Source organism: Acomys russatus, chromosome 4 (genome assembly GCF_903995435.1).
Source record: "Acomys russatus chromosome 4, mAcoRus1.1, whole genome shotgun sequence".
NCBI lineage: Eukaryota > Metazoa > Chordata > Mammalia > Rodentia > Muridae > Acomys > Acomys russatus.
This window is the reverse complement of record NC_067140.1, coordinates 64,923,860-65,059,240: the sequence shown is the minus strand read 5'-3', so window position 1 is coordinate 65,059,240 and position 135,381 is coordinate 64,923,860. Positions and strand designations below refer to the sequence as shown.

At 44.9% G+C, this 135,381-nt stretch overlaps 5 protein-coding genes across 5 annotated transcripts in view; 1 reads left to right on the top strand and 4 right to left on the bottom strand.

Moving 5' to 3' along the window:
- Positions 1-6,102: 6,102 nt before the first annotated feature.
- Chchd5 (coiled-coil-helix-coiled-coil-helix domain containing 5) lies at positions 6,103-10,407 on the bottom strand. Its single transcript, XM_051144597.1, has 4 exons — positions 10,309-10,407; positions 9,705-9,845; positions 9,453-9,618; positions 6,103-6,162 (listed from the first exon to the last, which is right to left on the bottom strand). Coding segments are annotated over exons 1-4 (333 nt in total). The 5' UTR covers positions 10,311-10,407; the 3' UTR covers positions 6,103-6,138.
- Positions 10,408-13,933: 3,526 nt separating this feature from the next.
- Positions 13,934-37,366, bottom strand: Polr1b (RNA polymerase I subunit B). The gene is made up of 15 exons (XM_051144601.1): positions 37,130-37,366; positions 35,498-35,665; positions 34,869-35,015; positions 32,965-33,097; positions 30,410-30,546; positions 29,278-29,501; positions 28,623-28,794; positions 26,364-26,535; positions 25,426-25,707; positions 23,530-23,663; positions 22,090-22,260; positions 21,132-21,288; positions 16,976-17,172; positions 16,408-16,661; positions 13,934-14,979 (listed from the first exon to the last, which is right to left on the bottom strand). The coding sequence occupies exons 1-15, from the start codon at positions 37,304-37,306 to the stop codon at positions 14,097-14,099; spliced, it is 3,408 nt and encodes a 1,135-aa protein (XP_051000558.1). The 5' UTR covers positions 37,307-37,366; the 3' UTR covers positions 13,934-14,096.
- A 9,798-nt stretch (positions 37,367-47,164) lies between these two features.
- Positions 47,165-77,125, bottom strand: Ttl (tubulin tyrosine ligase). The gene is made up of 7 exons (XM_051144596.1): positions 76,899-77,125; positions 74,396-74,474; positions 64,586-64,818; positions 58,682-58,817; positions 57,754-58,023; positions 53,220-53,363; positions 47,165-48,471 (listed from the first exon to the last, which is right to left on the bottom strand). Exons 1-7 carry the CDS (start codon positions 77,053-77,055, stop codon positions 48,360-48,362), a joined length of 1,131 nt encoding a protein of 376 aa, XP_051000553.1. The 5' UTR covers positions 77,056-77,125; the 3' UTR covers positions 47,165-48,359.
- Positions 77,126-91,126: 14,001 nt separating this feature from the next.
- On the top strand, positions 91,127-104,863 carry LOC127188180 (uncharacterized). Its single transcript, XM_051144599.1, has 6 exons — positions 91,127-91,324; positions 92,429-95,614; positions 97,683-97,844; positions 99,517-99,689; positions 102,324-102,441; positions 104,654-104,863. The coding sequence occupies exons 1-6, from the start codon at positions 91,127-91,129 to the stop codon at positions 104,837-104,839; spliced, it is 4,023 nt and encodes a 1,340-aa protein (XP_051000556.1). The 3' UTR covers positions 104,840-104,863.
- A 6,441-nt stretch (positions 104,864-111,304) lies between these two features.
- Zc3h6 (zinc finger CCCH-type containing 6) overlaps positions 111,305-135,381 on the bottom strand; it is a 49,234-nt gene continuing 25,157 nt past the window's right edge. The window contains exons 3-12 of the mRNA XM_051144600.1: positions 134,876-134,998; positions 127,735-127,999; positions 124,317-124,453; positions 122,436-122,552; positions 121,730-121,841; positions 118,229-118,338; positions 116,412-116,665; positions 114,301-114,812; positions 113,733-113,960; positions 111,305-113,239 (exon numbers count right to left, since the gene is read on the bottom strand). Coding sequence (XP_051000557.1) covers positions 111,762-113,239; positions 113,733-113,960; positions 114,301-114,812; positions 116,412-116,665; positions 118,229-118,338; positions 121,730-121,841; positions 122,436-122,552; positions 124,317-124,453; positions 127,735-127,999; positions 134,876-134,998 — 3,336 coding nt within the window. The 3' untranslated portion in view covers positions 111,305-111,761. The remainder of the gene's footprint in view (positions 113,240-113,732; positions 113,961-114,300; positions 114,813-116,411; positions 116,666-118,228; positions 118,339-121,729; positions 121,842-122,435; positions 122,553-124,316; positions 124,454-127,734; positions 128,000-134,875; positions 134,999-135,381) is intronic.

Here is a 135,381-nt window from a genome sequence, read left to right as displayed (position 1 = left end):
GAGAATGATCAGAGGACAACTTTTGAGGCCAGTTCTCTCCTTTCAGTGGGTTCCAAGGGCCATCAGGCTTGTGTGGCAAGCTCTTTTGCTCTCTGAGCATCTCACTGGCCCAATCAGTGCAGAGGTGTTTGCCTTTGTGCGCTTCTAGACAGAGAAGTAGCACATATTCTGTGTTCTGACTTGTGTCTTACCAAGTGGGCCTCTGGCTTTTGCCTCAAGGGAATCTTGAGAGGTTGAAGCGAAGTCGAAACCGAGAGGAAGCCGCAACGCAATGGTGGTGGCTCATCTGGATCTGGTGACAAGGTAGCTAGATTTGAGGTCTGTTTTGTGGACTGGTGATGACTGTGAGAGGAAAAGGGGGTCAGAGGCCTGAGGTCTTTGGCCTGAGCACTTGGAAGAATAGACCTGCCTGCCTCAGGAAAGGCTGAGCATGGAACCAGTTCAAGAGCAAAGTCAAGAGATCAGCCCTGAACAAGGCAAGACCAAGATGCTCTAAGTCTTACAGTCTAGCACAGCAGATGGAGTCTGGATTGGCAGTTGATATACAAGTTTGAGTGGAGGTTAAATTCCAGAAGTTTGTTACCTTCCATAAGTCACCATTGCTGTTTTTCTCTGTGGCCCACAATACTGAACCATCCATAGCAGCGCCATTTTTAATGCTGTGACAGTGTATGACCTACTACGTTGGAGTTCTGTGTCAACAGGTCATCTCTGACTATGGGTTAACTATTGCATTCTGTGTTGAGACAGTGATGGCTTACTTGCTCAACATTGTAAAAGTCATGATTTAAACAGTGAAGTGAGAATGGTAAGGAGACTGTGTCGGCATGACCTGGATGTCACTGAAAACAAACACTAAATGATGATGATTCTTGCTTGACAAGTGGAAATATTAATACAAATGGATTAGGAGAGAGAGGAAGCAACCAAAGCACTTACACTACACAACACATAGAAGCATGTGAGAGTGCATGTACTCAAAATACACAAGGCAGTGCAAACGGAGATGGAATTTCACTAACACACAGCATAGGCAAGTCCTTCAAAACCAATCAAAAGTGGCCTTTGACCGGGTGTGGTGGTCCCAGCCTTGTTATGACACTCAGAGACATCTCACATCCTGCAGATTTTATGTTTTTAGGGACTTCAGAATCAGTTGGATGTCCTTTAGGACTACATTTCTAAGCAAGTGTGTGTGTGTGTATGTGTATGTGTGTGTGTATAAAACTTTATCAGAGTGGTGGTTCTCAGACTTGGCTGCATAGTGAATCAATTGTTAAGCTCTTACTATTTTTTAAGTGTAGTTTTCATCCCAAGAGATCTGGACTTAATTGGCATGAATATATCCTGGCTTTTAAAAAGCAGCATGCTGTATGATATAAGCCAGCATACTTTCTATCAAGATTGATTTTCCTTAGAGAATCTGACTTCTATTTGCACACATTCCCTCTGAATGGCTTTTTGTTGTTACTTTGTATCCCCACTGGCCTGTTAGGTAGACCAGGCTGGCCTCAAATTTATTGCAATCCTCCTACCTTAGTTTGTCAAGTGCTGGGATTACAGGTGTGTGCCACCACACCCTGCCTCCTCAGATGTTTTGATGGTACTAATTGGCTTACCCATTGGAGCTTGGTCCTGAAAAATACTACCATTATAGTGATTATTATTATCTTTTTGTTGTTGTTGTTGTTTTTGTTTTTGTTTGTTTATTTGTTTGTTTTATCGAGACAGGGTTTCGTAATTATTATTTTCAACAGGGCACATTTAATAGCAGCACAAAACTCCATCTTGAAAGCCACAAAGGCAAAATAGAGGTTCTTGAAGACATCTTCCTGGCTGACATCTCCCACCTTTTTACACTCACAACCCATTGACTGGAACATTTGCCCCCTTGGAATCCTGAACAACAGTCCGTTGTCTTAAAAACCGCATTGGCACTAGCATATCTCCTCCAACATTGCTGACTGCAACAATGTTCCCAGTAACTCCGCACCCTTCACACCCAGCGTGTCTGCTTGGCATTCTTTGTGAAATGAGTCAGGTATTCTGAAGGATTTATCAAAACTGTTTTCTCCAGTGGTGGCCATGTGGTGGCCATGGTGGGATGGGGCAATTGGTGACAGCTGTGACAGGCAGGGTCGGTGGATAGGATAATGGTGACCACAATTGTGTCAGCTATGACAGGTTAAGGCAATGAATGGCAGCTGAGGCAGTCAGTGCATAGTAGCCATGATGTTGGCTACAACTGAAAATAATTTAGTGGATAACGACAACCAACAGAGGCGGTCATAGTTGGTTGACTGACAGCTTTCTCTTTGTCTGCAGGCATGGCAAGCAGGAAATAGCAGGGAACAAAAACTAAAGCCCTCAACTGAATAGTCCTCAACCAAAGGGCTGATGGGAGTGGGTGTTCCTCACCCCTTGAGTGGGAATGCTCTATCTCCCAGAGTTCCCCAGGGAGCTAAGCTGCTGCCCACAGTGACAGTTTGCTTGGTGAGAGCTTCCTTTCCCGGTCAGACTTCTCGTTGTTCTGCCACCACCGCGTTCTGGAATCATCTCCTGAATCCCTGTCTCATCTCTAAGCTAAGACAGTGCCTCATGAGGAGATTATGATTCAAGCACATATGGCACATTAACAGAACTGAGCCTCTGCCAAGCCATAAAGCTGTGACAAATTTCAAAAGACAGACACGTAAAAGATGTTACCAAACCGACTTAATTAAGCAAGATAACTAGAAAATTTCCCATATGTTTAGAAATTAAGATATATACCTCTAAATTTCTAACTAATCAATACCAACAAGGAAAATAAAATTAGAAAAATATGTTTTATATGTGATGTAATGTGTATATCTTAGTAAAGGAAAAGCCTGAGACATTCATCTCAAAAAGGTACGAATTGTGTGTGGTGGCACACATCTATAATCCACTGCAAGAGGATCGAAGCTCAAGGTCAGTTTGTATTACAGGGTAAATTTAGGCCATCCTGGCCTACAGGAGACCCTGTCTCAAACTAATATAAGCCAAAATAAAGATCAACAAAGCTAAAGACAAATTATATGAAGAAGTTAATAAACTTGACATACACCTGGGCATATTGATAAAGAAATAGGGGAACAGGTAGTGTCTGAAGGGGAGAGGCAGTACTACAGATGCTGTGGACCTTAGATAACACAGCCAGTGTGAACAGATTTATGATAACCCTAAATCGTAGATAATGTGATAAATTCCCAGAGAAAATACAATGACCAAACCAGACATAAAGAAATAAAACACCATAAAGCTGTTTTGTTTGCTTAAACATAGCACAGATTCTTCTCCTCCTCCTTCTCCTCCTTCTTCCTCTTCTTCTTCTTCTTCTTCTTCTTAAGACAAAGTTTCTTTGTATAGTACTCACTTTGTAGACCAGGCTGGCCTGGAACTTAGAGATGCACCTGTCTCTGCCTCCCCAGTGCTAGGATTAAAGGCAAGCACTACCAACCACCCAGCTAAGCACAGATTCTTTACAGTCAAATGCCATCTGGAAGTGTAATGTATGAGGTCAACAATGCTTGGGCCCATAGAAGGGGATAGCATGATGCCTTTGAGGTTTCCCTTTTCACTCTGTTGGGCCCTGCAGCCCAAAAGGAAGCCATACGCAAATGTTCTAGTCTGAACCTCCATTTCGTTTTTCTCATCACATTCTTAGGAGCACGAAGCAGAAACCCCACTAAAACAAAACAAGCTGGGCTGAAAACATGCCCCAGTCTGAGGGCTCAACCCACAGCCCAGTAAAACGAGCCGGGACAGGAAATCACCAGGTCCTGGGTAGCACTTTCATGGTTACAAGAACCGATGGCCACCCTCTCCCCACCACCTGTTCTCTTCAGACTTGTAACCACACAGCACCTGGCAGCTCCTCCAATTCCACTTTGACTCCCAAGCCAACAAATTTCTTTTGTTTTGGAAGCAAATAATCAGAGGAAACTCCCATGGGCCAGGCTGCTTTCTAAGGCACAACACAAACCTTGGGATTCAAGTGGCTGGCTACTTTTGGAATCAGCTCAAGCGAGGACAGACTTGTCTCAATGGCTAATCTTATGGAGGTCATGAGCATTGTTGAAGCAAAAAAATCTGGCAGTCTGGGATCTCTGCAATCCTCAGGACAGCTCACAGGAGCAATTGTTACTATTCTTGGGGTATAGCTAGTAAGTAGAGTATTTGCCTAGTGTTCACGAAGCTCTGGGTTGGATTTTTCAGCACCACATAAACTGGGCATGGGACACAGTCCTACAATCCCAGCCCTTGGGAGGTAGAGACAGGAAGAAAAGAAGTTCAAGTCTTCCTTGGCTACATAGGAAATTCAAGGCCAGCCTGGGATACACAAGGCCCTGTCACAAAATAAATAAAAATTTTAAGAGATTGGTTTGGTATTAACAATCTGGAAAGTTCACACATAAATAAAAACCCTAGTGGTTGCATGAGACAAGTTAAGACTTTAATATCCTTCAGCAACACAAAATGGCCTTTTCATCTCAGACCTTGTTCTTGCTAGGCTTCTCCCATGTAGCGTCTAGCCTGTGCCTTAGCAGTTAAATTTAGGATAGTTCAAGCTTGTATGGGAATGCCACCCCTGGGCTTTTGTACCTCTGTATTCTGGACTGCTTCTTCATGACCTGACCCTATTGGGGAGTCAGTGGACACCTAAACAACTGTTGCTGCGAATACTAGCAAGGTGGTACTGATTCAGATCCGCACGGGCTACCCTCTTCTGTACTTGATCTCGCCATCTCTCTATGCTGTCCTCTTCTAATGCTGACCCACATGGATAGAGGTGCCAGAGAGGGCCAGTGCCTGTGACAATGGCCCTCCTGACGCAGGGAGTTGGTAAGTACACCAATTTTCTAGACACAGTAACTGTGTTCTTTGCCATCCTTGGAGGTCTCATTTCCTATAGTGGTAGCCAGCTTGATAGTACACTCTTTAAAACTGCATTTTACTCATCTGCTTTACTGGGGGTGGAAGGCAGGGGGGTGTCATGGAGTACTTGTGGAAGCCAGAAGACTGCTTGGATGAGTCAGCTCTACCCTTCCAACATGTGGGTCCTGGGGATCAAACTCAGGCCATCGGGCTTGGCGGCAAGCACGCTTACCCATTGGTCATCTTGCCATGCTGATGACACACTTTTGATTGGCTACCTTGTCTCCCCTCCCCACTCCTACCACTATTTCTGGATTCAGTCTGAGAATATACTATTGGTGCCCTGTTCGGAGACTTGGCTTCTGGGAAATTGCTAATCAAGACAAAACAAAAATCTGGTGAAGGAAGGTTCCAAGCCATGTCCTTCCAGTGTTTAATTTTTAAATATATTTAACAGATGGGGTCAAGTCTGGTTTCAAACTATGTAGCAAAGGATGACCCTGGCCTTCTGATGCTCATGCCTTGCTTCCGCCTCTACATGGTCGTTATCAATAAAGTCGGTATCTTTACATCTGTGTCTGTAGCCTGTGTCTCCTGCTGAGCTGGCTCTGGTTCAGCAGTGGAAAAAGTGTGCTGTTTCTTGCTCCTCCCCCAAGTCTCAAGAAAACTGTGTAATGGTGTAGTGAATGCAGGCTGGGGGCACAAGTGGTGGGCAGGGCATATCTGACGGGTATGTGTGAGGCTGTGGGCTGTGGTTCTGGAAGGAAGAAAGCCGGCATGGTGCCTCACACCTGTGACCCTGGCACACAGAGAGACTGCAGGGAGTCTGAATCCAGTGGTGTACACAGTGAGCTTCAGGCCTGCGTAGACTCAAAAAAGGAAAAACAATCTAGTGACTGAGATTGGGAGGGAAGCCTTTTCTCATCGTACCCACAGCAGGGGACAGAATGGCTGAGTCATCTTAATCCTAAACCTAGCACAGGAGCATCCTGAGCTCTTAGCAGACCAAGCACAGCTGGGGGATGGATGACCAAGCTTTCCTCTAGCTCGCCTAGTGTGGCTCTTTCAATGCTAAAGGCTGGAATCAAAGCCCAGTAACCAGTGTTTGTTTATTTAAGAGTCCTAGTGTCCAGGGAAGCCAGACCCAATGCAGAGCCCTCAGGACTCCAGAACAGTCACTCTTCCAAATGAGGACACAAGTAGGGTAGCCATTCACCATGTCTCAAAGTCCAAGGGTCTTCAGGAGGCAGGAAGTGGCTGTGCCTGTGGAGAAAGCACATCGGCATTGACTGGCCTTGAGACATTGATGGGGAGGCGATGTAGCTACAGCAGGGCTGTCCTCACATAGTCCAGTCTGGAGGGGAAAGGTGCCAAGTGGTGACCTTAGCCATTTACCATGAGAACAAGTTGGCTAGGGTAAGCTAAAATCTGGATCTGGAAAGTACTATTCTGTTTTGTTTTTTAAGTTTCTTTCTTCCTCCCCGCCTCCCTCCCCCCAGGGAGAGAGACAGGGTCTTACTCTAGCCCACGTTGGCTTGGAATTCACCAGTAGCCCAGGCTGATCTAGAACTCACTCATGGAACTCAGGCTGGCTTGAACTTGTGGCAATCTTCCTACCTCAGCCTCCAAAGTGCGAGGAGTCCAGGCCTGTGCCAGCATTGTTTCAGGTGCAGGGGACCCAGCGGGCAAAACTCTTTCTAGGAAACTTCCTCTCAAAATGGGAAGAAGAGTCCCGCAAAGAAAAAAGCTAATCAGCCAGGCGTGGTGGTGCACGCCTTTAATCCCAGCACTCAGGAGGCAGAGGCAGGTGGATCACTGCAAGTTCAAGGCCAGCCTGGTCTACAAAGTGAGTCGGGGACAGTCAAGGCTACACAGAGAAACCCTGTCTCAAAAAACAAACAAACAAACAAACAAAAAGAACAAAAAAAAAAAAGAAAGAAAAGAAAAGAAAAAGAAAAAAGCACTGGGGTAAATAACAGAAAGAAGTCTGTATGCTCAAACAGGGAGCACTGGGACCATCAGCAACAAAAACATGGTCCCTCCCACTAAGGCCTTGTGATCACATGGGGGATGAGGACATTCCCATGTGAGGATCATGGGGAGAACAGAGGAGGCCTGAATCTCACCAGCACCATTAGGAGAAGGGGCAGGACTGTGGAAGGACTGGGTGTTTGTTGCTTAGTGCAGTGGGGAGCCTTGAGTCAGGAGGGGAGACAGGTTGACTTCATTTCCATTTGGTTTTTACTCTTACATTGATTACTTTACGTTGGGGATGCCCATGTGCAGCTGTGCATGCATAGCACTGGGCGACTTGCGGGAGTGGGCGATAGAACTCCAGTTATCAGACCCGGAGGCAACGCTTTTACCTTCCAAGCCACGTCCTGCCCTGGATTCCATTTAAAAGCTCTCCCTCTAGTTGGAGGGAGAGGGTCTGTGGGGTCACAGGAGATGGAGAGGGCTGCTTGTCTTGGCAGAACAAGCAACCTTAAGGGCAGAGGGGCTGAGGAGATGGCTGAGCACTTGTTCCTCTCTCAGAGAACCTGCTTCAGCTTCCAGCACACACATGGTGGATCCCAACCACCCACAGCAACTCCAATTCCAGGGGACTCTGGAGGATCTGAAGCCCTCTCTCGACCCCCATGCACCCTAGGCACACACATGGTCCACACACATGCAGGAAAAACACTGATAACACATAAAGTGAAAAATAAAACCTAAAATTAACAACAAAAACCTAAAACAAATATTCCTATGAGATGGCTGAGCAACAAGTACGGACAATATGCGATCATTCCTGAGCACTCCTGAGGAGAACTGAAAGTCCTTCTAGGCAGTTTCTGCTCTCATAACTGAACTCTTTCATCTACCCGCGTCCTAGACCAGGCACAAGAAGAGGGTACTCTCCTGAAGCATGAGATACAGGGAGACAGTAGGCCGTGGCCCAGGATGGAGGGAGCTGGTGGAGCTGCTTCTATTTGGTTTTTCGAGACAGGCTTTCTCTGTGTAACCTTGGCTGTCCTGGACTCACTCTGTAGGCCAGGCTGGCCTCAAACGCACAGAGATCTGCCTGCCTCTGTCTCCCAGAGTGCTGGGATTAAAGGCGGCACTACTGTGCTGGCTCTGGAGGAGCTTAAAAGCCAGGGAATAGGAATGGAGGACCAGAGGAGGTTTTCTGAGAGAAGTCGCATGTAAACAGGAAAAGAATTAGACAGGAGATGGACTCAGGAGGGCAGTCCAGGCAAAGTGAAACATCTGGAAGAAGCTATCTGTGATATTGGGTAACAGTCCACTTGTCCACGGAGAGTGGAGCATGGAGGTGAGGCGTGAAGGTGAGGCGTGGAGTTGGGGCGTGGAGAGAGGCAGGAGCAGAGGCACCTGGGACCCGGGCTGTGCTGGAGATGAGAGCTGGCCTGGTAGAACCACAGAGAGGTTTCTATGTGGAGGCCAACATGGTAAGATTTCCTCTGAGATCACTCTGGAGCCATCACAGAAGGATAAGAAAGGACAGGATGGATCAACACAGGGCCCAGAAGAAGGTGAGAAAGAAAAGGCAGAGTCGCAGGGACAGAGGACCCATGACAGGTGTTCAGAAGAGAGTGGGTAAAGGTGGAAATTTTCTCTTTGGAGTGGTCCAGCAAGAGAGGCCAAAAGCATCCAAAGGAGTTTCTCACTCTTTCTTCCATTTCTGACAGCCCCATAGTATTTTAAGACCTTTTCAGGTTGCATCATCAATAACACTTTAATATCTGATATATTATGTATTGTGTACATTAAAACATCTTTTGTGTGTGTATGTGTGCACCCCTACACACACACCCTACCAGTACAACTGAAAAGCAGTGACAGGAACAAAATGGACAAGGAAGGAAGAACATAAAGGATCCAGAAGAGTCAGGGACTTTGTTCCCAGTGTGAAGGGAAGCCACTAGAGTTTTAAGCAAGGGTGCAGTGTGACTGGAATATGAGATCTGGTGCCCTCTTCTGGAGTGCAGGTGTACACGCAGGCAAAACACTGTACACTTAAAAAAAAAAGAAAGAAAAGAAAGAAAAAAAAAAGAAAAAGAAAAGAAAAATGGCTGGACTAAAGCTGAGATTCCAACTTAGTGACAGCCTGTGGGAGAGGGCAAGCTGAAGATAATCTCAAGGGTAAGCAAGAAAGAGTTCTGATTTAAGCCTGTGATTGGCCTAGGGATCCAGGATGGATTTGGAAATTTTATTTTGTCTTTTTTTCAGAGCGGAGGACCGAACCCAGGGCCTTGCGCTTGCTAGGCAAGTGCTCTGCCACTGAGCTAAATCCTCAACCCCTGGGTTTGGAAGATGTAAAGATCTTACGATAGAGACAACCAACGAGGGGCAGAAATAAGAGCTGAGCCCTGAGCGTTGTGGGAGTTTCTGGGGAGACAGTGGAAGTCTCCAATAGTGGAAGCACGTTTTACATTCTGAATGCACAGCCAAGGCCATGTGTGGAAATGGGGGTGGGGCTAGGGCTTGAAGGTATTTATTTTAAACTAGAAAATGAGGGGGAAAGAGACGATCCAGTGAGCCTCCATTACCTCTCCGGTAGTGGGCGAGGCTGGCGGCTGCACCTGCTCAGCACACTGCAGGAAGCGGCGCATGTATTCGGAACAGTTGCCAACTGCTGCCTCATTCAAACGAAGACACTTCTCAAAGGCTTCAAAAGGCTCCGCACAGGCCTGCCGAATCTGACGGATGATGGGGCTGCGGGAGCAGAGGGCATTTGAGACCCCGAAGCATTCACACCCCACTGCCTGGCACCCTCCAGCCCCCAGGGGTTTTACACTCACTGGGAGGACGTGCAGCGAGCAATGCTCATCTTAAGGTGGTGACAATCCCGATGCCACGACTCAGGCTTGGCTGCCACGCATTGGCCATACTGATCCAGCTCCCGGCTGCAGTATCGAGCAGTGACTTCCAGGGCTGCCTGCCTGTGGGTCGGGGTAAACTGAAGATAATCTCACGGGTAGGCAAGGAAGAGTTCTGATTTAAGCCCGTGATTGGACTAGAGATCCAGGATGGATACGTGACGTTTAAAGATAAGAGCACTGACTGCCCCAACCACCTGGTGGCTCACAACCATCTATAATGTGATCTGATGCCCTCTTCTGGCCTGTAGGTGTACACACAGGCAGAGCACTGTATACATAATATATAAATCTTAAAGATCTTATGACAGGGACCACTAACGAGGGGCAGAAGCTGAGCCCTTGAGCGTTGTGGGACAGGGTGGGAATTTCTGGGGAGACAGTGGAAATCCTAAAACAAGGTCTGCCTATTGTGAGGCAGGCATGGAGGATCTCCCAAGAAAGAGTCTTGAGTGCAGTCATTCCCCGTTGGGGGATCATGCAGTCTGACAAGCATGATCTAGAGTCATAGCAAGTTACCACTCACATCTCCAGGCGAGTTCAGGCGCCGATCAGTCAGGGAGAAGAGACCCGCCTTTTCCGGTATCAGGTTGTCATGGCGGCGCCCAACTCGGACCTCCTGGCCTCACTCTTCCGGTCGCCGAGCGTCCAGGCCACTTATCCCACCTACGTTCAACCATCATGGCCGTGTCGTGCCTCGCCTTCCGGCTTACTGCCTGTCCGGGAGGCGCCCCCTACAACTACTTCCGGCTCGTCGGCTAGTTTTTATTTCCGGCTTGTGGGGGCGTAGCTTAGAGGTCACCGGAAGTGGAACTTCGTAAGTGCTGCTGCAGCTGAGCCTCGGAGCCGGTTACCTGTAGGTCTAATCTGTAGCTGCTCGTGCTGCCATTTTGCTGGCTTCAGTTAGTAGCCACTCGCCCGCGTGGCTACGACCTTCCATACGCTGCGGCTGACTCGGCAGCTGTGCCCGCCCCTGCCGAGTTTAGGAAAAGGGGGACTGACGTCTCACACTGAGCGTCCACCATCGGCTTGACGCCGGTGCATACTCCTCTTCTGACGTTAGTGCCAACTTTGTGGGAAGGAATCACCGCAATAGCAATATTGGGCCTCCTATTCAGTTATTCTATTCACTCAGACAATGTCCTTTTCTTGGCATACGTGGTAAAGGCGGGATGAAAGTGGATTTTACTGCTGGCGTCTTTGCAATCAAGAACAAATTACTTCCTTTGTAACTCCCCCTCGGTCTTGTTTCCACCTTCCACATACCCCTTCAGATTGTAAGGCTAGACCTGCAAGTTCATTTCCCTGTTCAAAAGGCTAAATAGTCCTTTGTCGGGGATTGAGGTCTGTATACCTGGTATGCAGAGGTCTAAGACTCGACAAAAATAGTGACCACCCCCTCCGTCTGCTGCTGTAAAATTGGTTGATGACTGCGGTGCCTTCCTTCATGCCAGACAGGGCAAGCCCTTCTTTAGCGCCTGCACACAGCACTTCTAGAGAAAAGGCCGTGTTAACAGGAGATTGCAATCATGAGTTCCGTGGCAGGCACTGACAAGGGCTAAATGACAGCTCCCCGCCGTCTGTCTCTGCTTCATGACAGGAGTAAGACTGGAGCTGCCCTTCTCAGGACAGTTGCATCTCATGGAAACAGGGCTCATACTTCCACTTCTAGCTGCCTGGTGGCTGATGGCTCTTGTCGAAAGTGTGACCAAGAATCAAACGTAGAGAACTAGATGGCCACAAGGTTTGAAGTGAAGCAGATTTGAGAAAAGATTTCATACAGAATGCCTCTATCACTCGGGTTCCCTCCTGGGGAGCTCATTAATGCATTTTAAAATGCATTAATCAGGAAGCTCCAGGGCAACTTTATTAGTCTGAAAACCGCAGGGCAGGCAAGCAGTTAAGCACCAGCGTCTGCTGAGAAGAGGCAGCTGGGGAAAGGAAACTGTGAGGAAAGAGTGTGCGAACAGTGTTCATGTTTGTGCAGGTGCTCGGCTGTGTAGAGGTCAGAGGTCAGTGGCAGGTGTCCTCTATTGTTTTACACCTTACTTTTTTTGGGGGGGGGAGACAGACAGGGTGTGTTACTAACTCTGGGGCCCACTGAGTGAGCTTGGCTGGCCGGCTAGTGAACACCTGGGGTGAACACCTGGGGGCCTGTCTCCTCATCCCAGCACTAGGGTTCCTAGTGTGCCCTGCTTGGCCTTTTATGTGGCGCTGGAGATCCAAACCTCAGCTCCTCACCCTTGCATAGCAAGCACTTTACTTACTTAGCTGTCTCCCCAGCCCCTTGACTATTTCTTATAAAACCAGGTAACTACCTTATGACTCAATAATTGCTCTCTTGGACATTTGTCCCAGATGAAAGAACTCTGTATCTCCACACAAACATGTATGCGGCTGTCCAGAGCAACTTTCTCTCTTAATGCCCCAAACTGGCAACAATCAAAATGCCCTTCAAAGTGGATGGTTAAACTAGCCCACCCATACTCTGGAGTACTATACAGCAATACAAAGAACGGTATGAATTGGTAATACATACAACTTGCATGAATTTAAGGAAATTTTTGTTAAAAATGACTTTTTTTTTTTTGAGACAGGGTTTCTCTGTATAACCTTGGCAGTCTTGAACTCAATTTGTATACCAGGCTGGCCTTGAACTCACAGAGATCCACCTGCCTCTGCCTCCTGAGTGCTGTGATTAAAGGCATGCACCACCACACCAGGTAGATATGACATTTTATGATTCTATTTACATGTAGTTCTTAAAATTATAGAGAACGGTGAAGGGTTAGAGACAACAACAAAAGGCACAAAATGGCACGCTGTGTCTAACAACGTGTCCCGTGGGTAACAGCAGTCTACACAGAGGATAGTGGTCCATGCAGCTGCACAGCAGCACACATAAAACTGGCAAATCTGAGTAAGCTCTTGGGTTGCTCAACTTCTTGGCCAAAAATCTACAATTTAAGATCAAAATTAATTTTTTTAAAATATGGGGCTGGAGAGATGGCTCAGAGGTTAAGAGCACCTTCTGCTTTTCTGAAGGTCCTGAGTTCAATTCCCAGCAACCACATGGTGGCTTACAACCACCTGTAATGAGATCTGGTGCCTTCTTGTGGTGGGCAGGCACATGTGTAGGCAGAATACTGTATTTAAAAAAAAAAAAAATTTAAAATATAGCTGGGTATTGTGGGATATGTTTCCAATTCCAGCACTCTGGAGGCTGAGGCAGGAACTAGGTTCTGCTGTATAAGACATTATACATAAAAGAAATTCATACAAAGGCTAAAAAGAAAGAAAAACACAAAGGCACACAGTCATTCACTAATCAGATAGAGTCAGCCTTAGAGGAGGAAGCCCTGCCATAGTCAGACATGGCTGAACCTTGAGGACATCAATAGAAAGATGCCAATCACATCGGACAGGTACCGCATGATCCTACTATGTGTCACCAGAGAAGCCAGACACACCGACAGAGAGTAGAAAGGCCAGAGGCCAGGAAGCTGGAGAGCTGCTTGTAGCTGATAATTGTGAATTATTTGGAATGGTGAAAAGGACATCTCAGATCTCTCTCTCTCTCTCTCTCTCTCTCTCTCTCTCTCTCTCTCTCTCTCACACACACACACACACACACACACACACACACACACACACACACGTGCACAAAGAGATTACAAATCTGTGTATTTACCTTGACTGTGATGATGACATCACAGACCATACCTATGTTCCAATCTATCCATCCAAGTTATATACACAAGACCCAAACTAGCCTTAGTTTACATGTATGTAAAAATAAAAAGTACACATGTAGCTTCCATTTTCTGTTTATTATAGTCCCATGCTCTGGATGAATGACAGACAACTTTTGCTACTGAAAATTGGAAACAGTTAAACTGGGCCTGGAAAAGAGATTATCTCTGCATGATCTATTACCAGTAAGTCTTCTTAAGGAAGACACAAACTTTTTTGGTTTGGTTTTTTTGAGACAGGATTTCTCTATGTAGCCTTGGCTGTCCTAGACTTGCTTTGTAGCCCAGGCTGGCCTTGAACTCAGAGATCCACCTGCCTCTGTGTCCCAAGTGCTGAGATTAAATAAAGGCTTGCATACAAACATTTGCCTGGCTCACATATGAACATTTTTTAAACCAACTTGAGTAGGTTTCAGAGACATGGAAACTTATACTTCTCAGCTGCCTGTTCTTAACGTCAGTACTGAAATTCTTACATAGACCCAGGATGAACCCATAATATCCTTACTGGATTAAAGTCACCTTTTGTTCTGACCTCCTAGCTCAGGTGGCCAGGGTCAAGTTAAACGACATCCAGTTTCACTTTGATGTTCATAGCTGCCAGCTCAGCTACAAAATACCGGAAAACATATGGCACAGAGACAGTGTCAATGGTGTCACTGCGGCCACAGACAGTGCAGTTGTATTTTCTGTTTCGCATAGCAGACCAAGAAGGAGGCGGCTTCTCAAGTAGCGGGGAGAGCAAACTGCCACACTTCACACATACGTGGGCGACTGAGCGGTCGGAGCAGTTGAAGAGCCGGTCATGCAGGAGAAAGGATGTCCCGTGCGCCAGTAGAGCATCCCGCTCCATCTCCCCAAAGCGGATTCCGCCCTGGACGTTCCTTCCCCCGATAGGCTGGTTGGTGACTTTGTCCCTGGCTCCAGTTGTTCTAACCTGAAATTTGTCTGACACCATGTGGCGTAAGCGCTGGTAATAAACTACACCAATGAAAATGTCTGCTTCCAGCTCCATCCCACTGATGCCGCTATACAGTCTCTCGGTGCCATAGAAGTTGTAGCCAGCAGCCTTCAACATCTCACCAAAGTACCCCAAGGCCGAGTTCTCCTCGGAGAAGATGAAGGGCGTAGCATCATGGCAGAGACCGTGCAAAGCTGCAGACTTCCCAGCCATGCTTTCAATTAACATACCGATGGTCATGCGAGAGGGAAACCCGTGAGGATTGAACAGGATGTCTGGCACCATCCCACTCTCAGTAAAAGGCATGTCCTCAGCTGGCCACAGTCTGCTCAAGATGCCCTTCTGCCCATGGCGGCTGGCAAACTTATCTCCAATAGTTGGATTCCGAGGGACTCGGATTGTGATGCAGATACATTTGAATTTCCCATTGCCCGTGTCATTACTACACACTTTGATGTTGTCCACAACACAATTTTCTTTACTCCTGGAGAAAAAAAAAAATGCATGAAATAAAAAGTTAAGCAATTTGTTCTGTTTGCTTTGTTGAGTCTCTAGCCCTGGCTGGCCTAGACCCTACTGTATAGAACATGCTGACCTAGAACTTGCAGTGATCCTCCTGCCTCTGTCTCCCACGTGCTAGGAACAGAGGAGTGTGACACAAAGCCTACCCAAGCTTTGTTTGACCTTAGAAACATTTAAGTTCTGATAAAGAGTATTTGTAAAATGTACCCCCATCTGCTCACAATATAAACAGATGTGAGTTATCCATGCCTAGGATTACTAATTATGTGTAGTTTATCTGAGAGAATATTAACAAGTGAAAAACTACTAGGCAAGCCCACTGAAGCCATTTTTATCATTGCAAAAGCAGCTCAGTTAATTATTCATCTTTAGAAGGAGGCATAACAAACCCAGCATTTTGATAGGAAACATCCCTAATGCCATGTTGGAAGGAAATGATCATAGAAAACTACTATAAAAGGAAGGAGAGAGAAAGCACAGTGACCGTGAATGCCATCACCTGAATGTGTCCCCCAGTCCATGCCGTACTCTACCTCTACTGTCGTGGTATTAGGAGCTGGGCCTTTAGGGGGATGTAAGGCCTGAGGATGGAATCTCCCCAAGAGACTAGTTTTCTAAGAGGGTCTGAACGATTCATTGCTGTTTGCCTTCCCATTTTCCCCCATGTCAGGACACTACGGCAATGCCTTCATGAGGAAGGAGGCCACATCAGTGAATCCACCAGTGTCTCAATCCTGAATGTCTTACCCCCAGAACATTTCCCAGTCTTACCTATTTTGTTAGAATAGCAAAGATTTAAAACAATGACGAGATTACTACCTCAATATATACATATATTTTATAATATTATATATATATATATATATATATATATAAAATATAATATAATATTATATTATATATATATATATTAAAGTTCCTTTCTTCTATTAAAAGACAACTTCACTGAGCTGGGCATGGTGGCACACACCTTTAATCTCAGCACTCAGAAGGCAGAGGTAGGTGGATCTCTCTGAGTTCAAGGCTATCCTGACCCACAAAGCGAGTCCAGAACAGCCAGGCAGGCCTCTGTGACACAAAGAAATTCTGTTTCAAAAACCAAAAAAAAAAAAAAAAAAAAAGAAGAAGAAGAAGGAGGAGGAGGAGGAGGAGAAGAAAAAGACAACTTCACTGACTTCCAGTAATTTCACTAAGAAACAGCCCATAAAAACCAGCACGGGGGCCAGGGGTGGCAGCACAGGCCTATAATCCCAGCACTTAAGAGGCAGAGGCAGGGGAATCAGCCATTACATTAGGGCCAGACTGGGCAACACAGTGTGCGCCAGACTCCCAGTGACACAGTTTTCTACTAGCAAACCACCCAGCAATCCAACATGGCCCCCAAACTTACTTGTAGTAAACCACGAAGGATTCCCCGGTGTTAAGGTTTAGGTAGCTGTAGTAAGGGTCACCAAATTGCAGCTTTGCGCCTATGAACGGCAACCCATCATCATCCAACTTTTGCGTCACTCGTGGGTCATCAGGTTTGACCCCAAACACCAGATTGTCGTCCCCTTTCCTATACTTTTCAGAGAGGTCTATGAACTCAGACTTGTAGACACTTCCGTGAGCAAAACCACGTTCCCAAGAAGCCTTGTTCACAATCTGTGGAGTCAAAGAATCAAATTAACTTATGGCTTAAGATGTAATCAAAGATAAACATAAAAGTAAAAATGCCAAGGCCTCACATCAACCTTTACCCACAGCGTGCATGCAGATATGAAATATATATGCACGCCGGGCATCTCAATGTCTCCCTTCGTTCATCTCAGACCAGGAACTAACCACTTAAAGAATAAATGTATTTACTACTATGTCTTTGAGGATGCAAACATTCCTTCAGTGACCTCCAGTAAGAAAGTTTACAAACAGTAATTAAAAAAAAAAAAAAAAATGGAGCCACAACTAGAAACACTCACCATGGCATCTTCCATGTCATAGCCAGTGTAGGAGATCACAGCCACGATGGCGTTTGTCCCGATTGGATAGTTGTCCATGTCATAGTGATCATACATGCACGGTCTCACTAGAGGGCTCTGAGGTGTCTGGAGACGATAGAGCTTATTATCTGATCGGTCTTGGTAAGTGAGCAGTGGGAAGCCCATGGTCTGCTTACCTACAGGGGAAAAAATGTCTTTGCATCTTGTTTTCAGTCCTCAGTTCTCAGCGTGCTTGATAAAACTGGAAGTAACTAATTACACACCCTAGAATGAATAAAGCAAGCACAGCGCCTCCGCTGGTTTTCAGACTAATCAGCTTTGGGAATGAAGAATATCAACACTCCCAGACTATGAAACTAATGCTGGCCAAGAGAAATTCAGAATTTCATTTAATGATACTTAGAACACACAAGCAAACAGCACTGTCATTTATGGACACAAATGTGTTTTATAATGGAACCACTGACAGGTACAGAGGGTATATCCAAATATGGGACACGCGGAGCTACACACAGGAATGTCAGTGTTTGTAAATGAACGTAGGTGAACTGAGGTAGGAGACACACCTTAAATGTGGGCCCGAGGCCTGGACTGAGTGTAAAGGAGAAAAGAAGTGGATGCAAGGAGTCACTGCTCCCTGCTTCCGATGCTATGTGGCCCGCTGCCTCCTGCACACTCTGCCATGACCGACGGCATGCCTGACGCAGTAAGCCAAACGTACCTTTCCTCCACGTGGTGGTTTAAACAGGAATGGCTCTGTAGGCTCAGATGTTTGAATGCTTAGTCACCAGGAAGTGGCACTTTTGGAGAAGGATTAGAACATGTGGCCTTGCTGGAGGAACTATGTCACTGTGTGTGGGTTTTGAGGTTTCAAAAGCCCACGCCAGGCCCAGTGTCACTTTTTTTTCCTGCTTTTATGGACCCAGATACAGAACTCTCAGCTCCTTCGCCAGCACCATGTCTGCCTGTGTGCTGCTGTGCCTCCTGTCATCATGGACTAAACCCCTGAACTGTAAGCCAGCCACGACAAATGCTTCCCTTTATAAGAACTGCCATGAGCCAGGGGGTGGTAGTGGTGGGGGGGGGGGCGGGGGCGGGGGCGGGTGCGGATGGCGGCACCTGCAGCAGCACACACTGTTAATCGCAGTACTCTGGAGGCAGATATCTCAGTTCCAGGCCAGCATAGTCTACAGAGAGTTCCAGGAGAGCAAGGGGTACATAGAGAAACCCTGTCTCGAAAAACAAACAAACCAAAAGAAGAAGAGGAGGAGGAAGAGGAAGAGGAGGAGGAGGAAAAGAGAAGACCTGCCATGGTCATGGTGTCTCTTCACAGTGACAGAGACTGACAATGATACTCCGTTAGGTCTTCTGTCAGGTACTGTTGTAGCAACAGGTCAGGTAACTAAGACAAAAGGTAAGAAAGTGGAGGGCTGCCCTTACAAGACCACGCTCCACACTGAACTGTAAGGCTGAGGAAGCAGAGGGTCGCAAGTACATCCACACACCGACTCACTGCCCAGGGACTGGAGATCTGCTAGAAGTACTCAGAAACTGAGAGGAATTTTCAGTAAAGATAAAAAAAAATTTTTTCCAGTTTTTAATTGTTTTAGAAGCCTGTGGTTTACTGTCTTGAAGAATCAAGGAACAGAATTCAGAGCATGGCAGCTACTGGAAAGTAAAGAACAGTTTTTTGTTTTTTGTTTTTTGTTTTTAAAGATTTATTTATTTATTTTGTATATAATATTCTGCCTGCATGTACATCTACAGGCCAAAAGAGGGCATCAGATCACATTATAGATGGTTGCGAGCCACCATGTGGTTGTGGGAATTGAACTCAGGACCTCTGGAAGAGCAAACAGTGTTCTTAACCTCTGAGCCATCTCTCTAGCCGCAAGAACAATTTTTTTTTTGGGGGGGGGGGAGGAGTTGGTTTTTTTAAAAATATAGAGTACAGAGGGAGAGCCTTTAGTTTGGACATATGCTGAGCCTAAACCTTAGTGGGCACTGAATTGCTCGTGATGCCTGAGACTGAGCTGAGAAGCCTAGCTGAGGCTAAGAAGCAAGTTCGGCAGCACTCAGAACAGGCCACAGGCCCTTCAGAAAGGCCTACCAGGGCCTAGCTTGAAGGCCCGTCAGTCATAGTCGAGGACACAGTAATTACTGGAGATGTACACGGTAAACATTAACCCACACTCAGGTAAAACCATGCTCAATGGATAGCAGCAGTTCTGGGGCTACCCGGATGTTGGGACAGGCAAACAGTAACTTTACATCACCTCAGTGAGGGATCTACCTCGACGGAGTAAAGTGGTGAGTAACAGAGCAGGACGCCCTTGTCTGGCCTCCAGTACATACATGTGTGCATACAAACACCACACCCGCACAAAAACCACACAGGCACACTGTCTTAGGGTTTCTTTTGCAGTGATAACGGCAACTCTTATAAAGAAAAAACCATTTAAACGGGGCTGGCTCACAGGTTCATAGTCCATTATCAGCATGGCGGGAAGCATGGCAGCATGCAGGCACGGTGCTGGAGAAGGAGCTGAGAGTTCTATGTCAGGATCTGCATGCAGCAGGGAGGGAGAGAGAGACACTGGGCCTTGCTTGAGTATCTGAAACCTCAGAGCCCATCCTAGTGACGGGCCACGCGTTCCAATCCGTTCAGACAATGCCACTCCCTATGAACCAGTGAGGGCCGTTTTCATTCAAACTAACATACACACAAACACAAACACATGATCATACACACACATACATATATACATGCATGCATGCACAGACAGAAAAAAGGACAAGAATAATTAAGATACATGCTGCATGTGGGGCTCAGAAGATGGCTCAGAGGGTAAAGGCATTCACTGTGCAAGCCTGGCAGCCTGAGTTCAATCGCCAGAACCAGCACCAAGGCAGGAAAAGAGAATTACTGCATAAAGTTGTCCTCTGGCCCCACCCTTATGTCACAGCATGTACATACACACGTGTAACCTCTACACACAACAAGATAACCGAAGATGGCTTATAAAAATGCATGACTGAGTCTTAGAAAAGGAGAAAAAAATGAAGAGATAGAAGCAACAGCTTTGGAAGCCACTGGAAATGCTCCAAAGTTGATCAATTTTTTTTCTTATAAAGACTGGTAAATGCTATCAGAACACACACAAGGAGAATCATATCTAGAGCCACAGCCAATCTGCTAAAAACAAAACTAGGGCCTGTCCACTCAGGACCACACAGCCAGTGAAGACTTCCTTCAAGTGAGTGTGAAAAAAAAATCTCAGAGAGGCCAGGTGTGGTGGGAGGCAGAGGCAGGCAGATCGCTGTGAGTTCAAGGCCAGCCTGGTCTACAAAGCAAGTCCAGGACAGCCAAGGCTACACAGAGAAACCTTGTCTTGAAAAAACAAGCAAACAAAAATCAAAACAATGACTACCAGAGGATTTGTAGTCAGCAACCTAGTCTATAAACAACAAACATGCTAAACGGATCTGGAGTGTAAACACCCCTCAGCTTAGTACTCAACACACAGAGGCTGCAGGGTATTGAGTTCAAGATCAGCTCGAGGAAGGCTGTGGGGGCCAAGAGAATGTCAAATGCTGAAAGCTTGAGTTTCAGGTAGAAATGAGGAACGCTAAAACTAGTAATTATGTGATTGACTGTAATTGCTTGAATCCTTCAAAAATCAGGTCATAAGATCTCAGACAAACTCAAGCCATTTTCCTTGAAAATGTAAATGTCAAGGATGATACAAACAAGCTAAAGAGCTCTTCTGCATCAAAGGAGACAAATATACGCACTTGTGGGGCACAACAAGCAACCCTAGACTGGGTCTTTGCTTCCCCGCCTCACTCCAGCTGAGTAAGGACTAAAATATGGAGTGTGTGCTGCTCTCGCAGAGGAACTCACAGTCAGTTCCCAGCACCGACGTCACGGCTCACAGCTGACTACAACTCCAGCTCCCGAGGGGCTCAATGCCTCTGGCTTCTGCAGATGCCTGCACGTATGTGCAGTACACACGCACGCACGCACGCACGCACGCACGCACGCACACGCACAGACGCTTCATTTAAATCTTTCTTTTAAAGAAGTCAATGCTAAACTTCCTGATCTTGACAACTACCCCGACTCCCATCTTACCCATCTGGCACTGGTACATGTTCCGAGGACTCTGGTTGTGATCGGAGAAGGGGATGAAGTTGGCGATCACGCTCAACATGCTGTGAGGGAAGAGCTCCTGGTGTGTGGAGATGCCTCCAAAAACCTCATCCTCAAAGATGGCCACATTCATGAAGAGCTGGAGCAGAGGGCGGACAAGGAAGGCAAAGGCACAAGGGAACTTCAGGCTGCCAGGCTCGCACAGCCAGCGTCTCCCCTCTTCCCAGGGCCTAAAGCCTGGGGCTGTGAAGAGTGCTCTCCTCGCCCCACGGGGAGCGTCCAGACAGATGTATCCACCACTCACCTGACGCTTTCCCTTTGCTGCTATTAAGGTGCTGGCATTAGAACCCAGAGTCCATGCGTGCCAAGCACTCCCCCACTGAGCCACCTCTAGAATGCTGTCCGCTTAGATGTTTTATCCTTTATCTACCCTGTCTAATTGTAAAGGGCTGAGGAGGAAAACAGATATTCATTTATTTTTGGACAGGGTTTCTCTGTAGCCCTGGCTGTCCTCAAACTCAGCAATCAGCTGGCCTCTGCTTTCCCAGGGCTGAGGTTAAAGTGCGCCACCATAGCAGGCTTCATGTTTTGTTTTGTTTTTTAAGTAAAATTTTAAAGTAGGCACAAACTCTATTTGGCAACAGCAAAGATGTAGGTGACAAGTGAGACTGAGTCAAAGGGACCCCTCAGTCTCACAAACTGGGGCAGAGCCAGGTGCAAAGGAACCTTGGCCGCTGGGCAGGATGGAAGGGAAGTTAGCTACGTGAGCACCAAGTCTCCCTCGGGTACCTGGCAGTGTGGCAAGACATCAAAACTGCTTGGTGCTGGGCAAAGAGGCCCAGAAAAATCACCTCGACCTCCTCTCAAATACTTTAAAAAGTGACAGACAAGCCTCTGAAAGCTGCGCTCTCCATAAGCACACTCTGCGATGGGTACCTACCTGCTCCATGGTTCCAATGAGCTCTTCTTTGCCCAGTTCCAAGTTCTGCACAGGCCTCACCAGCCTACAGGGAGTGGTAAAGAGGAACAGCCCTGGGTACAGACTTGGTTTTCCTGTCATGGGAACCAGGGCCACCTCTAACCAAGGAGGAATTCTTTTTTCTCTCAACACCTGTTTTAACAAAACAGGTTTTAGTGAAGAATAAATGTATATTTTATCCCAGCCTCCCTGCCACTAGGAGCCAGGCAGGACAGGAAAGAAAAAGCATCTCAGAAATGACCCCATCCTAGTTATAACCCTTGTGCCCCAAGGTCGCAGCTGTCCACCCCAGTCTCACTTGAACTCTCAGGCCACATGAGAAATGGCAAAAGATGAATAAAAGGCAACTTTAGTCTCTGATGTCTGAAATATGAACTAATAAAGTTCCTTTCAAACAATTACAAGAAAAGGATCTTACATTGGAAACTAAAAAACAAAACAGAGAGCCGGGCGTGGTGGGGCACGCCTTTAATCCTAGCACTCGGGAGGCAGAGGCAGGTGGATCACTGTGAGTTCGAGGCTAGCCTGGTCTACAAAGTGAGTCCAGGACAGCCAGGACTACACAGAGAGACTCTGTCTCAAAGAAACAAACAAACAAAAAAAAAAACACAAAACAGGGGGTGCTGGAGAGATGGCTCAGTGGTTAAGAGCACTGTCTGCTCTTCCAGAAGTCCTGAGTTCAATTCCCAGAAACCACATGGTGGCTCACAACCATCTATAATGTGATCTAATGCCCTCTTCTGGCCTATAGGTGTTCATGTAGGCAGAGCACTGTACGCATAATAAATAAATCTTAAAAAGCAAAACAAAACAAAACAGGGTTGCAGGGATGGCTACACAGTAAAGAGTACAGACAGCAGGCGCTGTATTCACATGTGTGTATTCAAACGTGGACATGCATATAATTGTTTTTTTTTTTTTTGTTTTTGTTTTTTTTTTTTTGGTTACTCTGTGTATTCTTGGCTGTCCTAGACTCACTTTTTAGATTACGCTAGCTTTGAACTCACAGTGATCTGCCTGCCTCTGCCTCCCTGAGTGCTGGGATTAAAGGCGTGCGCCACCACGCCCAGTTGAGAATTTTTTAAAAAATCAAAACACAAAATAGGGCCGGAGAAATGGCTTAGTGGTTAAGAGCACTCGCTGCTCTCACTCAGTGAGGACCAGGATCCCTTCCCAGGCCCCACCCCCGTTAGGTGGTTTATTACTGCGGAGAACTCCACTACCAGTAACTGAGCGCCCTCCCCTGGCCTTCACAGGCACTGCATGCATGCATAAAAAAAATAAATCTTAAAACCTATTGCTTGACCGTTCCAGACAGTCCCTAGGACACCTCACCAGCTAGGAAAGAACTTGAAAGCCAAAGGTCAGGAGGTAAGTAAGACAACCCAGAGACGGAAGAACCTTAAAGCGACGGAGAGTGTCTGCGACGTCCGGAGCAAGCTCCTTATCCACCCAGCCCACCATGACGCCATCCAGCAGGACAGGGTAGCAGTCACTGTAGGGTCGACACGGTGCTGCGTCAACAGGAGTGACCCCTGGAGGGGACAAGCAGAGTAATCAAACTGCTCAATGACTCAGTCTAGCTGTCCAACGGTCCTATTGCACACCACGAATGTTTTCATATCGTTTGTATATCCGTAAGCTGCCTCGCCAAGGGCATGCAAGCATCTAGTAATTTATGTCCTGTGAGAAGATGGCTGGGCACACTAGGGCTTTGTATGCTCTGCTTTCCACACGCTGATCCCTAAAGCCTGTACCTTTAATACCCTTTTCCAAGAGAAATCTAGTTACTGATGATCCTCCTTATCTGCACTTTCTGTACTTGGACATTTAGCTGCTTAGACATTTTATGTGTAAGTACAAAATTATACTACGGGCAGGGCACTTTTGAGGTCACATGGCAGAAATGTGAGTTTCCTGGGGCACATACTCTGCCATCTTGTCTCTGTGCTCCGACTGCCAGCAAGTCTGCTCAAGGCCATGCCAGCACTTAGTGTCGAGTGCTGCCCAGTGTTCCCAAGTGCAGCACGGCTGTCACAGGCCTCAGAGAAAGTCAGGTAAGCTTGGGGCCGCTGGCTCAGGGCTCAGGGTTAGATGAGAAACTGAGCCCTACAGCTCCCTCAAGAGGAACAGTTCAAGGTGGGGGGACAGCACTGGCTGTGAATTTAATCCAATACGGGGCTACAAATAATGAGAACCGACTATGGTTACGAGAAATACGACATTTACATATACATCGTAACTGCCATGTACAAAAACAAACAAACAAAAACCCCAAACTGCCATATACAAACAGCCAGTGTTCCCCAAGTGTCGAGAGTGACCACTCATCTGTGCTTCAACTATCACCACAGCAGCTCTCCCAGGGCAGTGACTTCTATTCTGCCCCTTTCCTCAGAGCCAGAGCAGACGGTGGCCCTTCTTCCACCCTTCCTCACAGTGTGATCTGCCGCTCAACTTTAACCTCTCTTTGCTTCCTTCTGAACTTTGACACAGGGTCTCATGTAACCAGGCTGACCTCAACTTCCAACACAGCGGAGGATAAGCCAGAACGCCTCATCTTCCTGCCCCCACCACCCAAGTGCTGCGGCTAACAGGTGTATGCCACTATGCCTGGCCTGATTTTAATTTGTGATGGAACAAAATTAATTCTTGCTTGTAGTCAGCACATGGACGGGTTACTCTATTCCTTTCTTCTGATGCTTGACTTCCTCATTGCTTTCTCTGAAGCCCTCTTCTCAGTTCCCAGCCAGGTGAAGATTTCATATACATTCGTGACTCTCACTCAATGTTCTTTCTTCTGGACCCTTGTGAGTCCGAACTTGCACTCCATAAACCTCAATGCCCCACCCACACACCAACAAAGACACAGTACTATGGTGTTTAAATCACAACTGGAAAATCCCAGGACTAAACGGTATAAAAGCAGAGGCAGCAGCTGCACGTTACCAGGAGCAAAGCATCAGCTACGCAGGGTAAGCTACATTTTAACTGAATTTGCAAAACCCACCACTTTTCTACTTGGAAGTGCAAGGGTCACCAGGGGCGCAGAAGAGTGACCCTAAAGCTTACACTGCAGCATCTAAACTGTGAATACTAATTGCTGTGCTATTTCACATCACAACACTGATGACATTTAATTTTACTTTAGCTCCAAAGAACGCATGAGGGAGAAGCTAAGAAAGTAGCCCAACTCATGCATGGAGGAGTCAAAAAAATTTCTCTGCTGTATCCCAAAAAACAACTTTATCGCTTGACGCCGTTCAAAGCCGTGAAACCCAGAAAGACTGTCCATACCTAAGCTGCAGAGCAAGGCTGGGATAGATGCTGTGTACACAAACTTGGTGACGACCTCACATATGGCAGTCAGGTGGTTCAGCAGCCCACACGGAGCCCCATCTGGGGTGTGCACAGGGCAGAGGAAGCCCCAGGACTCTGGCAGCAGCTTGCGCACTGTGGTGGTCCTCATCTTGGCAAAGCTGGCCCCTCTGTGCACACAGCGGAAGTGGGAGAGATAGCGAACGAAGTTCAGCTTGTCAGCCACGACAGACAGGCCAGAATCTTGAATGAAGCCAAGACCTTTAAAAAAAAAAAAAAAGGTCAATCAAGTCAGGCCAAACTGGTCTTTAAAAACCAAAACCTGTTTCTGATGTTTTAATAAAAACGACAAAATGTAGATCAGAGCTAAAAGCATCTGCGTACTACAGGAGTGGCCCTGGGTTCAAGCCCCAGTTCTACGACCACATACACACAACAGCAAGTTACTGTGACGCATGTGGTATTCGCTCAGGCGAGGGGAAGGACCTGTGTCAGACTGTCTGAGGGCCCTGGGGCTAAGCAGGCTGGCATGCTCAGGCGAGGAGTGGCGCTGTGAGACACACGGAAGCAGATGCTGGATCCCAGCTGCTGCCCTTCTTCATTTCCCCAGCTCTTTCCAATGCAACTGGTTGGGGAGGGGCAGGCACTCAAGCCCTTCAGTTGGCGATCCTGCCCCAGACATAAGTAGTCATCTGCTTTCTAGGGCTCACGGGAATGTATTTGTTCATCAGCACTAGACTTCCACAAGTAAGACACCTTGCTGAACCCTTCAGGTTGGCAGATATTTGCCAAAACCTACCATACACGCAATCTGACTTTGGGAAGGGTGAACAAACTCTTGAAACCCCCCAGCAAAATATTTTTATCATATTAGGCGGCTAATTCAAAATATATATGTACAATCTGTTTAATTTTACCTGTTTTTGAACGCAGATTCCCAGTAGCAAGAAGATATTCAAATGGTTTTGTGAGGTCTGATACCATAGTGAAAATCTTCATCAAGTTTTCATTGTTTATGGACACATTGGCCTTCTGGGCTCTCTTATCTAAAGCTATTTTAGTAGACACTAGCCAATTTTCCATTTTTTCCTAAAAGAAGAAAATGTTAAATTTAAAGTAGTGCATACATGAATTATCTCATCTGTTTTACGTATCCCCACAATCTACATGCAGTAAAGGCCCACTATTTACACATGTGACCAAGGATGCACTTAGCACGACCCTGACAGACACCCTTCAGTGGACAACTGTCTCCAGGCACTTCCAGACACAGGCATGGGAAATCTAGATCTAACCACAAAACCAGTTCCCAACATGCACGTCCTCTAGGATGTGGCACCTGGCTGGCGGACCCAGCAGGAGCTGGCCTGTTCCCTAGTTTTAGTTCCTACAGTATTATCCAGAAACTCGTTCTCCATTGTGACAGATCATAGTCTCCAAAACGACAAGCCAAATGAATCCTCTCTGCCTTAAGTTAGCTTCTGTAGACATTTTGTCATAGCAACAAAACAGTCACTAGTAAAGCATTGTGGGCAGGAGAGACGGCTCAGCGGTGAAGAGCACTGCCTGCTCTTTCAAAGGTCCTCAGCTCAGTTCCCAGCAAACAACCACATGGTGGCTCACAACCATCTTTAATGAGATATGGTGCCCTCTTCTGGCCTACAGTTGTACACGCAGGCAAAACATTGTATACATAATAAATAAATAAATCTTAAAAAAAAAATATTGCGAATACTTTACCAAGTAGATGAACTTGGAGATGAGGAAAACAAAACAAAAACCCCACAAAGATTAACTATACCCAGGGATAATACTTTCATGCTTATTCATCAGCGTCATGACCAGGATTTGATTATATAAAAATATTAACTAGGCCCAGGCATGGTTGAGCATAACTAATCTCAGTATTCAGAAAGTGGACAGGAGGATTTCAATTAGAGGGACCTCATGAAAACTCTGAATAACAAGAAACCAAGCAGAGGCTGAGAGGTGGTTCGGTGGTGACGAGCTTGCCTTGCGAGCACCAGGACCTCAGCTGTATCCCTAGCACTCACACAAAGCGGGGCACAGCAGCACACACCTGTGATCCATGCACAGGTCCTGGAGCTTGCTGGCCACCAGCCCAACCAAATCAATGAGCTCCATTGATAAACTCCATTTAAAGATAGATCGTATCGTTAAAAAAAAAAAAAAGCCCAAATAAATGCATGTACACAAGAACAGGTACACACACATACCCCCCCCATACACACACACAAAGTCAAACAACCCAATCAATAAATCAGCTAAAGAAGTCAAGACAGTCCCCAGAAAATGAAGGACGAATGGGAAATAAACATTAAGAAATGTTCAACATCACCAGTCATCGGGGAAATGCAAACAGAAGCAACAGTGACATTCTATTCCAAACCCTCAGAATGGTGGCCATCAAGAAAATCAGTAACATGGCGGAGAGCGTGCAGACAGAAGGGAACCCTGACACACCCTGACAGGTGGGAACGTCAACTAGTTCCGCCATCACGGAAGTCAATATGATGGATCCTCAAAACAGGAAAAGCAGGCCTACCACTCCTGAGTGGTCCTGAGGGATTTCAGGTCAGCAAGCAGATCACAAAGGCTGTGGCCCATCCATGTTTCCTCAGCGCTACCCACAACAGCTAAGCTATGAACTAGCCTAGGTGTCCAAGAACAGAGGAACGGGTAAGGAAAACACAGCATAAGCATTTGTGATACAAGGGATTTTAGATATCAGGAATGAAGTTTTATCATTTGGACAGGAATGGATTCAACTGAGAAATCCGTTGGCTACGTCAGCCGGGCGGTGTTCGCACACGCCTTTAATCCCAGCACTTGGGAGACTGGAAAACAGCCTGGTGAACAGAGGGAGTTCCAGGACAGTCAGAGCTACCCAGAGACACCCTGGCTTTAAAAAGGGAAAACAAAAACAAAACCAAAAACCCTCTTACTTGGAAACCCCAGATTTACATGGCAGCAGAATCACACCCGCACAGGTGACACTCGCAGATACCTGGGCCTGGTATAAACCAGAGTTCGGATTAAGTCCCTGACTGATAAACAAAAAGGAGATGACGTCAACCGCCCAAGCAAGGAATCACCAGCATGCGGGAAATGCTTGGGTCCAAGCACACCGGCCAAGGTCTGCAGCACGCACTCACCTTCAGAAACATCAGGAAGAGCTGACCCGGGGTAAGGACCTCTTGATTCACTAAACTATCAGGGTTGTCCTCCATGCACTCTCCTCTGGCTAAAGCAAAGAGCTTCCGGGTCATGAGGCAAAGCAAGTAAAACTTCTCAGTATTGGATTTCAAGTGGATGCAGATGCACTGACTGAAAAAGGAAACAACCAACCTTAAAGCAATTCTGCTCTTGCTCGGGTCTTGTTCCCTGCTGTCCGAGGTGCCTCTTTCATGCTCACTTAGCATTTCTTACTCCCAATACTGCTCTTTCACTCTACCCGCAACTTGAGCAGAATACTGCCACAAAGCCTGGAGCTGTGCTCACCAATATGGTGTCACTCCAGTTCAGTTAAAAATAAGACTTCATTTTCTCAACCGCAACAGCCGTGTCTCAGTGGTCTGGACCTATGCTCCTTTAAAAATATTTACTAAGACAAAGCCATTGCTACAGAAAAATACAGCCGCAGCATGTTGCCTACAACTTCAGGGTACAGAGAGGAAATGTGTATCTATGTAGAGACAAAGTGATCAACACCGGTGACCTCCAGGGACCGCTGTCTTACTTGGACACTGTTGCAAGCTTGAAATTATATTACAGAATAAAAGAAGCAAAGCTGCCTCTGAGCACACATACTTAAACAGGAACTCGGCAGCTTCCTCATTAGGGTACCAGTCAGGAAGGCTGAGCTTCACTCGGAAGCGGTCGCCCAGATAGTTTAGGACCTGCTTCTGTGTGTGACAACCTTCTTCCATGACGAGCCTCAACATCTGAGAAACACCATTCTTAAAGAACGAATCCTCCTCTTTGCCTTTGATGAGCTCCTGAAAAATCTGATAATCGGAAAAGCTCACGAGTGCCTGAAATAGAAAGAGAAAATTTTAAATGCTTTCTTTTCAACAATCAAATGTTTAATTCACTTAGTCCTCTCTAATAAGTTTTTAGTGGCCAAGCAAAACTAGCCCTCCAAAATAAAGTATTTTTACATCAGCCAGACATCAGAGTCCAATGATCCTACTTCTGGGTATTAAAAAATGGAATCGCCACCTCCCACTCTGGATTAGGGCTGTCTCAAGTGACCAAGAAAATGTGGAAAAATAGAAGATGCCAGATTCCCAAGGCTAGGTCCTAAACAGATTGCCTTCGACATCATCCTCTGTGGTAACTCGCCATGGGGACAAGGGACTGAGACCGCCTTCCTACAGCCACCAAAGAAGCCAGCTACACTGGGTCCTGGAAGCCTGGTCAATCCAAGTGATTGCAGCATTTCATTTATTTTTAAAATATTAGCTCTTTAATTCTTTATTTATTTGAGAGAAGGGAGAGGGGAGAATGTGGATTACGGAGGTAATTCAGTCTTGCACGGCAGCTGCCTTTCCCCAGAGAGCCATCTCTCCAGCCCAGCAGCACCTCAAACACTTCACTGTAGCCTATGTAATCAGGCTCCTCCCAAATTCTACATCTCCAGAAACTGAGAGGAAATGTTTGATATCTCCAGCTACTGATCTTGAGAATGGGGCAGGGGCTAATGAGTTCAGAATGGTACGGTTCAGCTTGGCTTTTGGTGGGGGCGGTGAGGTTGTTGCCCTAGCTGGCTCAGAACTTACAACCTCCAGCCTCAGACTTCCAAAAGACTTGGGTTACATGCATGCACACATATGTATGTCTTAATAAAGAGAAACTATCCCCCTCCTGCCCCGCCCGTGTGCAGGACACAGCTCTCAATGAATCTATTCATATCCAAAGGCAGATATTAATCTCATCTCACCTTAAGAGCAAATCCCAAAGGAAGGAAAAACAGCTCTTTGCGGTAAATGAAGTTTAACATAACTGTGCCGTTTTCCACATAGTGAAGGTTCATATTGATGGCAGAATGCTCTTCTCTCACACAGTGCATGGAAACCCCTATTTGACGGGACAGTGAGGAATCATGCAATTACTGTTTCGTTTTCTTCTGATTATTTTAACTACCACAATCAAAACCAAATCTCTTGTTAGATTAACTAGCCAGGTGCTGTGGCGCACACCAGTAATCCCAGCATTCGGGGAGGCAGAGGTAGGCGGATCTCAACGAGTTGGAGGCCAGGTTGGTCCACAAAGTGAGTCCAGGACAGCCAAGCCAACACAGAAACCCTGTCTTGGGGATTAAAAAAAAAAAAAAAAAAAGATTAGCCAAAGCCCAGCAAGGTGGTGCAGGCAGATCACTTTCTGGGTATACTTCAAGTTTTCTTAGTTAATAAATACTATACATATTAAAGTGTATATACAATACAATCATATACATAAACAATGGGGCCAAGCCTAACCATGATCCTTTAGCACGGTGCACAAGCTGGGTCCATTCAGTAGAAACTGCATTTCACTTTTGGAATTGAGACCCGTTCCTAGGCTAACGATGCTGTGTATTTTCTCATGAACTGGACAGTAACAGTGAGCCAGCCACAGCCACCAACCAGTCTGGAGATCAAAAGGGAAAACTGACTGATACACTTCAGCGTCCTGGCCTGCCAATGTTTTTGGCTCATCCTATGTACAAAAAGCCAGTATGTGTGTGTGAACATGAGATGCCCAACACCTGCTCATAAAACAGGCTTTGTTTGAGGTGATTTTATTTCCAAAGTGTATGCTACTGCATTAATAAGTGCTCTGAGCACACTTAGGCTTGCCAAGCTAAGCTTCTTTGTGTGCACGGTAGTGCTCTGAGCGCACTGTTATGTGTGGTGTCAAGCAACAAACCCAGAAACCTCTGCGGGCTAGACAAGCTCTCTACCACCAAACCAGTCCCAGCTCTAAGCACTTTTTGGTTTTGAGATAGGGTCTATTATGCAGCACCTGACTGCCTTGTCCAGGAGCTCTCAGTGTAGACCAGGTTAGTCAAAGAGATTCACCTGCCTGTATCTCCTGAGTGTTGGGATTAAAGGCATGCAACACTATGCCTGGCTTTAAATGAATTGGTTTTTTTCTTTTAATTAAAAGAAGAAATATATTTAGAGCTGCCCAACATGGATGTTGTGAATTGAACTCATGTTCTCTGGAGGATAAATACATGCTCTTAAGCTGCTAAGACATCTCCCCTGCTCCTTTAAGTGCACTAGAAGTGCACAATACTTTCAACTCACTACAGGTTTATTAGGGCGGAACCCTACTAGTTGAGAAACATCTGTAACAATTACCATAATCAAATTGACTAAAATTTCAATTACCGTATATAGTCACCAACTGTGTATGTGGGTACACACGGGGTCAAGACACTTAAAAAAAATTTAAATAAGCAGGACAGTATTAACTACAGTCACAGAACTAGCACTAAATTGTATTCATGTATGTTTGTGCTCACACATGTGTGGGAGGAGTATGCTCGCCATTGCAGCACAGGTAGAGTGTATGTGGGGGTAGTACTCTGGTAGTGTGTGTGTGTGGGGGGGGGTGATGGTGGGAGGGGGTTACTCTCCCGTGCAGACACAGATAGCGGCCAGAGACTGGCATCCACCTGTCTTCCTCACTTGCTTCTCTACTTTGCTTTTTTTGAGACAGGTTTTCTCACTCAATCTAGAACTTTCTACCTTGGCTAAAGTAACTGGCACCCCTGCCTGGGATCCACCAGTCCCCTGCAGTGCTAGGATTACAGATGTGCACTGCCACACCCCTCTGTTGTGGTGGGAACCCAAACTCAGTTCCACATGCTTAGGCAGAAAGCTCCTTCCCACTGAGCCCTTCCCTACCTCAGTACTCAGCAGTAACTTAAGGTTTAGACGTTGATCAACATTCCCGACCCCACCTCTGCCCTGAATCTTACAGAAATGCTTAGTAGAAAAAAAAATATAAGAGAAACACATTAAATATTTTGTATAGTTGTATCTACTTAAAAAAAAGAAAAAGGCCAGGCGTGGTGGCACACGCCTTTAATCCCAGCACTCAGGAGGCAGAGGCAGGCGGATCGCTGTGAGTTCGAGGCCAGCCTGGTCTACAAAGTGAGTCCAGGATGGCCAAGGCTACACAGAGAAACCCTGTCTCGAAAAACCAAAATAAATAAATTAATTAATTAATTAAATAAAGTAAAAAAAGAAAAAGGTTTTTGGGCTGGAGAGATGGCTCAGTGATTAAGAGCCCTATCAGCTCTTCCAAAGGTCCTGAGTTCAATTCCCAGCAACCACATGGTGGCTCACAACCACCAATACTGAGATCTGGTGCCCTCTACTGGTGTGCAAGCTAACATGCAGGCAGAACATTGTATAAATAATAAATAAATAAATCTTTAAAAACAAAACAAAAAATGGTTTTTAAGTTGCCTAAAATGGCATTCCAATGTTCACTAGAACTTACCAAACTGAGTGTAGCCAAGTCCTCTGCTTTTCCATTTTGGTCTTACCATGGCAATGGGGAAATTTCTCCGAGGCATAATCAACATGCGGATGACTTTTTCAATGCCATTGATTATAAAATAACCGCCCATTTCCTGCCAAAGACGTGGGTTAAACAAGTATGTGAATACACAGCTATCTCGAGCTACATGAAGTACAGCCCCCAGAAGAAGCACACCCCGGTGAAAAGGACTCCTGGTCTCTGCAAACACCACAGGGCCCAGAATAAGTCCTGTTGAAAACACGAGCATGGTCCGATAGCCACAGCAAAAAGGACCATCCCATCCACCTACGCAGGCAGCCAAACTCTTCTCTCTGTCCTAAATTATTTAAAATTCCAAGTACTATTTAAACAAACACAACTTACTCCAAAAATTAAAGATAGAAATAGTAACCACCACTGGGTGTGGTGGTGCACGTCTTTAATCCCAGCACTCGGGAGGCAGAGGCAGGTGGATTGCTGTGAGTTCAAGGCCAGCCTGGTCTACAAAGCGAGTCTAGGACAGCCAAGGCTAACACAGAGAAACCCTGTCTCAAAAAATCTAAATAAATAAATAGTAACCACTTTTGTTTCCAAATGAATTCCCGGTAAGTTAAGAAAATAGTAATGAAACAGACTGACTACATGAAAGCATTTGCTAACTAGAAAAATACAGGATATGTTTCACGATAAAGAATATTTACTAACTTTGCTACCAAACGGGCACATCGTGCGGCACACACTCTGCTAATGACGCACTTAGTTAGCACTCCTATTTCTGGGTATGTCTGTCTTCACCAGAGGAAACCGAGGCTTGGGGTGACTTAAAATCTCCATAGCCCCCACAACTGATAAACAGAATGGCTGAGTGCCACCTCCTGATTTAACACAGAACCCTCATCCCAAGACAAAAGATCTCCCCCAAATAGGCGGAGTTTGCACATCCTCATTTCTTTAACTCAAACTGCCCACAGCTACCTTACATGGCTGAAGAAACAGGAAGGGGCGTGAATCATTCAATAAGCTTAGGGAATTTCACTGCCAGTAAAACAGACAGCTCCTACAATACTTTTGCAGATAAGCACACCTCTACGTATATATAGTTCAGAAAACTAGGACCAGAAAAATGGCTCAACAGGTAAAGGAATTTGCTGTAGAGCCTGAAGACCTGAGTTCAAACCCTGACCAACATCTGACATGTTGTCCTCTGACCTCTGACCTCTACACATAGTCAGAGGATAAAATGTTACTAAAGTGTGCCGCCCCCCCCCCCAAGCAATAACGATACAGCCTGGCCTGATGGTCCACACCTTTCACCCTGGGATAGGATACAGATTAAAGTGAACCTCTATGGTCAAAGGGACAGCCTGATTAATCTACACAGTGAGTTTCAGGCCAGCCAAGGCTACACAGCAAGACCCATCCCACCATACCCCACCTCCCAAACTAAAAAAAAAGGAAAGTAGTAAAAGAGGAAAGAAAATCTGGGTTGGGAGCGTAGCCTGTGGGGAACACTTATGTGTTACCTGTGTAAAGGCCTTGGGTTCAGTACTCAGGCAGCAGCAGAAAGAGGGAAAGGAGAGAGCGAAAGGAGAAGAAAAACATTTTTCTTTTGGAAACACCTCCTAGCGCACTGCCCAATAGCAGTCTTTAACGTACGGCTGCTATTCACGCTGCCTCGATAGATAGCAATAACAGCCATGCCTGGTATATACAGACTCGAAATCAATGCTGCACATGACATATCTAAAAACCACAAGACACAGAAACCCTGACTTTTACCGACAAGCGTCCTGTTTCCTCCCGCCCTACCCCAACCCCCCACTGCTGCCCCCAGCCTAGACCCCCTCCTACCCCAGCAGTGGAGCCTGCACCCCTGCACTCACCTCTGGCTCCTCATGGTGTTCGATGAGGACTTGAGGAGGGAGGTTGCATAAGTTGCACAGCTTGGACTTTACCATGATAGGAACATAGCCAAGAAACTGTTTAATGGTTCCTTTGGGGACTCCATTCACTGCCCAGCTGACATCAGCCTACATGAAAACAAAAGGGAGGGGGGGGGGAGAGAAATTTCTGGATCTGCAAGAACAAATGAATAGTAACAAAATTTTTTTAGACATATTTGTCTTTTATGTGTATGAACGTTTTGCTTTCACGTATGTCTGTGTACTAGATGTGTGTCTGATGCCAGAGGAGGCCAGAAAAAGGCGTTAGACCTGCTGGAACTGGAGTTACTGGCACTTGTGAGCCACCATATGGTTCTGGGAACCAAACCCTGGTCCTCTAGAATAACACTGAGCCATCTCCCCAGCCCCACAGATGAGCATTTTAAAGGCAGGAAGAGGGCCACAGAGAACTTACTTCATGTTTTAGATGATATACAACACCTTTCGGTGAAGATACAGCCCCTTCGGCAGCAACAGTAAGGAAGCAGATCTTTCCTATAACCCAATCAGGCACCATCCCTAGTCTCAAAGTTGCGAAAGGGCAGCCACCTGCCAGCACTGATGCTCACCGTCAGCTTCCCACGGTAGGTGTTCCTTCGACCCCGGCATTCGGCTGGATAAACGTTGAGCTCTTTGCAGATGGTCCCTTTGGGCACTGAGGGTGGGCTGATGACAGCATCCACAATGGTAAACGATATGCGCTCATCTTTGAAAGCGAATTCAAAGGGAGGTATGGCCTGAAATGCAATTCATGTTGCTAAGTCAAGGCACGGTTCACTGAGACAGTTCAAAATCACACGTGCTCTACACTCACTGACGTCTACCACACCAATGCAACACAGCTAAAAGAAGCTACTAAAGCTACCCCTGACTGGCGACTTGGCCAACTACTTAACTATCATGTTCACGAAGGGTGTTTTTGATGGTGTGCTGTGCTGCAGTAGGCTCTACAGACACACAGAAGGCTGAGCCAAATGCCGACCTCCTCTGCAGTGAGACAAAGAGAAGTGCTCTTCACGGGTGGGTAGAGGGACACTCTTCTGATCTAAATGCTCGGCTTTGTACATTTTACTCCCTCAGGCTGAAGCCTGGCAGTTCACAGAACTCTACATGGCTCCCATATTTTCCAGGACCAGTCTGGCAGTCAAAGTGCTCCACCGGATCTCCATCCCTTATCGCTCACAACACAACTGTTTGGCAACAAAACCTCAGGGTTGTGTCTACTACATATGTGTCTCTCCCTGTACCTACCCTTTCCATGGAGGGAAGGCACTAGTCTCTTCCCCTGACCATATCTAACATAGAGCTTTCTAGACACTGGGATTCATCTCACTTCCCTCGTGCAGTTCTCAAGAGTATTGGCATCGGCTGCTTACTGATGTCTTGCTACCTCTACACAACCCACAACCATGAGAGGCACTAGTTTTTCTCTTTGACACTCTCAGGGAGCCGGGTGTGGTGGTGTATGCCTTTAATCCCAGCACTCAGGTGGCAGCGGCAGGAGGATCTTTGTGAGTTCAAGGCCAGCCTGGTCTACAAGGTGGGTCTAGGATGGGCAGGGATATTACACAAAGAAACCCTGTCTCAAAATACCAAAACAAAACACTCTAAATTACGGAAGCCGGGCGGGGTTGGGAGTACACGTGCCTTTCATCCCAGCACTCGAGATGCAGAGGCAGAAGTATCTCTGTGAGTACATGGGCAGCCTTGCTCTACAGAGTTACAGGGCAGCAAAGGCTACACAGAGAAACCCTGTCTCAAACTGTCCACAACCCGCCCCCCACCCCCCACACGCCCGCCAAAAGAAAACTCTAAGAGAAACAAATTGAAGAAAGACCTTGCTGCAGTCTGCCTGTTAGCTTGGAACTTTCGGAAGTAGTTTTAGAACTTAAGACTCTGGGCGTGAAAAGACGTGAGCGCTGAGAATGGGCGGAGTAAGAGTCTCTTATTTCACAGTACCTAGAAACGGTGCACCTAAAACCAGGTCTCATACTCACATATAAATTCAGAAATCACAAATACATCTTTCCCTGCACCACTAGGCTACAAGTCGCTTTTATCTCTGAACTACCCAATTGCACGTGAGCGTCACTATTTGAGATCACACAGTGGCCTTCAGGCCACCACCTCCAACCGCTGGGACTCTCCGGGTCCCAGGCGGGCGGAGGGTAGGGCTCCGGAGCAGAGGGCGCGCCACTTACCTGCACCGCGTGGCTCAGCCCCTCCAGCACCGCGTAGTTGAAGGAGTCCACGTGCGCCCGCGTCAGGTCCTGCAACGCCGCCTTTTGCTGCTCCGGAGGAATCGCATAAGAGGGGTCGGTCAAATGCTTTAGGCTGGGCGCTCTGGGTAGGTTCCGCCACAGGCAGTCGAGATCCATGCTTCTGCCAACCCGGGACTGGACACCGGGGCTGCGACTCCACCACTTGCCGCCAGCAGGAAGGGCCTGAGAAATCCTACAGCCACGCTACCCCGCGGCCTGATGGGAAACGTAGTTCTCTAGTTCGGCTTGCCCCACCCAGGTCCTTTCATTTTGCTGGGTCGACTGGGAACCAAAACCGGGGCGTGATTGGACCGGTTAAAACTACAATACAGAGGCGGACGGATCCTTCTACTCTCTCGGCTGCGCTGCTTTGTATCCTGAAAACGTACTAAATCTCACTCCTCTTTAGTGTGTGAGCTCTGTGGGCCTTACTCGCTTAATCAATCAGTTAGGACCTGATAGCAAAACTATCGTCAAAGATTCCCTTCTATTCCTTTGGACAGCTTTCCTATTACATGCTGACGCGGACCCTAGGAGACTCTGGATGTCCTCTCTACCTAGCTCTTTTAATTGCGTATAATAATAACAACAATACAGTAATATTTGTGGGTTTCTTTTTTGAGGCAGGGTCTCTCTATGTAGTCCTAGCTGTCCAAGAACTTGCTTTGTAGAGGAAGCCGACCTGGAATTCAGAGGGGGTACGTCCGCCTGCCTTGCCTGAGTGCTGGGATTAGATGTGTGAGCCACCTTTTCAACTCTTTTTTCCCCCCTCTCATACACTACACCCGGACCACAATCCCCGCTCCCCCGCAATCTGCCCCACCCTCCCCTCCCCTCTTCCCCTAGATTCATCCATTTCCTTTCCGAAAAGAGCAGACCTCCAAGTTATATCAACCGAACATGCCATAATAAGTTACAATAAAACTTGGCACAAAGTCTAATATCAAGGCTGGACAAGGGAAACCAATAGGAGGAAGAGGGTGCCAGGACCTGGCAAGAGACAGCCCTTGCTCCCACTGTTAGAAGTCCCACAGAAGCCACACAGCCATAACATATATGTAGAGAATCTAGCTAAGACCCATACAGGCTCCGTGAGTGTCATGTCAGTCTCTGTGAGCCCCTAGGAGCTCTGCTTAGTTGATTCTGTGAGCCGTCTTCTCCTGGTCTGCTCAACTCTTAATGCATGAGGCTCATCACCAGAACAGCCAGCAGGACTCAGTCAGGCCATGGCCACCCCACCACCTGCACCAAAAGAAAAGAAGCCACCCAAAACTTGCTTCTGGATAGAAATCCCAGAGTAAGAGGTAGGAGGGTGGGTGGACAGTGTTAGCATTTGTGCTGTGTCCACTGTTTGGCTTTTATGAATAATGTTATGAATATCAGTTTTTGTATGTGCATGTGTTCAGTTCTCTTAGATATTAGAGCTAAGAACCGCATCTCTGTGTCATATGTGTAACTTTCTGAAATTTTGTGAAACTATTAAAGTGAGCCGTACAATTTCATAGTCCCACTGGCAGCATCATTATTAGTAATGGCTACAAATCATAGCAATCTTTTTCTTTTTTTGTTTTTGTTTTGTTTTTTGAGACAGGTTTTCTCTGTGTTATCTTGGCTGTCCTAGACTTGCTTTGTAGACCAGGCTGGCCTCGAACTCACAGCGATCCCCCTGCCTCCCAAGTGCTGGGATTACAGCTGTGTGCCACCATGCCCAGCACATAGCAATCTTATTACTTGTACAATGGTACTTATTTGTGGGTTTTGATGAGCATTTCCCTAGACTCTACGGCCTAAAGGACAACAGTGTTAAACATCATTTCATGTCTTTATTGGTTGATGCCATATTTTCCTCTGGAAAATGGGAAGGGACTCAGGTCACCTCCAGTGTGGGCAGTGTGGCTCTGACAGGCCTTGCTCTTCTCCCCAATTCTCTCTACCTTGCTAAAAAACAACAACAACAACAACAATAACAAAAATCTTTAGATTACACTCCTAAGATATATGTTCTGTTGGTCAATGTAAGGACCCAAGGTTGAGCGGGGAGACAGAGATGCAAGCTGCATGCCTCCCAGTTGAAAAGCTTTTGGATGCTGACTGAGTTGAGATGTTACACTGCTTTTAATAGCTGGCTTGTTCCTCTAAATGTGAGACATTTTCACGGGGAACACGTGGTGGTCACTGTGGAAGAAATGTGACTGGTCCCCAGGTGAAAGCAGTCTTGGGTGGCTTGACCCCATTGAGACACCACTGATACCCCACAGAGAGAAACATCTGGGATAGACTGAGAGGAGCCATTTGGGCCCAGGGATTGGGGGGCTGTGGGGGTGGGGGAGTAGGGGGTGGGGGTTTTGAGGGGTGCGGGGTGGGGGGTGGGGGTATGGGGGGGTGGGGATTAAGGACAAGGATGGAGGACTTTGATGGGGCTATTTCTGGCCCAATGGTGGGGGAGGGGGAAGGAGCAAGCGGTGGCGTAGGATTGGCTTGCTTCTGGTGGGCAGAGGATCTGAGAGCGTGCAGGAGATGACAAGAGATTTGCCCCAAGGAACTGATACCCAGAAAGTTTCATTCTTGTTCTCCTTAATCTCCTTTCCCTCCTATTTAGCATAGTCGGGTTGTAAGGAAGGTACCTTTGTTTAATAAATTCATAATAAAGTCTAATTGTTAAGGAACCAGAGCCAACAGGTCACACCTGAGGCAAAAAGACACAGGGGACTTACTGGTGACAAAGTACACACCAGCCTAGTTAGGTCCCAGAAACTCAAACTTTAAAAGGCAGAAGTGTCCATCCCATATGGAGAGAAGGGGAGATGAAAATAGCTGTCACAAATGTCAAAACAAAAGCACAAGATGCTTAGGGCATGCTTAAAACATGATGCCCTTTCTATTGCTCAGGGCAACTGGCTTGTCTCTTTAAAGGAGGCACTTTCTCTCCAGAGACAGGTAGCACATTAGGTGCTATAGAGCCCAGAGAAGGGCATTTAGAGCTGTACAATCCTGCTTTGATTTCAAGATGATAATGATTGTATGTTCAATGATGATGGTAATATACATCCTCTTTGAGAGAGGTCAATATGAAACAGACCTAGATGGAAGATAGACTGCTAATGTAAGTCAGTCTATACTTACATGAATTCAAACTGCAGAACAGGCAGGTAACTTATACCGCTAATCCCACTATATGGGAATAGCTCTGAGGCCACCTGAGACATGAAAGTCTATGCATAACCAATGCTTCTTGTTGGCTACAGAATACCTGTGACTTATTATTAGATGCCATTCTTTGTATGGTATGACTGAAGATTTACAGATGTCTTTCTTCTGCTCATACAAAGAGCAGAGAACCGGCCTTAATTGTTCTGTACATCACACATAACTCATACGTTCATAATTTTAGGACTGTATAAAGCTTGTGAGAATCACGTTTTCAGAACAAAAGAACCTGAATCTGATGCTAGATCAGACCTGAAAGGATGCATCCTCCAGGATGCTGAGACGTTGACATATCTGTTCCAGGATCCTGCCTGGTCCAGCCCCAAGTGCTTCAATTGTTCCCCATCAGAGCCTGCTCCCAGGACAGCTTCGAAGAAAGCTGCTGACCTCAACTGGCCCACCATTTCAGACTGTTCCAGATAGGACTTCTACTAAACCTGGAATTTCTCAACATTTAGAGACTGGATCACCAATGTCATTGCTAAGTTGATTAACCATTTTTTTTTTCAATTTTATTTGGGCCCCCAAAGGTATCCTATGTCCCCAAATCAGTGAGAAGCAGCCTTGAGAATGATGCCTCATTTCTCTTAAGGGGGGCTGGATAGGTTTTGGTTGTTTTCATGGGATATGGATGTTTATTGTCATTGGGAGTTGGTTATGTTATTATTGGTGTTATTCAGAGGGAAAACAAGGTTGGGCTCAGGTATTTCTCTCTTTTCCTTTATCTGTCTTTCTTTCTTATGGAGATAGGGGTTGAAAAAAAAGAAAGGGGAATATAGAAAATATAGAGAGATGATAGGACAAAAAGAAGATATTGAAATCTACTCTTCAAAAGGCCTTAATAACAAAGGTTATTTTGTTATACTGGCATAGAATTCAAATTTAAGGTTTTCTTTTATAAACACATATATATGTGCCAAATATTAGTCTTTTTATCACAGAAATATACATCCTACATTTAAAAAATAGATAGATACTATAGATAGATTATATAAAAATAAATAGGTAGTCTTCAAAAACCTCAGAGATCTACAGAAAATGGCATTTAAAGTTGTTTTTTATTACTTTAAGGATTCTTTGACAATGAAACATGTTAACTCCTCGCAGCACCCAGCCTACCTCAAGAAGATGATGAGCATTGAGGAACCTCCTTATGGAGATGGCTTCAAATGTGGCAAATAAGACACCGGGCAAAATGCCCTTGTTTTCTGCCACAGGCAGAATCCTGCCTGAAATGGGCAAGCTTGGATGCAGGTTGAGTTGGCTGCCAAACTCTGCCAAGACAGTGTAAGCAAGTCCTTAACAGTTCCTGCTTCACGGATATGTCTGTCAGTTACACCTGGCCAGAAGGCTGAAGATGATGCTCCAATGTTAGAGAATTTGAGTGGCTATGCAGACAGCAAACTGACTCTGTCATTTTTTCAATTTGGAAGCTGCTAACCTGCACTTCCTATTTACTCAGGTAATTAATTTTATTTCTTCTCAAGTCTTTGATGGGGTTGAAGACCAGATAGTTTAGTTTTATAATTAAACTTAGTTGTTTAGGAGTTAAGAAGAGGCTTTTAGGTCTAGATAGATGGATGTTTTTAGGTTGATAAAGAAGAGATATGATGGTACTGATTTAAGTTCAGAATTTCAGACTCACCAAGACAGAAGTCTTACATATTGGTTTTTATAATTGTTCTTTGTTGGAGGTTGGTCTGATGTATTTTGATGCTAATTATTGCTTGTTGTCTCTTCCCCATCCGTACTTTGACCAATAAAAGGCCATTGCACCTGAGCAGGGTAAATGGGATAGGCATGGCTAAGGTTCCAAGGCTCAGGGAGACAGAGAGAATCTTGGGAGGAAGAGAGACTGGAAGAGAGGAGAGGAAGAAGAAGCCTGTGCCATGGTTGGGTGGAGGAGAAGCTCATGGCCGTTATGGATGGAGGATTTGGCCCAGATGAAGAACATTAGCAAGTATTTGGGGTCATGGATGGGAGGTAGCTTGATAGAAATTATTAGAAGTAGATGGCATGGGATTGGGACAGGTATCCCATACCTGCCCCACTATGGGAAGTAGTTTGGAGAATGAATATCTGCCCTGCCCCAGGTTAACTATTTTAAAATATAACCAGTGTGTGTTTCTTGATTGATTGCTGGCAGGTTAGAAAATACTGTCATAATAATAATTATAGGTCTGATAATAAACATTATTAGGCTATACTGGTATTTTAACCACAACAATTCTTACTGTATATTATTTTAAAATGGCCTTTTTATTTAGACAGAAAAGGGGAATAGTTGGGGTTTGGTCTGGTTGCTGCCTAAATGAACAGACTCACATACCCCAAAATGTTTGCAACCTTGCCTAAGAACTTATTCTTGTTTGACTGAACAAACTGAACACACCCGGGCAGGGCAAATGGGATAGGCTCGGCTAAGGTTCCTGGGCTGGTTGGACAGAGAGGTTGTTGGGAAAGGAAGTGGGCAGAGACTGGAAGAGGATCGGAGACAGGAGAGCAGAAGAGGAGAGGAGAAGAAGAAAGGCTGTGCAGTGGGTTAGATGGAGAAGTGCATGGCCGGAGTGGATGGAAGATTCAGCCCAGAGGAAGAACACCAGCAAGTATTTGAGATTATGGATGGGAGGTATCTTGACAGAAATTATTAGAAGCAGATGGCATGGGATTGGGGTAGGGTATGGGATACCTGCCCCAATATGAGAGGTAGTTTAGGGGATTAGGAGCTGCCCTGCCCCAGGTGAACCAAGGCTATTTTAAAATATAACAGGTGCCTGTGTCTTCATTGATTGTTAGCGGGTTAGAAAATATTGCCGTAGTAATTATAGAGCTAATGATAAACCTTTCTTAGGCCCTACTTCTAACGTCACCATAACAATCCTGTTTGGTGGTGGTGACTTCAATACCTGTGCAGGCATTTTACAGTCCTGCCTTGATATTCACGTCCTATTGTACAGAGCCTGAACATCAGCGATAAAAACAGGGGCTTTAGGCCTGGCAGTGCTGGTTCACACCTTTAATCCCAACACTTGGGAGGCAGAGGCAGTCAGATCTCTGTGAGTTCGAGGCCAGCCTGGTCTACAAAGCAAGTGCAGGACAGCCAAGGCTACACAGAGAAACCCTGTCTCAAAAAACCAACCAACCAACCAACAAACAAACAAAAATCCCCAGGGGCTTGACAGGGGTTCCCCGCTAATTCTCACAGCCTTACCCATGTCTACCATGTCTACCCTACCCTACCTCCTATGGTCTCATGAATGTATTAGAGTCTTTCAAAGCCTTCCATGGCTATCTTGTGCCCCAGCTTGTCCACTTGCATTTTTTAGTCAGTTGTTTGCTCTAAGAGGTAAATAATCGTTACTATGCCTTTTGACAAGCACACTGGGAGAAAAGGTATCTGCACTAGGCAAGCTCTGTGTCCTACCAAATAAAGACAGTTCCTGGGAGCACAGGCCTCAGAGAACTACCAGGAAGTCTAATGAGCCAGATGTGGTAGCGCATGCCTTTGATTCTAGCAGATGGAAGAGAGAGACAGGCGGAGTTCTGTGAGTTCAATGCCAGCCTAGTCTAGTGAGTTTCAAGTCAGCCAGAGCCACATAAAGAGGCACTTGCCTTAAAAAAAAAAAAAAAAAAAAAAAAAAAAAACCCAGAAAGTCAAATGGTAACAACACACATGGCCCATAGCAAAGATGAAGTGTAGAGCAGACAGGGTGCCAGGCAAATATCTACTTAGTGGTCCCCAGAGGGATAGTGTTCAGTGACACTGGAGAGCAGCTCTCAGCTGGCCCACAAGTCATCAGACGCTCTCCTTTCCTCCCTGTGAAGGCGTTCCTGCAGGGCACGGCGGGCCGCTCCTGTAGCCCTTCGCATGTTTCCCTCTCTCTGAAGGCCAGAGGCAGAACCCCTGAAAATCCTGCCCCAGACAACCACTAAGAACATGAGGAGCATGGTCGAGATGTTAAGCTGAAGCTTGCAGCAACCCAGAAAACAGCCATATCTTGGCAACAACGGCAAGCTTTCCGACTTTCGACTTCCCCTGCTTCCCTCCCTGCCTTCCCAGCTTCGTGGCAGTCCCAAAAACCAACAGCCACAAGACCATAGCCATAGTCCAGCACCTAACAGCCATTGTAATGCACAGAAATGGGGTGCAGGTAGCCCCTGAAGGCAGGCTAGCTGTATGGAGGAGTTCAAAGCAGACAGCCTCACAGCCCAGGAAATGACAGGTTGCCGTGTGGAGCTGTTTGCATGCACACACTAAGTGCTGTGGTGTCTAGACATCCTTCAGCCAACAGCTTCATCTTAGGCCCCACCGAACTCCACCCTACGCTGGAAGCACACACAGCTCTCCTTCACACTGTCCTGTGTCATTGTGCCATGTGCCATGATTCACACGGGGCACAAGACAATGGAGAAGGGAAGAGACTGGGGTCTGGCAGCTGAAATTGTCCCGCTGACCTCTGTAATAAATAGCACTTGGTTAGGAAATATCCAACTTGGCTCTGGATGGCAGGCGAGTTTAGAATTATGTCCATCCATTTTCAGAGTTCAGGGAATAATAAGGAACATGCAACAGAGACCCCAGATGGCTCACAGGAGGCCAGGACATTTGCTGTCTCAGTGACTTCCTTCTGGGTGGCATCAAGAGCCTGGAATAACTAGCGATGGCCAAAGGTTAGTCAACCCTCACAGCAAGATGACCCAACCCAAGGACACAAAAACACTTGAAATATCTTTACTTTAATGCTCCAGACATTTAAAGCATTCATATAGTTGTCTCATTTCAGAAATTTCCTCTTAGGTGCAGTTGCTGTGTCCAGGATTGGAGGCGCATACATCAACCACTGAAGCCTCAAGGCAGCACCCACACGCCACATGCAACCCCACTTTGCCACCTGCCATTTTGTTCATGGATCCCCTCTGTGCCACACCCATGAACACAACCACAGCTGTTCATTAAAACCACCTTATAGCATCACCAATGCTGGCTGGTTCTGGGGATCAGAGCCCGTTTTCCAGCGCCCCTCCCCCCCACCCCACTGTCCTGTGTGTGAATATCATCCTGAAGAGCTCCTGAAACAACAGTCAGTTGGTGTGTTGTGCCAGCTCCAGCCCCACGCTGTCTCACAGCACAGAGGCACTCTTGGCAAAATGGACTTTCTAGTTGCCACTGAAGTCAAGTGTGAGGGGGAGGGGCTTTTCTCCCACAATTAAAGAATAACTCTAATATATATTATTAGATTCATAGGCTCGTGTCTGTGCACGTTTGCTATCAAGGACTTGATAAACTGCTTATGTAAATGAAAGTACATTTGAATTTCCAGATGCTTGGATGAGAAGCAAACTTAGAAACTGCTTGGACAATACTTACTATATTATAAATATACAGATCAACGTCTGGTTGTTCTTTCAGAATTGCTTGCTTCAAAGGGTTTTGTTTTGTTTTGTTTTTCTTCTTTTGAGCCTTAATCCTTAAGTGATTCTTCTAAGAGAACAATGCGTTTGTCCGGCTTCCCAAAGGAATGGTTCAAGGCACCCACGACATATTGTTTCCTGAGGCTCTGATTCCATTAGCCACAGGTGGGGAAGGGCCATCAAGGTCTTTTTAACGTCATGGGGGAGTTTAGCATGTAGTCGGCATTGAGAACCTTGGTACTAAAGGCCCTTGTGTCTTCCTACTTACTCTCTTTTGTTCTCACAAAACTCTCTTGAGGTAGTCCCCCGGGTCAGGTAACGTCTCCTCCATCAGACAAGAAATTAAGGCACAGTGAGTTATTTGGCTCACGTGACATGGTGCAAACGACAGAGCCACAAGCAGAGTGGTCATCTCCAAACAACCACTGTTTCCCCAGCGATGGGCAGCACTTACACCGACTGACTGGTGGGCCAGGCATGACCACCTGCGCCAACGACACCATGGGATGGTATGAAACGGTTCAGAGCCAATCTTCCTACTTGGTGGGAAGTAAATGCGCAAAATAGTGGAAGCAATATGAGCAGTGAACTCAACCCTTCCCACATAGTATACCTCACTTCCCTTATACAGGCTTTATGGATTCACTCAGGTTACCTTACTTCCCTTATACAGATGTTATGGATCACTCAGGTTACCTCACTTCCTTTATACAGATGTTATGGATTCATTCAGGTTTACTACAAGACCTGCCGGGGTTCACAAAGACGTACTGACACCTGCTTTTCCAGCCCTATCACGACAGCAGCTAAACACTCCTGAATGTTCCTATGCCTTGGGTCCAGGGGCACATATAGCCCTCCATGCTTTCTCCATTACCAGCCCACTGAAACTAGCCAAGGACCCAGCACCCTCCAGTGTCTCAGTGAGTGTGCACACCGCCTTCTCAGAGATTCCACAGCACTGAGCCATAGCTGTGCTGGGTCTTAAGAACTGACTTAATACTGGAATGCCTGGCTTTGCTCTTGGTGCCAACTTGGTTACCCAGGTAAGCATGGCCCCTTTACCCTCCAGATTCCCATGAGTTGGGGCTTTCCTCGCTCCACTATAACACGTTCACATCCTGCCACCCACTGTGCAGGTACTAAGTAATCTCACCATCCCTTTCCCCACCCTAAGTTCCTGCATCTCACTCTATCTGTAGAAGTTTCACCCGACTGTAGAACATGCTGACAGATGAGGATGAAGAGGTAAAAAGCACAGGAAAGAGCACACTGCTCTGGGAAAAGGGGCAGCCTTTGCTATGTCTGCTGTGGCTCCAGGCCACTCTACAGAAGAGCCTGGTTCCACACTCACATATGACATCCTCCCGCCACAATGGAAGTGGGCTCCCGAGAAGCCTGTAAAATACAGATGGATCCATGACATGGAAACCACATCTTGTAGTACACCTTTGGTGACACTGTGCAGAGCTCCAAATACTTGTTTCTCACTCAGGCAGGACACACCCTCATTCAGAGGGCATCTCTCCTGTTGCCTATGTGCATAAGCAGATGGTCTTTTCTGGAATGGAACTTGGTCCTCCGGCTCCTGCAGAAGGCCTTTGGAACCAAGAAGGACAGATATGGGGAGAGCTATGGAGGGAGGAGGAGGATGGGAGTTTTCCTTCCCTGGCTCCCAGAGAGAACTGTTACAAAGGTTCAAAGATGAGGACGGGGTGTGGGGTAAAGGAAAGAGAAATTGCAAAGCTGCATTCAGAATTCTGGTTAAACCAAAGATAACCAAGACTTAAGATGCTTCAGAGGGTCCCACCCACCCACCTACCCCATTAAGTAAGATACCATGGTTTTTTTTTTTTCTCTCTCATGCTTATTTGATGCTTGCAGATTCGTCAGGCCTGCTGCTTTTGTTTCTAAAACATGCAGTGAGCAGCATACACTGTTTGATGCCCACAGGACCCCCGGCAGGTACTCATTCTTAGCCCACCAGGAGGGTGACAAGCTAGAGGCCCTCACTGACCGGCCAGCGCACAGCATGGACTACGCTGCATGCCTACTCAGGGTTTAGCGGGACAGTGTCGCAGAGGGGATGTGCAGGGAACATGTGGCAACCTCCAAAACGCTCTACGGTCCAGTCTGTGTCCAGTGAGGCAGCACTGGGCACTGAGCTAAGGCACTAAAGCTGCAGCAGGTGGGAAGGTACCACCCAGAGGTCCCAGAGGGCTGTATCCTGCGGAGGAGGAGCTCGGTTCCCAGTACCACCCAAGACCAGGAACCGCTCAAGGGATTAGATCACACCATAACCAAATCCCTGGTTCCGGCCCTTTAGAAAAGTGTTCGGTTTTCCCCTCTCAGTCACGTGCTTCAGCTTCCCAAGGTCTCCACAGCTCGGAAGACAGCACCACTGCTCTCCCACAGCTGCCTTCTCTTCACGGGCTCTTCCTGCACACCTGTTCCCCAGCATGCCCTGATAAGGAGCGGTCCAGTCATCTCACATTCCTCTGGAGCCAGGACCCCATACATTTCCCAAGGCGGCTCTGTAGCTCCTGGTCCTTCACAGCTTGATGAACGCAGCTGGCTGGGGCACCTGCTCTGCGTCCGGGGGTGGGAAGACACTGGATATGGCTATGTCCACGATGCCCTGGCATAGTTCTGCATAGAGCTTCCTGAAATAAGTTGTTAAAGATGTCATTGAGGGTGTTCATCAAAGTACAAGAGAAAAAAAATCAAAGCTGGGAACACGTTTGTAAAACTTATCTCTGTTTAAAAAAACAAAAACAAAAACCAGAAAAACCAAAACCAAAAACCAAATAAAACAAAACAAACAAACAAACAAACAAAACACCCCAGTACCCACAAGAGACTCTGCACACAGATAAAACATGTAAGGCAGTATTAAAGTATTTTTTAAAAGGCCTTCATGGGAACAACACAACAACTGCTGACTAGCAGAGAAGGTGATATTCAGTAGCGTCCTGAGCCTACGTCGCCTGTCTGTGAGGGTGTACATGGAGGGGCAGGCATAACAGCACCACCTTTAAGAGACACTAGCGAAGACTTGTGGGGTTGACAGTTAAGATGGGACCCAGGAGATGGCGAGTGATGAGACAAAGGATCATGACAGCTTGGGAAAGCAGAGGAAGGAGAAGGGAAAGAGACAGTGGCTCTGGAGAGGGAGGAAGCGGCTGCTGAAGTGTGCGTGTTGGGTGTGAGAGAAGCGGACGCACAGAGACTACAGTAGCTTACACCAACAAGACAGAACTCGGCGCATGTGGGAGACGTGGAACCTGAGTGTGGAGCTTGTAGACTGTCCGAGGCCCAGGGCAGTGGGCTCCCTGGGCTCAACTTCCTCCAGGGGCAACAAAACCCACCTGAGTTTCCTTCCCTGTGGTTCCAGGCTGCATACTGCGGGTTCCACTCCAACAACTCCAGCCACAAAGCAGAAGGCAAAAGAGGGACTCTCCCAGAGCAGTGGGGGCGGGGGCGGGGGCGGGGTGACACTCTATCTGCCTCCCCTGTGGGCTCCGTGGGCAGTATGAGTGCCCAGAGCCAGCTGCTTGGGACTGACCCTTGGAGCAGGCAGAAGTGAGAGGAAACATATAAGGACACGTATCTGAGGGAGGCTTGGGCTGATGTGCCCACAACGTGCTCAGGAGGTGTTGGGAACACAAGTGGCCAGACACAAGGACAGGAGTCCAGGCCAGCCTGCCTAGGCCCACGGTCTTAGCCATTCGAATTCTCAGAAGACTCTGTGTGCCTACTCCCGCCAGCTAGGAGGAGCTCCTCTTCTGCTATTGCCATCCTTACTGCACAGAGACATGTCCACCCAGCAGCCTCTCCCATCACTTCCTCTTCTGCTAGGTCTGCATTTACCCTGTTATAACGCCACTGGGAAGCCAAACTTCCAGCCTCTCTCATAGGAAGTCCTAACTGCCGGCTGACCTTCATTTGTCCTGCTCTTTCCTCTCTCTCCACTCCCCAAATCCCCAGCCTCTGCCCCTGCCCCCCACCCCCTGTTTCTGTCTACACAATCAAGTCCCATTTTCAACAGTTTGATAGCCAAATTACTTAAGCTCCTATTTCTGAAGGGACAGAGACGTGGAGGTCCTTCAGGGAATCATGTTAGCTCCCCAAAAACCACAGCTATAAGAATACGCCAGGCATGTAAATGACTGTCGTGAGCGAGCATCTCTCTCCCACGAGGAGAGCTGGAGCCGGGAAATGATGCGCAGACCAGTTTCTCGAGGTGGCCAGGCCAACTCGCATCTTAAACACTGGTGACACAGAAAGACTCAGCGTGGCACAGGTGTCTCATGCCGCCAGCCCACATCACTGGAAGCTGAACCTTAGGGGACCCGCTCATAAAACCATGCCCTGCGAGAAGAATCTGGGTTGGCAAATAAGGTTGGGCCTAATATAAAGAACTCTTTTACATTTAAGCCTCATAAGTTACTGGCTAATAGAAAGATAATATAAAGGGATCGCTACTTAAATAAAGCCCAAGCAATTGTAAATAAGGTGAACGCTGCTGGGCTGATGGGATGGCTCGGTGGGAAAAGGTACTTGTGGCATAATTATGACAATCCGAGATCAGTCCCCAGAGCCCACATAAAGGCAGAAAAAGAACTGACTCCAAGGAGTCGCCCTTTGACCTTCACATACATGCAGTGGCACACATGTCCCTGACACACACAAATAATCAATCAATAAATAATAATAATAAACACAATAATAATGAAGAAAAAAAATCAGGTGAGTGGAGAAGACTTAGCCAGGAAATACGGTTTGCTCATTCATAGGATATGTACAGAGAACCGTGTGGCCAGCGCAAGGCCTCAAAAGCAACTAAGAAAAACAAGGCTAGAGACGTCATGGTGTGAACATTCTATAGAGAACAGAACAAGTTGTTTGACAGCAGCAGACTCAATGAAGGAAATACTAAGGCTCTGATGGAGAAAAGGGAGCTGGTTCGGGGAGGCCTCAGTGAGGAGTGACGGGGTTCCACAGGGAGGATGCAGAAAGCACAGAGACCACACAGTGGGTAGAGCTGTTGTGGGAAGGGCATCTCTGGTTGAGCTGCAGAGGCAGGCGAGGCAGCTGTCTCACAGGTGGAAGGCGGAGTGCAGTTTCTATTTTCTCACTCAAGCTGCTCTGGGAAGAAAACATTTTTATGAGGGTAGCGCAGAAATAGAAAGTTCAGCAGGGAGGCTCTTTGCAAAAGTTCCCCCAGAGACAGAAGGTATCTGGCACAAAGGGACTGACGACCAAGGATGCCAGAGGCTGAGCTCCTAGGACCTGTGGACTGAGTGGATGGGAGCAGAAGGCAAGTGCTCTGCCAGTTCTGGAGGAGGGAGATGGCGGCCCCTCCCTTCTCCCAGCAATGGAAAAGTCTGGAGAGGAAGCCAAGTGGGTAGGTGCGCGAGCACAAACAGGGGAAGAGGAGCAGAGAGCGAAAGGCCACCCGGAGCCACACTTTGGTAAGAAAGAATCCAGCTTGCTTGCAGCCACCCTAGACAGCCTCAACGGGTGTACAACGAACCAAAGACACAGAAAGAAAGATTCTGCAAGAGGGAAGCGGCCTCCTCCAAAGCTGCCATAGGAAAAGGAGGACAGATAAGGCAGCTCCGGAAAATGCTGCAGTCTAAATAATAGGTCCTGGGACTGGAGAGATGGCTCAGTGGTTAGGAGCACTGGCTGCTCTTCCTGAGGTCCCGAGTTCAACTCTCAGCAACAGCATGGTGGCTCATAAGCATCTATAATGAGATTTGATGCCCTCTTTTGCTATTTGTGAGGACAGATTACTCATATACATAAAATTAATTAATTAATTAGTTAATTAATTAAAAAGATGGACTCCTAAAAAAAAAAGATTAGGTCACAAAGGGAGCAGGTTGGGGCGTGCACTCCCTGGAGCAGGGTACAGCTTCATGGAGAAGGTGGGAGCGTGGGGCAGAGTACTCTGGAGTGATGGGTCTTTGACAGAAGGGGCAGGAGGAAACACTAGGCACATGGCTGTCAGTGTTGAAGGAAGGACATAGGGCCACCTGCTCCCTTCCACCCTCAGTGTCTCTTGGTGGTACCCTCAGCATCTCTTGCTGGTACTTCAGCATCTCTTGGTGGTACCCTCAGCATCTCTTGCTGCTACCTTCAGCGTCTCTTGCTGCTACCCTCGGCGTCTCTTGCTTCTACCCTAGGCAACTCTTGCTGGTACCCTCAGCATCTCTTGCTGGTACCTCAGCGTCTCTTGCTGGCACTCCTCCAGATCTCAGTCCTAGCCATCTCCCCCAAGAGGGCCTTGTACTAAATCATATCTCCTTTGACACTCTTCTCTACCAAAATGCTTGTCTCAGCTTGCAATCATATTCACTTGGTCCTTTCCCTTACCCATAGCTCTTCTCCAAGGCCCTGTGTCTCTTCTTAGCACCAGGAACCCACACCCTCTCTAGTGCTTGGAAAGCTAGGCAGAGCCTAACAGGAACCTGTCAACTGCAAGGACTGACAAATGCAAATGAATCAACTACTCCAGGCTCTGATCAGGTGGCCAAGGCCTGGCCTTTAAACTACTATGTGTTCACCCTGTCCCCTTTGGGTGTGGGGCTCTCCCCTAAGCCACAGGAAAATCACCTCAGCTTCTCTAAGAGCTAAATGTGAGCATCATGGAAGGTCCTTGACATGATTAAAGCAAAGGGAGGCTTACACCCTCATGGTTTGCCTGTATAGCAAGAGCCACCACAGAAAGTCCCAGCTCTCTTGCCTATCGTCCTCTCTTACGCTCCACACTAACAGTGTTGACAGGAGGAAGAGAAGATACCACCCTGCTTCTGAGGGCATACTCTCCTCAGCTGAGCATCCCCCAAACTTGCATTCAACCCAGCACAAAGCAAGGTCCCCTGTCATCTGAACAGTCTCCCCACTGCCTTTGGCGCCTCTGAGCCCCAATTCTTTACATCCTAGCTCAGGCTCTACTGTGTGGGAAGCCCCTGAACGTCACTGTCTCTCTTGCTCACAGGGTCCAGCTAATTCAGCTTGTCACGTGAATGGGATGGCGGCAGGGGTCCGATAACAGTTTGAGGTGGGGGCTGTTTTTGCTTTTGTTTTTACCTGGAGGCAGTTCTCACTCCAAAACTCAGGCCATGCTGGGCACAAGCCTCACTGTGTAACCCAGGATGGCCTCGAGCCCACAGCGATCCTCCTATCTCAGCCTCTCTAGTGCTGAGATTACAGGTCTAACCCACTACACCCAGCTGGTGGCGCCAACACAGGGAAACGGCTCCACTCAGCCCTCCTCCCAATGGGCTCCCCTCACTATGACAAGTTCCCTGGCAACAATCAAAGGGTCCATGCTTGGGCCTGCCAGACTACCCAAGCTGCACACCCAGCTTCCTGCTATCAACACAGGCAGGTTCAGGCTTACTGAGCACACGCGGGGGCACCGTTGACCTCAATGAGCCAGACCTTCAGCTCCTCATCCACCATGAAGTCAAAGCCAAGGAGCTGGAAGCTCTGGTAAGGAAGGTGCTTGGTGCTGATGGCCGGCTCCACACTCATGAGGCAGCTCCTGTGAGGGGGAAGAGGGAGAGCCTGCTGAGAATGAGGTGGTAGGAGCAGGAGGAACACACAGACTATGCCTGCAAGATCTTATAGCAAATGTGCATAAAAATCAGTTTCACATTGTTTATTATTATTATTATCATTATTATTATTATTATTATTATTATCATCATCATCATCATCATCATCATCATCATCATCATCATCATCACCATCACCACCATCATAATTATTATTAATAATAATTTTATTTTTATTTTGGTCATCATCATCATCATCATCATCATCATCATCATTATTAATAATATTTTTATTTTTATTTTTGTTTTTTGAGACAAGGTTTCTCTACGGAGCCCTGGCTGTCCTGAACTCACTTTGTAAACCAAGCTGGCTTCAAACTTACATCTATCTGCCTGGCCCTGCCTCCCCATGGCTGGGGTTCCAAGCTATCACATGAGGCTCTAAACATCGGTGCTGGGGACAGAATTCAGGTCAATGGCGCCATCTCCACATCCCTGTATTTTGCCACGTGAAAGGTGGACTGGCACTCGGCAGAGAAGGAGCTTTAGAAAGACTGCTGGACAGCACTGATTTCTCTTGCTAGCTCCAGATCTACTGCTAACTACGGCTAATGGAACATTTAAGATGACAAATACTTAAACTAAATATTGAAATCTATCACAGAATTCTTAGTAGCACTGACTACTTTTTTTTTTTAATTGGAAGATTTGAATAGCATAGAAAGAAGTTAAAATTGAATCTTACAGACACAATGAGTAAACAGAGGAGGTCTAAAGACTGTCACAACCCCAGCTTATGGTTTTTTCCTTACTTCCCTGTGATCCTAACCCCTAATTACAGTTTTTCTTTTTAAATCCATTACCCTTGAAGCTCCAGTATCATTCTCCTATCCTGTTCCATCAGGAAGGATGGTGATCCAAAGCTCTGAGCCTGTAATACAGGACCCGGTGTATATTGCATTGGTAGCAAGTCCTGGTGGTCTCTTTTGGAGGTCTCACAATCTGGGTAATCTCGGCATAACAAAACTACCCACTCCTAGCCTTGAGGCTGCTCATAGAGATAATTACATAAGACACTCAACATGTCCCCTGGTACCTAGGCATTTTTTCCTTCTGCTTTTGCTTTGAGACAGTAAATTTAGGAATTAAAAAAAAAAAAAAAAAAAAAAAAAAAAAAAAAAAAACACTTTGGAAGATTAGCGAAATGGGACAATGGGGACAGGGTGAGATGACCAAACTATGTTATAAGCATGTATGAAAGTGTCACTATACAGTTTCTTTTTTTTTTTTAAGATTTATTTACTATTATGTATATAATGTTCTGCCTGCATGTACACCTACACACCAGAAGAGGGCACCAGATCTCATTATAGATGGTTATGAGCCACCATGTGGTTGCTGGGAATTGAACTCAGGACCTCAGAGAGAGTAGTCAGTGCTCTTAACCTCTGAGCCATCTCTCCAGCCCCTACAGTTTAATCCTGTACCATCAATGTCTGCTTGTAACCTATGCCTATTGGCACACATGTAATCTTGGCACTCAAGATGCTGAGGCAGGGGGATTCGAATTCAAAGACAATCTGGATTATGCAAAATCTTGTTGGGGGGTGGTCTGTTGTATTTTGATACTAATCACTGCTTGCTGTCTCTGTGACCCACCTTATGACCAATAAAAGGCCATCACCTGGGCTGGGCAAAAAGGAGATAGGTGTGGCTAAAATTCCTGGGCTTGGAGACAGAGAGATTCTTGAGAAGAAGAAAGAGACCCGAGGACAGGGTCCCGAGAAGAGAGGAGAAGAAGGCCTCATGGGTTAGATGGAGGAGAAGCACGTGGCCGGCATGGATGGAGATTTTGCCCAGATGAAGAACATTAGCAAGTATATGGGATTATGGATGGGAGGTAGCTTGAGGTAGCAGGTATGGGACACCTGCCCACATGGGAAGTAGTATAGAGGATAAATGTCTGCCCTGCCTCAGGTTAACTAAGGCTATTTTAAAATATAACAGTTGTCTGTGTCTTGATTGATAGCTAGCGGGTTTACTGATGTAGCAATAATAGTTATAGGCTTGATAATAAACATTATTAGACCATACAGATAAATTAAAAAACAACAAAATCAAGCTGGGGGTGGTGGCTCATGCCTATAATCCCAGCACTTGGGAGGCAGGGGCAGGCGGATCTCTGTGAGATTGAGGCCAGCCTGGTCTAAAGAGCAAGTCCAGGACAGCCAGGGTGACACAAAAAAACACTGTCTCAAAAAACAAGAACAAAACAAACAAACAAACAAACAAACAAACAAAAACAATGCACTGGGAGAGAGATGGCTCACAGGTAAGAGCACTTGCTGTGACTCTAGAGGACCCAGACACAGTTCCTAGCACCCACGTTTGGGCAGCTCACAACACCTGTAACTCCAGCTCCAAGAGATCTGATGCCCTTTTCTGGCCTTAGCCAGAAACTGCACACGCGTGGCGTACACAGACACAAGCATAGGCACGTTAGATAAAACTTAAACAAACAAAAAACCCAACAGCACTAGGGAGGCAGAGGCAGAGGCAGGCAGGTCTCTGAGTTCTGGGGTACAGAATGAATTCCAGAATATCCAGGGCTACATGGAGAAACCCTGTATTGAAAATATAGATAGATGATAGATAACCTAAATCCTCACAAACAAAATCAAGGAGGAAGAGGAGGGGGAAAAAAAGGGAGAAAAAGGCACTCTATTAAACATTTTAAGGCATTTGCCTATGAAATAATACTTTATGTTTTTTGTCTTTGTTTTGGTTTCATTGTGTATCCCTGGCTGCCTGGAACTCTCTAGACCACAGGCTGGCTTCAAACTCAGAGACCCACCTGCCACCTCCGTTCAAGTGCTGGGATTAAAAACACTCACCAAAAATAAAAAATAAAAATAAAACAATCTGACACACAAAATGAAACTTTTGATCCACTAGGAAGCTGGGATGAATAATCCACAGTAAAGGGTTTTTATTTTGTTTGTTTGGTTGGTTGGTTTTTCGAGACAGGGTTTCTTTGTGTAGCCTTGGCTGTCCTGGACTCACTCTGTAGACCAGTCTGGAACTTACAACGATCTGCCTGCCTCTGCCTCCCGAGTGCTGGGACTAAAGGTGTGTGCCACCACCACACCCGACAGGTTTCCACGACTCTGTGGTGATAAAGAGGGGACAGAAAGGCTACCTTTCTAAAAGAATCAGAGTCTCGGGATACAGCCCAGACTAGCCTGGGGCCCTCTACCCCTGCTGTTGCAGCCTGCCAGGCTCTGGGGTTAAAGGAATGTGCCTACTATAAATATTTTACATCACGATTTTTTTTCATGATTAGGTGAGAATGTGCGTAACTTAAAACTCACTGAACCACACTTTGGTATATTACACTTCATTTTTTAAAATTACTTGATTTTGTAACCCATAACAAAGAATATTGAAAACTAAAAAAACTACTCCTAGGTATACTAAGAAAATAAATCAAGAGGAAAAAAAGAGACAATAGAAATAAACTGTAAGCCAGGAACAGGTAAACGTGAATACAAGATCTGCTATTAAATATAAGATGCGCATGCAGGACCCCTAGAGCCAGCTGTCCGGCTAGAGCAGCTGGATCAGTGAGCTCAAGGTTCAAGTGGGAGACCCTGCCACAACGTACGAGGTGCAGACTGACCTCTACCCACACAAGCACACATGTGAACATGCGAGCACACGCACAGATACACACACATATCTATACCTGCAAAATATAATGAACAGATAAGAAAAAGTGAAACCATACGATGTTCCTACAACCCTAACAGAATTATGAAAAATCCATTAACACCTGGGTAGTAAGCAAAAAATTCTTATATCACACAAGGCAGGATGAAACAGTAGGGAAACTTAAAAAAAGACCTTGATATGATAAAAATATAAAAACAACCTCATATAATCTGCGGAATGAAGTCAAAAGATGGAGACACTGAATAGTTTGCTGTGTTTGTTTTTCTTAATTAAAAACATCTCAAATCGATCATCTAAGCTTTCACCCTACGTAACTACGGCAAACAGTAGGAGATAACAAAAATCATAAGAAACAAAAAAGATAGATAATAAGGCCCAGAGATACCTTAAAAAAAAAAAAAAAAAAGAGTTAATCCATCCAACTAAACTAGAAATACGATATAGATTACCAATTTTAGAGCAAACGAAGTGACTGTACCACAGATATAGTCCACAGACGTTAAAATGAAAATAATGGAATATTTCCACACATTAAGCAAGCAGCTTAAGGGGGGCATAGATGCCGGAAGTTCCTTCTGGAACACACCATAGATGCCGGAAGTTCCTTCAGGAACACACACGTCATCAGGGCCACGCGTCACTCACCTTATTATGTGCTTGATTTGCAGCAGAATGCTGTTTTCTAAGTTAATGTTCAGCGCGCTTGTTAGGTACTGGTTGAACTCTTCGAAGAACATCTCATTGCCTTCTTCGTATTTCCCATAGTTCTTTGAGTACTCCTTCTGGATGCAGTGATTGGTCAAATGGCAGGTCTTATCCTGGAAGTTGTCGACATGATATGGCTCCGAAGCCGTGCGGAGCACGCCCTCTCTATAGAGGTAGATGTTATACTGGTGGTCAACCAGGACCCAGCTTCTGCAGGCCAACACACACACAGCTTCAGTCAGACCCCAAGGTTTCATACATAACCTCCACACCTTACTTCATTACTATTTATTCACTTGTTTATTAATTTGAGACAGGGTCCTACTGTGAGGCCCTAGCTGGCCTGGAAACTTCCTTTGATGATACCTGCCTGCCTTTACATCCTGGGCCAGGATTACACGCATGCACAACTACACGGCACATGCACTGAATTTTTTGTAGCTGGGACACTGTAGCAAAGGAGAAGGCGCTGAAGTTGTACAAGGCAAATCGCAAATCAGCCAAAATAATGGACGAGCACCGCCTGAGACATGAAATATTTCACTGTAAATAATGAGACTTGAGTTCCTTTCTAAAATACTTTTTTTTTTTTTAAAGGCTATGGGCTTGTTTGAGGTTAACAAATGCCACCTCCACTTGCCATGTTTGTCCTTTGGTATCTTGACTGGCACTGTAACTTAGTGGCATTCCCTAGGGAGAAGAAGTGGAGGGAGGGGAAACAGCAGCAAGGCTGGGAGGCTCGCCATACTCAGTGCGGCAATGTGCTCGCTACAGCCAGATGCTCCATGACGTCGCACCTTCTTCTTGGCAGACCCTACCACACTCTGAAAAGATGACTGAAATCAAGCCTGGGGACGGCAGACACTACCGAATGTCAAACTTGCGGTGGCCGGGCTCAAGGAGCAGAGGGCGTTCCAGGTATTTCTGGATCACGTGCACTTGGCCCTGGTTGTCTATGAAATCCAGAAGCTCTGATGCCTCTGAGGAGATGAGGATGCCTTCACCTACAAAGAAAAGCAACACAGAGACCAGCCCGGCTCATTCCAAGAGGGACAGCTGACCAAAGCCAGGGGAAATGGAAAAACCCACAGGAGGCTTCCACTGGCCTGCTCCTCCAACCAACCACCCCCCCTCCCCTCCTGCTGTCTCACCCTCTCCAGGGTCATCGCATCAACTTCTCCATATAGTGTTTTCAGACTAACATGACATTTCGGGTGCTTAAAGAAACTTACTAAAATTTTTGGTATGTGTGTGTATGCCATACTGCTTGCATGGAAGCCAAAGGAGTTGGTTCTCTCCTTCCACGGTGTGGGTCCTTGGAAACTGAGTTCAGGTTGTCAAGTTTGGTGGCAAGCAACTTTACCAGATGAACCATCTCTCTGGCCTGAATTTTAAGTTATATATATATATATATATATATATATATATATATATATATATATATATATATATATATATATTTCCGAGTAGTTTAAGATACCACTGTCACTGGTTACCAGTTATAATAAGATTATGGCCATGATCGCCAAATTCACTCCTAAGACGATGCTCTATAGAAAACCCAGGAAGGCAAGGGTACCAGACCACCAAGGTGAAGACCCACTCACAGAGCAGTGTCTCCTGCAGCACATTAGAGAAGACTCAGGGCATGAGACCTGCCCATCAACTGCAACGATTTAATTGAGATACAACATACTAGAAAACCCAGCCTCGTAAAGCGTACAATTCGATGGTCATTAGAATCTATTTTTACAACAGTTTCCTCACTCCCCTTAAAATTCTCTAACCATCTCTCCTTCAGCTGAGCTCCTCACAACTCCTAACCGACTGTTGTAGGGGGCCGGTCTGATGTATTTTGATACTAATTAATAAAAAGCCATCCCACCTGGGCAGGGCAAAAAGGAGATAGGTGTGGCTAAGGTTCCCAGGCTTAGAGAGAGGAATCCTGGGAAGAAGAAGAGAGAGCGGCCTGAGGACGAAGAGAGAGAGGAAGGCTGCCATGGGTTAAGTGGAGAAACACGTGGCCAGCATGGATGGGGCTTGGCCCAGATGAGGAACATGAGCAAGTATTTGGGATTATGGATGGGAGGTAGCTTGATAGAAGTTATTGGAAGCAGATGGCATGGGATTGGGGCAGGGATCCCATGCCTGCCCCGCTATGGGAAGTAGTTTAGAGGATTGATATCTGCCCTGCCCCAGGTTAACTAAGGCTATTTATAATATAACAAGTGTCGCTGTCATGATTGCTAGCTAGTGGGTAATACTGAAGTAATAATAATAGGCCTGATAATAAACAATTATTAGGCCCAATTGAAAATTAAAAGCAACACACTGTCACTACAGACCTGCATTTTTCACAAGTTCCTATGTGCTGCACCACACAGTGCATGGCTACTTGTGTTTTCATGGTATACCACATTTTCACAAGTGGATTCACGGAGTGAGATTGAGTTTGATGAGGTTTAATTTCTCAGTCCTTGACCTCACTGGTATCACGTGTAAGGAATCTTCGCCACTCTCACCCAATTTCAGTTTTACGTGAACTATGAATTAGCTTTGGCTTGATGGGTGATGGGTTATTTTTCCCGCTGTGAATATGCACTGTATATGGCACCCTTGTTGACATGTTTATACTTCTGTTTACATATGGATGAGTATACAATGTACATGTATGTGTGACTGCTTCTGTATGAGAGGGTTCATGTGTGCATGTCAGTACACACATGTTATGTGCATGTGTCTCGGGGGGCCTGGGGTTGATGTCTGGTGTCTTTCTCAAACTGCTCTGCTTGACTTTACATATTTAGAGGGGTCTCTCTCTGAAGCCAGAGCTTGCCATTGTGGCCAGTCTGGCTAGCCAACAAGCTCCGGGAAGCCCTTGTTACTGCCTGCCAGGCAGGAGAGCTGACATGCCCCACCTGGCCTTTACATGGGCGCTGGGGATCTGAACTCTGATCTTCATGCTTGCACATGTGAGCCTGACCCACACGAGCCACCCCAGCCACTTCTCTCTTTGCTAGTGTTGTCGCTCTGATGAGCTGTAGAATCACTTGGGAAGCAGGGCCTCTGGGCACCCCTTGCAGGGGAATCACCTGGAATACATTATCTGAAGTGGGCGGGCCCGCCTTAACTGTGGGTGGGGCCATTTCCTGGGCAGGGGGTCCAGGACTGTCTAGGTGGAAATGGGAACTGAGCTGCAGGTACACACTGCTCTCTTCATCAGCCCGCAGAGGCAATATGGCCGCGGCTTCAAGCTCCTGCTCTCCTTACGTCCTGGCCACAATGGTCTGTACCTTGAATCGTGAGCTAAAATGAACGCTTGCTTCCTTCCTTAAGGCGCGTTGTCAGGACATTTTATCATAGCAACAGGAAAAGAAACGCCTTTTGCAGCTGTCAAAAGCCAGGTGGACACGCATGAGCGGATCTACTTTTGAGGTTTTGATCCAGTCTTGTGGATTTACGCTTCAGTCCCTCAGCCTTACTGCGGTGCCCCGGCGATGCAGTGTGCCGTGACAGTACCCACTGAGCAGAGTGAGGAAGTCCACTTTATCCTTTCAAGATCACGGAACACACTCTATGGCCTGTGCTCTTTCATATGGATTTTAGAAGCTTTACATGTGTGGGGAAACCCTGCTGTGCTCTTAACTGGATCCCAGGAACCCTGCAGACCAGTTTAGGCGAACCAGACATACTTCCTCTGCTGAGTTCTACAGCTCATGACACGGCCTGTCTTCACCTTGTTCATAATCCTTCCAGCTCCTCTGGCTTACTGAGTCAACACACACACACACACACACACACACACACACACACACACACACACACACGCTCAATGGGTCGTGGTTATTTATGAAGAAATGTAAAAGCGATTACATTATGAGTTAAGATGGTAACTCTTCCATTTTTCTTTGCTTGTTACATTTACCATGTGACAGTAGTTTTTAAAAGTTATAAAAATAAGAGCTGGACAGATGGGTCAGTGGTTAGAGCACAGGCTGCTCTTCCAAGGACTGAGTTTCGATTCCCAGTGCCCACATGGCAGCTCACAACCTCCTGGAGCTTGGGTTTCAGGGGATCCCATGCCTTCTCAGGCACTTCATGTTTATGGTGCACAGACATACACATAGGCAGAACCCATATACATTTAAAAGGTTAGTTATAAAAATACATCTGGGCTGGAGAATGGCTCAGAGGTTAAGAGCAGTGACTGCTCCTCCAAAGGTCCTGAGTTCAATTCCCAGCAACCACATGGTGGCTCACAACAATCTATAATGTGACCTGATGCCCTCTTCTGGCCTGCAGGGTGTATGTGCAGGCAGAGTACTGTATACATAATAAATAAATAAATCTTTAAAAAAAAAAAAAAAAAGTAAAAAAATACAAATAAAAATACATCTATTTGCCTCTCCCCTGTGTTAGTTGGCACTACCTCCATGGCTAGGTTGTGGGTCTATGGGGGCTACAAGATCATATCTGTCTCTTCTAATCCTGAATCCCCATTCATTCATTCATTCATTCACTCAGTCTATATGCTAAAGCTGTGAGGTACCAGCTGCCATCCTGGCATTCGGAGACTGTGTAGGGTACAGATGTGGCATGGTCTGCTTTTATCTTAACAGGATATATACACTGAGTGCATACAGACTGGGGACAATGATTCAGGAGAGAGGAAAGGAATGGGGCTCCCTATCAGAGGTGAAGTGGCCCAGTACAGAGGTGGATCTTGATGGCGATGAAAGACGCTGGATATATTTTGAACTCTGAGTCAACTATACCAAGTATGCAGTAGGTATACATAATACATAATACTTGTTTACCAAGCATAAAAGCCATGTGTTTTTCTATTCATTTCATTTTGTGGTCCCTACCCTGCTAAATGCTAAGAAACACCACTCATCTCAACCCTTAAAACAAAAGTCTTCAAAATGTTGTTATTCCCCTTCACCCCTTCCTGCTGCTTGGTGCCTCCTCTGTGCTGTCTTAGTGGAACCCGAGGACCAATGATGTCCTCCCAATGGCATCATCCTGACTCCTGGGCCACATTCTAGAGTGCCATAGATGCCCATCTCTCCTCTAAGTCCCTGATTTACCAACAGAACCAAACTATAGTAAATACTTAAGGTGGAGTTACGAGAGAGAAGTGAAGCAGGTGAGGCCCCGGCTTATGGCAAGGGTTCACTTCGCCCGTTTTCAGGAGATTCCCAGTAAAGCCTTCCTGTCCTGTGATTGGTGGGAAAGACTTTGAGGTCCAATGGACCGGGCACAGAAATGAGCAACAGTGGCCAGGCGGTCTTCCAAACAATGAAAGAAGTAAATTCAAGACGCGATGGTTTTAAAAAGAGCGCACGACAGCAGTTATAGGGGAGACTGTGTGCTCATCATATTAGGGGCCTGAGTTGATGTTAGGAGCCTTCACCCTCTCTAGGCATCCATCCCACACATGTATTGAATGCCTGTGTGGAAGGCACAGAAGCAAACAAGACGTAAAGTCCGTGTTTACATGGGGCTTACACTACATGGAGGAAAAGTGCCAGAAGGCATGATATGTCCAGGTTAAAAATACAGAAAGCAACGGGCACGGGGGCCATTCTAGACCAGAAGAGCCCTCTCTGACAAGGCAATGTCTGAGCCGATGGAGACATATCCCAGGTACAGAAGCAAATTTATCTATTTGAGGGATCCAAGGCAGCCTCTATGTCTACAGCAGAGTGAGCGAGGCCAAGAATAGGAGCTGGTTTCAGAGCTACCGGGAAGTGTCCAGTGGGGTGGAGTCCTATCAGGACTCTGGAGCCATCTTAAACGCATCAGGAAGTAACACAATCAAATTTGTGGTTTTAAGTCATCACTCTGTCTGGCCAGATGAGAGCTGGCTGAGAGTCACATTGCAGCAACTGGCTAGAGAGAATGGTGGCTGTGACTAAGAGTGGTAGAAATATAAGAACATATTTTGAAGGTAGCCCTGACAAGACATTAATGTATTTCATAAAGATTGTGGGGGGAAGAAAAAAAGGAGGAATCCGAGATTTGGAGCTTCTGAGACTGTGTGAACAGTGGGATCATACACTAGACAGGAAATGTGATGGAGGAGCCGCAGGGCTTTACAAGTACAAAGGATATGGAAAGTTCTGTGCCAGACACTCTGAGTTTGAAAAGCCTTTTGGAGACGGTGAGGGTACCGGTGAATCCAGAGCTTAAAGAGAAGACTCGGGTAATAAATGTTGGGAGACTACAAAAGGTCTTTAAAGGGCTGCGGCTAAAGCTCAGTAGGTAGAGTATTGGCCTAGAACCTAGTAACACCAAGCATGAGAATGCACGCCTGGAATTCTAGCACTCAGGTGGATGGACAGAGAAAGGTCAGCAGCCCAGGTCATCCTTGGCTACTTAGAGAGTTTAAGGCCAACCTAAGCTACATGAGAACCTATCTCAAAAAAAAAAAAAAAAAAAAAAACAACAACAACAAAAAAAACTGGACATGGTCTTCTGAATTTGATGGTTCCGAGAGGAGTCATTCATCTAAATATACCAGTTAAGTGCTGGTGAAATGGCTCGGTAGGTAAAGGCGCTTGCTGCCAAGCCTAATGATCTGAGTTCAACCCCTGGGTCCCACACAGCGGAAGGAGAGACCAACTCCCGAAGGGAGTGCTCTGACCTCCACGTCTACACGCTCCGCCCTCCAAACAAAGAATCGGAGCATCACTGAAACCTAATGTGTCACTGAACAACGCTCAAGAGGATCCTACAAGTGACGGAGAGAGCAACCATGGCAACTTACCTTTGGCACCAGCAGACGACTTTGCAATCCAAACGTTGCCTTCCCCATCCTCTTTCTTCCTGTTATAAGAAGCCAGGAAGAATCCCCTCTCATCTGTCCTGGAATTACTGACCGGAAGCTGGATGCCATTCTGCGCTGGAGCGACTGGTGTCTTGAGGTTATTTGGATAGATCACATAGGATTCTGGGAACCACGTGCAGGACTCAGACAGCTCTGGACTGGTCTTGACTAGCCTAGCAGATGACAGAAGGTCAGGCTCTGTTCCTAGTGAGCTGTCACCTTTCTCAGAAAGGTCACTGCTTTCCCCCAAAGCTTTTTCTAGAAGCTAAGACCCAGTCTGGTTTCTTTTCACTCTGATCCTCCAAGAACAGGCCTCTAATGCACCACGCTGTCTGGTTTGAGTCCAAAGCCATGCCCTGGTGTATTCAAAGGCTCGTGGTGGACTGAGAGTGTAGGGCCCTGCGCCATGCTCAGCACCACATAAGCCAGACTTGGTGGTGCATGCCTGTAATCCGAGTATTTGAGGGGTAGAAGAAGAAGGGTCAGAAGTTCCAGGTCTAGGGGCTGGAGAGATGGCTCAGCGGTTAAGAGCACTGACTGCTCTTCCAGAGGTCCTGAGTTCAACTCCCAGTAACCACATGGTGGCTCACAACCATCTATAATGTGATTTAATGTGCACTATATACATAATAAATAAATCTTTAAAAAAAAAAGAAAAAAGAAAAGAAAAAGTTCCAAGTCTGGAGACCAACATGAACTGTAAGAGACCCTGGATGAAAACCAACAACAAACCAGCAACCACAAAATTTACAAGGCTCAGAATCAACTCTTTTTAAATGTATCTCTATTTAAAAAACTCTACATAACCCTAAGCTGACACCCTTCAACCAATATGTTATAGCAGCTAGATCCAAATAAAAAAGGGGGCAGACCTTTAATTGAGAGGCAGAAGCAGGTGGATCTCTACAGTACAAGACCTACCTAGTGTACACTGGGGAAAAAGTAAAAAAAAGAAAAACAATCTGAGTAACTAGCAAAAATAGTATCTTGGTCTAGTTGGAAAAAAATTAGAGGAAACTTCTTAGTGTACTTAGCTATTCAATCTAAATCATTCAGACACTATTTTTAAGTCCTTTATATCTTGATTTTAGCTCAAGTTGTTTCATGACAGAAAAGAAAGAACTCTTCCAGTGGGGCACAGGGCGGGAACAGACCACAGGAAATGCCTTCTGCCTCCCAGAATGACAGACACCACAGAAGATAAGGTCAGGCCCGGGGCATGGCACATAAATACAACGGCTTCCCACCACACCAGGTCTTCTGTCACACAGGCCTCCCGGAAGCTGCCCCTCCCTCTCCTGTCTAGAACAGAACTGCTCATGTGAGTCCTAAATTAAGATTTCTCTGTAAAACCCAGTTGAGCAAATAGCAAAAACAACAACATCGTTTTAAACTAAGATTTAAAATGAAATGGCTGGGGAGATGGCTCAGCTGGGAAAGAGCTTGCTGTGCAGGCAGCAGTATGCTGTGATGTACACTTGTGACCACAGAGCTGGGGGAGTGGCAGACACACAGTCCCTGGGGCTTGCTGGCCAGCCAGCTTAGCTTACTGTCCAAAAAAAAAATTAAGACAGCGTTTCTCTGTGTAGCCCTGGCTGTCCTAGAACTTGCTCTGTAGACAAGGCTGGCCTTGAACTCACAGATCCACCTGGCTCTGCCTCTGAAGTACTGGGATTAAAGGTGTCTGCCTCCACATCCAGAAAAAAAAATTTTTTTTTAAAAGGTGGACGGTATCTACGTTATTCTTTGGCCTCAATACACATACTCATCAGCAACACACAAGCATGTGCACATACTCACACAATCACACATGCACACATTCACACGCACACTCGTGCACACTCACACATTCATACAATTGGAATAAAACCATTTTAACAACAAGCAGGATTTGAAAGTTTCTTTGGGCCAAAGAGACTAAGAAGTATAAATCCGCAAACTTCTAGCTCCCTGCACGTCCAGCTCTGCACTACTGTCCCATAAGGTCATCACGGGTCACGTGCAACCATTGAGCATTTGAATAATGGTAAGATTCAGGAAGTAAACTGTAAACTATATCCAAATTTAATCAAGAAACCACTGTAATAACATTTTTCCAGTAAGTACAACTTTATTGATTTAGCAGGATGGCATTTCCGTTTTTACTGTATCACTACATTTAGGTCACACCCCGGTGCTGTTTCTAGGCGTGCACACAAAAGCACCACTGTTCTATCTAGGGACAACGGATTAATTCAGCTCAAGCAATGCTTTTTTCTATGCACAGATGAAATGTTATGTGCTCATTATACAGCGAGCAGAGCTAGCAAGATACACCATGAGTGGCATCTAAGGCAGGATGTGAATATTTCTCTAGTGTAAAAAATAAATATTGGTGATGGAAAGATGGCTCAGTGGTTAAGAGCAGTGGCTGCTCTTGCAGAGGACCTGGGTTCAGTTCTCAGTACCCACATGGTGGCTCAGAACCATCTAGAACTCCAGTTCCAGGGATCTGACACTCTCTTTTGGTCTCCTTGGGTACTGCATGCATTCGATATATATACCATGCAGGGCAAACACTCATTCACATAATAATAATAATAATTATTATTATTATTACAATGTGAACATTGGCAATTTAAAAATATAAAACAAAGGTGTACTATTAAAAAATTGAAAGAGAAACATGGAAGCCAAGAAAATGTCCTGGAGAGTAAAAAGAAAAATGAATAAGTAAGAGAAATAACTAGAAAAGATATGCCACAAATTCACAATCAGTGTTAACTGCTCTGGTCAAAGCACAGAAAAATGCAAAAGCAGTCTGTCTGGTAAAGGCAACATTTTCAGCAAAGATTATTTGATAAGCAGTTTTTCCTCCACAGTCAAGAAAGAACCAATGATATTAGTGGTTGAGATCATAAATACCTAAGCAAAACATTCTTTTAAAAATATTTATTTACTATATTTAAGTGTATCTGTGTGTGTGTCTGTCTGTCTGTCTGTCTGTCTGTGCACATGTGAGTGCATGTGCTGGTGTAGGGCACAGGATCTCCTAGAGGTGAAGCTTAGAGTGGCCGTGAGCTGCCCCTGTGGGTGCTGGCAAGCTAACTTACATCCCCTGGAAGGATAGTGTGCACTCTTAACCACTGAAGCATCTCTCCAATCCTTGAACAAAAACATTCGTAAATAATTTCCCCCTTCCAGTGCAGAGGACAGAACCCAGGGACTCCCACATCCAGGAAAGCCATCTATATCTGAGCCACACAAACTCTGGCCTGCCAACAACTTTTTAACAGAACCTAAACCTTTAACTTCAGTCTGTTGTTAAAAAAAAAAAAAAAAAAAAAAAAGCTATTACACAAAAAGAAAGGCATTTTACATGAACAGATGATAAAATAAATTATTTTAAGGAAAAAAAAAAACCTGAAAAGATATTGTGCTGGTGAATTTTATGTCAACTGGACACAAGCTAGTGTCATCTGAGAGCCCACGTGGGTGGTGCCACTACTGGGCGGGTGGTGTTGGGCTCTATATAAAAAGCAGGCTGAGCAAGCCATGAGGAGCAAGCCCATAAGCAGCCCCCTCTATGGCCTCTGCATCAGCTCCTGCCTCCAGGTCTCCGCCCTGTTCGGGTTTCTATCCTGACTTTCTTCTATGATGGACTAGGAAGTGGAAGGTGGAAACATAAGCCAAGCAAACCCTTTCCCCTCCAAGTTGCTTTTGGTCATGGTGTTTCATCACAGCAATAGCAACCCTAACCAAGACAGATATTTCTCAAGTTTTATAGTTAAGCCCCATGTAGCCATTGGCTACAAACTCTAACATCCAAAATGAATTGAAGAAATTAAAAATATTAAAGTTTTCCTTAGCCTTGGCTAAGTAATGCCATAAGCAGATGCCACCCAGTTAATGCTTTGGGGAAGCTCATATGGAAAAACAGTGTCCAAGTTCAGCCTGAGCCAGTGATCCTCAACCTTCTTAACGCTGCAATCCTTCAATACCGTTCCTTAGATATCTGCATTAGCTGACATGCAGGATTTCTGATATGCGACTCCCCGGGGGATTGAGACCCACAGGTTGAAAAATGCTGGCCTAAACAATGCTGAACTCACGGTGTAGGCATCTTTTAATATTTCTCATCTGTCAAAGATTATCGTTTACATGTACAGAATTCCTCTCTGTCATAACAGACAGAGCTTCAATGTGGTTGGTTAACTGTGGATCTGCTGGGAAGCTAACATTTCCCTTCTCACTCCATTGCACCATGTGGCACATACTGGAAACAGTTGCTTCCCTGCACCTGATGATGGGAACTGGAAACATTTGTTTTCTCAGTTTTCTGAGGCCCACTCTATAAAAAGTATAATGGCTGCAGCTGCCCAAATGGCTTAGTATACACTTGCAAACGTCATGCCCTGACTAATCACCAATTCAGGAAACAGAAAAAAAGAAAAAAAAAAAATTCCAACAGAAGACAATGAAGTTGGTGAGTGTCTTCTGCTGATGCTCTCTGATGGAGAGATGAAAGCATTTTTCTGTATTAGCTCCAATTCACATATTCTGAAGTAGAAATACTTGCCAAGTTATTATTTTCACCCAGTAAACCATTATTTCATCAGTATTCATAGATTTTTAAATGGCAATGTTTTACAAAATCTCACATATATTCCTATTAAACCCACATGGGCTAAATTTACAGCGCAAAGGGGGAAAAAGGACTTTATGATCTACCCAAACATGTATGATAATTTGTGTTCCAATTTCATAACACATTAGCAATCATGATTTTACATATTTTTATCATGTAACAAAATGCAGAAGATTTATTTGTAATGATGTTGTAAATGTTGGCTAAATAAACTAAAAGAACTGAAAAGACATCAAAAGTAACTATAAAGTTACTTTTCAGTATGTTCAATACCCCCCTTTAAATCCAATATTAAGATAAAGAGATGAGAGCCAGGTATGGTAGTGCACACCTTTAATCCCAGCACTCGGGAGGCAGAGGCAGGTGTGAGTTCAAGGCCAGCCTGATCTACAGAAAGAGTCCAGGAAGCTAGGGCTATACGGAGAAACCATGTCTCGAAAAACAAAACAAAACAAAAACCAAACAAACAAAAAGAGCTGACACATAGTTGGAATTTAGTGTGGACATAAATTTTTAAGTTTTTGCTTCAAGCTCAAATCAATCTTTCTCAAAAAGTGAATCCACTTTGCCAATGTGCATATGAGTTTTAAAGGAAAGGTTCGATTGATGATCCAATTATTTAAAAAAAAACTTTACATATGTTGGAATAATTTGGGTACAGAAATCTTTTTTGTTTGGTGTGTGTGTGTGTGTGTGTGTGTGTGTGTGTGTGTGTGTGTGTGTGTCAGTCTCATGTAACCCAGGCTGGCCTCGTTGGGATTCTGTTGTGCCTAGTAGGTGAGCCACATCCCCAGCCCTATTTTCACCCACAGTTTGGTTTGGCTTTGGTTTTTCAAGACAGGGTTTCTCTGTGTTAGCCTTGGCCTCGAACTCACAGCGGTCTATCTGCCTCTGCCTCCCAAGTGCTGGGACTAAAGGTGTGCGCCACCACGTCCGGCTTTCACTCACAGTTTTACAAAGTCTAAATTCTAAAATCCTAAAGGATTTCCAGTGAAAATGTAATCTCTGAACTAAGGCATGCTACATATTTAAAATACACATCAGATTTTGAAGACTCAATGAAAAAAAAACCCCAGTATAATTTGTTTTTATATTAATAGCATTTCAAAAAGACAATATATTTTAGGTGTAGAGGTTTTTGCTGGGCTACTTTTTGTCATACTGGGGATGGAACGGGAAGCTTTGCACACTGAAAGGAAGTGTTCTACCAATAAACTATACCCTTCCTCCCATTGTCTTAATTGGGGTGACTATTACTGTGATAAAACGTCATAAGCAAAAGCCTCATGGGAGGGAAGGGTTTGCTTCACTCACAGTTCCAAAGAACAGTCCATCATCAAAAGCAGTGAGGGCAGGAACTCAAGCAGGGCAGGAACCTGGAGGCAGGAGCTGATGCAGAGGCTGCGGAGGGGAGCTACTTACTGGCCTGCTCCTTATGGCTTTGCTCAGCCTGATTTCTTACAGAACCCAGGACCGCCAGGCCAGGGATGGCACCACCCACAATGGGCTGGGCTCTTCCCCAACCAACCACTAATTAAGAAAATGCCTTACAGCTAGAATTTATGGAGGCATTTTCTCCATTGAGTTTTCCGCCTCTCAGATAACTCTAGCTTATGTTGCGTTAACGTAAAACTTTCCAGCACACCCATATTTTGGATGTGTCTGTTTAAATAAAATGGACTGACTTGGTGACACCCTGCTCTTTGCGCTTACTGTTTTAGGTCTAAAATTACACATGTGGCGAGCATCCTATTTCTGTTGGGCAGTGCTGGTTTGTAAGATGACCTAGGTCTGGAAGCCCTAACTAGCAATCCAGAGCCAAGGGCTCAGCTCCCAGAAAGTCCTTTGCATTTCTTCCTTTAAGTTTGAGTGGCAAGTGCACAACTGCAGGTTTATGCACACCTGCAAGGGAGTAATGCTCAGAAGAGAAAAATGAAAGCCCTACCAGGCGATAAAAGTCCTTTAAGTGCTCTGCGGCTGTGGCCACGGGCTCTCCATGAGTTTCTGGTACTCCGCGAAGTGACAGGAAGAAAGATCAGGTTGCCCAGGGTCCAGTACAGAACCCCGTCAAGGCTCCGGGGAGCCCTCTCAAGCATGCTGGTCCTACTGCTCCGTACAGTCCTGGCTCAACATGAACCGCTGTGGCTTTGGAATGCACAGCTGGCTCCCCCACACCTCGGGTGCCACTGTAATCCACAAAATGAGGGCGGTTACATTTCTAACTCTCAAGGGTCCCTTTAAGCCATATACAATCACAGAGGAGACACACAGGGCAAAAGGGAGCCAGCGCCTCCTGAAACTGCCACAGCGCCCTGCGGAACACTTACAGGACAATGGAAGCTGCTGCTGGTGGTGACAACAGTCACCCAGCACACAACAGTCATGTCACCATTTATAAGATGCCATTGCAGATAGTGTCCCACATTACTGTGGGTCAAAGACTGGGTGAAAATACCCAGTCTTTGGCCCACCCCGTCTAAACCCATTTTGCAAATGGGACACTGGGAGTCAATGTGGTGCTGTCCAAGGTAATAGAACAACTGGTCATGACTCCAGCCCAGTGTTCTCTCTGACTCACTACAGCTGCTGAATAAGCACACATGCAAAGCACTGTTATTTTTATAGCATCCTCTGCTTCCTACTTATAAAAGCAAAATTCTACTTTTGTCATTATGTCTCTGTGTGGGTATGCTCACATTCAAATGAGTGTGGCTGCCCACGGTGGCCTGATATGGCTGTCAGATGCCCTGGAGCTGGTCAGAGGCAGTTGTGAGCTGTGTCACATGCCTGGAATTGGAACCCAGGTCGTCTGGAAGAGCAGTACGTGTGCTCTTAACTACTGAGCCACCTCTCCAGCCCTGGCTACTTACATTTCTAAACACAGAAAGAATACATCAACAAAGACTTCAGGAAGCCTCGCTCTTGTTTAGGAATTGCTGCTAAATCATAAAAACCCATCCCAGAGAAGCAGGAGAGATACCACAACCAGCACATAAAAAAAAACAAAAAACAAAAAACAAAGATGCTTCCAGAAGCACCCAGCCATATTAGCAAGTAAAAGAACAATTTTTTTTTTTTTTTTTTTTTTTGCATTGAATCCAAAGTCCTAGTGTTAGTGGCTCTTTACCTGAAGGCTATTTGACTAGTCACACATGCTTATGAACTGCAGAGAAAGAATCCAGGAGGCCTACTATAATCCTGATCTTAGGGACCAGACTGAGAGCTTCCATATGAAAATGATGGTGATAGTTGCAGTCAGGTCATTACTACTGTTGCACGTGCAGAGAGAAAGTTAAAGCATTAGCACCCACAAGGTACCTGGTCTTTGTGCTGCGTCCACTCATATAGGTCACTTGGGTTAATCCTCCTAATTGCTTTATGAATCAGGTATTGGGGCTTAGATGGATGAAAAGACCTGCCCACTAATCAGATGCTTCAAAGAGCTGAAGTTAACCCCAAGCTGTTGACTCTGGATCTCAGACACTGTATACTACTCAATTCTACCTTGTAATACTGAGCTTGAGATACCTAGCCATACCTCGATGGCTCAGAGATGGGCAAGGGCAAATGTTGCAGGATATTTTATTTCAATGTGATCCCTGAGATTATGAACTGTAAAAACCTGTCGTTGATCTCTTTGTGATCCCTGAGATGGAACTGTAAATCCCTTTTTCTTTTTTTTTTTTTTTTAAAGATTTATTTATTTATTATTATGTATACAGTGCTCTGCCTGCATGTACACCTGCAGGCCAGAAGAAGGCATCAGATCACGTTATAGATGGTTGTGAGCCGCCATGTGGTTGCTGGGAATTGAATTCATGACCTCTGGAAGAGCAGTCAGTGCTCTTAACTGCTGAAGCCATCTCTCCAGCCCTAATCCCTGTTTCTTGTGGTTGAGCCCTAACACACCTTTAGCCCAAGAACTTTCTGTTTATTGTAAACAGGTGATTCAGCTAGCCCTAGCACACACCTTTAATCCAAGAGCTTTCTGTACACAGGCTTTAATAAAGTTAACCCTACGTCAAGAGGCAGAGCAAGAAACCAGATGACAAGGATTAAAGAGTAGGAGGGACTTTGAGTTGAGGGACATTTAAGACAGTGTGTAGGAGTTGAAGGAATCTTTGGTGCTTTTAGCTCTTGGGCTTTACTCTTGGGATTTTAGCTCTGTAGCTCTTGAACTACTCAGCTCCTTGGCCTTTGGCTTTTTGGGTCTTGAGCTAGCAAGCCTCTGGCCTTGGGTTTCTTTGGCCTTTTCCTCCTGGGCTGTCAGCTGAGCTAGTGAGTCTTTTGGGTTTTCTCCATTGGGACATGAGCTGAGTAGGAAGGTCAGCTGGGTGCTTTCTCTGCCTCTCTGAGCTAGCAGGGTTTTCACCACAGCATCTGGCTCCTGAGTCCTTCCTGGTAAAACAGAGTGATCTGGGATCTTCAATTAAAACAACAGAGATGATTGTGCTGCACTCCGTCTGAACATCTTCTCGGGGACCGCTAGCTGCTTGACAGTCTTCTAAGGAAGGCTTGGATACCCTTCTCCAGGGACCAGAAATGCCTAGCAACTTATCCGCATCCCCCGCCCACCCTGCACCCCTTTCCTCACAATTAGAGAGGATGGAAAAGCTTCTAGGCGGGCAAATGCCAAGAAAGAGTGGAACTGCTCCTGACTGACACTACAGCAGCTCAGTCCCTCTGCTTCAAGATGTGATGACCAGGAGGTATCATCTGTGTCACGGCTCCAGGGTAAAAACTTCAGCTAAAACCACTGCTTTGCTTGGCTCCTAACTCGCCCTGCCCGACCCTTCCCCCTTCACTTTCGGATGGGTTTGCCTTGGAAATCTTCCAAGAAATCACTTAACACTAGAACCCCCTTCCTGAGAGTCGGGCTTTGCTTCTAGGGAGCCTCACTTAGGAGACAGACAGGCTTTATTAAGCGATACACAACAACGCGCCTTAAACCGTAATCAAAGTGACCTGAAGGAGGCCACAGCCCTGATATCTATTGGCTTTTAAACAGTAAAGGTTCCCTTTTTCCTTGCAATAGTCCCTTGTCTCGGCCGAAGTGCTTCAGGGTGAAAGCTAAAAACCATTTATATAAAATGCCCAAAATGGAGGTCTTCAGGAACACTTACTTCACTAAAGAAGCTTTGCGGCACAGTTTGTCCGCCCCCCGGTAGTAATTCACCAGCTGTGCCAGCCCAGGCTCATGACCTGCAAGGAGAGAAGAGGCTCAGAAGGAGAACAGAACAGGTGGAGAGTGACAATGCCAGCAGCAGTGTGCAGAACAGATGTGTCACACCACGCTTCCCTTTCTGTCATTTCAGGCTGCTTGTCAAACACGGAATACTTCATGTTTCTGTATCCCACAGTCCCTTTTCCTCTCAGTATCCTACTCTCAATACTGAAACATTAATACTGACGTGCAGGTCAGCTATGACGTGGCTTTTCTTGTTAGGAAGGCATTGGGTATTTTCTATTTCATTTCCGCTTGGTCGTCTGGGCTTAGCACACATAGGCTTGTAATCTGTTGAGCAAGGCTACCTGAATTTAGCCACACATCCATCCCCCACGCACTTTCTCCAAACATCAAAGTCGGCGGCAGAGTGTGGTACATCTGCCTCTCGAAGCTTCTAGAAGCCACTAAGAAGTGAAAGAAGGTAGTAGAAAGGCCATGGGACAGTATCAGAAGCCCTGAGAACAACGTTGCACTGTCCCACAAGGAAACATGTCAATAGCTCTTACTACAGCCGGAGGCTTGGAGTGTGGCTCAGTGGTACAGTGCATCCTCCCTCACATGAGGCCTTGGCTTCAGTCTCCAGCACCACACATGATTAAATAAAGATAAACAATGAGAAATACAACAAAGATACATTTTATGAAAAAAATTTAACTCCTAACAAAATGCTTTACATTTCTAGTAACAAAAAAAGTAAGAGTTTAAAGCGAGACTTTGAGTTGGGTGTCAAAGGCAACAACAGTTACTCCAACCATGGCATTCAACCAAACCAAAACCTTGAGACATTATCTGGTTTTCACAATCTCCCTGGGGAAGACAAGTCCAATTCACCATTGACCTGGTACCATCTCATTGGGCCTGGCCTTCCAGTGCCTGAACCCAACTCTGTCCTTTCTCCTTGGGGTTTACACACCCCACTTTAGCATTTTCCATAGAAATAAAACGTCTGCTGGCCATCTGCTCAATGTATGGGTCTTAGGGCTGGGGTCCCAACAGCTTTCTCTTCATCATCACACCAGCAGGGCCAACTCCCCCTGCCCCAGCCCGAGACGAGCCTTTTAGTGCGTCTTCAGTCCTAGGCTCTCACCATCTGCTACTGCTAAGTGCCAAGAAGGAGCCAGTAAGGCAGGAAGGGAAGTGACAGCACTTCCCTGTACTTTCAGGGAAGTTAGTTTTGTGGGATTTTCTTTGCTGAGCCCTTCCGGAGGAATCTGGCTAACACTAGGGCCTCAGTTTCCAAGCACATTTTCTATTCTGAGATTTCCCGAGGCGTCTAACTAACCACTCCATGGATTCACCAGGCTACAGTATAAACTTGTATAATGATGAAACGTTGTCCCTGAATTATTTCAGTAAGGTTAAGTCTTAACACACTCCATTCTGCAAGCCATCATACCTTGGTATGGCTGTCATGTCACCCAAATGCCCTAGGCAAGCCTGCCAAACAGCCAGTTAATTTCAAACGACCTGTTTTCAGTCTAGTCTCATCCATCTCTGACCACACCTATTTCTAAAAACCTGTCCCCTCTCCGGAACATGGGACATTACTCCGGGGTGTTCTCTAAGGTGGAGATGCCTCTTCTTCCATCTCTCTCCCCTTCTGTCCTTGGAATACAAACGACCATACCGCCTCCGACCCCCCCCCCCCCCCGTGAGTTTCTGTAAAAGAACCAGCTATCCAGAGAGAGGCAGGCCCTCCTCAGATGAGTGTGCGGTGAAGGGACCATGAGACCAGGCTCAAGTCGTTGGGATGCTAGTTGAACCCATCTGGACAACTTCTTGATTACGTCATTAAAAGGGAGTTGCTGTCCCTTCCTACGGGAGAGTATACGAATAAAGTGGTACCAAGCCAGCTTCCTCCACGTACATAAGGAGAGCAAAGGTCACCCAAGCTCGTGTAAAAACCATCCCTAGATGCACAGTTGTAAAACACACTTTTCGTGCAGCTAAAGGAAAGGTCTGAAACGGAACACCAACCCCTATCCCCACACCCAACCCGGCCCCAAGCTTCCCTAGAAGCTCTGGGGAATTCAAGGAGTTTTTCCTAAATTTCCCTGCCGGTTCATCTGGGCCTCCGGGTAGCATATGCCTCTAGGGTTTCAACAGCAACACCCCCTCCACGCCCACACCACACAGGGCGGAATCCTCGGTGGCGGAAAGCTGCAAGATGCCTGCAGCGGGCCCAGGCCCACATTCAAGGGTACAGGGCTAGGTCACTGTTAGCAGACAAGGCAACTGCACCCAGACTCGGTCCGAATCCAGCTATGGGTTTAGATTTTTCTGGACCAGTTTTAGATCTGCTAAGGCGAGCTCGCTCCTGAGGATGATTAATGACCTTAAAACACAAAAGCGCTGGCTCTCCGAGCCAGGCGCGCAGCAGCCACGAGAGAAAGGCTCACCCAGTCTCCCGAAGGGCAGCCGGTTCCTCTCGCCCAACATCAGATTGAACCTGGGATTGTCCCGCCGCAGCCTCTTCCAGTGGCCGGTGGCCAGCAGCAGCCGGGAAACCTCGGCGTAGACGCTGCTATTCTCGTCGCGCACCACGAAGGTGTACATGGCGAAAGGCAGCACGCCCAGCAGCCGCCACACGAGTCCAAAGAACGGCGGCCCCGCGTGGACGCTGCCCCAGCCCCAGCCCCAGCCCCAGCTCGGCTGTTCGCCCAGCTCCTGGGCCGCACCTCTGGATCCCCTCAGTGTCTGCCCTGGGCGCCCGCGCCACCACCGGAGTGGCGAGCGCCACCCGGACGCCGCGCCCACTGCCGGCGCCCCGCCCACGACCGTGATTCCGCGCGGCGCCCGGGGCAGGTCTGCCGGCAGCTGCGGCGGGAGCTCCCAAGATGGGCGGTCCCGGCCGCAGCTCAGTGAGGGGCCATTAGCGTAGGGCGCAGGTGTAGTCGCAGTGGTGGCGAACTGCGGTGGAGAGACCGAGGGAAATGATTCCAGCTGCGTCCGGGATTATAGCCCGCAAATATCCCTTTCCACAGCCTGCCGGGGTCTTCCACCTAGTTCAAAATCAGATTTAATGAATGAAAACAAAAGACGCAGGCGGGGAATGTAGCCATCACCGAGCCCTGGGTTCAATCTGGGTCCTGTAAAATCGGGCAAGCCTCTTCCCAGTACTAAGCTGGTAGAGCAAGAAAGTTCTGGTGTTCAAGGTCATCGTCAGCTATCTAGTGCATTCGAGGCCAGTTTGGGCTACATGAGGCCTGTCTCAAAATAAATAAAAACTAAAGTTCTAAGGTCCCCATCCCGCGTCCAAATGAAGCTTTGCTTCCCTTCCTTTCTGTTTGATGTTGCTTTCCGGGGGGTAGGGGTTGTCAAACGCTGTCATCTGCTGAGCCCCAGGGTGGTACAGTATAGAGGAGAGCTCCTTTGGACTCTGCCTGCGGGTCAGTTCCATATAGAACTTCTTACAGGTCCTGAAATTCTCGACAGCGTTGTGCCACTCTCCTCTGGACCTCAGCTTCTCCTTTCTGAGTGGTGGCAGATTTGTTCTTTAAAACGATTTTGGTCCCTTTGCCTGACAGCCTGAGGAAGCCAACTTTGGTACTATGAACATCTCTACACTCACGCATAGATGCCCTCAGCAGATCCAAGCTTCACATTTTTAATTCGCTTTCGGGATGGTGCGGGGGTGGGGGTGGGGAGGGCAGGGGGCGGGGGCGGGGGGGGAGCGAGGGGAGGGGGAAGAGTACCTTGGGGCTTCTTTCTTGATCTACAGAGTATATGGTGAAGACCCTGTCCTCCTCCCTCATCTCTGTCCATCTAGCATAGACGCACCCTGGCTTGCTTTAGTGCTGGAGATCAAACCCTGGGCTTTGTGCATGCCAAGCAAACACTCTACCCGTTGGCGCACCCCCAGCCCAACACTACATCTCTTGGGTTTGTTCATCTTGACTTTTATACATCACTCTTTTTCTTAGTGATAAAACTCATCTTTCCTCCTCGGGCACCATTTTCCGAAGGGCTAATGAGACTAACACCGAGGGGAACGAATTATCAGGTCTGCGCCAATGGGGGTCACTCTTGTCCCTTTTGTCACAGTGAGTGGGGACACAGAAAAATAACGCAAGCCTGCCCGATCTGATTCTGAGCTGTGGAAAATCGTTAACTTTTTCAGCAGCCATTACTCAGAGGCAAGCTGTGGGGGCAACTTGTCATCTTGCGGGGGCGGGGGGGAGTGGGGGGGGGAGGACACTCTGTCTGAGACTTAGACTTCCCAACCCCCATGGAATTAGTCCTGGCAACATGGACACATATGTTCATGCTGATATCTGTAAGTGGCATGCTTCACGCCTAATCTGGATCTTTGGAATGTAGGCATGTCTTCTCCTTCTGAGGCTAACCCAGCCCCTCTTCTTTCTTATTCCCTGGCAGGGGATGGCGTGAGTGTGTTTTGGTCTGTCATGTGTTCCTACCATGGTGTGCTGCCTTGCAGCAGGCCCAGGGGTGGCAGAGCCAATCAGTCGCAGCCCCAAACTGAGCTTCAGAATAACCCATTCTCTTTATGAGTTTATGTCTTGGGTTTTTGTTGTGGTGGTAGAAAGGTGGCCAGCTGTTAAGCCTGTCAATCTGCCACCAGCTAAAGTCATCTGGGAAGAGGAAACCTCAAGAGAGAAAATGCCTCCATCAGATTGTTCTGTGGGCAAGTCTGTGGGGACATTTTTCTTGGTTTACAATTGATAGGGGATGTCCCAGCCCACTGTGGGTGGTGCCAGCCCTGGGCAGAGGGTCCTGTGTTGTCCTAAATGCAAACGCAGCAAGCCGGGAGAAGCAAGCCAGGAAGCAGTGAGCTCTAATCCTGTTCCTACCTCCAGGTTCCTGGCCTGCCCTTCCTCATGTGTAATGGGCATGTGTCGTCAAATGAACCCTTTCCTCTCTATCCTCCCTTTGGTCAGAAATGTTATCATAATAACAGACGGCAAACTAGGGCATATGTGGATGGTACGTGCTTTAAATCTGTCTTCCGTGTCCAGGTCACTCTTTTGAGCTCTGGCTGTTGCCCCATCGAGGCACCTGGCCCCTTAGTAGTAACAACTTGAAATTGTTCAGCAGAGAAAAGACCCTTGAAGGGGAAAATAGTCCTGTGTGTAGCAGACAATCCCTAGAACAGACTTTTTCTGAGTCAGGGTTCTAATATTGTCCTATTGCTGAGTAAGAGACCCCACGACCGCCGCAGCTCTTACAAAGGAAAGCATTTAAGTGGGGCTGGCTTACAGTTTCAGAGGTTTAGTCCACTAACGTCATGGCAGGAAGCATGGCAGCGTGCAGGCAGACACAGTGCAGGAGAGGGCGCTGGGAGTTGTACATCCAGATCAGCAGGCTACAGAAAGAAAGAGTGACACTGGGCCTGGCTTGAGTAGTTGAAACCCCAGAGCCCACTCGCAGTGACATACGTCCTCCAACAAGGCCACACCTACTCCAACAAGGCCACACCCACTCCAACAAGGCCACACCCACTCCAACAAGGCCATACCTCCCAAGCCCTGTCGAGTAGAACATAAAGGCCAAGCATGCAAATCTGTGAGCCTATTCAAACCACCACAGACTTCTTTCAGTAACGTGCCAGAGGAGAGATAAAACTGGGAAACTGCCGTTGTATGGAGTACCCAGGAACACACCACACCCAGAAGGAGGAGCCAGTAGCCTTGGTCCCTCCAAAAATACCCACAAGGCCAGAACTCAGCATAGAGGAGGGCTTTGAGCTGCGAAACCAGGATCTAGGCTTCAGAACAACACCATTTGCAAGTCACCGGGACAGTGTCATAAAAATGACGGCACTTGGAGCTACTTTCATTTGGGCTTGTGACTTTGCACCGACAACATCACAGAAAGCCAAAGGCTCTGGGATGGGGGGGGGGGGGGGGGGGGGGGGCGGGGCAGTCAGGCCTGAACCAGAATCCCAGTTTTAGAAATGATTCCTTGTACCTCAAGACAAGAGTGTGGCTGGCTGGTGTTGACAGTTGTGCGCCGGGGGCGTGTAAAATGCGCAGCACATGCTTGGCACATCATAAACTCTCCATAAATAAAAAGCGATCACATGGACAGGGTAAAGTTTACATAAGGACTAAAAAAAATATTTTGGTTAGGAAGAAAGTGGAGTCTATAGAGCTACGCCCTCCTGTTGATAAGAATGGGCACATTCGTTCCCTGTTCAAGGTAAATTATCTCCAGACACGTAGCCTGCAAAGTAATGCCCACAGACAAACGCGTATGCTTACTACTACAGGGAAGTGCTGATGTTCCTATCTGACCACAGGCTATTGTGTTTACTGATAATGTATATGTCTGTTACTTTTCTGTTGCTGTGGTAAAACACTCTGGCTGGTCAGGCTATAAATTTAAATAATTAATTAATTGGCTAATTAATTAATTAATTAAAATACTCTGACCCAAGCAACTTACAGAAGAAGAATTTATCTTGGCTTGTGTTCTCTGAGGCATGAGAGTGCATCATGGTGAGAGGCAATGCAGGAGGCAGCAGGCAGCAGGCAGGCATTGTGGAGAGATCAGGTCTACAACCTACCTGTGAAAGGAACTAGAAATAAGAAGCCATGTAAAACTGCTCAGCAATTCACCTTCTTTCTGACTTGCGAGAATCTGGGACACGATTTGTTTATGGTACCACAAAGGGCAACATTTTTTAGACCTGCAGTTGAGCCCTGTTGTTGTGACGGGGTTGGTTGAGATGAGCTGTCTTCCCAGGTACTCGCTCTGTTCTTATCTCTGACACAAAGCAGAGGCCTTGCCACAAGGCCATGCATAAGTTATGTTGCTGCTTGTTCCTGATACTATCGATGACGTCAGGGGCAGAGTCAGTTAACAGATGCGAGGAGATCCTCTGGTCTGGAAGAGTTTGCAAACATTAGGTGGGTTTCCGTGACTGAGAAACCACCTGTGTTTCTCAAGGTAGAGTCAAACTGATGGTCTCATTTGCATGGAGAGTGGAGACAGTCTCCCACTAAGGTAAGGAAAAGTCCATATTTTCTAGACTCTTACCCATTCTCTGTGGATGGCTATGCTTAGGACGGCCAGTTTAAAAAAAAAAAATGGATTATAGAAAATTTCCCATTTATATGTAATGACATTCTTCTTGTCAAATTCTTTGTTATATGGATTGGTTTGTTTTATAATACATTTTAATGTATTACAATATTTCATGAATAGTTCATGCTAAAAATATAATGTGGGTTATCCACTTTAAAAATGAGAATACTAGAGTTTCTAAAGTGAAAAAAAATTTTTTAGCATGGTGCTAGATATAATCACCTCTCTCTTTGGATCATTAAGGAGGTTCATCAATATTCTGCATGCCCTATCTCCACATCTGTGAGTGGTCCACACTGTCGCCCTGTAGCTGTGCAAAAAGCAAGGCTCTCAAAGGAACAGGCTACACAGGCATGCCTGTCAGCCCACCCTAACAAAATCAAAATGGCTTAAAACAAAACAAAAGACAAAAAAAATGTGTGTGTAGAGACTAAGGCTTTGCCTGAATCTCAGAGTTGATGCAATGGCCTCAGGAGTTGCTCTCAGTTTTCAGACCCCTGGCTGCACTTTCAAAATGGCTCTGAGCACGTTCATGAGGACTGGGGCCAGGAACAAACCGATTCATCATGCCCTCCCTGAATCACCCTATTCTACAGAGTCCCTACTCTTCAGGAAAAGCTGACAGGGGAGGAAGGGAAATGGGGGGCAGGAAGAAGCCAGATGGGATGTGGTCTCAGGTCTGGTCTGCCATGGTCTGACCTGGAGCATATAGCCACGCAGCACAAACTATATGGTAGACGTTCCTCTCCCAGAGGCAAAGGGACTGGCCATCTGTGTACTTCCTCATGAAGCCACTGGTCACTCCCAAAGGAAAGCAGCCCATTCATCAGATCCATTCCCTGGAAAGCCGGAGATAGATGATGACCTCAGTAGCCAGCATCATACAACTAAGTCATGAGCCAGTGATGGGATGCGAGGGGCTGCGCAGCATCTTGGACCACGCTTCCAGGACTCAGTCTATGGTCTGGTGGATGTACGCTTTCTGTGCAACCCAGAGGCACCGCTGCTTTTCATTCATTGTTCTTTAAATTCTCCCATCCTTCACACACCCCTCCTACTTTTACATCACATGGGACTTTACACTTATATTTAAACCTGGACTCCAGTTATAGAGGAAGGCATGCAACATTTGTTTGCACTCCCCCAGGCTGTTTTATTTCTGTTCTTGATCTGCAGTTCCTTCCATTTCCCTGCAAATGGTATTATTTTATTCTTCTTTACAGAGGAATAAAACTCAATTATGTAGTGGAGAGAGGGAGAGAGAGAGAGAGAGAGAGAGAGAGAGAGAGAGAGAGAGAGAGAGAAAGAGAGAGAACCTTGGCGCATTAGAGACGGAGAACAACATTTGGATGTCAATTCTTCCTTCCACCTTCTATTGAGACAAGGTCACTCTTACTATTTCTGCTTCCCAGCCTGTCCCAGGCTTTCTGGTGATGCTCCTGTTCCTTTGCAAAGCTCCTGCCATCTCCCAGGAATGCTGGTTTTATAGATGCTTTTCCTGTGGGTACCAGGTCTGAAACTCAGTAGCCAGGCTTGTGTGGCAAGAGCTTTTGCCCACAGAACCATCTTGCTGGCCCTCCAATGTATGTTTTTGGCAGTTTTGTCAAAAAAAATTGGGTGGCTGCAGCTCTGAGAGTTTCCTGTATCTATTATTCTATAGCATTGGTCCTCGTGTCTGTTTCTGTGCTGAGGTCATGCTGTTTTCCTTACCATGGCTCTGTGGTATAGTTTGAGGTTAGGTCTTATGATAACTCCAGCATTGCTCTTTCTCCTTAGAATTGCTTCCGTTGTTTGGGGCCTTTGGTGCTTCCATGTTATCTTTCTGACTGCCTTTTCTAATTCTGTGTGATTGTGATTTTGATGGGGACTGTATTGATTCTGTAGGTTGTAGGTTGGATAGCCGTTTTACAACACTGATTCTTCCAACTCAGGGACATGGAGTGTTTCCATCTTCTGCTGTATTCTTCAATTTCTTCTCCTCTTCATCCTTCTCTCTCTCTCTCTCTCTCTCTCTCTCTCTCTCTCTCTCTCTCTCTCTCTCTCTGTGTGTGTGTGTGTGTGTGTGTGTGTGTGTGTGTGTATGGGTAGGTAGGTGTCCTACTTGGAGAAGAGTGTATCAGACCCCCTTAATCCATGGTTAAAAATGATTGTGAGCTGCCTGATGCGGTTGCTGGGAACTGAACTTAGGCCCTCAGGAAGGGCAAGAAATGCTCTTAACAACTGAGCCATCTGTCTCACCTTGAGTCTTCCTCTTCTCCTCTTCACTTGGGGGAATAGTTTGAATGAGGGACTAAGACTGAACAAGTTATAGAGTCCCAGCATTGGGATTGCTATTTGCTGTTTCTTTTTTTTTTTTTTTTTTTTTGGTTTTTCGTTTTTCGAGACAGGGTTTCTCTGTGTAGCCTTGGCCATCCTGGACTCACTTTGTAGACCGGGCTGGCCTTGAACTCACAGCGATCCGCCTGCCTCTGCCTCCCGAGTGCTGGGATTAAAGGCGTGCGCCACCACGCCCGGCTCTATTTGCTGTTTCTTAAACGGTGTCTGTCTTGTGGTTTATGAGCCCATTCTCCATTCTGCTGTCTTCTTCTAACCCTGTTTTCTTGTGCCTTTGTATTTTGTCATATGTTTCTGCTAAGCTACAACCTACTGTATTCATAAGGTCTTTAGTATAAACCTTATGCAGCCCTTTAATGTTTTATAGATTTTCCCTTTATAGATGTAAAACTAGGTGAACAGTGAATCAAGAGAAACTGTTTGACATGTCAACAATAACGGTGTCATAATGTCTGTTCACAGACTCATGAAGATGGATTCTTTCCTCTGGGATGACTTTGGCCCTCCAATACAGAACAGGGCCATAGAACAAATCATTACACCAATGACTGTCCAGCTGTGTCATCTGCTCATCTCAGTGGAGACCAAAGATGTTCAGCATAAAGCTCTTGCCTCCTTGCAGAAGGTGGCAGAACAACTGGCCAACGCCAGTGAGGAGTTTGTGCATGCTGCCAGCAGGTAATGTCTCCTCCATGGGACGTAAGCCCTTTATCCTGACAGATTGGCAGATGGTGGAACAGAGAAGTAGGAATGATTATAGTTGTTAATGCTTTGGGGCCTGGTGGATGCAGCTCAGTTGATAGAGTACTTGCTAGCATATAGGAAGTTCTGGGTTTCATCTCCAGCACTGCATATACACCTATGACCGCAGAATTTAGGAGGTTGAGCATGGAGGGTCAGAAATGGAAGGTTTTCCTTGGCTATTGCCTTAGTCACCATTCTGTCACTGTGAAAAGACACCATGAACAAGGCAACTTTTTTTTTCCGAGACAGTATCTCTCTGTGTAGCCTTGGCTGTCCTGGACTCGCTTTGTAGACCAGGCCGGCCTTGAACTCACAGCAATTCATCTGCCTCTGCTTCCCAAGTGCTGGCATTAAAGGCCTGCACCACCATGCCTGGCAAACAAGGCAATTTTTACAAAGAAATCATTTCATTGGGGCTGCCTTACAGTTTCAGAGGTTTAGTCCATTATCATCAAGGCAGGGAGGATGGCAGCATGCAGGCAGACATGGTGCAGGAGAAGAATCTGAGAGTTCTGTTTTTTTATCCATAGGCAGAGAGAGAGAGAGAGAGAGAGAGAGAGAGAGAGAGAGAGAGACTAGGTTTGGAATGGGCTTTTTGAAACCTCAAAGCCCACCCCCAGTGACACACTTCCTCCAAGAAGGCCACACCTCCTAATCCTTCTAATTCTTTCTAATAGTGTCACTTTCTAATGATTAAGCTTTCAAATACATGAGCCTATGGGGGCCATTCTTATCCAAACCACCACAGCTTCATAGACTTTTTGAATTCAGATTGAGTTACATTAGACCCCGTCTCAAGAAATAAATGCTTTCTGAAAAAAGGCATAGGAAAAATAAATAAGTATAAGAATTAATGTAGACTGTTTTAGTTTACTTCTTTGTTGCTATAATAAAACATTAGCCAATGGCACCTTGGAGGGGGGAAAGGTTGATTTTGCTGAACGAGTTAAAGTTTATCATCAAGGGAGGAACTTGGAAGCAGGAGCCATGGCTTGCTCGACACTGTCTATTGGTTGCTCCCTTGCCTTGCTCAGCTACACTTCTTAGATTGGCCAGGCCCACCTGCCCATGAGTGGCACCACACACAGTACACTGGGCCCAGCCATATCACTTATCAATAAAGACAATGTCCCCAAAGATATGACTATAGGCCAATCTGATCAAAACAATTCTTCATCCAGGTCCCTCCTCCCAGGTGTGTCAAGTTGACAACCAAGATTAGCCATCACAGCTATGGAGTTGGGGCAGGGCCTAAGCATCATGTGACTCTAGCTAGGTAAAAAGAAATATATAGAGAGAAATAATGTAAAATGTTCACTATAAATTGTGTATAAGGGCTGGAGAGAGGACTTGCTGCTCAGCCATAAACCCAAACCCATGTAATAACATTCGCGCACATGCACATAAAATAAATTATGTAGGAATTTGATAACAGTGATTTTGTACCAATGTACTACTTTTTTGTAGATTCTGAATTTCTGACATTGCGTTTCTTAATCACAGAAAGTACAGTAAGTTCTGAAAGAAGCTAAATGTTTGTGTTCACAGCCGTGTAAATGCATTCGCTGAACTGCCTGTTCCCAGTAATATAAATTATTTATACAGCGACTCATCCATGCTCATGACCGCGGGAATGGGTCCAACCCTTCTTATCCTAGCAGAGCTGTAGTAATTCACATTTAAACTTGAGTTTGTCTCCACCAACTTTTGCAGCAGCTCCCAGGGCTGTTGGCCAAATGGAGGCACAATCAGCAGAGCCCACTAAGTGTTATGCTGGCAAGTGCCTGCCTTCCGCTGCTGGGCAAGCTCCCAGGGGGCAAGAACCTGCTACCTCAGCTGCTGCCCGTCAGTGTGAGAAGAGGCCAGCATAGGATGTGTTTCCTCTTACTTAGAAATATATCTTTAAGATTTATATATCTGTTATTTGTACGGTAAGTATTCTGCCCACATGTGTGCCTGCAGGCCGGAAGAGGGCATCAGATCTCATTACAGACGATTGTGAGCCACCATGTGGTTGTTGGAAATTGAACTCAGGACTTTGGAAGAGCAATCAGTGCTCTTAACCTCCAGCCCCTAGAAATATATCTTATGATGAACATTTAGGAAACGTGAATGAACAGAAGAAAGAAAAAAATATTATCCAGAAACCTGCAGCCTAAAGACAGCCACTCTGAGTATGTGAGAATATGTTCATTCCAGATATTTGTCTTTCTCTCTCTGCTTGTCCCCCTCCACCATTCTACTTCTCCCTTTTAAAAACTTGTATAAAAATCTCTCTGGAGAGGGCTGGAGAGATGGACCAACAGTTAAGAGTGAGTTCTGCTCTCGTAGAAGACAAAGTTTGGTTCCCAGCATCCATGTCAAGTGGTTCAAGGCCACCTGTAACTGTAGTTCCGGGGATCCAACACCTTAGCCTCCACAGGCACCTGCACTCGCTTGCACATATACACAAATATACATAAAACAAATCTTTAAGTAATATCTTTAAGATGATTGGAAAAAGAAATACACATAGATAACAAAATTGCATTTTATTGACCCATAAAGAAATTGTCACATTTCTATGAAAATGGAAGTTACTAGTAATCATTATGTAAAGAGGAATAAGACAGACTCAGGAAGACAAACAGCATGTTTTCTCTCATATACAAATTTAGATCTAAAAGTGTGTGTGTGTGTGTGTGTGAGAGAGAGAGAGAGAGAGAGAGAGAGAGAACTAGAAAGGACAGCATGAAGAGGAGGAAGAAAGAAAAAGAAGCTAATGAACATAATATATATATATATATATACACACACATATAAAACTTTTAATTTACCTATCCTAGCAGATACTTTACTGCGATTTTAACTTTAATGTCCATGAAATAATACCAAAAACCATTTTTATTTCATTTAAAGAATTAAAACTTGTTACTTTTAAAATTACATGTGAGGTTTTCTGCATGTGAGTGCCAGTGCTCACAGAAGACCGAAAAGGGTGACACAGATCCCCCGGAGATGGCGTTACAGGCAGTTAAGAGCTGTCTGACATGATGCTGAGAAATGAGCTTGAGCTTGCATTCTCTGTAAGCATGGTATGCACAAGTCTTACCTGGTGAGAGCTCTCTCCAATCCCTTAAGGGTTTATTTTTTAATTATGTATATCTGTGTTGGGGTATGTGCACTTGAGTGCAGTTGCCCATAGAGCCCAGAAGAGGGTGCCAGAGCCCCCTGGAGCTGGAGTTACAGGTTGTGTGTGGCTGGGAACCAAACTTGGGACCTCTTCCCGAGCAGCTGAGCCGTGGCTTTAGCCCCTCATCTGCTTACATATCCCAGCTGTACATCTTCCCTTCTGTGTTTGCTTACTTGCCAGGCTGTTTGGTTTATCCAATATCTTTGCAAATTTCCTCTTAATCTGTACCTTTACTCCTTATGCATTTAACAATGTCTTTTATAAACCAGAATTCTTCTGATGAACCAACTTCACAATAATCTTTTGTCTTTTTTTGGTGTTGTACCTAAAATTGTTTTTGCCTAACTGATGACCACAAAACTTTCATCAGAGGTGGTAGTGCACACCTTTGGTCCTGGCTCTAAGGAGGCAGAAGCAGAGGATCTCTGTGAGTTGGAGGCCAGCCTGGTCTACATTTTGAGCTCCAGGACAGGCAAAACAAAAACAAAAACAAAACCCAAATTTCTCTTGTGTTTCCTCCCAGGAATTTTGCGGTTTCACATGCTCGCATTCTGATCTCGAATCTATTTTGAGTGCACATGCTAATGTGATGAGAGATGTAGGTGTTTTCACTTTTTAAATATGGACTCCCTTAAATGTGAAAGGAGAATCATTCTTTCTCGACCAAGTTGCTTCGGTACCTTTGTCAAAATCAATAGATTACATGCATGGGTCTCTGGAGCTTCTATTCCAAGTGTCTGCATTAACACAGACAGCTGCCAGCCTTCAACATTGTGGCTTTACAGCAAGTCTTACATCTCATCCTGTAAGCCCTCCACACTTTTCCCCCTCTCTTTTAGAGATGTTTAATAGAGAGTCTTTGCTTGCCCTTGTGAACTTGAGAATGTGCTGAGTAATTTCCACTTGGGAAAAAAGGTCAGGGGTCACATCACCTCAGTAGATCAAAGCTGGGACAAACACCATCTATTCCAATCTAAGAACTGGAAATTCAAACACACACACACACAGAGAAGTGTGCACACCAATGCATAGGAAACACCAAGTGCTGGAACACTTGGCTGTTTATGTGCAAAAGTAAATGTGGGACTGTATTAAGAAAAAAAATCATCTGGTGTGGTGGTGCATGCCTTTAATCCCAGCACTCGGGAGGCAGAGGCAGGTGGATCACTGTGAGTTCGAGGCCAGCCTGGTCTACAAAATGAGTCCAGGACAGCCAAGGCTATAGAGAGAAACCCTGTCTCGAAAAACCAAAAAAAAAAAAAAAAAAAAAAAAAAAAAAAAAAGAAGAAGAATAAAGAAAAAGAATAAAAAAAGAAAAAAAAATCAACCAAAAGTCTAATTCTTTAGCTTATCAATGATCTACGAAAAAGAAAAACCAACCAACAAGCACCACCAGCAAAACAGAGGGACCTGAGTCTTTGAGATCTTGGTTTACAGATTTCTAGATATAAAACTGGAAGCATGTACATAAAAGGACAAAATAAACTTCTCTTCAGAGAACTCTATTAAACAGAGAAAGAAGAGCAGCCGGAGACGGGGAAATACTTTTTAATGAAGGTGTTATTCAGGTTGTTAGCCATCATCCTCTGCAAGCACGTCAGACTTACTGGAATTACAGAATCACATCTCCCTTTACACTTAAATCATGTGCAATATAAAATAAACACGTTTACCCAAATGGACATTTGCTGGAGCACATAGCCTGGTACACATTACAAAAGCATACAAGTGATTACTTTACAGACATATCCACAGATACAGTCACAGCTTGTCACTACTATTATTTGTCTTGTTGACTTCTGGATTGTTGCAAACATTTTAAAATTTTTGTACTTTTATGATCACTACGCATATTGCTACCATGCAATCTTTTGCTCAGGAAGGTAAAAAGAGATGCTTTTGAATAATTAAAATGTAATCACCAGGGGCTGGAGAAATGGATCAGTGGTTAAGAGCACTGACTGCTCTTCCAGAGGATCCGGGTTCAATTCCCAGCATCCACATGGCAGCTCACAAATGTCTGTAACTTCAAGATTTGAAATCCTCACACAGACATGCATGCAAGCAAAACACAGCTGCACATTAAATAGAAAATAAATTATAAAAAATATATAATCACCAACACCCATTTTCCCATTAATAAGAAATAGCGGCTGGTAAGATGGCTCAGCAGGCAGAAGCACGTGTGACTAAGCTTGATGTTATGGTTAGATTCCTATTGCTGTGATGAAACACCGTAACTAAAGCAACTTGGGGGAGGGGACAATTTATTTGGCTTAAATGATACAGACCATCATTAGGAAAAGCCAAGGCTTTTCTCTCATTTCCAATTAGGACATAGTATATTGCAACAACTTTAGAAAATATCCTCTCACGGTTAAATATACACCTGCTATTACTAGGCATTAGTCCAAGAGAAATGGAATCCTGTGTCCACACAAAGACCAAGGCAAGAATATCCAATATTCTTTCTTTTTAGTTTTGTCCTCCCGCCCCACCCCCACCCCCAGTCATGTGAATTCAACTTAGAACCTGACACCACTAGGCAAATGCTGCATGACTAAGTCACATCACCAGCCTTTTCATTTCAGGTTGTTTTGTTGTCGTTTTGTTATTGTTGTTGTTTTGAGACAGACTTTTTCTATGTAGCTCTGGATATCCTGGAATTTGCTTTGTAGACCAGGCTGGCCTTGAGCTCATGGAGAGCCACCTGCCTCTGCCTCTCTGTAGCTGGAATTAAAGGCATTGTGCCACCACATTTGGCCTTATTTCAAGTTTTGAAACAAGTTCTCAGTAAGTTGTCCAGACTGGCCTCAAACTCACTATGTGGCCCACACATGCCTTGAACTTTGATCCTCCTGCCTCTGCCTCCCATATAGCTGGAATTATAGGTGTGTACCACCGTGCCAAGCACAGTGACTTTATATTACTTCTAATAGTTAAGATAGAGTTCCCTCAGGTTTCTTACTGGCCACTCTGGAGGCCAGAAGATGCTAGAATCAATTGTACTCAGGCTGTTGAGAAGAAAGAGACCCGAGGCTTAGAATGGTCTACCCAGATGTCTGTCATTAACCTGTTTAACCTAACAGTGTTAAGTTTGCAAACGTTGAGAAATGTAATGAGGTGGCAACGCTAATTCACAAGCTAAGACACCCGAAGAAAAGATCAAGAAGAGATTTTTTTTTTTAACTCAACGTTGTCTTGGGGAGAAGTCTATGGCTATGTGCACAGTTGTTAACCTTCACTTTAGTGGCCACCCGGTGCTCTGTCCCTTCTGTGTACCCTTGCTTCCTCAGAGTTCTTTGGTTCTAGTATCACATTAGAAGTGCAATGTGTCCATCCAGGCTGGCAGGGGACTCTGAGGAGGAGTGGCTTAGGGAAGAAATGAAGCCAGTGGCTGAGTCTCTGACCCTCTCCGGGAGGAACATCCTGCTGGTAACGCAGAAGCTCCATCTGCAGCCCGAGCATCGTCGCCACTGGGAGGAGCTAGTGGCCACCGCTCAGCAGATCCTGGTGGACACCACGAAGGTGAGCGCCCCCCCCCCCCCCCCCCCGCCGAGCTGCCTGGCTGCTTGGTCACTGCTGGAGAGCACGCATGGGCGCGTAGTTCCCACAGCAACTCGCTACATGGCTTAATTGTGAAACCTGACGGGGGGGCGGGGCTTGTCGGAATCCCAGACACAGATTCGTTATCAATTTAATCCAGGCTTAGCTGGAAGCTGTAATCGGAACCGGTTTGATCCCTCGGTTTCCAAATAATCTGTTTTGTTTTGTTTTTATCCAGACCCACATTTCTTGTTAACATACAATTTAAATTTATTTTGGATATTTTGTTGTTGTTGTTGTTTTTAATTTTATGTGAGTTTTTATGTATTTGCCTGAATGTCTATGCACCACATCTGTAAAATGCCAGAGTAGGCCAGAAGGGGGCATAAGATTCTCCCCTTGTGGATGCTGGGAATCCAACCCAAGTCCTGTGCTCTTAACCGCTGATCTGTATCTCAAGCCCCAGGCACAACTTTTAGATTTGGGTACTGCTCTTGGTTCAAACACATACTCATGAAAGATTTTTGCCCCTGTTCGTTGTATAACTTCTGTAGTGTGATTTATTGATGAGTATTTTCTTTCACAGGCCTTGTTAAAGAGTAGTTGCCATGGGGTTGGGAGGGCTAGAGGCTTGGGCACTGGATGGTGGTGAATGAAAGGGAGAGAAAGGCTTTGTTTGCTTTTTTGGCTTGGCCAGTCTCAGGGTTAAGGAGTGGGGTGGACCTGGCTGGGAGAGGCGGAGTCAGGCGAGAAGAGCTGTCTCTGAGAAGCTTCCAGAACACCCTGCAGCCCATCATACGTATCTAAATAATAATCCGTTCTTGAACAGTCCGTGTTAGACCCTACATTAAATATGGAGTGAAGGCAGAGAAATTATGTGAATTCAGACCTCTGCTTTGCAAAGAAATGCACACACCCGCAAACCTCCAAGACAGGAGAGTGGGTTCTCAGCTCCAGCCACCCAGACTGGTGCCTCTATTTGGCTACATTCGGGATATCTGAAAATATGTCTCCTAGGCTTAAGCTACATGGCTCCAAAAAATGTTCAGTCATCTTCAAGTCTCTTTCCTGTGATGACCCCATCAGGTCTTGATCCTTGATGACGCTGCAATGGTGAGGAAGACTGTGCCAGCGGCCTGTTGGTGTCTGACATGCCTGGATGCCCTGGAGACTGGGGAGGACGCCACCTCGCTGCGCGCTTCACTCGCTGATCTGGCGGCTGCCCTGCTGCGACTGGGCGGCCTGACGGCGCGCTGGGCCCGGGATGAGCGCCTGGGCCGAGCTCGCCACCGGCTAGGGTGCTGCGTCCCCGAGCTGCTAGCGGCCACCCGAGGCCACCTCCGGCACCCGGGCGATCCACAGCTGGTGGCCTCGCGGCGCCGCGTCTTCGCTCTGACCAGGCAGAGCCTCAGAGAGCTGTTGGATGGGTTACAGCCTGGCGTAGTTGCAGGGCCAAGCGCGCGCTCTCAGAATGGCGCTTTGGCGCGTCGTCTGTGGAAGCTGCGACAGGTCCTGGAGGAGTCCCGGCACACCCACCTGCGTTGTGGGCTGCTGGATGCACCACTAGCTGCCGTGGTGTGGGACTGCCTGCGCCTAGCCGCCTGTTCCACGCCACGGGAAAGGATGCACCTGGTGTCTCGCTGCCGCCAACTGCTGCACCTCCGACCCAGGGTGCACCTGCCTCCCCAGACCAGACCAGAAACGGAATGTGAGGCTCTGTGGGCCGCGACTGATGCGCTCTTTCGGGGAGTCCGCGCTGGGTTACTCAGTCAGATTCTGGACACGTTCACAGACACTCAAAGTCCTCTCCAGAGGCTGGTCCAGGCCGCCTTGGAGACTTCCATCATCAGGTCCCGGTGTGACAGCGAAGCCTTGACAGAAACGCTCCAGCTTCGTCTTGATGCCTTCCACAACCAAGCCAAGCAGATGATTCGAGTGGCACACTTGGTTTGGGTCTGCTGCCCAGAGCAGCAAACTGGCAGAGACGTGGAGGCAGCAGTGGCAGGTCTTTGGAGGCTTATGGTCAAAGCGAAAGAACTCTTTTCACAAAGTCCCCAAACGCGTGGCCTAGACTTGAGCCCTGTCACCCTTCAGGCCCTGCTTGAGGCCTGGGCCAGGGAATCCGAACACCTTTTGGCGTGCTTTGATGCCGTTCTCAATATTCCTGAATTCCTGAGTTTGTCCATTCAGGAAATGACTAAACACTTGGACTTGTACACAAGAGCTCCGAGGAGCGGAGCGTCTAGAGAATTTTCCAGGTCTGTGGCATTCTTACGCGGAAGAGCCACACACATAGTGCAGGTGATGAGCAGATATGTGCGTCAAGACTCAGATCCTATTTTCCGGAACGGGATGAGAGTCGTGGTCCAGCAGCTGGCACAGTCTTCCTTGGCCTTGGGTGCAGCCGCTGAAGGCAGCAGAGATGGAGACAACGCCCTAGACACAGATGCCTTTTTAACTATGGCAAAACATCTCATCTATTCAGCTCAGCGGGTCCATGAGGGGCTGGATGGGGCCAACCACCCAGACATCCTCAGCCCGCTTCGAGCCCAAGTCCAAAGGTCTGACATCACCAAAGGATGGTCTTATTTCATTCTCCCCAACCCCCAGCATCCCATAGCTCCTGAAATGAACTATCAGCAGGTACCTGGGTTAGGAGAAAGTGGTCCAAACCCCTCTTTCCTACCAATAGAACAACTTTCCTACACAACGGTCCCTGACACGTACATACAGGGGTGGGGAGCTCCACTCCTTGCTGACAGCAAAGTCATCACTCCTTTGGAGAACCAGGATCACCAGGCATCACCATGCATCAACATGTCAGAGCAGGATTCTACTGTGGATGGAATCCAAGAGACAAAGTCTGGGGAAGAACGTTTGGGGCCAGGGAAGATGACAAAACTACAAGAATCCCCAACACCGGCACCTTCGATTAGAGATCCAGCCCAGGAGAAAGTCCATGGTGCAAATACTAGAAACAGCAGACTTCTGGGAGTGGCTTTTCAGCAATCTGGGAGGACCAGGGAAGCCGGGCAGGGGTTGGGAGCCAGAGCTGGTGATTGGTACTTTCTGTGTCAGCAACTATTTTGCCATAACCTGATGGCTGAATTACCAGGGAGCATGGCAGCATTTGCAGAGCTTCAGCAGGATTTGGCCTCATTGGTTAAAGTAGCAGCTAAAAGTGGCCCTGGAAATTTGGATGAGAAGAGCCCGGCAGTGCTTTTAGAGCTCCAAGATAGATTGGAAAAGACAGAGCTCCATGCTAAACAGCTGTTGGACCAAGTTCTGTGCTCCAATGGTCTCCGAGCCCTCACACTGAGGGAAGAGAATATTGATAATGGGTGTCTTCTATGGGCAGCAGCTGTCCAAGACCTGATGCAGTGTATGGAGAGACTGAGCAGGAAACAGGGCCTATTCCTACTGCCCCTGCGACAGGCAGTGAAGAACCAGCAGGGGTTGCGGGAAGGGTTAGATCAGGCAGCACATGTTTCTCAAAGGCTACAAGAGGCTGCTGGGCTGTCTGTTGTTCTGTGTGGGGATGAGCAAGTAAAGGGTGAGGTGTCTTTTCTGTGTGGGGAAGTTCATGTTCTCACAGATGCCTTGCTGGACGTGGCACACATCTTGGTCTCCTCTCCCAAGCCATGCCCCAGCCTCTCTACTCGTTTTGAGCTTCTCTGCTTAGAGCTCAGCCTTCAAGCCAAGGCCCTGACTGACTACATGAGCAGCATCAACTCGGCCTATGAGCATGCGTTCCAAGAAGCTGTTGGCAAGAGCTCCCAGACCAGGCTGGAAAGCATGCTGTCTGCTATCCAGGCTGTGCAGGGACTCATAGCAGAAGGTCATGAGGCTGGACCCTTCCGGGGAGACCTTCTTGTGTCTCTAGAGAACATCCTCAGGCTTACCAAGGAGGTGGCCAAGAAGGTCCCTGTGCCCCAGGAGGAACAGGAGCTGCACATGCTGGGCTGGCTTCAGCGGGAATGGGCAGCTAAGGTCCACCATACAGTGACTCAGCTCCAGGCCAGGGAAGGTGGTCACACGGAGGCTTGGAGAGTCCTGGTCCAATGCCTGAAGCCCAGGGAGGAGCCAGCAAAGGCCCTAGAAGAGGATCCTGTCCAGCCCCAGCCCCACCGTAAAGATGGTGCAGCAGGAACCACTTCTGAAGACAGTGTGGATTCTCAGGGTACTGTTCCCAAAGGTACACCAGAAAGCTCAGTGGAGACCTGTGCTGATGAGGTAGCCACCACCAGGACCACCCCAGCAGACAGGAGCACGGTAGGCTACTTGGCATCTTGCATCTACCTCCAACTGGATCTGTTTACTAGTAACTGAAGACCCCAGCACATTCCAGGGACTTGATGCCCATGTGTATAACTCACACAGGGCAGGCAGCATGAGCAGCCTATGAAAGCTTAAGCTTGGGGATCAGACACCCTGGCCCACAACTCCCTCCACCACGCCCTTACCAAAACCACAGAGAAGTCTCAGCACCATTTCAACTCCAGCGTTCTAGTCCTAGAGAGGGACAATGACGTGTCCATGTGTGGCTGACCTTAGGTACTCTGTAGGGTCTTCTTTTCCTCACCTTTTATCCCCCCTGCCTCACCCCCTATCATCATAGATTGGAGAGAAAGAAAGATATAGGGGAAAGAGAAAGAGATCCTTGAATCTAATTTCTTCTTGTTTCTTCTTTGCTTGCAGCTCGTCTTTGCTACTTTGTGGGTTCTTCTTTTTCCCACCCTTTGTGCCCCGATTTCACCCCAGCACTAGATAAGAGAGAAAGAGAGAGGGAGAGAGAGAGAGAGAGAGAGAGAGAGAGATCTGAATCTAATTTCTATCTTCTTGGTTTTTTTTTTTTTGAGAATGACTACTAGCAAACCTCATCCAACCCCCCTGAATGACCAACAACCATCAAATGTTACTGGGGAATCCAGCATTTATATACCTCTCTGAAAAGTTCCCAAAATTCCAAGCATCACACAATCACAGAAACTACCTGCCGCTGGCAGAACCACGCCTCTGCTAGAGCACTACACAAATCACAGTCAGCTGCTGCAGACAGTCTGAAGCAGGCTCATATCCCCACACCTGGGATCAAAACACAAACATATTCTTAAAATATTTCTGTGTTTTTTTAAAAAAGCCAAAATTCCAGAATTGTCACTATATCCACACAAAAATATTTCCTGACCTTTAGCATCTAATCTGTGCCTGTGCTTTTCCTTGGCTTTTGTGGAGTTTTTCCTCATTACTTTAACTGAACTTTGCTATGCCTGGCAGTACTCAGTACTGTGTACTCGGGCTGTGTATCCACTTTGACCTGTGCAGCTGTCACCTCCCTGCTCAAGTGACAAGAATACAACTAAAATCACTGTAGCAGGGGAGAAGGGGGCTAATGAGAAAGAGGATAGGCCTGTTGCGCCCCTCCCCTACACACCTGCTTCCTTCTAGGACATTAAGGATCTGAAAGATTTGGTTTACTTCTACTGACCATAACCAAAGTCATGGGAAAAGGTACAGCTTAGCAGGGCTATAGTAGTTTCCATGTAGATACACTTCATCCAGTGTTTACTGCTCTAGAGGAGGTGGGACTTGAAAGAGTGGAGCCTAAAACTGAGGCAGACTAAAGTCTCACGCGATTGCCAACAATTCATATTCCAAGGGTTAAGAAAGGTCACATGAGCAAAGTTCTCATGAGTTCAGAATGAATTCTATCACAAGAACAAGCTGCACATGGCAAAGACATGTTTTTCCATAGAGGCATACAAACAGATAACAGTAGCCAGTTGTAATGAATAATCCAAAGTAAACTCGTATCCACTGAGGACAAGAAAGTGCATTCCAAGAACAATTCTGTGTTTTTGAAGACGCCAAGGTCACAAGACTTGGGGTTTTCTCACAAGCACTGAGAATTCTCCTTGAATGACTTCATTCTTGAGCCGTGTTACAACAATCCAGGATTTGATAGAAGAGCTGCCTCGTACTGTATATCCTCCTGGTGACCTATGTACGGCTGTGCAGAATCTTCCAAAGCTCTATAGGGCTTTTCCCAAGAGAAGACTGATCACACCACACCATGTCTTTACCCCTGCCCTTATTAGACTTTCTTTTCTTCTCATCAAAATGTCATTTCCACAAAAGGAGAACCTGTGACCAAAATACAGGACCCAATTACAGGTCCTGTCTCAAAAAACAAAGTAGGCAGCTCCTGGGGAACACCGGCCTCCACATGTGTGTGAACACCGTTTTACACACACACACACACACACACACACACACACACACACGCAATTAACATCCTCACTGCAGTTGTTCTAAACCTCTAACCAGTGTCTTCTTTCAGCACCAGAGTGGCAGCCCCTCTCTGCCTCCTGCTCAGATGGATCAGCCTGAGCCAGAGGATGGCAGGACAGACAGTGAGAACAGAATCGCCCAGATCACACAAGAGATGGCCAACGAGGTGCTCCTGATGGCTCAGAGCTTGAGGAAGAGAGGGCGAGTCCTGGTACTTGGTCTTGAGCAGGTCACGGGGGATGGGTGATTGGGCAGCACTCGGGAAAACGGTGCCTTGACATCCCTACACAGCATTGGACACACTCAAGATTCAATAAGTACCCCAGCTCTGTAAAATTTACCTCACCCCTTTCTTCCCCTCTTTTTGGCTTGGCTACTACAATTTTATCAATTATATCAGGAAAGAAAATTTTGCCAAATCTGGAATGTAGTAAAATCAAGGAGTTACTCATCCCCCAGAATAATGAGTTCAGACTGTTCTACCTTTTTAGATTATTTAAACTTTTTTGGGGGGGACACTGTCTCAGTACATAACCCTGGCAGGCCTTTAACTCAGTAGCCTTCTGCCTTAGCCCCAGTGTTGAGATTACAGATCCATGTCTAATATATCTTGCTGCTTTTTAAAAACCCTAGAGAGGGCTGGGGCCTCCTGAAAGCTGGCCCACTGTGGCTGGCGCAGCCTGGAGGGGAGAGCCTATTTCCCACTAGCCTCTAGAGGCTGACTTCCACTCTGAGTCTCCCCACACTGTGCACTCACTCCTCTTCTTGGTTAGACTGAGGCAAATATTGTTTTCTATCAGCACACCAATATAGAAAAAATATAAAGGAACTCCCATTTGCTTTGTGTATAGACTGAAAGGAAGACACAAAATGGCAGGTAGAAAACTTCCACTGTGGATCTACTGGGTACCGATGGCTCCAAAACCCAAGACTGAGCCACAAGAGGCCTGGGATTCTCTACTGGGGGCAGACAGAGGGTCCAGGAGAAAAGGAAAGGGCACTCCATGATGATATGACTATAGGGACAAACCCAGAGCCTCCCTCACACCAAGACTCAAGCCCTTGAGGGTCCCTCCTCCCAGCTCCCAAAACCAGTGAACATCTGGCTGAAACCAATGATCTCCAAAGTCACCAAAGTAGATATGGCTTTCCAGAATGTATTTTCAAATCAGGTATTCTGATTTAAATAGAACTCGGGTATCTGCGGTGGTGTGTGGCTATGGACCTAGCAATTCACAGACTCGGCACCCCTTGTGTTCCTGGAAAGAAGTACATTTTTTTTTTTTAAAGAAGTGCATTCTAAGAGTGAAGCTTGTTTCTGGTAGGAAGTGGATATACGCATTCTCCTCTGAGTCCCCCCGATCCCATATCCTGATCTTAATGCCAACCCGGCTTTTTAAAGTATTGTGCTTTTAAGTAAAACAGAAAAAAGACAAAAATGTCTTGTCAGGACTGGGGTCATTTGGAAGAGTCCTTGCCTAGTGTGCACAAGGTCCTGGGACTGAAACCCAAGCACCACACAAACCAAGTGCAGTGGTGTGTGCCTGTAATGCCAGCACTCAGGAATCCAAAGCCACCCTCAGCTACCATACACACATACACTCACAGCAAGCCTGGGACACACAGCCTACGAAGCTAGGTTGCGGGGCATCCGAAGCCCTCCACAAGGGCGGGGATTGTTCCTTCATCAATCAGGTTCTTTCTAACCCAAGAGGAAACCCTGAGAGTTGGCTCAGGAGATGGTGGTTTGAGCTAAAATGAAGTACGTTGAGCCAAAAATGTTTGGGGCGAGCATTAAAATGTGTCCCTGATGTCTCAGGGGGAGTCTGTGCAGGCAGGAAATTTGTGTTTCCCTCCTTCTAATGTTTTCACTTCTGATGTAGACAAAGGATCAGCTCATTGCCTCTGCCAGAAAAATCTCAGCTTCTGGAAAAAACCTTACCAGGCTCATTTGCACCATTGCGAAGAACTGCATAGACGAGAGATGCTCCCAGGAGCTTCTGTGTATGGTGGAGCGGATCCAAACCATGAGCAGCCAGCTCAGCATCATCTCCAGGTAGGAGGCAGCATGGGGGGAAAAGACTAAGTTTTTATGAGGCCCAGTGGGGATAGAAATCACTTGAATATGTTTAATGATTTATGCTCCTAGTGTTTACTAGTGCCCCTCCCCATTCAGAACTCTGGCCCTTACTCCAGTGGGCACTGCTATGCTCACAACACTTCAGGGGTAGCTAGCCTTCTCCACACGTGACTGACATAATTTCTTCATAACCATGTTTGGATTTTGTGAATCAGCCCTCTGTTTTTATATTAATCACATGCCTTTTAAAACATGGTGCACAGTGACATTTTGGACATGCAATGACAGCATAGCCATCTTAGTTTGTGAAAGTATACTCTGTGATACTTACACAAAGACAAAAATCACCTGACGCCACAGTTCTCAGATAGATCCTTGTCACTGATTCCTGGCTACATCAATAGGCAGTTATTGGGCTGGGCATGGGGGCACATGCCTGCAATCTCAGCACTTGTGGGCAGAGATAGGAGGATCATGAGTTCAAGTCTATCTCAGGCTACAACACAAGACTGTATCCCAATAGACAAACAACAACAGTGAGTGAAAACAGAAAAAAAAAAAAAAACCACCAGCAGGGAGCCTGTGCTATGGTCAGTCCATTTATAAACTGGAGTGGCAGTGCACACCCACAATTCCAGCATTTAAGAGGTAGAGGCACAAGTTCAAGGCCATCCTTGGCTACATTATGAGTCTGAGGTCAGGTTGGGCTATATGAAACTCTGTCTCACAACACTGCCCCACACGAGATTAAGCCACTTAGTGTCCCTCAATTCTGGAGTTGAGTGATCCTTATTGATCACCTCCCCAGGCCAGCTTTTCTGTTGATATAAATTACACAACCCCATAATAAAATTATAATTGCTTTAGTTCAACCTGAGTGCATCAGAACCTGCAGTGGCACACTGACCAATAACAAACACCCAGTGCTAACAGTCTTATATATGGAAAGGCGTGATCGGTGCAACTACTGTCGATTGTGAGTGAAAGGTCTCAAGTATGGTAGAGGACACCGAGACAGGCAAGGTTCCTTGAGGCTGCAAGAGTTATTTAATGCTATGGACAGACAGAGAGACAGCCTCCTATCTGAAGAGAGGAATCTGAGCCCAAACAGCAGGAAGTGGGAGTCTCTTCTTATATCTTCTGAAAGCGAGGGAGGTCTTACAGCATCTGGCAGCCAACCTGGTTCCCAGGCAGAGGCAGGAGAGGATGTGTGGTACCAATATACCCCTCTCTCTAGTGAGAGATCCCAGACCCCAGCACCAGAAGTCTTAACAAAGGACGCACACATCTGCTAGATTCTTTCATTACATTCTCATAGGTGAAAAATAAAATTAACACTGCTCAAGCCAATGTGCAATATTTTTACTTATTTGTTTCTTTTTTAGTGTATTTACACACACATGTCCATGCCAGGAAACACATGCGGAAGTCGGAGAACAACTTGTAGGATGGCTCAGGGGTTAAGAGGTGGCTGCTCTTCCAGACGCTCTAGCTGTGATTCCCAGCACCCACATGGTGACTCACAAGTATAACTCCAGTTCCAGGTGACTGGCACCTTCTTTTGACCTTCACTGACACAGGGTACACATGTGGCATATGTGTACACATGCTGACAAATCCCTATACATTTTAAAAATAATGTAAGACTTGTCAACTGCTCTCCAGGAAATATTTCAGATGCACAGTCATCTCAAGATTAGCTCCTGATATTTTCTTTCTATTTAAGACATGGACATAAAAATGACCACCACAAACAAAGTAGTTTTATACTCAAAATGAACCCCCCCTAGACACAAGAGGCATGGTACCAAGCAGGGAGGGACACACACACACACACACACACACACACACACACACACACACACTCACCTGTGTCAAATGGTAGAAGGTTCTAGGGGGAAACAGGCAAAAGTGTTCACCAAGGGTCTCATGGGAATGAATCATAAGTCCAAATGAGCAGGCAAAGTAAGTGTTGGGTTGACTATTTTGAATATGGAAGGTGCATTTGCTCTTCTGGGAATTGGTGTGACCTAGAAAAGGCGGTCACTCCAGTGTCAGGCAAGTCCTGAACACAGCTCTGTACAGAATTTATTCTCTTTCATGTTTTGATGGCAGTTGAAATCCATTCTGTCACCTCTCTTCAGTTCTATTAGCAATATACTCTTTTTTGTTTTTGCTATAGTTGCTGTATGACTCCTATTTTCTTGGCATTAAAATAAGGTTTTTATTTAAAAACACTAAATTAAGCCCTTGGAATAGTCTTCTTCTGAACCAATGGGGAGATAGCTCAGTTGGGAAGGTGCTTGCCGCACGTGTGCATGGGAAGCACCCATCTAAGAACTAGGTGTTGTGGTACGTACTTTTAATCCCAGGTGAAGGAGGTAGAGACGAGCTTCTCCAGGGCTTGTGGCTCTGGCCAGACCTGTAAGCTCCAGGCTCAGCGGGAGATGCTGTCTCAAAAAAGAAAGAAAGAAAGAAGAAAGGGGAAAAGGCAATTGAGGAAAACACTGTGCATTAGTCTCTGGCACACAAAGCAGCTCAGCTTTCAGTACTTATTGTGAATGCCTCCTAACCTGGGGTAAAGACTTTTTTCTTTCCGACCACTCCCAGTGTAAAGGCCTCCCTTGAGAGAAGCAAGTCCTCTGAAGAGCTCCTTGTGGACAATGCACAGCAGCTCCTCCAGGCTGTCTCCAAGACCGTGAGGGCTGCAGAAGCAGCCTGTCTTCGGGTGAGTGCCACAAGGATCTGCCAAGTGGTGGGCTGTCACAAGGATACCCTCTTAGCTATTCAACTTGGTCCCTTCCCTAAACAAGTCCCTTTCCTTCCTGTTTTAATTGCATGATTTCTATTAACCTGGCTTTAATTTTACCACTTCTTCAGCCATATGCCATCTGCAGATGAGCCTACCACAGTATTCTGTACACCTTTTGCTATGTTTCCTTCTGTTTCCAGTATTTCCCTTTATTTGTTTAGTTAGCTGAATAAAGTTTTTGGTTTTGAGGTAAGTTATTGATAGCACGTGATGGCTTCAAAGCCAGTGTGTAGCTAGCTCAGTCTGACCTTTAACTCATGATTTTTGCCTCAGCCTCCCAAGGGCTGAGATTATAAGTATACATGACCATGCTTGGATCTGTTTACTTTTTTTCCTCTTTTGTAAGATTTACCATTTACCTGTGCATTTTACCCACATTTCAATTAAGTCATGAAGATATTAATAATAGTTTTTTGGTTTTTTTTTTACTTTCATTTCAGATAACATAGCTAAGATCTGACTGGTTGACCTGGGGGATTTGGCTTTTGTCTTGTTTCTTGACAATGAATTGGGAGTGTTTTGTTTGTATGTCTCATAACTTTCCCTTGGGAACCTGACATTACATGTAGATTTCTAGGTGCCAAGTAAATCATATTTACATATATTTATGTTTTCCAGGCACCTAATGTGGGAGGTGAGACAGTCTTGTCAGGCATTGACATGAGCTGGGGTTGTACTGTTGCAGTCACTGTGATGGCATCAGGCTTGCTAGCCGTAACTTGTTTAGTTTACTGTCCTTTGCTTGGTGGCTGAAGGCTTTTTATCATTAAAAAGACAGGTGTGGCAGTGACTCATGCCTATGTGACAGGGGTTGCTCCCTTCCGCAAAGCCTGTATCTCAGATGTTCTCAGGGACCTACCCTAACCCGAGCCTTTTCAGGAGCGTGAGGGAGGTCTTAGGAGACTGAGCGCACATGGGCCTTTCTTGTGGATGGGTGCTGGACTCACACTCACCTACATTTACTCTACTACTGCGCTCTGTCCATGCCCTGTAGGGCTCTTATTCACAGACCTCTTACTCACTTACACGGCTGTCCTGTCTTCCTCGCCTGCTGTGTATCATGTAAACCAGGGCTAGTCCCATCTCTCCTCAGAGATGTCTGTTTTCCAATACATCTGAGGCTGGAAAACTTCAAACTCAGCTCTCCAATCAACTTTTTAAAAAAGCATAATTTTGTGTATTGCCTGACTTTGTCTTGTTGGGGTGAAAACAACACTTTTTCTGGCTTCCTAAACCTTAAAATGACAGTGGCAAATGGACACTGTTTGCATGCCTAAAAGAATACCTCCCCTGGGTGTAATACTAGGTGGAGTGAGATTTTTTGGTTTCCTCAAGAAACACAAATATTATAAGAATAGGTTTCTGTTTTAATCCCAGGTGTGGATATGGGGCTGCTCTAGACTGTCCACAGCAGCTGACTATGATCTGCCTCGTGCTCTGGCAGGGGCCTGATTTGCCAGCTGCAGATAGTTTCTCTAAGTTTGTGATGTCTGGGGTTCTGGGGACTCTTCAAGGGGTATGTAATGCTAGGGCCCCGAGTTGGGACGGGGGTCGGGGTGGGGCTGTTGGTTGTTGCTGGTTGATTGCTGTTGACCGAGGTTTGTCAAGCGGTGACGTTTCCTCTGTTCTTTGTGTGCAAGACACAAACAGAAGAAGAATTCGGATACGGAGGGAAAAATTATTTTTAATGCATGTGGGCATTTTGGCCTGCGCATGTCTGTGTACCACATGTATGCCTGGTGCCCAAGAAGCCAGAAGAGAAGACTAGATCCCCTGGGACAGGACTCAGAGGTGTCTGTGAGTTGCTACATGGGCGCTGGGTCCTCAAGAAGAGCAGCCAATGTTCTTAACTGCTGAGAGACCTTAAAAGAATTGGTTATGTCTTCAGAGCATTCGCCGGGATAAATACAAAGACCTTTGTCCTACTTTTCATCTCCTGGCAGGGTGGGTGGTGTCCAGTTGCCTTCAAACATAGTAGTTACATGGTGTAAAATGAGAGCTATGATACCAGAAAGGCAGCCTCAACACTCTAGGAGGAACTCCAGGAAAGCAAGCTCCAACCCGGTGACCCCAGAAGCGTGTGGCAGTGTCCCCAGTATTGAACTTGAGTGTCCTTTCACTCCTGCAGGGTTTAAGATGGCCCTCCTCAGACCCAGAGGAGCTGGAGGTTGCTGCCTTCTGCACACAGTGGAAGAGGAAACTACTGCAACACCGACTTCAAGAAGTTACCAATGTAGACTGTGATGAGCTGGGCTTACGAAAAACAAGCACGAGGAGCCTCCCAGCATTGGCGCCGCTGGAGCACGACCTTTGAAAGCTGAGGAACACCCGTCAAGTCGGCGTGCAGTGGCCGGGACGTTGCAGCGTGTGTAGCATGCCCCATGGGCTGGATCTGAAATACAGGTATGTGTGGCCAGGGTCTGCGCTTTACAGAGCTTCCCTGACAGCATTCCTGGCTAAGGAGGTGGGCACTGATGGAAATCTAACAGGGAATGCTCCTGTCTGTGTGCGGTACAGACAGAGGGATTTTTTAAAAAGAGCAGCAGACTGAAAATGAATGTGAAGATGCTTTGAAGAGGACCACGCCCCTTTGTTGGTTGCATGTTTCTTGCTTGTCCTGCCAATCTTTTCGCCGTTATGCTCATTCTGTTTTTTAAGCTACTTTATTAATTCACATATCATATCATTCGTACATTTAAAGTGTATGCCTTGATGGTTTTGAATGCTCACAGGGTTATGCGAGCATCAGCACAGTCAGTGCTGAAGTAGTTTAGTCATCCCCAGGGAAAGCGCTCTTGTGGCCTTCTCCCCTCTCCCTAGCCGGTAGCTGCTAATTACATTCTGTGTTTTTAAAATAGGTTTGCCTAGACTAGACACTTCCTATAAAAAGGATAATGAAGTAGTTGTGTGTGTGTGCATGTGTGCACGCGTGTGCATGTGCGTGCATGTGTGTCTGTGTCTGGATGCCTTATACTGCTTAGCATAGCTTTGGAAAGTACGTATGTACTGGTACTCTATTTCTTCCTGCCTAATACTTTCAACAGTATGGACATTCCACACCTTACTTATCTATTCACCAATGGCTACACATTTGGGTTCTTCCCAGTTTTGACAATTCTGAATAAAACTGCTATGAACATAAGTTATTGAGCTTATTGGAATGATGCTGTAGACAATACTTCCACATTATTCTTTTTATCTAGTCAAATACATATTTATGTCACATATTTCAGCTCCTATATAATTTGTGCCCTGGTTTTCTCCCATATTAGTATGGCTAGTGGTTCATTAATTTTATTAAACTTCTCAAACAACCCTATTTTGGTTTCTTATATTTTCTTGTATTGTTTTTATTTCCTACCTTACTTGTGGCCATTTAAGGCAGAAACAAGCCCTGTTACTTCATTTGACCAGAGCAGAAAGTTCTGTTGGGTGGCTTAAAGCGTAGGTGACGTGAGTGCAGAGCTGAGGCTGAGCAAAGCAGAACGCCTGAAGAACGTTCTTACAGAAAGGAGGAACCAGACTAAGATCAAATAGTGGAAGACTGAACAGACTCATTACTCTAACATAAAAACAATAAAGATGACAACATGGCTCCCAAAAACCGATACAGGCTGCTGCCATGCTCTTGGCTGCCTGCCAGAATTACACAGAGAGGGACACAGAGAAACCAAGCTAGAATTGGGTGTGAAGCTTCCTGCTAGCTAGAATTCATGATGCCTGACGGTGCTAAGCACGCTGTGAGAGAAGAAAAGCCATCAACAATCACACCCACCTGAAGATCCCATGTGCTTCAGCACTGATCACTAGCGAGGTTTCCCTACTGGTACAAAAGCGACACAAATGTCCAGGGAGTTACCAATCATTTCCAGAGTGGGTTTGAGAACTAACTGTCCCACAAGACAGAATATCAGCCTGGTTTGTAGAACTGGTCAAAACCTTCTGTTTAAGCGGGTCACAACTCCTACAAGGAATCTACTACTGATGTTTTGCCAACATGTCATTAAATTACCTTATAAATATTTGTGTTTACACTCACAGACTTGTACAGTTCTTAAGCCTTGGTTGGAGACAACTATTTCAGCAGTGGGCAATGGTCAGAGTAGGAACAAAGATTTGCTGCAGAGCAATGTAACGCTGCCTCCTTTCTTTGGGAGGCCTGGCATGATCTCTTTCACAAACTCCTGCATGTGCACATGCCTCCTCTTAAAATGCTGGAATTAAGAGTAAAGCAGCACACTTCCAGATGCACACTGTTAGGAAAACTTTTCATCTAAATTCAGATAATAAAAATAACAGGACAAAAACATTACAGAAACTTGCAACAGTGCCACTGCTGAGAATGCTACTTTGAAAGCTTACTAGTAAATTAAAAACATAATGAAACAAAAACAACAACCAAAAAAGAAAAAAAACCCAAAACACCCACAGTCTTGCCTTTTTCCAAGTTACTTGTTAGCTCTTAATGTTATAGTTGATCAGCTGAGCAAAGTATACCCTTGGCTGTGTTCTCTCAATAAATTAACAATTTAGCTAGCTCAGTAAATTGGTGTATATAAACCTCAAGTCCAATAGTGTGAGCAGGACTTCTTCAAAATTTGACATACAATTTGGGGGAATGATAACATTGAAAACTTCAAACAAAGCATCATCCTGAGTGGACACAACCTGGACTTCAGCCCAAATATCTGGTGTTTGTGGATCTGATAGCAAACTGACTGCCAAGTCTGGCCACCTTGCCCCTTGTGACAGAGCCCTTATGCACAGGGCTGCCAGACACCCTGGTCTCATGCAAACACTGATGCCCTGTGTAATCCTGAACCTTGCATCTTTGCTGAGCCCCCTTCTGAGTGAAGTGTCTGGGGCAGCCCACATAGCATAAGCAATGTAAAGATGTTTTACATTTTGGCAAGTTAATATACAAACGACTATTTCCTGTCATTTTTATAAGGAAATATTATACTGTTTCTTGACAAGAATTCTCCTCTTTTAACTTCCCCCCTAAGTGCCTGGAGGAAAAACTGTAAAATCAAGGTAGGTGACAGACAACCTCTTACCTGAAATGAATGGGGGAATCACATTCTCCTATGTGCTGACTTAAAAAGCGTATAAAGTGTGTAAGTGTGTCACTGACGGCTGGCCCAGACATGGTGGCAATGGGGGTCTAGGAAAAGCAAGTTATCATTTCAAAGTTCAGCTTCTGTATGCTTATTTATTTACAACAAACTATGAATTAACCCCGATAAGACATTAACAAAATGCAAACTTCACTATTCCTTCCAACCTGAACATCCTTATGAGGATACTTAAATTCACAGTGAAGGGCTGTGAAGTGTGGCTCGGTGGCAGTTCTTGTTTGGCATGCTGAGACTCCAGGTTCTGGCTCCAGCACTGAAAAAAGACCAAAAAAAAAAAAAAAAAATTATATAAAATCAATAGTGAGCCAGAAGTGTGAGGACTGAGTTTGTTTGTTTGTTTGTTTGTTCTTTCTTTTTTTTCTTTTAAGAGCTGGTATTTTCAATGCACTAGTAGTGTATATTCATTTTTTTTTCTTACACATTTTACAGTTAAAACATGAACAACTCATGAATAACTACTGTGGTCACATGCTCACCTGAGTCAGTTATCTTTGTTGTTTCTAAGAACCAATGACTTTTATACTGAATAGATGTCCACTCTACCCTCACGCTATTTCAGCGAACATACATCATGGCCCAGCAGCAAAGCGATCAGCTTCCAAGAATATCCATCCTGGAGAGAGTGGTCAGGTCAGATCATTATGACAAACTTCAAATCAATATACCTCTAAGGTAGAAAAGTTCTGTGTTTCTTACACACTAATATTTAAAACTTGCTTACCTGGGGGATTAATATTCTCTGAAACAACTTCTCAGGGAATTTTCTTCTTACGATTTCAGTGCGCACCTAAAGCTTTGCAAAATTGGTAAACCACACAAGTCATGCCTGGTTATCCTGGGACAACTTTGCCTAACTTAATAACCCTCATAGGAATGTAGGGATTGTGTCTGTGATGAACAGAAGGCAAATTCATATTTACAAAAACAGTTCCCTCCCCACCTCAGACCTCTGAACAGACAAGATTATTTACACCTTACAGAAAGAAACTGAACATTGAGATCCAGTTTAGAAATCAATCAAAACTAGGATGTGAATTCATCACCTTTAAGCTCTGAGTCCTTCAGAAGTTCTCTGTTCTTCCAGTCCTGTTAACCATTCAGTTTAAACAAGACATAGCTACTCGACTGTTCTCCCACTTTTAAAATAAATACGACTAGCAGGAGCACTAAGGTCTCAAGTCCCAGGGAAAGTTAAAAGCCAAAAACCTAAGCCCACAGCACAGCACAATGCACCTTTCACTGTAGCCCAGGTCTGGGGTTTGAAGGACGGACAGAGCGGGAAACAGGGAGGTGCCATACAGAAATGGGGTCATTTACCCAAGAGTGTGAAACCATTTCAACATTTGGTTTGTTTTCAAAGTTCAGAATAAAGTCCTAACCAGGATATAGGAAAACAGTTGACAAATCTAAATTCTTATGATCTGCTGCTGTTCTAAATTTATGACCTGGTCTATGGATCTACTCTACTCAACAGCAAATTAAATAGGTATGAATTCCGAGACTCAGTGTGAAGGTCCAAGTGGCTTCACAACAGATGCAGTCTTTTCAAACACAAGATGTTTCTGTTATCTGTAAATGTGTAGCTTTCTCTGTCAAGGCCACACTTCCTAAATGTCCCCAAACAGCGGTTCCAACTGGGGAGCAACTGTTCAAATATCTAAGCCTGCAGGAAAGCTCCCTTTAAATCACCACGCCAACCCCCCCCCCCCCCACTTAAAGAAGAGCTTACTTACTGGGAAAAGTAGTTATGTCTTATACTTTTATGAGGAAATAAGAAAGGAGGATTAAACAATTCTATGTTGACAGGCTCTAAACAATATACCCTAAGCTAGTATCTCAACCCCGCCCCCCAATTACATAAACTAAAAGCATGATTTTAAACACAAAACACTTTCATATAAACTGTGCTGTCAGACTTGAGACCAAAATAAAGTTTGTTTGTAAACAGCCTTTAGGACACTAGCTAATAGATATCCAAGAACGCTTGTGGTGGTTTGAATAAGAATGGCCTTTGCGGGCTCACACATTTGAATGTTTAGTCATCACAGTGGCATTATTTGAGAAGAATTAGGAGGACTAAGAGGCGTGGCCTTGTTGGAGGAGGAGTGTCACTAGGGACAGGCTTTGAGGCTTCAAGAGCCCATGCCAAACCCATTTTCTCTCCCTGGGCCTGTGGATGGGGTGTATCTGTCAGCCATAGCTGCAAAGCCTTGAGTGCTGCCATGCTCCCACCCTGCTGATAATGGGCTGAACCTTGAAATTGTAAGCAAGCTCCTAACTAAATGTTTTATCTTTAAGAGTACCTTGGTCATGGTGTGTTTTCACAGCAATAAACAGTGACCAAGACAAGGAAATAAGTAAAGAAATATTCCATCATTGGAATTAATAATTTTTAAACTCTTTTAAATTACTCATCTAATTTCCTTTTCAGAAATTTAAAAAGAAAGCTTCCACTAAGAGTTTCACGTGTAATAAGCCTAATTATCTTTGTGTATATTTAGAAGCATTATTAATTCAGCAATAGGATTGAATGCATGAGTGGAACTAAAACTTTGATAATGTTTGATTCACTGAAATTTAGCTATTATTGACTAAAAAACTGTGATAAACGAGAAAATTGTACTACTTTGGGATACATTTTTCTGTATATTTTATCTATTTTATTGACTTTTCAGTTAACAGTAAAATTCATTTGGACAATAAGTCAGAAAATAGTTTCTATGGTGACTTTTAAACAGTATCCTTTACTCTACCCTGTTATCCAGAGTCATTTTAGGCAACAAATAGAAACAAAAGCATTTATTGTGAAGTGTGAAAATTGCTTCTGTGAGAGCTCTCTCTAGCCAAGGACTGGCCTTGTTACCTGCTCTGTCTCATAACAAATTCTCCTTTTCAATGATTTAACTGGAGCCACCCAGCAAATACTGCCATACACCAGCAGTCCAAGAGAGCACAACACTGTGACTCTGAGTTACATCATAAAACACAGGTACCATTACCTATACACTGCAATGAATATACAAGAATGCATACATGTTACTTTTCATAAAATACAATTTCTAGTCAGTTCAGAGTTCAAAACTATGAGGACATTAAATAAAACACAGGTGACCCCTGTTATAGAACCAGCCATGAGATCTAAAAGGTTCTTTATTGGTACCATATACAGTGGAATAAACCTGCCATCTCAGCAGGGGGTTTGCTATGCAAGAAAAAATAGACTCTAGACATTTAAAACATTATCAGCATAATAACGACTACAAGCTCACTTGAAAACTCTGTTAAAAATGGCCACAGTCATGAGCACAATTATTGCAGTTACATCATTTGAAAGAGATTAAAAATTATGCTGCTAAAGACAAAACATTGAAATACATAAACATCACAATGATACAGCAGTAAACTCATTAACTATTTAATATGAAAAATTAATTTTAAAAGTTCTGTTAGAGAACATGGAAATTTTTTACTGTAGCAAAACATCTTATTTATATTCCTTCAGCTTCTGTGATAGAGTGTACAATAAAATACTTTTAAAAGATAAACATTCAAGTGCTTCATGTACAGACACAGTACTGCCAATGCTAATCAAGTGGTGCCCTTAGACGCGGGCTGAGCTAGTGACGGCTCTAAATGCCTTCACCTTCCATCTTACTTAGCAGTTGGCGTTACACACTAATCAGTTTTGTGCTGGAAGAGAGGATCCTAGTTAAAATACTGATTCTCAAAAGTAGCGTATATAATATTGCTTGAAACTAAACAACCATATAAAAGTGGTAACTGTTACCCTAAACAATGATTATGAAAGACAACTGGCATATACTCAGGCTGAGTGTTGTGTTCATGATGGTTCACTTTTAACAGTAAAAGTACTTTTACTAAAGCTAATATGATATGTATTCCTATACTACAGTCTCTTGAAGTTACAAAAATATTATATAAAATACCACAGACTTTAGAGGATATAAGTTCATGTGGTTCTGATACTAGCAGCTGAAAAATGTTTATAATTTAAAAAATAAACTATAGAGGTAAACCAGTTACAAAACAGCAGAGGACTGTGACAGTCAGCGTGAGAACAGCTTAACTACACAACAGCTAACAAAATGGTGACGCAGTTGGATCAAATGTCTTAAAAACCTCTTTCAGAGATTTGTCATCGGCTTCTGTACTGGGATCCTCATCTGGGGTTGGGCTTGCCTGTCCTGGCTCTCTTGCCTGCCTTGGATCACCGTATGGAGGTCTAATTAAGCCTGTTAGGGCCTGAATGGGAAGACTGTGCACAGCAGGGACCGGAACCTTATCAGCACTCCTGAGAATGTCCGCCTGCATGTCGGCTGGCCCAGTGACAGGGACCTTCACATCTGCAGTAGGTTGCTGTGGTGGGATCACTTCTTCAGGGGAAGGTTCGTTTTTATCACTACTTTTCAAGCCACCTTTCTTCTGGTTCTCTGCATTTTCTCCCGAAGAAATGGTGGATAGCTCTGATGCAGACACTGACCCCTTGTCTCTAGGATCATACAAACTGATGCCACTAAGAACAGAACTGGAAGTTCCCAGTGGGAGGCCATCAGAGGAAGAGAGTTTGGGGGCATATGGAGGAAGAGTCACAGGGCCAGCATTAATAGGTACTGCTGTTGAGGGCTGTGACAAAGCAGGGTTTGATTTAGCTAAGGGTGGGGCATTCTTTGATGCATGTGAGTCCTTCAAAGCCACTTGATGAGACTCTGTATTGGACAGTCTGTGAAGCCGAGGATCAAAATGCTTTTGCAGCCTAGGGTCTCCTAATTTACCCCCTGAACTATGTAAGTCTCCCAACGGCTCTAAGTAGCCCTCTCTGTGTGTTAGATTCATTTTGGTTTTGGCTGCTGATTTTGGATCAAGGGACAGGGCACTTTGATGATCATTTTTTGCATTCCATAACCTATTGAGCCTCTGGTCAGCTATAAGCGGGGGCAGAGGTAAATTGATTGAAGATACTGGATCAGGTTTAGGTAAAGGTACTGGGAGTAAGTCTTCTGGAGCCCACACAATGTGTTTTGCAAAGTTGGGTTTGGTTAGAATAATGTCCATTTTAATATGACTGAATTGTCTTAACTGTGACCTTGGATCGTGGAGTGCTACACCAGGTGAAGCATCCAAAGGTATTAAGAAGGCTTTTTCTCTCAGTTCCCTTTCTGTATCTTCATCATCATCATCTCTTCTTTTGGGTTTACAATTTGCACCAGCATGTGCATGATGTAAATCAGACTTTGCTCCACTAACTGAGGAGCCCCCGGGAGTATTTCCATTCCCTCTTAATTTCCGGGGATCCCACGCAAGTCTGAGATCCACTGGGGCAGACTCACAAGGCTTTCTAATATCTTGCCTTGGGACAGTCCGAAGCCTTGGGTCGACCACCTGACTTCCTTTTCTTTTCTCTTTAGCCAGTCTTGGGTCAGTAGGAATGCTGAGCTCTGTGGGAGGGTGTTGCTGATTTCTGAGAGTTCCTGTGTGTTTCTGCAATGTCCTCAATATTGACTTGACACCACTTCCTTCTTCCTCTTCACTGCTGGAATACCAGTTAACTGTATCATCTAAGTAGAGAAGAAGCTGGTGGTTAAGAACAAAGCATTCATGTGTAACCTTAAGGCTACATACATACTGAACTTATTTTAATCACTAAAAGGGATCCCCACCTATTTGGCTACATGAACTCTCACCTCTGAACAATTGTGCCAATTTCTCCACCCTAGTAACAATAAAATTTAGACAGTTTCTTATTCAAGTGTGTTCGCAATATTTAAAATGTTCTATAAAAAATAGAAGGGCTGCTGATCCTCCATCAACTGGTTTTAGGTACATGTAAGGCAAATTGTATATTTCAAGTAAACTTTCTGAACCAATACTCTATTTGCCATCTTACTTACACTTACGTATAAATGTAACTTTTGCAACAGTTATTCAAAGCCTATCACTGAAGCTAGAAACAATTCTAAGAGGAGGTCTACAAGGCAAACTAGAAGTACACGGGGCAGAGGAACTCATTTTCACATTTTAACCTAGTTCAAAAGACAAGAAGTATTAAACCTTCTTCCTTGCTTGATGCCCTATGAGTCTGGATGGCAGCTGGTTCTTCATCTTGGTATCTCTGAGTCAATCGGATGAAAAGAGCTCTCTGAACGGCAGGAGGGAGCCCTGAGGCAGGCAGAGGGCAGGGACACATATTGCTGCTGCTGTTGGGCCCACTCCCCAGGTTAGGGGAGCCGTGAGCAATAGGAGGCTGCTGCTGGGCAAACTCTTCATGCCACATTTCATCTACAGACACAACAGAAGAGAGACACTGTGAGTTCAAACTTCACCAAAGCATAAGAGACAGGAGGTCTCCTAATCACCATATTAGACTCCTACGTTGTAGAATTAAATATTTAAAATAAAGTTAAATTCTATGGTTTTAAGTTTTCTGTTTTTAAATATTATTGAAAAGTTTATTGCAACAGAAGTTAGCTAAAGGTTTGTTTCTACAGTTTTGAAGAAATTGAAAACATTTCAAGGCTTCAATTTCATCAATTTTACTTAATTAAAAACATATGCTTTTACGAAAAGCAAGTCTTAATATTTTAAAGTAGAAATGAGTTGACTCCAACAGTCCTCTTACCAGCAGAGTTGTCAGGTGCTTGGAAACCACGTGCAGTGTGCTGTGGGTAGTGATCGTCATAAAGCTCGGCTGGGACTTGCAGGGCCTCAGAGTCGGTGCCAAGCTGCACTTCGCCAGGCATCTGCTGGTACAGTGAAGCTGGAGGGCAGTGATTCTCTCTGGGGACTTTCATCGCGTGTCCTGGGAAGCCTGGGGAATGATAAGCTCCACCCATACTTGGTGGTGTGTCTAGCTGAACAAGCCCTCCAGCTTGACTATGAGGGCCTATCATTTCAGACGAAGCAGGTGGCAAATGTGAGCTCTCTTGAGTTGGTGGACCAAGAGGCCCCACACATGGATGATGTGGATGATGTCCAGGGGAGCCTGGGTGCCTCACAGGACTGTCACATCCTTGGGGCACATTAGGTCCTGGACCTGGACTTGACTCAGAACTGTACATATGCTGTGGACAGGGACTGCTTTCCTCAAACTGTGGTCCTGGGGGTGAGGCACTGTTGTAAAAAGCTGGTGGTCTGTAACACAAAACAAACAAAACAGTATTTTTCAGTTCAACAAACAAAAAAGTAATGCTCCTAAAATAGTTACAAACTAAGTATCGTCTTTATATTCAATTAGAATCCCGTGTGTTTAAGAGCTTGCTTATCCTATATCATTGGCAGGTAGAAACACATGTGTCTCCTGCTTTCATTTCAGACACGGTCTTTTCTAATTGCTGTTCACTACCAGCTGTTTTGAAATACAAAAAAACTTGCCAGGATAAATGAAAGTCACCTTGAATCCACACAAGGAGACTTTCTTTTTTTGGTATACATAGACTTCTTTACACCAAAACTAAAATCCTACCATCTAAACATACAGTTCTAACCATGATCTCCAATGGGAGTTATTATACTGCTGGCATACGAAAGACTTCACTTTTAATACAGACTTATTAATTCATCACATCTAATAGTTTTGTCAGTTCATTTTTTGTTTTATTGAAACTGCCCAGTGATGAATCTCCCACTACATTTCTAATCTTGATGTAGTTATATCTTTCTCTTAGTTCATTTATTAGAATATGATATATAATATTAGCAAACTGGTGGGTTTTCCTGTGCATTTTAAATTTGAGACAAAGTCTCACTGTATAGCCCAGGTGGCCTGGGCCTCATAATCCTCCTACTTAAGCCACCTATCCTATTTGCTTTCTATTGCTGTGATAAACACTGGGGGGAAAGGGCTGACTGCATCTTACAGCGCAGTCCATCATGAAGCGGAGCTGGGGCAGACACTCAGGGCAGGAACTGAGACAAAGAGCATGGAGGGACACTGCCTGCCTGCTACTGGTTAGCCCATAGCTTCCTCAGCCTGCTTTCTTGTCCTAGGGCTAGCATCACCCTCAGTGAGCTGTGTCCTCCCACATCAATCATTAATCAAGAAAATGCTTCTCCAGTCTTGGCTATAGGCCAATCTGATGAAGGCCTTTTCTCTAAGGTGTCCTGTTCCCAGATGACTCTAGTTTGTGTCAAGTTGACAAAAACACCTAACCAGCACCCCTTGTAGCTCCCAAGTTCTGACAGTACAAGCGCATTTACCACCATGTCTGGTTCTCTTAACTTTAAGTGAAATACTGTGAGCTCACATTAGTTGTGATGTTTAGTTTCTTGTTCCAGACCTGCTGAGCTATCAGGGTTAAAAGAGTAATCAATAGCAGAGGCCTGGGGACCAAAAGATGGGAATCAGCGCTGAAGTGGCCTTGCTAGAAAATTAAAACTGAATGCAGCCTATCCAGAGGTGTTCCTCTAATGCCTTAAGGAAATACTCTCAGAAAGAACTCCTAAAAATGCAAGCTCATAAGCAGGGGGCAAGAATGCCAACTCCATGCACCAGCAGTTCCCCTCGGGGTTACTATATGGCCAAGTGTCTAAAGTTGTGAAAAGTTCTATAGAGAAAAACACCAGAGTAAGAAAGAAGGGCAAAGGCAAAGAGAAAAAAGATGTAGCAACCCCAAACCGGGCCAGACAACTGCTTTTCTGCCTGCGTTTAACCATGCAAGGGACCTGGAATCCTCCTCAGTATCTTAATGCGAGCTTTAGGGGACAGTGCTGCCATTTTGATGGTTTACTTACTTCTTCCCAATTTTATGTGCTAGATCCACAGTAGGTTTTACAACTATTTCAAAAAGAGATGGAATTTTCTTCATATCATCAGAAAGATCTGTCTCAAAACTGTCTTCAGGATCAGAAGAGGGAAAATGCTCTGCCGGGGTTGGCAGAAGCCCCACTCCAGGGGGCGGCTTGGGGAGAGGAGTGATGCCCCGCTTTCTAAGCTCTTCCAGCTCTCTCTCATCCTCATTCAGGAGCTCTTCGCCAGCATTCAGCACCTGCACGGTTGGAAAGGTTAGCACTTCAGAACGAGCTTTCCTCCTCACAGTTAAAACCAAAATCTTCAGTAGGATATTTGCATTACAGAGAAAAAACTAACACTAAAATTTAAGTGAATTAGAGATAGGTAACTACTTTTGATATTCAGAGAAAATTTTAAAATGGTTTTTTAAAGCAGTCAAACATAGAAGATAATTTAGTCTGAAATCTCTCTGGTTTTGGTACACACACACACACACACACACACACACACACACCTCTTTGGTTTTGGTATACACACACACACACACACACACAACCACACACCTCTTTGGTTTTGGTATACACACACACACACACACACACAACCACACACAATCCTTTTGTAATCATGCACCTGCAACCTTCTCCTTTACCTGCATGTACTATATATACACAACCCTCTCCAAATAAGTATCAAGCAACCTCAGAACCCTCTAGAATCCCCATATACTTGGCTAATATACTCTCATCTCTGAGCAACACTACAGATAGTCAAATTTAGACAGCTTTTATTCAAGTGTATTCTCGGTGTTCAATATGAAAAATAGAAGGGCTGATCCTGCATCAACTGCTTTTAGGTACATGCACATCAGAGCAAACTGTCTTTCAAGTAAATTTTTAGTGAGAATTCTCTATTTACCACCTTGTTTATGCTTATGGACAATTGGGTGCATGTGATTGAAGTCTGGTGTCTTATGGGAAGAGACATGAGCAATAAAAAATTATTATACAGCCAGTACAGTGGTGGCGCACGCCTGTGATCCCAGCCCTAGGGAAGGCAGAAGCAGGTGGATCGCTGTGAGTTCAAGGCCAGCCTGGTCTACAAAGTGAGTCCAGGACAGTCAAGGTTACACAGAGAAACCCTCTCTCAAAACCCTTCCCCCACCCAAAATTATATGACCTAAGCTATCAAGCAAAATAGAGAACTAGGGTTGGACCAATGGCCAGTGGTGACGAGCACTGGCTACTCTTCCAAAGGATCCAGGTTAAGTTCCCAGAACCCACATGGCACCTCACAACTATCTGTACCTCTAGTTGCAGAGGATCTGACACATTTTTCTGGCCTCCAAGACACTATGCACACCTGTGGTACACATCCATGCACATGCACTGTAAAGAGGCTACCTCCTCATGCTATATTTCCCCTCCTCCTGAGCCCACTCACGCAACCCATGGTCAGTCCTCACAGGCGCCGCTCCAGCCTGTGCTGTCCTTTGCACCGAGACAGCTGCAGTGCTACTTTGCTGACTGTGTATGAGCCCTTTGGATAAAAGGCTGAGAATCTAGAAAGCCTGAAACCTGGGAACAGTTTGGAGTATTGCTCAAAGTAAATTATTTCTTTTAGAGTCAGAATAGGGAACACATTAAAATGCTCTCAAATTCCTAGACCAATAATTCTATTTTCCAATAAACTACATTAATAGGACAAAACATACAAAAATTCCATTTTTAGCAAATTAATAAATACTCTTTATAAAAGGATGTCAGTAAAACACAAGGAAAGATCTAACAAATAATCAATGGTGCCAAACACTACTCACTTTGTCCAAAAGTTTCTTTGTTTCCTTAGTCAGATCATCATGGGAAAACTTACAATTGTCTCCTTGGTAGCACTTTGCTCCACTATGATAGAACTTGCAAGGAAATTCACATAAACAAAAACATTAAGGAACAAACCAAGTAAAATCAAAGATAATCGTGTGCATGCATATCTGTCTGTACCTACAGAGGACAGATGTGAGCACTGCATGTCTTCCTTTACCAGTCTCAACCTTAATTTTTGAGACAGATTTTGACACAGAACCTGGAACTCACCATTCAGCAACCCTGGCTCGCCGGTGGCCTCTATCACTAGGGTCACACACATGCCATTGCACCCAACTTTATACGGGTCAAAGAGATATGAATTCAGCTTCCTCATGCTGACATAGCAAGGCCCAAGGTCTAGTCTTTTTATTTATTTATTTGTTTGTTTGTTTGTTTTCATTTTTAATTTTTTTTTGGAGACAGAGTTTCTCCTTGTAGCCCTGGCTGTCCTGGAACTCACTCTGTAGACTAGGCTGGCCTTGAACTCACAGAGATCCGCCTGCCTCTGCCTCCCAAGTGCTAGGATTAAAAGGGAGAGCCACTACTGCCCAGCTCCAACGTCTAATCTTTTCATTCAAAAAAAGTACCTGTTGCAAAGCTGGTTAACTTCCGGATATCTGCTGTGCAACAGTCAACACTTACATGTTAAACCTTCATAACCATTGTTAAGAAAATATATCTCATTTAAGCCATCTTAACACACACACAAAAAAGCTAAATCAATATAATTCTATTAGTACTTACTATACTGAAGAATTTGTAATCACATCTAATAACTTACTATAAATCATTATTTTACTAATGAAAACATTAAAAAGTTTAAACTCTTATTCTATAACTACAAATATTTTTCTCATTTTTTATTTAGTGCTTTGAAAATTCTGTTCAGAATGTTTTGATAATATTCAGTCCTCAACTCTCCTCAGATACACTCCCTTTTCTATCCACCCAACTTTGTGCTCCCTCCAAATAACCAAAATCATCAGGTCTAATTTGTGCTATCTGTATATTCTTGGGAGTGTAACCTTCTGCTAGAACACAGTCAGCCTACCTAGAAACATGCTTTTAAAGAAAAAGACTCAGCTGGGTGCTATGGCACATGCCTTTAATCCCAGCACTCGGGAGAAACAGAGGCAGGGGCTTTCCGTAAGTGAGAGGCCACCCTGGGATACAAAACTAGTCCATCTACTGCCTTTGTCTCTTAATATTGTTCCAATCACTCTTCCCTGGGGTGGGGAGGGGACATGCATGTCCCACTTGGGCCTAGCATTCCAGTCTCTCCTTACTCCCTTCACCTTGACTGCTTGTGTGTCTGTGTTAATCACCATCTACTGCAAATAAAAGTTTCTCTGATGAGGGTTAAAAGATGTAATAATACACATGTTCATTGGTCCTTTCTTTCTTTACTTACTTATTTATCTTGGGGGTTTTTCAAAACAGGGTTTCTCTGTGTAGCTTTGGCTATCCTGGACTCACTTTGTAGACCAGGCTGGCCTCAAACTCACAGCGATCCACCTGCCTCTGCCTCTCTGAGTGCTGGGATTAAAGGCACACGCCACCACACCCAGCTACACATGTACTTTAAAAAGAAAAACATTTTTGTAACAGTTATAGAAAATATTGTTGTCTTTTAATATATAGGTACCATTCCTTTCCAATAATCAAATATAGAGCACAAAAAATTATATAGGAACACTTTTTTTTAATCTATGAAGGAAATAAAGAGGTCTGGAGATATCATGTTAAAAATAAAAATTCCAACAATTAAAGCCACAGACTAATTTTACTTTAACTTTTAAAGATAAATTTCTAAAGAAAATACAAAATCTAGATGTATAGTGAAAATGTACTATTTGGGGGCGGCAAACATTTGGGAAAGACCTGTGTGGTTTAAACAGGTTGGACATGGTGGTACAAACCTTCAATTTCAGTACTTGGGAGGCAGATACAGGTGGGTCTTTGTGATTTCAAGGCTGGATTGGTCCACATCCTCTAGAATTCTAGGGCAACACAGTGTCTCCAAAAAAAAAAAAAAAAAAAAAAAAAAAGACAACAAGAAAACCCAAAATAAAACCAGAATGACAAACTCAAGGGAGAAAAATCATGTCTAATTCTGGCTAATGCAAAAAACAACTAATAAATTTCAAAATCTTAATAAAAATCTTAGTAAAATACACTTACTTTGATTTTAAAAACCCACGTTAAGACAAATATTATGTCTGCCCCAATAACTATTACTTAACATTACTATAAAGGCATACTGAGTATAATGAAAATGAGGCAAGTCATGGTGGCGTGCATTTGTAATCCCACAAGGCCTAGGAACTCAATGGCGCCTGAGGAGTGTGAGGCCAGTCTGGGCTATACAGTCAAACTGTCTTAAAAACAAAAACCAAACAACCAGGACAAAAAACAACAAAATATAATAACATACAATGAAAGTAAATGAAATAAAATGTCATTTATTTACAGGTGACATGAGTCCCTAAGAACAGAGTAGAAACTTTTAAAAATAGAATTTGGTATCTGGTTTCTAAAGAATAATATTAAATTTGAAAGCAATATATTTATATTTTCTTAGCTAAGACAAAATATATTTTAACAAAAAAATTAGGTGTATTTGCCAAGTTACATAGCATGTGGACTCTTTTAGAAGACAAAGAGCACCATGAATAAAGGTGTGCCATTGTGAGCGTGTCTCTCTTACTGCTTTGCTAACAAGTGGGGCTCCTGTGAATCTGATGGCTGTTATCTTGGTCGGGCTTTAGTTATATTCTTCTTACTGTGAATAACATAAAGCATCGTCCCATTTGATTTTTGACCAGTTGTTTCTCTTCCTGTGAATCATCTTTCTCTTTGTTCCCAATCTTCTCAATCTTTAGGGAATTCTTGCAGCAATGCATTTCTTCTTACTAAGTTATATAAATAAATAATTTCCTATGTCCTAATGTGTTTACTTAGCGTGTAGGTTTCTGTTATAAAGATTTAAACTTGCATGTAGTCAAGTTTTTAGTCCTTTCCCTGACTGCTTCTAGGTTTTTAGTCACAACAAGGTTTTCTGTTCCTATATCCCTGGGCACTGTGCCTATCTGAAGCGCAATGGCTGACAAGGCTGGGTTTATATCATATGTCATTTTAAATCTAAAACCAAGCACCAGGATAGGAACTATGTTTTCTTCAAGGCTGCCAATACAAATAGGCAAAACTCTAAGAATGTAACATTTATATAATTCCTGATTGTGTCATGGTTCTTCTTGCTTTAGGTAGTTTATTGTATATGTGTGTAATATTACAAATGTATGTGTAAAAAATAAAAAACATTTAATAAAAAAGAAAAACAATGAGAAAAAATTTTAAACCAAGCTAAATTTTCTAGATTGTATTTATGACGTTTAAGAAACCACCCTGACAAGATATCATTATGTTGGTTGATACACACTTTCTATAAAGGATATTATGCATGTAAATGCAGTTATCGCCTTTGGTACAATATCCCTGTAAATAGTATTTACAGATCTCCTTTTTCTTCTCCAATTCTGCATCATGATCAAATTTACAATGATCTCCCTGTTTAAACAAACAAACAAAGCAGAAAAAAAGAATTTGTTTACGTTCTCTCCATGTGTTCCATGGTCGGGTTCTGGTTGTTACCATTAGTTGTAGATACTAAGGCACGAACAAAGCAGATATCCCCTCTGACCTCCTGCCTACGCATGTATGTTATCTCAGGGCTCTGCCAGTGTCTGACAGCACCCACCATTTCTGGCTGTAGCATGGAAACTTATTTAACATCTTGGTGTCATGTCTAAAACAAGGCTATTAGCAATAATTACTTAGTAGGCCAGTTATAAAAAGTAAACTACCATGCATCTGCTAGACCATGAATGATATATGCTGTACTGTCAGACAGCCACAACTGTATCTGTCACAGGTGTTAACATATCTGCCAGTTAAATCTGTTTCCAACCAATTGTTGCTGTCCCAGAATATAATTGAATGAACTTGCATAGGCAGTAATTTAATGCAAGGAGCACTTTAAAAACCTAGCATTATTGTAACTATAAGAGCAATGAAAGAAAATTACCACCCCACAAAGGACAAAATTCTAAAGATGACTTGAAAGTTAAGATGATCTATTATGCCCCTTATGCTAACATTTACCTTAATACACCTCCCTTCCAGGAAGTATTTACAGATCTGTTTTCCTTTGTGTTCTACTGTGTGCTGGTTAATAAACTCCTGAGTCATAACTTTCCACTTCTTCCCTGGTTTGCTGTACTGCAAGAAAAAAATTCACTTGAATATAAGATATGAAATGTCAATAGGTATTATGGCATAATTACATGGATCTTGGTTTTCCACTGCATAGTAAACAAACTTTATAGCCTTATCAGCAGACGCTCAAAATGCTAGTGCTTGCAGGCATCTTCCTCATTTTGCAGGCTGAAGTATAAAACAGTCAGCAACCTGCTAGAAGGCACTTTCTTGGTAACTGTGTTTCTAGGCATATTGTAAAGCATCAGGAATGGAGCAGACTTACTTGGAAAGTAAGCAAGGTTACTTCACCTACAAACAGCACATTCTAGAAACCTATTATGTCTTGGAAGATGAACAGATAATATAGTCGTGAAAACTACAATAATATGAAAGCTCTTATCCATGGAACAGTGGCCATTCAGTAAGCACTGGTAGGTGGGGCAAGGAAGAGAGCTGGAAACGACAGACAGACAGAGTACACAGGCTCCCTATGCCTCATCTGCTCAGAACTTCTCACACACCACATGCTGACTGACACCCCCAAGAGCAGGCTGGCATCACTGATCTTACAAACTAAGCTGGGACTAAACTTTAATTTTTTTCAGATTTATTTTTGTGTATGATTGCTTTGCCTGTATTATGTCTGTACACCTTGTGAGTGTCTGGTGCCCTTAAGTGTCAGAAAAGAGGGTCAGATGCAATGAACCTATAGTTATGAATGGTTGTGAGCCATTATGTGGGTGCTGGGAATCAAGGCCCCCTGCAAAAACAAGAGCTCTTAATCACTGAGCCATCATTCAGCCCAAACTCTCAGTTTTGTAAAATTTATTATAAAGAACTTGCTAATAAAAAAAGAAAACTACACACCAAAGTTAATCAGACCCAAAGTCTTTACATCTCCATAAACTTCTAAACAAGTGGTTCTCAACATGTGGGTCACAACCCCTTTGGCAAACCTCTGTCTCCAAAAAATATTTACTTAGGTTCATTAACAATAGCAAAATCACAGTTATAAAGTTCACTTTGGGGCCTGTGAGTTAGCTTGGTGATAGAGGCAGCTGCACCAAACCCCAGGCCCTCTGGGATCCACATGGTGGAAAGAGAACCAACTTCTGCAGGTTGTCCTCTGTCCCCGTTGTGTGTTGTCACACATGAACACAAAATACATAAGCCATGATGAGAACACTGAAAAGTCCACCCTTCCCTCCACCTAACCAAATCTAAGCTAGACCACAACAGAATACAGGAACTGGGTAACTCCAAGTCAGACAGCTGCAGGAATGGCACATGCTCACAATCAGCTCAATTTAACACATATTTAAGTGATACATGAAAAGTATTTAAGTTTGTCTTTCTGATCATTTATATCCTTTCCTCCATTTCAACACTTCCAGCTCTGATAAATAAACTAACTTACACCACCTTCCTTCCGGGCCCACTGAGCTGTTATCCTGTTCCTGCTGTTTGCCCTGGGGAAGATGACCTAGGGAAGGGAAGCTCAGAGGAGAAGGAACAGAGGCTGCTTTTGCTTGGAAACGCGTCAGTGTTATTTTGAGGCTTTTCATATACACTCGTTTTATTTCTAGGTCTCTTAAATGTATACCTATATACTAATAGCATAACTGATTTTAAAAATTCTTTTGGATTTCATTTATACTCATTTGCTCTTAGTTGCAAACTTTCCATTTATTCAGCTAGTAGCATTACAATCATAATGCTTTCTTTGCAACCAAACAATTTAAAAATAAGAAGGTCTTTTCCTCCTTACACATAAGTTCTCAGTACCTCTTGAAAGTCATCCATTCCTGAAAAGACATTAGGCCCCTTAGTGACTCTTACTCCACGGTGGTCTTTTCTTCTGATTTTCTTTGGCAAAACATGTCCATGACTAATATTAAAACTTTTACTCCGATATTCTGTACCTAAAAAAGTTAAAATGTACTTCAATGTTACAGAAAAGCAGTTTAACTGACATCTATTAATTTACAAGCACCAATACATTTTTCACAGTCTATAGAGAGTCCTCCTGTTTTTCCCCAAGAGCCAGTGACAAAGTTAATCCATCTCTACCTTTTGAGAACTGCTTCCTGCTCAGAAGATCGGAGTGTCAGCTACACGGGACACAAGGCTTTTAAGGGTATCCACACCTAGAGAAGCCACGCTCGTCTCTCCCCACACCCTCTTGGGATAAGATGATTAATAAGCACTTTCTTTTTTCAGAGAACTAACCATTATATTCATATTTTAAGATAGATATAGATATCAGTGGTATATCTGTATCACACCAGATTTCTACTAATAATTTTGAATTGATATATACACTTGGCTCTTTCTGAAAACATAATTTTAAAGTGTCTTCTAGCATCACATAGGTTGATCCTAGCAGTTCAGAGGCTGAGATAATAGGAACTCAAGTTTGAGACTACTCTGGGCTACACAGTGAGATACTCTAATCCCCAAAAGTGTCCAAAAGGGTGCCCAAGAAATACAGCTTAGTGGTAAAGTGCTTGCTGGCATAGATGACACCCTGGGTTCAATTTCCAGCACTGCAAAAAATAAAGCATCTGAAAAGATGTTCAATTTTTTAAAACTTGTGTGTCAGTACTTGGGAGGTAGAGGCAAGAGGAGGGCCACGAGTCCCAGGACAGCTAGGGTTATACAGCAAGACCCTGTCTTAAAACAAGCAACCCAAACAGGATAATAAATTACAACGTAATTTTTATATTTTATCAAAGTTTAAAAAAACTAGTAAGCTTTTCTAATGATCTGGGAAATAACCAATAAATGTGTGAAAAGTTTCACTTTATTACAGGAAATCAGAGGGCTAGAAAAACGGCTCAGTGGTTAAGAGCACACACTGCTCTTGCAGAAGAGGCAAATTCCGTTCCCAGCACCTACGTTAGGCAACTCACAACCACCCTCAACTCCAGCTCTAGGGGGTCTGAAGCCTCTTCTGGACTCTATGGGCACCTGAACTAATGTGCACATATCCACATGTACACACACACTTAAAAGTAACGGATATAAAAATAAAGAAATAGCAAAGAGAGAACACACTAATTTCTAGCTCAAAAAATATAATTGGTGCTGTACAAATCTAGAGAATGTTGCATTTTTATATGTACAGTTATAAATATTGATATATCATCTTTTCAGATGTCAACTTGGTTTATGAGTAAAAATGTTATGTGTGTGACTATGTCTTTAAATTGTGGAAATTTCTTTTTTTCATAATTATTTTCATTTGTCTAGCCCAAGTTGGCCTAGAACTTCCAATGGTCTTCCAGTCTCAGTTTCCCAAATGCTAGGATTATGAGCATAAGCCACCACATGTGGTTAATAATTCAATCTTTGTGTTTTGAGACTGAATCTCTGTGTAGTCCTGGTTGTTCCAGAGCTCACCACAGAGACCAGGCTGGCATCAAATTCACAGAATCCTCCTGCCTCCTCCTCCCTGCTGTTGAGATTAGAGGTGTGCATAACCATGCCTTCTTTAAACCCTACTCTTTTTTAAATTAGATTTATTCATTTTATTGCATGAGTGCTTCTTGTATGTATATATGGGCACCGCATGCACGAGTGGTGCCTTCAAGGTCAGATATGGGCATTGGATCCCCTGAAACTGAAGTTACAGACAGTTATGAGCTGCCATGTGGGAGCCAGCAATGGAACCTGGGTCCTTTGCAGGAGCAGGAAGTACTCTTAACCTCTGAGTCATCTCTCCAACCCTATTGTTCATTCTTAAGTAAAAATAAAGTTGACAAGATACTTTCTGACATATGTATGAATACAATTTTTTCAGGATCAATTACAAAGTTTGGAAAAATAGGGTAAAAACTATATCCCAAATAATTACCATCCTACCAAACCAATCTAATGATTTGTTTAAATAAATTGTGGTATAGATCCTAATTTGGTACATCTACCAATTCAATAAAATGTAGGTGTTAAAAGCTACTTGTTAGTTCAAGAATAACTGGGACATTATTCATAGCTAAGAAGAAAAATAAGTTGTAAAAATATGTATAATTTTGTTGTTATTGAAAATAATGATGGAGGCTGGAGAGATGGTTCAGTGGTTAAGAACACTTGATGCTCTTTCAGAGGACTCAGGTTTGATGCCCAGAAGCCACACAGCAGCTCACAACCTTCTGTAAAATCCAGTTCCAGGACGGCCAATGCCCTCTTCTGGCCTGTAAGTACACTATGCGTGTGTGGTGCATAATGGTGCATGTGTTGGCAAAGCAAATGAAAATAAATATTTTAAGGTATGACTGGAGCCTGGTGTGGTAGCACACACCTTTAATCCCAGTATTCAGGAGGCAGAGACAGGCACATCTCTGAGTTCAGGGGCTAGCCTGCTCTACATAGCAAGTTTCAGAACATCTAGCGCCACACAGACAAACTGTCCCAAAATGAATGAATGAATGAATGGAAAAATTATGGAGAACGTATGCCCAAAATACTCAGTTATTAAGGCTAATTAAAACCTTATATAGTTACTAGTTTCTTCATTTACCTAGCAGCTTGTCCTGGTCTCTCTAGGGACCACACACCACAATATAGCAGATAAAATGCATTTCTCTAAAGTATATTCTTATTGGGGCTGGAGAGATGGTTCAGTGATTAAGAGCACTTGCTGCTCTTGCAGAGGACCAGGGTTCAATTCCCAGCACCCACATGATTCAATTCCATGCCCTCATCTGGCTGTAAGGGTGTCAGGCATAGGCATACATGTAGGCAAAACACTCATAAGCATAAAATGTAAATAAATCTTGGAATAATTACATTCTTGTTTTCATCCTTAAAGGATGTCCACAGTCCTATGTACATTTGCATGGCAAAGATAACTGCTGTATTTTAAAGACTAATTAAAGAACAGCTTCTGATATCTGTCTTTATCAGTTAAAATAGAAGTTAATAAGTAGCATAAAGGAGAAAAATGTGTGCTGGCGTTAAATATGTTTTACTGTAATGTTACATACATTTAAAACTATTAGAATTACCTTTCCAGTTGAAATATTAACATATCATACAGCGTGAGACAGTTGCATATGTTTAGCCTCAAGGTCTAAGTCTACACAGTTCAGAAAAATTAATTTAGAAACCACAGGAATTAGCTAATTTTGAAAAGGAGCTGAGAAATTTGTGTCACTGTAGACTACATGTTCTCACAGCTAAGACGGACTCCCTTTAAACTCACCTGGCGGGCTTCCTCTAGTTCTCTGCTTTTTCCCTGATTCTTTAGAAAACGATGACCCTGAGGATTCCTGGGATTGTCGATAGTATTTCAGGTGACTGGAGAAATCTTCTTCTCCTTCCTGGTTGTAGTTACCAAAGTTGTCATCACTGTAGTTACCAAAGTTGTCATCACTGTAGAAACTGGACTCGGCATACTCTTTACTGTTAAATTTTTTGTTATGTTGTCTCTTCTTTGATGTCATATAACTTCCTGATATACGTTCACGCTATGTAAAAAACAGACAATCGTTATCAGAAATGTTCAACTAGTGGCAGCAACTGATAACAACATGGAACATCTTCCCCAGAAAGTTTAGAGAACAAAGGATACAAGACAGGTTAGCTCTGACCACATTAGTACTTCCTGATGACCATATTTAACAGTAAGTCAGTACACTAAATGCCACTTGTATTATTAAATGTGATACTTTTATTCTTTAGCTTTTATTTTCCATGTTCTGTGTCTCAATAGTCATAAGCACACAGATATTTTAAAAGCCATGCCATCATATATAAATTCCTTTTCCAAAGGAAAAAGTGTAAGCCCTCCAAGGCATGATGGTCAGGCCCCAACCCTGGACCTCCAACAATCAGGCTCCACCCACAGACAATGTAAAGCCAAACCCAGCCCCTCCAGACTCAGGTGGCCAAGCTCTGCCCTACAAAATAAAAAGTCAGAGCCACCAATCCCTGAGCTTCCCAAGCTTAGGAATGGAAATCCCACCAATCCCCACCCTGGATAGCTCTGCCCCCAAGAAACTCTATATAAAATCTGCCTTCCACTGAGCTCTTTGCTGCTTCTTGCCTGAGCAGAGGCAGCCAATCCTCATGTGTCTTTCCCAATAAATCTCTTGTGTGAGGTTTGTTGTGCAGTGTGACTTTGTGATACTCCTGGCTCCCTAATGCCAGGACACCTTTCCCTTCAGAGCTATAACATTCGCATTGAGGAAACCTTTCCCCTCAGACATATAACACTTACAAAAGGCCTTTCTAAAAACAAAGAAAATAGTAAAGCAGCTTGGGGAGAATACAGAAAATGTGCAAATATCAAACACTGAAAGTTCAAATACCATAGGGGCAAAGTGGGGTGGGTGGGGACAGAATAGGAGGATCAGGTGGGGAGGAAAACAGGATTGAGAGAGGGAATGTGGGAACAGACAGATGGAACTGAGGATCATTTAAGGGATGATATAAAAACCTAGTGTAGTGGAAACTTCCTAAAACGTATGATGGTGATTCTAATGAGGCCTTCTAACAATAGGGGTGAGAGAGCCCCAACTGGCCATCTCTTGTCACTAAACAAGGCTTCCAGTCCTGGGACTGGGTTGAATTCAACTGAGTTGCTGGGCAAGGAGGTGCAGTGGAAATCCCCAAGCCAGGCTGGTGCTAGGACAGAGAGCTGACAACAGGGCCCATTGTCAGGACACACCAACACAACTCACTGAACACGGAAAAGTCAAGCTGGTGGCTACATGGCACCTTCATCCCTAAGTTCTAGTGTCTTTGGTGCAGAAAAGTACTCTGAAGGCTCCCAAAAGAGAAATATGAATACCAACCCAGCCGTAAAACCTCTGACCTGTGATCTGTCTTGCCTTCAAGATATACGCGGGCAACGGTGGCACAGACCTGGGAGGAAAGCCAACCAGCGTCTGATTTGACTAAAGGCCCACTCTCAATACCACCTTGTGATCTAGACCCAGAGACTAGATATCTGAGAGACCTAGAGTAAAAACAAACAGTACTGGTCTTTAAAAAAGAAACGTATTAATAAAATGACTCCTAATGGTATTCTGCTACAGTCATAGATCAGTGTCTTATTCAGGAGCAGATGCAGAGACTCACAGCCAGAAATTAAGCAGAGAGAATCCTTGTAACACACAGCACTAATGGGATGTCTTCATCAAATCCCTCGCCTGACAGCTCAGTGAACCCCATGGAAAAGGAGGCAGATGAGCACACAAGGCAGAGGGGATGGAGGACACCAGGAGAACAAGGCTCTCCGAGTCAACTAAGCGAGTCTCATATGATCTCACAGAGACTGAGCACAGGGCCTTCACAGGACTGTAGCAGGTGCTCTGCATGCATGTTACAGCTTTTAGTTAGGGTTTTTATGGAAGTCTTGCCTGTGGCAATTAGTGGGACTGGTGCTTGTGCCTGTTCTCGGGGCTCTTTTCCTTCTGCTGGGTCACCCTGTCCAGCCTTGATGGGATGGCTTTGTCTTACCTTGTTATATTTTATTTTGCTGTGTTTGTTGTTGTCTCCTGGAAGCCTGTTCTTTTCTAATGAGAGACAGGAAGGGAGTGCATCCAAACAGGAGGGGAGGAGGGGAGGAGGGGAGGAGGGGAGGAGGGGAGGAGGGGAGGAACTGGAGGAGCAGCGGGATACACTGAATGAGAAAAAGAATCTTTTTCTTTTTCTTTCTTTTTGGTTTTTTGAGACAGGGTTTCTTTGTGTAATATCCCTGGCTGTCCTGAAACTCACTGTGTAGAACAGGCTGGCCTCAAACTCAGAGATCCACCTGCCTCTGCCTGCTGAGTGCTGGGATTAAAGATGTGTATCACTATGCCTGGCCCAAGAATCTATTTTCAATATACTGAAAGAAATGGGGGGAAATGTGTACAAATTTTGTAAAAAACAAAAACAAAAAGTAAAAACGTAAAAAAGTCAAAGACATACTGAAGTGGAAAGTTTCTGATTTCTTTGAAAACTCAAGTTGTGTCATGTGAATGTATTTTTTGTTTTGGTCTAAGTGTAGGATGTGGGAATGTTTTTCCACCACTGAAAACAGACTTGTGACCTTTGTTAGGGGAAAACAGATTCATGAGAGAGCACATGATGTTTTACTGGAAGCTGTCCTGTAAGAGGGGTGTGGTTTTTGCCAGCTGAAAAAAATCTTTGTGTGGACTCTGGAAAAGGTCTACAGTGCAAGTTCTAGGACAGACAGGGCTACATAGAGAAGCCTTGTTTTGAAAAACAAAACCAAAACAAATGAAAGAAGGACATTCCTTACAGATTAAGGGACAATCTATCATGAGGACATTACAATTCTAACCACCTGAACAACAAACACAGGTGAATCTAATTTCATAAAACAAATGCTACTAGATGTAAAGATGTACAGATTAAGCTCAGTACAATAATCATGGGTGACTTCAATATCCTACTCTCACTAGTAGATGGGTGTTTGTGACAAAAAAAAGAAATATTTGAGTTAAAGTAAATCATAAATCAAATGGACCTAACAGACAACTACAGCACAAGTACACTGCATTCAAACAATGCAAAATATATATTCTTTTCAGCAGCAGATCATGGATCTTTTTCTAAAATAAATCATGTAAAAGAACATAAACCAAAACCAGACGTGGTGGCGCACACCTTTAATCCCAGCACTTGGGAGGCAGAGGCAGGCAGATTGCTGTGGGTTTGAGGCCAGCCTGGTCTACAAAGTGAGTCCAGGATGGCCAGGGCTACACAGAGAAACCCTGACTCAGAAACTCAAAAAAAAAAATAAAAACAAACAAACAAGCAAATCCTAACAAATACCGGAAAATTGAAATAAATCCTATACTCTTGACCACAACGGAATAAAGGAACTGTAGAACATATGCAAACCCATGGAGATCAGACACCATAAAGCATACTGAAAGCCATAATATATGAGCAGAGGACCTGGTGCAGATCCAAGGAGGCCCTACGCTTGCTGCTTCCATCTCTGTGGGTTCATATGAGTATTGCCTTAGTTGATTCGTTGGCAAGCTAGCCTCGCCTATTTGACAATAGGCCAATAAAAGACATTTTCCCAAAAACCAAGTGAGTTGGGGCTGGAGAGGTGGCTCAGTGTTGTTTTTAAAAACAAAATCCCAATCATTTGACTTTACCAATGAAGACTGAGAAACCAGACACGGGGGTGAAGGTCTGCTAGCTCAGAGAGGCAGAGAAAGCACCCAGCTGATCTTCCTACTCCAGCGAAAAGCTCCTTCTCCTTCTCCATACTGCCTTAAATACCCTCAACTCAATGCCCTTCCCTGCTTTCTACTTAATCCCCGACAACTGGTTGTTTGGTCCGCCTTTTGACCTATGGTTGACCTTAGCTCTTGGATGTGTGCTAGGGCTGAAGGACACTACAAGAACTTATTAGAGTAAACAAAAAGCTCTAGGATCAAAGGCTGAGCCAAACACAATTAGAAACAGATTTTCCCAGGTTTCACAATAGGATCAAATATCCTGCAACAGCTCAGTGGTTAAGACTGCAAACTGCCCTTCCAGAGGGCTTGAGTTTTGATTCCTAGAACACAGGCAGCTCATAACCACCAGCTACTCTAGTTCCTGGGGATCTAATACCTCTAGCCTCTGCGAAATTCTTGTGCACACACCTCCCCTACATACATACATACATACATACATACATACATACATATATGCACACACACATATATATATGTGTATATATGTATATATATATATGTATATGAAATCTTAAAACAACAAACAAAGAAAAGAGCAAGCTAAGAGTGACTGAAAAATGAGTCAAAGTTGTCTTCTGGCCTTCACATGTATACGCACAAGTGCAAATGCACACACACAAAAAGAATATGAGGCTAGAGAGATGGCTTAGCAGTTAATACTGCTTGCTGCTCTTCCAGAGGACCAGCGTTCAGTCTCCAGCACCCAGATGGCATCTTAGAGCCATCTGTAACTCCAGTCTCAGGAGATCCAATGCCCTCTTTTGACCCCTGAGGGCACTGCATGTACATCGAACATAAACATACCAAAAAAAAAAAAAAAAAGAAAGAAAGAAAGAAAGAAAGAAAGAAAAAAGACAACAGAAAGATAAAACACATAACCAAACGAATTAATTTGGTTTCTAAACTCAAAAGAGATTAGTAATATCAAATTAAGAATAACGTTCTTGTTGTTATAATCCACTTAACCCTTTCACATAACCACAGCCCGTCAGTGAAACACACTTTAGCTCCTAGTATGACTGCACCACCAGCTATTGCTCTTAGCATATCAGAACCATCCTAGCCTCCTGGTTAGCACCTTGCTGCTTAGAATAAAACGACAGTTGACAAATGCATGTTCTGCTTGAGTTAAAGATAAATGTATGTGCTGTAAGAGTTAAAAACCCACAACATCCTGCTATGTTCCTTACTCCCAGACAGCTGGAAAGCCTTCAAGAGCTTCTCTACCCTAACTCCCAGCCAATCAGCTTAGAGTGCTTTGTCTAGCTACCTAGATACAATGGAGAATTAATTCTTCTCAGTCAAATGAATACACTGTACCTGAAAAAATGATTTTTCCTGCCTGGTTGTGTTTTTTCTCTTTAAAAACTCACACAGTCTGACTCCCAAGTTCAGACTGCGCCCCTGGCAGGTCAGTCTTCAATATATTTCTATCTGAGTCTGGTGCTTGAGTAGCCAGTGCTTTTCTAGTATAGAATAGTGCTTTTCTAGTATAAGATTAATTCTTATATGAGGACTTTCTTCATATAATACACATATTTAAGAAACAAGTAATGGGGGCTGGAGAGATGCTCAGAGGTTAAGGGCACTGACTGCTCCTCCAGAGGTCCTGAGTTCAGTTCCCAGCAACCACATAATGGCTCACAGCCATCTATAACGAGATCTAATGCCCTCTTCTGGCCTGCAGGTGTACATGCAGCCAGGCACTGTATATATAATAATAAATAAATAAATCTTTTTTAAAAAAGAATCAAGTAATATGTTGCCTTATGGCTGTTTCCTTTTCTAGTGCTAGGATGGAGCCTAGAGCATGCTAGGCAAGTGTTCTGCCACTCATTTTCAAAACATTCCAAGTAACATTTTTATTTAAAGAGGCCAGTGTCACATATTTTCACAATTTAAATATGAAGTTATGCTGATTAACGAGCTTCTGTACACTACACGTTGAAGTGTATCCCTCCCAAATTCCTATGCAGAAGCTCTAACCCAATGTAGCTCAGAATTTGACTAAATTTGGAGACAGGGCCTTAAAAATAAAAGCTCTACTACAATTTGACTGCTGTTCTTATAAAGAAGGATAATCTGTGCAAGCAAATGCGCCAGGGCTTGCTGTACACCGCAGCATGGGCATGTGAGAACAAAGCATCTATCTATAAACCAGAGAAAGAGAGATCTAAACAGATTCTTCCATATAGCTGCCCTTGGAAACCAACCCTGCTAGCACCTTGAACAGGGACTTCTAGCTTTCAGACTCAGAAAATGAATATCTATTGTGTGGTCCACAAAAACACCCTTCCAGTAAACTTGATATATAATGCATTCCTTATTCTCAAAGACTTGGAAATTTTTGCATGTGTCTGACAAACACGTGCTAACATGAAAAGCAGATTTTCAGGTATTTTTAGAAGAAATATGCAACTTAAGCTTGTAAATTTCCACCTTTAAATGGCGATACCAAAAACCAAAAAGCAAACAAACAAACAAAAAACCAACATGAATGCCACTTGATTACTCCCCACTGACTATAAAAACAAAACAAAGCAAAAAACCCAAGCACTGGCAAGGATGCAGGGAATGTCTCATGCATTCCTGATGGGAATGTAAAACACCACAGTCTGTGAAAAACAGCTTGATGGTTCCTCAGAAAGTTAAAAAGAACTACCAATAATTTCACTCGGAGGCATATGGTTTTAAAGACAATTTTACACCCATCTTAATAAGCAGGCTATTCACAACAGCCAAAAGTGCAAGCAACCCAAGGGTCCCTCAAGATATGAAGGGATAAGCAAAAATGTAGCAAACACAACAACAGAGTAGCATTCCTGCTTTAAAAGAACGACATTTTAATATATGCTACAACATGAATGAGCCCTGAGAACATGTGGGACAACCAGTTATGATGCGAGGCCCAGAAGAGCAAGTTCATAGACAGAAAGTGAGGAGAGCCCTTAGAGGGTGAGGAGCAAGACTGCCTCTGAGTACAGGATTTCTGTTTCAGATGAGTGAGAGATCCTGGAGTGGACCACAGTGATGGCTAAATGCTGCAGACATACCTCTTGCCACTAGGTCAGACACTGAAATCAGTTCCATACATATTTTATTTATACATATTTTTATCACAACAAAAGGCACTACCTGAGAAAATGGAATGTCATACTCCCTGTAGACGCTGGTTCTTTTCTTATACGAACTTTCCACACGTTCAACATCTGAATCCAGGCTGTAGTCAGAACTATCATCACCAGATGGAGAGTTATGCTGAAAGGAAACAAAGAAACGTGTTTCAGTCACAGGAAGGAAATGAGTTCATATCCACATGAGCTTGTTTCTGCCGGTGGCACCAACCAGTAGGCTATCCTCCCTTAGACTCTTGGGTGACATTGAGAAATTCTTGTTCTTAAAGGCCACCATTACTTCTAGGCTGAAGTGTTTTTCTCCTTTGCTCAGAAATTTTATGGAAGTATGTTTCTCATCAACCTGATGCCAAGAGCTTAAAACAGAAATCACTTAGCTCTAAAATGATCTGACATTTACACATTTACAACTCTTTGCCACAGCCCCTCAGCTGGGATTACAGTTGTGTGCCACCATGCTAGTTTAAGATAATTTTAAAGGAAATAAAATTGGTTCCTCATCACCAA

Bases quoted from the DNA above. Each gene is read 5' to 3' on its own strand.
- Chchd5 (XM_051144597.1), bottom strand. The intron at 9,619-9,704 runs GTGAGTGTAAAA...CTGCTCCCGCAG, and splicing joins GCTCGCTGCACGTCCTCCCA to CCCCATCATCCGTCAGATTC. The intron at 6,163-9,452 runs GTAATGGAGGCT...CTTTCTCCACAG, and splicing joins CCTCGCCCACTACCGGAGAG to GCACAGCCACTTCCTGCCTC.
- Polr1b (XM_051144601.1), bottom strand. From the start codon at position 37,306: ATGGATCTCGACTGCCTGTGGCGGAACCTACCCAGAGCGCCCAGCCTA. The intron at 22,261-23,529 runs GTTCTTCCGTCT...TTGTTAAAACAG, and splicing joins ACACTCTCCGTCGCTTTAAG to GTGTTGAGAGAAAAAAGAAT. The intron at 21,289-22,089 runs GTAGGTACCCAT...CCTCTGCTCCAG, and splicing joins TCATTGGAACCATGGAGCAG to CTCTTCATGAATGTGGCCAT.
- Ttl (XM_051144596.1), bottom strand. From the start codon at position 77,055: ATGTACACCTTCGTGGTGCGCGACGAGAATAGCAGCGTCTACGCCGAG. The intron at 58,024-58,681 runs GTAGTGTCTGCC...GTTGGCCTGCAG, and splicing joins CACCGCAAGTTTGACATTCG to AAGCTGGGTCCTGGTTGACC. The intron at 48,472-53,219 runs GTAAGCCTGAAC...AACTTATTTCAG, and splicing joins GGTGCCCCCGCGTGTGCTCA to GAAGCTCTATGCAGAACTAT.
- LOC127188180 (XM_051144599.1), top strand. From the start codon at position 91,127: ATGTGTCCATCCAGGCTGGCAGGGGACTCTGAGGAGGAGTGGCTTAGG. The intron at 91,325-92,428 runs GTGAGCGCCCCC...TGACCCCATCAG, and splicing joins TCCTGGTGGACACCACGAAG to GTCTTGATCCTTGATGACGC. The intron at 99,690-102,323 runs GTAGGAGGCAGC...GACCACTCCCAG, and splicing joins CAGCTCAGCATCATCTCCAG to TGTAAAGGCCTCCCTTGAGA.